Source organism: Colias philodice, chromosome 1, assembly GCF_061535455.1.
Source record: "Colias philodice isolate Cphi_HAF_F1 chromosome 1, ilColPhil1 Martin Lab GWU primary, whole genome shotgun sequence".
NCBI classification, from domain to species: domain Eukaryota; kingdom Metazoa; phylum Arthropoda; class Insecta; order Lepidoptera; family Pieridae; genus Colias; species Colias philodice.
This window is the reverse complement of record NC_143086.1, coordinates 6279810-6410602: the sequence shown is the minus strand read 5'-3', so window position 1 is coordinate 6410602 and position 130793 is coordinate 6279810. Positions and strand designations below refer to the sequence as shown.

Here is a 130793-nt window from a genome sequence, read left to right as displayed (position 1 = left end):
AAATATTTTTTGCATACAATTTATTGATCGATGAACGACTTTTGATGTTTTTAAATTTCGCAGAAAGAATATGACGTGTTTTGATTTCCGTCTGATTGTTTATTTTTTTTATTTTCCTTTAATCGGTTTCTCTCTCCAAATAGATTTGTTTTAGGAAAATTTTCGAGAAAATTTTATTTTTCTGATATCAAATCAGCTCAGCAACTATAAATCTTAAGTTATTTACGCTAGATTAAGGTATATATACCTACGTGACTCCGCGTGTTATCTGCAGTTCTTCCAGTTATTTTGTAATTTTTTAACGAACTTTTACGATCCTACTGGAAGCCAATCAGTAATGAGACCTTAAGAATATATTGCACGCCTCATAAGCGAAGCGTTGAGGTGGGTACTACTGTCACTTCGCGCAAGACATCTGATTTTTCAAACTTAAAATGTCTTTATGTATCATACATTGCACTTGTAAGATAATACATACACACACATATTAAGAAAAAACACTATTTTTAACATTCATGATATTTTTGATGTCATTTTTGTTCTTAAAACTAGTTAAAAAACAGTTTAAAAAAGTTCTGTCTTGGACGTCCGTGTGTCTGTATGTGCGGAGGATTTTCTTGTTAACACGATAGCGACCGAAATACTTTACTAATCGAGTCTTTTTTTTTCTCTTACGCTTGAGTATGCTCAGGAATAGAACCCTTTCATTTTTCAGGGTCTGATTCGATGTGGTTTAATTGTTATTAAATAAACAAAAATAATAATTAATAAATAATTATTAAAAAAAATTATGAGGCGTGCACTTTTGGATTTTCCAAATTTTATTTTTTTTTTTCATTACGACTACATAATATTAAACAAAGTGGCTTCCCTTGGCAGACCATGGGAAGGGCCATAAGGGATCTAAGCATACGTAGGGTCGGATTTGTCTGTCTCTACGTACGTGTAAGGTATGACGCAACAGATTTTGAAGCGGTTTTTTTTTATTAGAGTGGTTCTCGAGGAAGGTTTTAGTGTATAATTTGTTAAGTTTTAGACAAAGCTTGCGAAGCCGCCGGCGGAAAGTTAATCCAAATATTAAATTGAATAATATTTCGTAACATATTTACTTAAAATTGTATCTTCGGTGGAAAAACGTGTAAGCATCATTCGACCTACATCGTGTTGGAAGCTCGCCAGCCTACGACCAAATATACAGACGGATCTTCTTCAAGGTGACATTGTAGTTCCACAATATCAAGACAAATTATGGTGTCTAACTATTTAGAAACCTTATTAATAAATGTTGTAATTATTTCCGAAATCCTGGAAATGATTTTCTCTATACGAATAACGAATATAACTGTCTCTATATGATACAGATTGTAATATTTTTGCTTTAATATTTATCGGTACATATTATAATAATATACTAGCGACCCGCCCCGGCTTCGCACGGGTACAATGCTGATACTAAATACACTACAGAAAAACTTTGAACGTTGTATATAAAAACATAGCGGCCCGCTCCGGCTTCGCACGGGTATATCTATACTAATATTATAAAGAGGAAAAGTTTGTAATTATGTTTGTATGTATGTATGTATGGTTTTCACGCATAAACCTCTCAACCGATTTTGATGAAATTTGGCACAGACAATCTTTAGACCCTGAGAAAGAACAAAGGGTACCTTTTTTTGCGAAATATGTACCACGGGCGAAGCCGGGGCGGACCGCTAGTAAAATATATAGCCGGGCGGCCGGCCGGTACCGCCGCAAACGGTACTTCCCGCAATTTTTAAATCTGTAATAACTTCGAAAATATTCACTTAAATCATACGGTGTAAAGGGCCATATAGATCTATATTAAATGAACAATGTATTCAAGGTATTTAATTGGTTAAGGATTAATGCTGTATTGGTTAAAATCGCTTCGAAAATTAGCCATTATTTGTCGTAAAAAGTAAAGGACAAAAAAAAGTTATTGTGGGTTATCCATAAGAGATAGACATATCGCGACCATCGCGGACTTTTCTGTAGACCTTTTTAATGTGCATAATACTTAGTACATTATTTTGATAAAACTCGAAGGGTTCAGCCTGCGTTTGCAATGTAAGCGGAAAAATGTAATTTTTTACGACATCACATTAGAAACCTCAAAAATAACAGTACTTCTCCACTATTTAATGAATGTTGTTATACATATAAACCCTCCTCTTGAATCACTCTATCTATTAAAAAAAACCGCATCAAAATCCGTTGCGTAGTTTCAAAGATTTAAGCGTACAAAGGGACATAGGGACATAGGGACAGTGAAAGCGACTTTGTTTTATACTATGTAGTGATTTCTCATGAGATTCTGTTATTTGTATTATTGGATTTTAATGTATTTTTTTTATTATTTTGGGCTCTGTTTTGGATTGCTTTAACAGGTGATTTTAGTAGTAGTTATGGCACAATATATTTTTTCCTAAAGTATATACTTTTTAATTTGTAATTTTCAATATTTACTAACGACTGACATTGTTTAAGCCAATGTTCTGTTACACAAAATATTTTAATATTGTTATCATTCAGAAACAATTCTATTTCTAACAATTTGCTAGCCAAGCCTTGAATATTTTGATGCACATTTATCGAGGAAGGCTATAGGCTTTATATCATCACGCTAAGATCAAGAGGAGCGGAGCAATGCGGGTAAAACCGCGGGGCACGGCTAGTTCCACGATAATGAAATTTAACACTTAAACAGATTGCGCAATAGTTACGCACCATTGAGCTGTGAGATTGTCGGTTATAATTACAGGGATAAGAACAAGTTTATAATATGTCATCAATAATTCACGATTTTGATTACATTGCTGTTATAGGTATATCAATGCTCACCTTTTATTCAAAATATTGAATGGTTTGGTAAATTATTATAAAGATTAAATTAACTCGCAAATCTATTATTGATGTGTTAGTAGCGATTTAAGACAGTAAACACTATATTGTGCCTGATTTTTTTTTGACCTCAAATGTTTTTTTTTTGGGCGGATTTATAAAGATTGAATGAGGATTATGAGCCCCCAGCAGTTTTCTATACATATAATAAAATCGTAGGAAAGTCAAAACTGTACATTGAATATTTTTTTAAAAGAATACATAATCCATGATCTATAATCGATATAGAAGCCAAAAATATAGTTTTTAGAATTTTTGTCTGTTTGTCTGTTTGTCTGTTTGTCTGTTTGTCTGTATGTTTGTCCGAGCTAATCTCGAAAAGTACTGCATAGATTGACTTCAAATTTTGCATGAATATTACTAACAGGTCGTGTGAGGTTTTTTTAAACATATTATCATGCTATCACCTCCGGGGGAGGAGCTGTGAACCTTTACTTTTCTTACGTATTCCGTGTACTACGGCAGCGTACAATCTAAAGACTCATGTTTAAATGTTGTTTTTGAGTAAGCCATGCTATTATCTAGCTTTACACTATAAAAACTACGTCATTTACGTAATTTGGGCAGAGAAACTGTTTAATGAATCTTAGTACTATAAAGACAAATTTGATTCAGCGCCATCTATGAGATTTCGTAAAAATCAAATCAATTTACATGTTATCACTACTGAACACAATGTTAAAAATTAATAATTTAAATATATGTAATTATGTTATTTATTTATTTAACTCTTTAACCCATAGTCAAAACTGTACATTGAATATTTTTTTAAAAGAATACATAATCCATGATCTATAATCGATATAGAAGCCAAAAATATAGTTTTTAGAATTTTTGTCTGTTTGTCTGTTTGTCTGTATGTTTGTCCGAGCTAATCTCGAAAAGTACTGCATAGATTGACTTCAAATTTTGCATGAATATTACTAACAGGTCGTGTGAGGTTTTTTTAAACATATTATCATGCTATCACCTCCGGGGGAGGAGCTGTGAACCTTTACTTTTCTTACGTATTCCGTGTACTACGACAGCGTACAATCTAAAGACTCATGTTTAAATGTTGTTTTTGAGTAAGCCATGCTATTATCTAGCTTTACACTATAAAAACTACGTCATTTACGTAATTTGGGCAGAGAAACTGTTTAATGAATCTTAGTACTATAAAGACAAATTTGATTCAGCGCCATCTATGAGATTTCGTAAAAATCAAATCAATTTACATGTTATCACTACTGAACACAATGTTAAAAATTAATAATTTAAATATAATTATGTTATTTATTTATTTAACTCTTTAACCCATAATAAATCTTCCCTTCCCTATAAGGTGCGCTTATATAATTCGTGTGAATATACTACATTTTTAAAAGTGAGGGTAGATGTATATTATTTTAAGTCAAACTAGACACCATTACAGTTAATCTAATATTGATTGTGTTCATTGGTTACATTTTTAAAAATCTTCGTGTTTTAATAATTCGATCACGAGGCGGGACTCTAATACAAAAAGGTTAGTTCGTTGATAATTATTATTCCTTCATCATTTACATGTTGTTAGTAAAAATATACTTTGACTGTTAATACTTTTGTTCAGTATTTATCTGTATGATTATTGCTTGGTAATTAATATATTTTCATGTCGTATACCTAATTATAAACATAAGTGTGATGTGAAACTAGCTGGATTTATTTTTACACACTCACAGTCTTATATTTTGTGTTAATGTTAAAATAGTATTAATAGTGTAAATCATAATATTTTTTCAAAGTTAAAAATATTTCCTTTTTTCTGATGGTGTTGCCATCGAATTAAACCGCGCTGTCGTTTCGTTCACAAAAAGTCATGTTATTAGGACCGAATATGTAGCCGCCTCAACTTACGGAAACGAGAGTAACCTGCGTTGTCTGTTAGTTATTGTATAGTCGAATTTAACGTTACATGGAAATTGGAATCTAAATATATGTATACCTACTTATATTAAATCTGTAGAGGTCAATTCTGCACATGAAATATATTTCCTAAATAACTATCACGAGGTGATTAGAGATCGACATCGACGTCAAAAATGTTTGTCCGTCTGTCTGTCTGTATAACCGTTATAGAAACAAAAACTACTCGACGGATTTAAACGAAACTTGGTACAATTATTTTTCATATTCGTGAGCAGAGCAGCAACTCCATTTTTAAGCTTTCGTCGCGTGTGCGTTCTTAATGCGTATCTTAATGGTTAAAGCTACACAGAAATCAAGTATGAAAGAAATGTTCTCCATATTATATAAAAAATATCTCCCGACATCATAAATGTCTATCTTTTATGGTTGAGCTTAGGAGTTCAAAGCTTTCTGATTATATTTGTCTACTAGCTGTCCCCGCGACTTCGTTCGCGTGGAATAGTGACTATGGGACCTATGACCATGGGCTCAGGGTGGGGCAACAATAAAAAATCATTTTTATTTTCATGCTCCCACTCCCGCGCCCACTCGCACTCCCACGCCATATGCCACGTTCAGTCCTAATCCCACGCCCACGCCCACTCCCCTTCACAATTAGTACCTACCAGATCAAAGCCAGGGTAAGCGCCCCACCCAGCCCCACCGTGGCTACGCCCATGCTGAATTACTACTTAACATACAATTATTGAGTAAATACGTACAACCATACTGTACTGTTGTACTACCATAAATAATTAAAAGAATTGTTATTAAAATTTCTTACTAAACTGAGCTAAAAAACTTACGTACCAAATTATTAAAGAAAATCAAGAAATGAAATGCCTAACCTATACCAAATAGTTACTACATATTATTGTAATTAAAAATTATGATTAGTATATAATATCGAAAATCAAAAAAGAAATGCCTAACTAATTCTACGTAAAATTTCTTTTAAATTATGTCATATTATTTTTTAGGAACCAGGGGGGGAGAGGAGCAAATTCTATTTCCTTCCTTTCTTAAACGGATGTTTTTAATAATCTATGGTGTAGCCAGTAGCCACTGATCAGCTAAATCGATACTCAGTTTTTATCAAATCCAGAAACAAATCCAAATTAGATCTTTCCTGTCTCACGCACGTAACTAAAGGCTGAAGAGAGAGAGAGCACGTAACTAAACCGTTGAGACGAAGAAAAGTGTATAGAAAAAGGAATAAATAATTTCATAAACTTCCCGACGATCTTTAAAAATAAATTATAACTTTCATTTTTTTCATTCCCACTTTTACCCCTATGTAGGTATAATAAGTGGATGAACCAATTTTGATACACTTTATCTAAGAACCAGCGTCGGAAAATATTCTGCCTAACAAAAAAAACCGCATCTAATTCGGTTTACCTGTTAGCCAGCTACGGTGCCATAGACAGACACACACACACACACAGAAATACATAGCGGTCAAACACATAACACCAGTCTTCTTGCGTCGGGGGTTAAAAATATAATACGACATAATTTAAAGGACATTTTATGTGGAAAATTTACCTATACACCAGGGTAGATAATTTTTGAAACAAAAAAAAATCGCAGTAGGATGAAACCCATTAGAAAAGGATATGATAAAAATGTAAGGAAAAATAAATTACGGTCAATCGGAGTTCGGGAAGTGCGAGGGGGGGAGCTTTTAAGAGAAAAAAATGGTTTCTCTCGATTTCTCGATAATAATAACACCTGCTAATTTTTTTCTACATATTTTAATTGTACAGACATCACTTTTCCACAATTTTATTATATGTATTGATGATGATGATTGAGATTATAACACTCTTAGTCCGTTTTAACTTAATTTTTATTCACCCGCATCAGTGCCACCTAAAAAATCTTTATATATCGAAATTCGAGCAAAGTTAAGAAAATGAGAAATAAGAGTTCTCAAGGATCGTTAGAGATAAGAGGCTTACTATTGACCGAAAACAACATGTGTTATGCCGAACCTGAAACCGCTTCACAACGAGAATTGCGGCTCACAGCTGACCGCGAACGGCATATACTATCCTGTGAGACCGAAACCTTCACTGAGAGGGTATATATAACGTCTCACAGCTGATCGCAAATGGCATATTGTACTATCCCGTGAGACCGAAACCCTCACTGAGAGGGAATTACGTCTCACAGCTGATCACGATCGTCATATTTTATCTCGAGAATTCTGAAACTTTTACTCAATATGAAGACCGTTTGACAAATAATAGGGTGCACCATAATATTATTCGATCTCTCGAAGATGAACATGAGCATAAGCAATGACTAGAGTAGGGACGCGAATATTACCATTATTTGAGACAAGAACGATTAATAAGTTTGTTTAATGAAAGATTAAGAATTGAAACTATTGGTCTCTTTAAACGGACGAATAGCGAGAGGCCCGTCTTACTGCAGACAGATTTCGACACAGTCTTAATGACTTAGAGGTAAACATAGAAGATCAATCTACAAATTCGGTGGTGTGGTCCGACAAAATAATATAAAAGTGGGTTTGCTTATAACCTCACAATTGATTACAGATCATCTTCTGTATAGGCGATATTAACGTAGTATGTTCTTTTTGTAATGCTTTAAAGTGGAGTAAGCAGTCGGCTTTCGTTTGAAGATACGCCGGAACCTTTGAAATCACTGCTTTTAAGTTTTAGAGGAACATGTGCAATCTAAACAGTTCTTAGACAATATTAGCTCTTATAGTATTGCGTTTTAAATGATCCTTTGGTGCTCAACAATTATCAGATGCTCCTTTCATTCTTACTTTTAAGATACAAGGTCAAGTTTATCATTTGATAGGATCCCTTTTGCCTGAAGGCCAACCTAAGTTTCTTTAAATATATTTTGTATTCGACTACGACGAATAATCGAATACAAGAAATCAATATTTCTCGAATTTAAAACTGAACTCATTTCACAATTTTAGAACATGTTAATTCATCAGGTTAATCCGTATATATATGCGTTTTAAATCGACATTAGAAGCTTTTCCTCAAGATGGTGATATTAATATAAAATTGGTATAAATGCCGATAGACGGAAGTCTATCAGCACTCAGGAATTCCCTGAGCGTGTTATAACGCCCAGGCCACAGTATTACAATTTTTCCTACAGTAGGGCGACGAATGTATTTTCGCATAGCAACGGAGGGGAACTCGTGGGGGGTAAAGTGACGCGGGCCACGTACCACAAACATGTTTAGTTTGTGGTACCGAGCGCGAAAGAAAGTCATCGTGTTTTTAGTAAAGTTACTATCTAAACTAACGTAATTTATTACTTAGGTACATATTCTATAATGGCGCGCTCAAACTGTTAATCTACATTTAATTTAGATTATTATTTTAATTACTAAGAAATGTAGAATTTAAATCACATTCATTCATGTTTTCCTCAGATATTCGATGTCTATGATTTTCGATGATTTTAAGATTTTCTTATCAGAGTATTCAATTTTAATGTAGTTAAATTTTATAAGAGACAATTAAGAACATTCAAAAATAAAGTGTCACGTATTTTTTTTAAACGACGAATGACGAAAAACGACCGAATCGCGGACGAAGTCGCGGGCAACAGCTAGTTAAATAATATTACATTTTGCCGATTTTTTATTATTGAGCAAATCTAGTAAGAGATTTCAGATTTTGATCAACGTTTATCGCTAAAATTATTACCAAAACATAATCTGAATTACGTCAACCATTAGTGCACATAAACAGTGAGATAAAAACGTTATTATCACTTGTTTATTGCGTAAGCCGTAAAATATTGTATTGATTAGACGAAATTCTATCTTAAACGACCTTTCCACATATAAAACTAACATTGGTAAATATTCGTAACTGAGTAATGTAGCTGAAGAAATTGGAATATGGAAGACGCGACAAACCGTAAATAGAGGAGGTCCCTACAAACAAATATTAAAAGTAGAGGCATGAAAGAAAGTGTTATGTAAATCACTACACATTATAAAACAAAGTCGCTGTGCGTTCCCTATGTATGCTTCAATCTTTAAAACTAAGCAACGGATATTGATGACGTTTTTATTTATAGGTAGAGTGATTCTTAAGGAAGGTTTTGGTATATAATTTGTTGAGTTTTCAACAAAGCGGGCGAAGCTGCACTACTTCAACTTAGTAGAAATATGAGTCATAAATAAATTGATTGAACAAAATCTAATCCATATCGTAATAATGTATTTCGCATTAAAACAAAATCTAAGCAAACGAGTGATGTGTTTATCTTTGTTTAAATTGTGCGGTCCAATGGCAGAAACGCAATGCAAGTAATAAACAATTTTAGAATTTCAGGAGACCGTATGAAAACAACGCAAAACTGCTTGAACAATTGCCAATTCAAACTGCTATTATTTCAATATTGCGGTGCAATCACAATGCTAAGCATTGAAATCAAAAACAGACAGTTTCAAAGAGTTTGCTTTATCCTGAAGTAGACTGATTTCATAGACGAAACATCAAAATTCTGTCTGATTAGCAATAGGGTTTAGATTTGTGTTTTTGCTTTTTTAATTTACAACTACAATGTAGTTAAATAACACGAGCAAGATATAACTTACATAAACGTTGTGTGAAAATTTCATGTCCATACGTATGAAACTTTTCTGGACGGTATGTATTGTTGATAAATGTTTAAAAAGCAATTTCGATTGGTATAAAAAGGCGAAGAAGTCATATTTAAAGAGCTTTATGTTCTGTAAAATCAAAGCGCCAGATCTTCCTGCATTACAACCTACGCGTGTACTAAAAAAATACTTTTCAATTCAATTCAGAGAAGGATAATTTTGCGCCATTTTGAGACTTCATCGGTTAAGAAATAACGTTTCTTTTTAAATTTGAATAAAAAATGAAACGGAAAAAATATAATTAAATAGTATTTTTTTAAATGAAATTTGACACGAAATTCACACAGAAAGATCATTGAGGATCCTATTTATTCTAAATCGACTCGCACAGTACTGAAGTTCATTTCGGCGCCGTGTAACATGTAAATCCAGGGAATGCACGTAGATTTATTCAATCTGTTACCTGACTTCGTTAGCGTTAGAATCGGGGACTAAATCCCCGTTTCCATTTTCCTCGATAACATTACTCTATGAACACTTTCAGTGTAGGTATATAAGCTCTCCTGTCGCCGTTTTAAAATGTGTACCCTTAGAAGTCTGCTTATTGGCGGTATATATATAATACTTACTGTGTATGTATGTACTGTACTGATAAAGACAGGAAATTTGTAAAGTTATAATGGTAACTAGGGAAACCTGAATTAAATGAATCCCTTATTCTTATCAGTTATCTTTAAAATAAACAACCTTTAAAGATTCTTATTTTCCTCTTTACAAGGGTCTTGAAGTAGTCATTGATGATCTTCTATTTTTCATATAATATAACATGTTATTTATGTGAAAAAGTTTGAATTACTCAAGAGTCTAACGCGATGAAACTGAAAATGAATCACACGATTATTTCGGTCATGTTAAAGCGAGAATATCGAATCACCTTCGTGTAGAGGTCATTTCGAATGAGTTTTAGTGCTAGATCATAATAAAAGATCTAACGTCATCTCCACCTATGATTTCGCTATAAGATCTAGAAATTTCTAATTGGAAAACAATTAAAACAACAAAGCGGGAACTGTAGACGACATCAATCGAAATTATCTATAAGCCAAAATTAGTATAGTACATAGGTACATAGATAGTGTCGTTTTGTTTAATAAAAAATATGTATAGGTTTGCTATAAACTAGATATTTCAAAGTATCGAGTTACTCGGTAGAAACAACATTCCGTACGATGTCACCCAGTTTTAAAAGAAATGACAACTCATTTAGATAAAGCTCCATGTTTTTTTTTTAAATTCTTGACCTGTTTCTCTAACAAGACCTAAGAATGGTTTAGCGCATACATGGCTAATTACTATTGGCACTTAAGTGTTGTTTTATACTTTGTAAATAGGCATATATCTTTGTATAAAAAAAATAAATATGCGACTGAAGGAAATTTCTAACGTAGATGGATACGGTCATTATCAATCTACTAGCTTTCCGCCTGTGGCTTCGCCCGCATTTTCAAAGATAAACCCGCATAGTTCCCGTTCCCGTGGGATTTCCGGGATAAAACCTATCCTATGTGTTTATCCAAGTTACCCTCTATATGTGTGCTAAATTTCATTGTAAACGGTTCAGTAGTTTTTACGTGAAAGAGTAACAAACATCCATACATCCATACTAACTTTCACAAATATTAATAGGACTAGCTTTCCGCCCGCGGCTTCGCCCGCATTTTCAAAGATAAACCCGCATAGTTCCCGTTCCCGTGGGATTTCCGGGATAAAACCTATCCTATGTGTTAATCCAAGTTACCCTCTATATGTGTGCTAAATTTCATTGTAATCGGTTCAGTAGTTTTTACGTGAAAGAGTAACAAACATCCATACATCCATACAAACTTTCACAAATATTAATAGGATATAATTTATACTGGGCTATAATTGAAACAATAAAATAAATATATTATTATGTAGACACTACATAGAATCTATTATATTTATTTGCGGTAATTGAACTACTAAAATAGTCTGCTCGAAAAATAACATTATACTTAACTAATATGATGTGATGGGTGATCTTCCATTTGTTACTATTAATAAAGGTTTATTGTTATATTTTCTATCAACATTGCAAAAAAACGCTAAAAGAAAACGTTTTTAGTACACGTATAAGTGTAAACAGGCACATAAAATAAAATAAAATATGATGGATTATTACGGAAGGTACCTCATTATTTTTATTATATACGACGATTTGCCCTCGATACAAACTCGTACATATATACACGTAAGTAGCAATTTATACTATCGGTACGAAGCCCTAATTAGTTGCCAAGCTTTTCTTATTTTTATTAGAGATGGGCCGAATATGGGTTTCACCGAATACGAACATTCCGCCGCGGTAATACTTTTACCGAACCGAATATTCGGCAAAGCTAGATAACTATACTTATTATCTTTTTACCAACCTACTTTAATTGAAAATAAAGCTTCAGTGTCGACAAAATCAGAAAGCTACACTATAATATACTTACCTCATTAGTTACACCGTAAAACTTTGAGTATCACTTTGCCGAACATTAGGTGTTTCAGCCGAATATGAATATTCGGTAAAAATGCCGAATATGCCGAATACCAAATATAAAACGAATATTCGACCCATAAAGTCGGAGGCTCTCCATCGAAGTGCTTTTTCTGTCATTTTTGTTACTTTCAGGATGTAAGACCAGTATATATAGTCCTTATAGACTGTTTAATAACTCAGGCCCCGGAATCACAGACACAATAGAAAATCTATTGTGTCGTGGACCGATAACCTCAAGCCTCGCACTACCTAAACGTTTTATTATATATCGTCCGCCCCGGCTTCGCCTGTGGCACATATGTAGTATGCGTGTAGCCTATAGCACTCAAGGTGCTATAACTCAGGGATCACGTATCTACTTATCCAACGGTGAAAGAATTCATGAAATCGGTGGAATAGTTCCTGAGATTGTAGTATTCAAACGAACACCCTCTTCGGCTTTGTAATATTACTATATACCTAATAGAAATATAGAACCTCATAGAATTATGCTTTGCATAATACATTTATGCTTTAATATTATAAGTTACTAGCGGCCCGCCCCGGCTTCGCCCGTGGTACATATGAAAAATAGATGTTGGCCGATTCTCAGACTTACCCGATATGCACAGAAAATTTCATGAGAATCGGTCCACCCGTTTCGGAGGAGTATGCAGACTAACATTGTGACACGAGAATTTTATATATAAGAGATATTGCATTGTTTTCTTCGATCATAAAATAACAGCATAACCAATGTATTATGGTTCATTTTTAGTTTAATCAAATATCTGTACAAAAAATAAGATAATACTAGTATTATTATGAACAACCGTTCCATGCAATATCCAAATACTTAAGTGGACCATCATAAAAATAGGGCCAATATATTTTTTCAAAGTTATTTTAAAGCCGTAAACTATTTCTAGCCAGCTAATTGCAGTAATATATTCGTGTGTGATATCACAGGCATGAATAGGTGGCGGTGCCAAACCGTTTATATATTTTAATTCTAACAATACAGTTTTGGCAAGCGACACTTATTTTCCAGCATTTGCAGCTCGTAATTCGTCTGAAAGATTTGTGGCATTAAAAGATAAAAGATATTAAGGGCAGTTATGTAACTCAAAGCATGTGTGATTTGCGTAAAACCACTGTTAAAACTGTGACAATGATGGGTTACATGATTACAGATGGTTTACTTTTTACGGGGACTCCGGCTCCTCCATTGTCTTGTTTTGTAAAAATAAAACCTGAAAAGAAAGATGATGATGATAAATTATAGAGTTTAGTTGAAATACATAGCTGAAATAATGAAAAATATAAAAAAAACCGTGTCGGAAAGCTAGTAATATACAATTTGAATATAAATTTATGATAAAATCTTTTAAAAACATGATTTTATTTAAGACTCTTACTCCGCTATATTGATTTAGAACGACATCACATATTTTTTGAGTTAATCTCAGCAAGCCCTTTTATTTGATACCCATATTATAGAAGTGCATTAAAAGCAATCGGTCCGCCATCTTGGATATGTCGCCGTGTTGGATCTAGAACTTTATTCACATTGCTTTGTCATCCAAAATTAACATGCTTATAAATTTTCAGCTCACAAACTTGAGTTGCAATATTTCATCCGAACATACATACATTGCAAATTAATAAAAGCTTGTAAAAATATATTGCCGTCGCTTTGACTTTATAGGTATTATTTACGCATCCCTCATAGAAATTTGCTTGCATCCAAAACAAGTAAAAAATATGTTCCATCGCTACAATAATAATAGTAATTTCCATGTCCTATCCTCGTACTTTCTCAACTTTTACATCAGGGTAATAGCATAGATTACTAAATAGTTACCTACTACCTGTAATAGTATTTTTTTTTAAATAATAGCTTTGCCACGTGGTTTTACCTGCATTGACCGCTCCTATAATATGTATATTGTATAGCCATATGCTTACCCGACATGTTAGTAGTGTATAGTTTGAAGTAAATCGATGCACAGACAGACAAACATTTTGAAAACTATATTTTTGGTTTTGATATCGATGGTCGATCACGTCCCAAGTATTTTTTTATATTAGTTTTGACCTACCTAGTTATTATTTTATTGTATGCTACTACTATCGTCGCGTATCTATTTCGCATGAACTTAAACGTACCAAGCGTACTTTAATTCTAGACTAGCTTTTCGCCCGCGTTTTTAATGAAAAACCCGCATAGTGATAAAAACATTACTGTTATTTTGTATGAAGTTAGCAAAAAATGCAAAATCTGTTCCAATTCATACATTGATACAAAACAATTAAGTTTCTTAGTACGCAAAATTAATAATACCCTATTTGATTTTATTATTGCAATATTGTTGGTGAATTATATGATTGTGTTTATCGTAAATCTTCATGAAGCGTAAGTAACGAGATTTGTCTGTCTGTTCGTCGTGTTGTGGCTCCACTCGACGGCCAAATGCAATGAACATTTTGGCAACGATCCTTTTCTCAGCTATGTTAATTGATACAAAATTTCCTTTTCTTTAATTTGGGTTCTCATTAAAACCGTTCATTTGTTTCGCATTTTTAGGTTAAACTGAAATACTTTTCATGTTTAAAAATATACATGAAATAGCTTTCCGCCCGCGGCTTCGTCTGCTGAGTCTAAAACCTAATAAATTAGTAGCTCTACGACGCAAATAAAATGAATAAGACCCTTCATTTCTTCCAAAGATTCGGCAAAGGTATGAAACAAACAGTAAAATCCCAATATTGATACCACAATCATATTTTTTAGAGCGAGCGCGCACGAGCAACTTTGTCTCCGCAACTATTTTGTCTCCGCAACTATTTTGTCTCTCCACCCATGGGCTAGTATGAAAGTGCGCGCACGTAGCGACGCAACTCCCCATACAAATTGATGGGAGAGACAAAATAGTTGCGGAGACAAAGTTGCTCGTGCGCGCTAGCTCTTACATGATAAAATGTTTGATGTGATGTTTTGAATACTTCTAATAAAATAAATTGTCACCAAACCCCCATAAAAGCACGGTATGGTATTCTGCGAACCATGAATCAAAATTGTGTTTTATGAATCGTAAATGTAACTATTTTGGGAGTAGACTAACTGCTACAATACGTCCATGTTTCAGGAATGTCACTCTTCATTAAGATGTAGAAATTAACACCAGCCGATAGTACGTGTCGGCGAGATACGCAAATAGACATAAAATTATTCATAGCATGTGTGTGTAAACATATGTGTTTACTGTGAAATGTATACCAAATGAAAGTATTACTGTTATATGTTGTTTTAGTTATCGTTCTTGTACTTTTGAATATATATTTTTTATGGTTGAACGCAGTGAAATTTCAGTAGTTATGGAACTGAAAATCAGCGCTTAACTATATTTTAGCATAATACGCTATATTAGTACTTATAATATAATACATTTAAAATATTATACTGAATCTCTTTCTCAATAGATTGTTTTTGAGTTACTTCTGTGCTCTGTTACTGTGTCTTATGTTTGTTCAATTTATTGCCACTGTTGCTGTTATTTTCAAATTGGACGGATTAAAAAGAACACAAAATCTAGCTGAAACGCTGCGAACACGAATGATAAATATAAAGCAAGCACGCGAAAAATATTTCGTTTATTATTTTATGGTGGTAGTTTATTTGTACGTAACGATAAATTGTAAACTAAAAACAATAGGAGAGAGATATAAAATGCAGCGCTTCGGTTAGGCGGAATTGATGCTTGCCAGCTTTCGTCTGTAGGTGGTCGATATTTTTGGCGAAAAAGAGAAAAACAAGTGTGCGTCGCCCACGAGCTCGCGGCTGTGATTGCTGACTAAAACCTTTAGGTATTCAGTGAGTAACTTCTTTGCGCAATACAGGTGATTTATTTTTGGCCCAAACGTAATCCTCATATCGCACCTGCTGTAGGTGATTCTGGTATAAACATTGTTTGCAATCCATACGTTACTGTTTCTTGTAATTTATAGAACGTTTGTAATAGTGTCTCTGTACAATAGAAAAGATGAAAATGTATTCCAAGCGTTAAATGACTATGGGTAGTCCTTTGATCCTTTTCCTCTTATACCGTTACATATATACAAATTATTTTTACAATTCATGAGTCCGGAAAGGCTTAATAAAGTGAGTACAAAACTGTAAATTATTATGATATGTTAAAAATGTCTCGAACATTTAAATTCGATATTACTGATATTTTGCGTATAGATTTCGATTTCGATCGATCTATAGGCAAATATTTCTATCAATTAGCTTTATCATTTATTTATTTTTTATTTTATTTTATTTATTAAGATTTTGACAATTGTGAATTACATTTCCCACAGCCGGAGGCCCCAAAAGAAACCAGATATACTTTAAAACTACATTTAATAATTAAAATGAGACTTTACAACCACGTCTGCTCGATGCAGACCGGAGTTAAGGAATCATTATACATTTTTAATAATTATTCTAAAGAAGTCTTAAAAGCTAACACAGCAAAACCACGCTCGCATTCCGTTCCCATGCGAACGGCGTAGTCAGCTGTCAGTTGCTGTTAAGGCCGGGGCCCGGGACGTAACACCTCCCCCCGCAGTTCAGCGACCATTTTTTGACTCCGTAGAAAAATATCGCTGGAAGCTGAGGCTCATCTGCATCGAATCACGTACAGTTGTTCATGATTGCCAAAATTATAGCTGCACCAATCAGAATCATGTAGATAGGGATAGTAGTATGGTAAATTACAGAATCCTTTTCTTTAGTGATATAATTTCGTCTTAAATTTTGCGGATGTCTTCTATATTAATCAAATTGAGAGTTGCATATATTTCATATAATAATTTCAAATATCTTAGAGTCCATAGTGCTTCTTCAGTTATAATCTTCTTCTTTTATTCAATGAGATTTAGTTGAACGTGGAAGAGATAATTATTATGTAATGTCTTTCATCTCGTAAAGATACCCAATATCAAACTTCTGGCATTCATCCTCTATGTACAGTCACGAGCAATAATATATGCCTAGGGGGCGATGTGCAAAAATATCTGTCACTAGAACTAATTCAATAATATCTGTCTGCCCGTATACAGCAAAAATATCTGACATTAGTAGGCAGCATAATAAAGTGGCATCAAAATTATGTGACGAAAATGTTACAGCAAATAATTGTGACAACCTCTCACGGCATAAATATGTGACATCAACTAGGAAGCAATAATATCTGACACAATTTCATATTTCTGTATTTTGCATCGATTCCTCACACAAAGCATAAATATGTGACATCAACTAGGTGGCAATAATATCTGACACAATTTCATATTTCTGTATTTTGCATCGATTCCTCACAAAAAGCATAAATATGTGACATCAACTAGGAAGCAATAATATCTGACACAATTTCATATTTCTGTATTTTGCATCGATTACTCACACAAAGCATAAATATGTGACACCGACTAGGTGGCAATAATATCTGACACAATTTTATATTTCTGTATTTTGCGTTGATTCCACACAAAAAGCATAAATATGTGACATCAACTAGGAAGCAATAATATCTGACACAATTTTATTTTCAATTTAATATTGAATTAATACAAAAAAAGACATGTGGCACTCGGGGACTGCCGCGGTAAAGCTATTGCATGCTATGCCTTCAAGCCACACCTCCGTGCCCGTCTCCGTGGGGGGGGGGAGGAGCGTGAGGTTTTTTCGTTACGGAATTTCTGGATTCGGTCCCCGCGCTCAAGGCCCGCGATAGAAGCTATGCAATAGCTTAATAAATAAATTTTATTTTAACTACGTTGTTTTAAAACATTATTACCATATTAATTAATATGTGCCGTCGTTGTTATACTACATATTGTATGTCTAGATATTATATCCTACTAGCTTAACACCCGCGGCTTCGCCCGCGTTTTCAAAGAAAAACACGCATAGTTTCCGTTCCTTTGGGATTTGCAGGATTTCCAAGTTACCTTCTATGTGTGTGCCAAATTCCATTGTTTTGTCTTTTATTTGTGTGAAAGAGTAACAAACATCCTTACATGATACTCACGAACTTTCGCATTTATAATATTAGAAGGATATCATATTATCATGACAAAATTAAAGTATTCATATACTTATATGAATATACCCACTTGGGTAGATCTATTTTATTTGAAGGTTCAGTGTAACCTTCGTGTATTATTTAGAAATTGTTTTGTTATATTTGACGTTAGCGGCGTTTGACACGATTGCTCCGTTATTCATTTTCATTTACCTATAATTATTAGCCTATAATATTGCTATTATTTTATTGAGTATCGAAAATTATGGCAAGTTATCATATTATCGTAATTTCATTAAAAAAAAAATATTTACAAAATATAATGTGTCTTTTGTTCATATTCTTACCCCAGCAAAATACAAAACACTAATTCAATAAATAACGTTTGGCCTTTTTAAAATCCTATCCTATCTTATCCTACTAGTCCTACTATAATCCTACTTCCTATCCTACTAATCTAGTATTATAAATGCGAAAGTTTGTGAGGATGTGTATGTGTGTGTTTGTTACTCTTTCACGCAAATACTACTGAACCGATTACAATAAAATTTAGCAGACATATAAAGGGTAACTTGGGTTAACACATAGGATAGGTTTTATCCCAAAATTCCCACGGGAACGGGAACTATGCGGTATTTCTGTGAAAATGCAGGCGAAGCCGCGGGCAGAAAGCTAGTGTCACATATTTATGCTTTTTGTGAGGAATCAATTATATTTCACAATACAGAAATATAAAATTGTGTCAGATATTATTGCCTCCTAGGTGACGTCACATATTTATGCTGTGAAAGGTTGTCACAATTATTTGCTATAACATTTTCGTCACATAATTTTGATGCCACTTTATTATGCTGCCTACTAATGTCAGATATATTTGCTGTATACGGGCAGACAGATATTATTGAACCCGTTCTTATGACAGATATTTTTGCTAATCTGCAAATGGTAATATATTTATGCTTCTGACTGTACAAGAATGACTGTGTACTTGATGTAGGGAAAAGGAGGGATAACAAGGAAAGAGGTATGACTGTATATCTTAATATATAAAAATGAATCGCAAAATGTGTTGGTAAGCGCATAACTCGAGAACGGCTGAACCGATTTCGATAATTCTTTTTTTATTATATTCCTTGAAGTACGAGGATGGTTTTTATGTAAAAATGAAATAATTAATTTTTATAGATTAATTTGATAAATCTCTATACGGTCCCGTACCTTGATATTAATTAACTATTAAATTTTTATATAATGCGTTACTTACTACCCATATACATACTAATTAATATATTTTATAATATAATATGAAAGTTAACTTTATTTCATACTTTTTAATTAATTTTATTCCTACAATTATTATAACCTAAACATACGGACTGACCTATACGATGTAGGCTCCCGAGGGAATAAGTATCAAGGAATCCATCCTTTTTTCCATTCCAATTATGGGTATTTAAAATTACAAGGATTAAAACTAAAGGGATAAGTAGCACAGATCGATTCTATGTACTTACCACATCTGGTTCTTTTTTGGGATCGATGTTTGATTTAGCCTCCAGGCCGCAGAAACCGTAGATTCTGGATCCCCAGCTCCGTAGCGATAGCAAGGTTACTATCTATGCCACGTTTTTTGAGGATCCTACGGACTGCGCCAATTACATTTCCCACAGCCGGAGGCCCCAAAAGAAACCAGATATACTTTAAAACTAAATTTAATAATTAAAATGAGACTTTACAACCACGTCTGCTCGATGCAGACCGGAGTTAAGGAATCATTATACATTTTTAATAATTATTCTAAAGAAGTCTTAAAAGCTAACACAGCAAAACCACGCTCGCATTCCGTTCCCATGCGAACGGCGTAGTCAGCACGGGACGTAACATGTGACAAACAATTATTGGATAACAGCATAGCAGGTGATAGTAGGAACCTATATTATTAAATTTGCGTTAAGTCCCTAAAAGAGAGATGAAGAGGTTTCAAGATGACACAAATTGAATGACATTTGTTAGCCTTCGTTAAAAAAGGATTAGAAGGAAAGGAGTTAGAAAAGGATTCTTTTTACCACGCTTTTATTACCTGGCCTTCACATGTACCTATGTTTATATGTAACTGACTTCTTTAGACTTAATTTTGACCCACTACAAACGGGCAGATTTAATTAAACTTTGTACACTTACACTGACAATTTACAATAATTTCATGATCTTAAGTGTCTTATTTAGTTATTTATTTAACTATATTAATTATTTAATACTATGTTGTACTAAGTGTTATATAAACATCCTTTTGAAAAACTCTATCATATTATGTATTAGTTGGAATTATTCTGTTCCTCCGATTATAGTTGTAGGTCCATCGCCGATACGACCTTTAAGTTTTTTTTACAGTAATTACGGGAAAAGTGCTTCAGGTGAATCGTATTAACAGGTAAGAATAGTTAAAAATGAATAAAATCAATGTAATACGATGCGAACTCGCGAATCCACGTTGGTTTTAATATAGCCTGGTTTATATTAATACACCTCGCATAGTACCCAGCTGCTTCACGTAATTTCGTTTCCACCTGAGATGCTTAGCGCCGCCCACTCCAAAATTGCGCTGGAACAAAAATATACATCTCCAGTTTCACTCGGCTAATGTCGGTAAAATTTTTTGAGAGTCACGCTACAACAATTATTTTAATTACAAAATATAATTTATTGCCCATATGCTCCTTGTCGTCGGGCGCTGGGAGGTCGCCAAATATCTCGTCATACTTCTCCATTGGCACACGGATCACGGATTATTTCCGTAATATAACAAATGTAATCGTTAACAATACACAGTTCAATCGAAGTATCGCCATTACAATTTAATTGTAAATACCGAGCCATGAAATTAGTGGGTAAAAACAGCGCCAAAAATGCGGCGCTGACCGTGTGCCAGTGGATACAATTTTAATGTGAATTCCGATTGAGTCGGGATCGAATAATCTTGTTTACAGTGTCGACGACACGTTCATGATGGGAGAACTGTTGGATGATCCAGTTATCACAAGTGATGCATCTCATCGCTCGGCAATTCGCAATGCAGTACTAAAATATCTCGAAATATGCGTCACGATGACCGCTCTGCAGATTACTTATGTGGATAATTCTGCGACAATGATTCAGGGAGATCTGACGCACGTATTAAAAATTAGCTCAATATTTTAATAGATTGTTGGAACAAAAGAAAAGAGAGTAACGCCTAGAATACTGACCTATAAGACACTTGATATTTGCGTCAGATTCATCGTAACAAGTAGACTTAAATTAGCCTCTTCAACGCAAATATAACATACATTAGCCTTTATTAGCTACTAGCGGTCCGCCCCGGCTTCGCCCGTGGTACATAATATTTACGTTTTCTCTACATAAGAACCATCCTCGTACTTCAAGGAATATAATAAAAAAAGAATTATCGAAATCGGTTCAGCCGTTCTCGAGTTATGCGCTTACCAACACATTTTGCGATTCATTTTTATATATAAGAAGATTACTCACTCAAGGGACATTGTATTGTGTTAGCCTGTCGTGTCCCAATGCTGGGCAAAGGGCTTCCATGAATCGCGGTCTTGTTCTCATAAAAAATAAAAAATGTTTTGGTTGGAATTTTTATTAAACCTTTAATAAATGAATTATTTAATTATCGTATAATAAACAGTGTGTTTTTTTAATATTAAATGTTTATTATTAAGGTCGTTAAGTCTTAATAGCGTTACAGAACAAAACAACATAGTACATAATTATATATCTTTCGATAACAACTTTGGTAAGATAATCAAAGTTGTTATAGAAAGATACTATGTATGCATGTAATATCTATAGAATACTTATAGAATTGTGAGTAAGTACATTATTTTTATTTGTATTAATTACGAGAATCCTCTCGATCATTTGAGCATTGCTGACGCTAAAAATCTAATTTTATCGACTTATCGACCAGTCTCGAACTTTCGACTTCTTCACATCACTGAATTTCTCACCAATTTTATAATTACTAGTCCTTTCCGATAGTTTAACATGTATTCATCTATGTACTCAAATATGATATTCTTTTTTTCAAGTAATTGATCTATATTATGTATCTAGAATTGAATTGGATAGTAGGGGTTAAAAGTAAAGACGACAAGAGCTTAGCTTTAATAGATGAGATTGGATCTTAAAGTGCAAGCCTTATAGTCGCGACTTCGAAACATTTTACATGAAAATTACCGAATAATTCTACAAAAACAAAATGTTTAAATCGGTTATGTCTATATTATGCAGTCCTATTATTCTTTTTTTCTTTGCCATTACTCTTATTACTTTAGGTATAAATAGTTTATGATAGTTAATAATTATTATAACATTTCATTAACAGTTATAACATTTATAAAAGTAGGTATAAAAGCTTGTTTTGAATAAAAAAATGGAAATCATAGATATTGAACAATATTTAATGCTTATCATAGAAGAAAAAGAAAGAAAAATAAAACTATAGTACATAATAAAAGTACATATACTATGGTCACAGATTAGATACTAGTATCACAGTATTACAATATCTATAAATAATATTGTAATACTGTGCTAGTATGGTCAGTATGGTGCTATTTTTCTTTAGATAGATAGATAGATATATCAAAACTAGTTTCCTATTTATTAAAAAATTAAATTTATCTGGGAAGCTGGATAAACTATATTCGTGTACTAAATTAAATATCTCCGAAGCGTAAAACAGTATAAACCTTAGTGCGTGGCCGCCACGCACTGGATTTTAAACTAATTATACCTTAAGATGATTACCTTGACCAGGAAAGTTTTTTTTCACTGTTTCGCACAGTTTTATATAGGACAGTATTTTTGAATTGCATTTCCCTTTTATCTGTGAAATTGTGTGGATGGAAGTATTGTATTGATGCAAAAACAACTAGTCCGATCTGGATGAAATTTGACACAAAGATAGATTATAGTCTAGCTATGATAATATTATGTACTTGTACATATATATTATTTTTATCGTTATTATTTTTAAGCTATTAATCCATACTAATATTATAAATGCGAAAGTAACTCTGTCTGTCTGTCTGTTACTCAATCACGCCACCAATTTGCATGAAATTTGGTATACATATATTTTGATACCCGAGAAAGGACATAGGCTACTTTTTACCCCGGGAAATAGGATAGGTTTTATCCCGGAAATCCCACGGGAACGGGAACTATGGGGGTTTTTCTTTGACTGCGCGGGCGAAGCTGCGGGTGGAAAGCTAGTTTGTAATAAAATACTGTAAGATTAATTAAACTTATATTTAGGTTTTATTGACAAGTTGATGTGGTGTGGTATCATGTCATTTTTACAGAATCTATCAAATGCTATAATCCATACTAATATTATAAATGCGAAAGTAACTCTGTCTGTCTGTCTGTTACTCAATCACGCCTTAACTATTGAACCAATTTGCATGAAATTTGGTATAGAGATATTTTGATACCCGAGAAAGGACATAGGCTACTTTTTATCCCGGGAAATAGGATAGGTTTTATCCCGGAAATCCCACGGGAACGGGTACTATGCGGGTTTTTCTTTGACTGCGCGGGCGAAGCTGCGGGTGGAAAGCTAGTATCTAATCTAATATATACTAGCTTTCCGCCCGCGGCTTCGCCCGCGTTTTCAGATAAAACCCCGCATAGTTCCCTTTCCCGTGGGATTTCCGGGATAAAACCTATCCTAATTATTATATATATTAAGATAAATCTCGTGTCACAATGTTTGTCCTCAATGGACTCCTAAACCACTTAACCGATTATAATAAAATTCGCACACCATGTGCAGTTCGATCCAACTTGAGAGATAGGATAGTTTAAACATGTAGGTACCACGGGCGAAGCCGGGGCGGACCGCTAGTCTTATATATAAAATTCTCGTGTCACAATGTTAGCCTGCATACTCCTCCGAAACGGGTGGACCGATTCTCATGAAATTTTCTGTGCATATCGGGTAAGTCTGAGAATCGGCCAACATCTATTTTTCATATGTACCACGGGCGAAGCCGGGGCGGACCGCTAGTATAATATATTAGATGAATAAATGATAGGAAATGTATAAGCCACAACAAAGGTTTTATTCTCTCTGTAGTAACGATTTTATATTTGATCAATAATCAAGACCTAAATGTAGCTTAGTTTATATTTTAACTTTCGCACCAAGTTTTTTTTTTTTTTATTAACTTAGTAATTATCATTTAATATCTTCGATTGCGGGGCGACCATTTAAATACGGAAGAAGGATAAAGAAAAAGAAAACTTAAGATGTTTTTATTAATTATCATTAGTGAATTATTAACAAAAATTTAAATTAATAATTATTTATTTCCCAAAAAATACACCTAATTAATTACCTATTATAAAATCCGTTTCAGTAAAATAAATCACAACATGGACCGATATCATTTTGCTAATAAATACTTAATGCTAGTTTTTCAAATGTAGAGCAGTTTTACAATAGTCTTTACTGAATTAACTTTTTTTTAAACTGTAATTAAAAAAGGTTAAATGTGTAGGTAAACTGATTTTAAAATATTGGACACATTGAATTAATGAAAAATATATTTAAAGAGGATTTCAGCAGAAATTTTATTTAATTCCGCAAGAAGGTATGTATTCTTAAACAAAAATAAATAAGAAATAAAATGTTCCCTTAGCGCAACACTAAAGTACTTTGAATTGCTTATTGACTTTTCCTTTTAAAGTTTTATTTGTTTACATTGGCGACAATAGTAATTAATTAAGTTGGCTTATCAATTTGATATTTTATTTGTTTTTGTGGATCATCGGGAAGGGTGCCCGAGGTGTGGCGTGGGCCGAGGGAGCGCGGAGGAGGCGCGCCTTCTCAAAATAACCGTCGTATTTCGGTCGCCCCCCGCCCTTGTGGCGCTAGCGCAGCGGCCGATCCTACGGCTCCGCACTACCCGCTAACTATTCGCAATCGACCGACGTCTTGGTTGTTGGACTGGGTTATAATGACTTGACTTCTGCTAAATGAACCCGTGGACTAGTTTAAGTTTATCGCAGTGGCGTATTTATTTAATATTGAGCGGGCGCCGAAGCGAACGCTTTTATAAGGACCGTTAGCGTAGAGTGAGAGTTTTTTCGTGCATTGTGGCTGCGGTGGCGTGATGGAGAAGCAGTCGAGGTGGTCGGAGCAGCGCTCCGAGCAGCGCGTGACCTCCGAGCGGCGCGAGCAGGTCGTGCAGCAGCAGGAGCGCGTGCAGCGCACGCAGCACTACTCGCACCAGATGCTCACGCAGCAAGGTACGTGCGCCGCTCCACCTCACCTCCCTCACTCATTTGGAGCTTTGTAACATTGCTTTTGCGACCTACAAAATTTTTTGTGCAAAATTATCCTGTAAATCATGGGCCACGTGCGCCGCGCCGAGAGAGCGCCGCCGGCTCGGCTGTGCGAGCGCCGACTGTCTTAGGTTTCTTTATTTTAAGTAACTGGGAAGAAACCAAAGACGATAGGCACTATTTGTGCATAGCGCTTTTCCACCTCGAGCGAGATAGTGCGTCTATTCTGGGGCGTGCGTGGGCGCCGATGGCTCGCGCTCGCTGGGCGCAGGAATGTTCTCTTTTTAAAACATTCGCACATATTTCACACTTGTTTTTCTTTTTTACATTTCGAGGAATGATGTCACTGTCTCTGCTCGATGTTCGATTAAAGTTTAACTCTAAGCGAATTGCATCATTGTAGTCACAAAAGAGGACCCGGTGAACTCGCTCGCGGTATATAGGCGAGGCTGTACGGGTCGACCCCGATCCGGTGCTTTATGCAACATTTAAATCTTAAATGGTGAACCAGCCGGCATTATCGCCGTGTGAGTTCAGTGGTCTCTCCATTAAGGTTGCAGTGCGAATTCATGCATTAAAACTTGTTTACTTTTATGGCGCAAACTCGTATCCGTATATGGATCTCAACAGATATGTTACCATGCAAGGATTAATTTTTCTTATTATGACAACAACGACACAAAGAAACTAGGCTGAATATTGATGTAATATTAACCGGTCAAGGTTTTAAATGTTTTTCAATAGCCTCCTCTTTGCAATTATACCATCATTATTACTCAATCATGATTTGTTACTGACTGCAAATATCATCAATATTGGAAAAATGATATAAATGATTAATACTTACATTTAGAATATGACACAGAATCAGCAGCGTGTAATTAAAAAACAAAATATCTTGCGCATACGATTGAAAACATGAAATGTTGCGTGCTTCTTCTCACGTAACAAAAATTGATCAGATATGAGGAAAAAAACTTAATGTCTGTTAATCGATATAGTGTAATCGATACCAGCTGGTAATACATATCACACATACATACATAATCATAATAATAGCAGTAAAATATCAAATAAAATTTATGTTATGTTCAGTATCACACAAACACTTTATATAATGATTAAAAATATTATAAATTTCTTGGGACCACAAGCACATCACACTGAAAATTAGAATAAAAACATTTAAGTACATAAGTATGTAGGCACCAAAATAATTTCTAAAAATTGAATCAAAATTATATTTGGTGCTAATAATGATATACATTCAATAATATGACAGAAAAATATTTTACATCTAATTACATTATAAGAAGTTATATCGATACATAGACTTTGTATTTGACGAAATATCTAATCTAATATAATATATCAACATATAAACGTAATTCAAGATCTGTGATATTTGGCGAACCAACAATTTCATTATTACCTTGTTAGAAAATTATGAAGAATCACAATGATCCAGATTCACCTATACCAGTTGTTCAAACTGTATTGTTCACAGTTTCATTATGGCATACATCACAAAAGTAAACAATCCTTACCAATGAGGTTCGTACGTGACTCATTTCACTTGGAAGTTGGAACAGTGAAATATGTCGGTATAAACTCGGTAATATGCAAGTTACTGAAACAGTTCAAAGCCAAATGGTCCTTGTCTGAATCGAAAAATATACAGAAACATAATTTACGCACCTTTAATTGTTCTTTAATCAAACAAGCAATGAGATCTGCATTTTAATTATGTTTGCGAAATGTTTATAATATTTGAAAATATGTGAAGGTATAGGAGATATGTATTAACTTTGAGGCCGTTGATTAGTTAGGGTTGAACGTCCGGGAAACAAAATAAGAATAAGAAAAGAAAAACACCAAGAGCTAAATACTAATGTCGTGTGCACCTGGTATTAGCGCACGTAATAACAGGAACGAGTGAACACTTTTTGCTTTGTCTTTAATAATCAGTTTTCTATTTCGATATACTGAGAACTGAGGAATAATAGCGACATTAACGTACGGCTGACGTGAAAAACGAAGAATTAAACGTCGGCTTTTCACTTTTCTTCACGATCGTCGGATGAGAACCATTTAACCTTTGCTAGTTTACGTTCAAAGTAGAATATCGTTGATGACAGCTAAAATATAAAAGCATTGTAATTACCATTTTAATTACATATTTGGATATTATACAAATGGTAAAATCAAGACAGCTTTATGGTCTTTTCTACTTTATAATTTAATATAATTCAAATAAAATATAATTATACTGTGCTAAAAGTGAAATTCCGACGAAACTAATATTTTAATTAAATTATAAAAAGTTCATTTATTTGCCTTCACAACTTAAACTATTACAAAGGAACTAAATATATAAACGTGTAGCATTTTCGTTGTGAAGGACTAGTGTCTGAAATAAGTCTAAATTCAAGTTTATATTGTACTTACGTGGTTGAGATTTATTGGGGTATTCATAAATACCCCAAATAATCCATACTATAATATTATAAATGCGAAAGTAACTCTGTCTGTCTGTCTGTTACTCAATCCCGCTTTAACTACTGAACCATTTTGCATGAAATTTATAGAGAATAGATATTTTGATACCCGAGAAAGGACATAGGATAGGTTTTATCCCGGAAATCCTACGGGAACGGGTTTTTCTTTGAAAACGCGGGCGAAGCCGCGGGCGGAAAGCTAGTTAAATTATAAAAGCGTTGCAGTTTAAAACTTATATGCATTGCAAATTTTTATTATTTGTTATTAATATTTTTTTTTATTTTCTGTGTATTGCTCATATCCACCTGTCTTCTCTTAACGCTCTCTCTACATGACCATTTAAATTGATGTTAATTTAGTAAAATATAAAAGACATTAAACCTACTTAAATAATTCGATAAGCACTATACTAACATAATGCTTGTTTAGTAAATTCTCGGTACGCATTTGAATAAATGATGTGAATGTAATTATGATTCCCGTTGTGTGGTTATGGAGCTCTAAATATGTAATTTAAAGTCGGATTTTGCTTATGTCATGCTGATGAATTTGGCTGATTATAGTATCCGAAAGAATGTTTAAATTATAGCTCTTAACTATAATATGAGTTTATTTAGAAAATGAAAGTATTCATAACAATTTAAGAAAACATTTTTCCCAGCTCTATATAAAGATAGTTATTTTCGTTTCTGAAACACACAAGAGATTTGAAGGCTCAGTATAATTTATATATTAAGTCTACTTATCCAGCCAGGTGAAACTAAGACCTAATACTGAATATAGTGGATTATGTATAAAAATCTGTGCAGCGTTGATGGAACTCTATCGGTCATTTAACGCAAGAGCTTAACTGTAGCACGTCTCGGTTCTTGCTTCCGTCTTGTTACTATTAAAAATATATAAGTAGATATATTTTTTGCTATCACTAGGCTTGTAGAAATGTGTAATTGTCTTAACGTTTATGGGCATAATAATTAGTTCGTGGCAAGGGTAATGGATAACGTATAGGTAGCATGTATCAGAACGAATAATCTAACGTTCATAGTATTTGTACCAATATATCAGTTATACCCGTTAAATGAATCACCGATATAATGCCCGACATCAATATTTCGAACACATAAGTAAAGTTTAAACTTGGTAACATAAATCTCGAAAATGTCGTATAACCTGTGGTATAACTACATTTCGAGCGCATTGTCTTTCGAATACTTTCATACGGGGTATCAAATTGTACCTCATTTCCATTTTTGAAAGTCCAGTTAAGAAATGAAGAACCTGATCGAGCAAATAACAAATAACGTCCTGTTAATGCAGTGCGTGGATATTGACATGTTACGATATATTCTGAATAAGTCGGGTCATCGACCCCCGTATTGATGGTTGCATCGTTAGCGGAACTGAGGTATCTGCGGCTATGTCACGACAATCTCGAAAGTTACTCAATACAATCGACGCAACAACAAAAACTCATACAAAGCAGTACACCATTCGCACGCAACATTAACGGACGAGGACGTGGCTTTGCCACTTTTACTCGTCTTATCTCCGAATTAATAATCGCGGCGAACGGTGCAAAGCCAGGAACCGTCGGTTACTTTCCCCGGTTCCCATAATTGCTCAGTTAACTGTTTGTTTAATGTTTTTGTATGATATCGTATACCGCTATTCATACATCGCCCAAGAAAGCAACGCACTTGATTCAAGATCATAATATAAATGTAAAAATTAGACACGTTTTACTTGTACTGTATTGTAGCGACACTGTGTTGGATATTGGCTTTCTCCTGATCACCGTTAACCATAGCTTAAGATGTATCTCTGTTTCTGACTTATCATGTCCCCTGTTATTATTAGCTACCCATTACATTCCGCTGTTCTTAACGCAACCGATGATCACTGCTGTAAGCTGAGGTTTTAAAATTACTAGATTTAACGATAATTATACTAGAATTACATACTACAGTTTGAAAAATCCTATTTAAAATAAGATCGGATTAATATATATCGTAATAACATGCAATGTATGTTCCTAAGTAGGTACTCTAACTGAATTTTTAAACAACTGAATATTTTCCAAAACAACGATATATGTAGGTATGTAATTTATGACCCAAACGTAATAGAAGATACACGATTCCTTTTTACTTTGTCCTAAATATAAAATACTAAAAATCTTTAAAAAATAAGTTTCGTAAGAATCGCAATTGCTATCGATTGACCATAACAAAAACTGCTTAGATTATAGAAAGTTACTTCAAATATATTTTACAACGCACCAATATTTTGTAATAAAGCAGTCTTAGATTTATATGATTATTCTTAGATTGTAGTAAGTACATATTTATAATTTAATAATATTTATTTTGTTCTTTAGTTACAAACTACTATCATAACTATATAGTTATCTGTGTTACTATGTCGAAAGTTTCAAAGAGAAAACGTTTTCTACGATTTTAATAAACATTATTTTTTTACAAATACGATAAAATAAATACATTAATAGACAAACATTTTTTATCAGATTTACCATAGTTGTAATTTAAATACCAGTTGGAATTATATCAAGGTGTTACACATTCAATAGGTCTTTATAGAGCCAGTGACCATATGGCGCGCAGGGTCACTTTGATACCAACTACTCAGACCTAAGTATACACGCATGTACACACATTTGATAATACGACATTTGAATTAAATACTCCAAAGACATTAAGTACAAAATTATATTTAAATCATGTATAATGTGTTAATTTATAACTGAAATGAAGATCGTCTCAGCAATGTTTGGGCGGATGCCAGAAAACGCCCAACTTACAAGAGCCCACGCATTATTCAAAATAGATTGGATTATAACGACAATATGAAACATTTATTACATTTTTGATATACTAAATCTGACGACTGCCTTCTTATTTGCGCCCAGTGTATTACCCTGGAGATTAAGCCCTTTAAAAGCTAGATACGTGACCTTGACCCACATTGCATTGTTCTAACCGCGTTAATTATCTCATGTATGATGAAGGTACCTAGTTAAAATGTTATGGCGAAGTTGTCCATATAATTATTACATTTGTCGCAAGGAATTCGATGCATTTATTATGAATTTTGCATTTAATTAAATATGATAATTATAACGTATATTAGAACAATATATAAAAAGTTCAAATCAGTCAATTAGGGGTAGCCAACGTTCACTATATAAATATAAATTTATTACGTACACTTCTTCTTGTCTTGTTAGCGAATGTAGACTTAGAATAACATAAAAACTATTTTATATAATAAGGGTATTAAAAATAATATTATACTATGTTGCTCAAAAGTCTTAAATAACAGCTTTAGGAAGAATTTGTTAACATGTGTTGAAGCTAAGTCTCTCGCTCATTCGCATTCGATTTCGATTAAACTTTTAAGTCTTAAGCAACAACACTTTCTGTTTTCGATTTTTAGCTTTTCAACAGTTCAAATCAATTAATTTATACAACAACTAAGAATTTATCAATACAACAATAATTTAAATACTGCTTTATTTTCCTAGTGGTTAATTATTTATTTCGTTTGATTTAAGATATTTATATATCTTAAAAGTAAATAGTTGCAATAATATTACAGTTATCATTACTGAGTCTCACTGGATAACAATTAGTATTATGGGTATCAATATTGTTTGTGTACCAAAATGGTGTTCGTAATAAGATCCGAGCGGTGTATACGAAAATAGACGCGCGAAAAGAGCTCGTACGCGCGGTCCGTCACGAGCGGTGACTCACGCGCATCCGAGAATCGTTACAGTACTGGAACATGACATACTTAACATATCAAAATATTTAACAAATGTTGCGTTTTACATTTACAACATTTTCTTGCAAAGCCTATTTATAATTATTTCTATTACAATATATGCATCTGCTATTGTTATGCACCTCAATGCTTTGTGCCTTTTATTCTTCATATCATATGTTTAATGCATCGTATTATTTTTCAATCCCAATTAAAGAAGTTTTTTTACTCATTACAGTTGGCGGCAATGTTGGCGGCCAAAGCATACCCATCACATCAGGCAGGCCTGGGGACCCGTCTCCGCCTATCTTTGAACAAATATTTAAGAATGCGAGATTTGCACAAGGCGGTAATGCCAAATTTGAAGGGAAACTTAGAGGTAATCCTACTCCAGTTGTATCGTGGACCAGAAAGAAAGCTCCTTTAGTAGAATGCAATAAATATAGTATGAGTTATAATGAACAAACTGGGGACGTTTCCCTTCTCATCAAGCAAATCGGCCCAGGTGATGAAGGAGAATACACATGCACAGCTCGCAATCAATATGGTGAAGCTATTTGTTCTGTATATATTCAACCCGAGGGTGTTCCTGTACCCGCGCAGCAAGCATCGCAACAGCAAAGCTACAGACACGTCAGTGAGAGTGTGGAACATAAGTCGTATGGAACTCATGAATTCATGACTGAACAATCACGACAGTCGCAGAAATATGCATACTCGAATGGTACAGATCATTCATCTTCAGAAGACTTCAAAGTCGATACATTTGAATACAGACTATTAAGAGAAGTATCATTTCGAGAGAGCATTACAAAAAGATATATAGGAGAAAGTGACATACAAGTAAGCACAGAAATTGACAAATCTTTGGGACCAGTGTCACCCCCTAAAATTTCACAGAAACCGAGAAATTCTAAGTTACAAGAAGGAACCGATGCTCAGTTCCAAGTTCAGCTATCTGGCAATCCTAGACCACGTGTAACGTGGTTTAAGAATGGTCAAAGATTAGTTAATTCTACCAAACATAATATAATAAACACCAATAATCAAACAATACTTAGAATACGAAATGTACAAAAGTCCGATTGTGGTCATTACACTCTCCTGGCCGAAAATCCAAATGGATGTATCGTAACATCTGCATATCTTGCTGTTGAGTCACCTCAAGAAACATACGTTCAAGATCAAAAATCTCAGTATATTACGGATAGCCAACAAATTGAGACTGAAAGAATAGAAATAAGTGAAAAAGCTCTCGCTCCGCAATTTGTTAAAGTCTGCCAAGACCGTGATGTCACAGAAGGCAAAATGACGCGATTCGATTGCCGCGTTACAGGCAGACCTTATCCAGAAGTCACGTGGTTCATTAATGATAGACAAATCCGAGATGATTATAATCATAAAATTCTAGTAAACGAATCTGGTAATCACGCTCTTATGATTACCAATGTCAGCATGAGTGATTGTGGTGTAGTAACGTGTATTGCAAGAAACAAAAGTGGCGAAACTTCTTTCCAGTGTAAATTAAATGTTATAGAGAAGGAGCAGGTAGTTGCCCCTAAGTTTGTGGAACGTTTCAGCACTTTGAGTGTACGTGAGGCTGAGCCAGTTAGATTGAATGCACGTGCTGTCGGCACGCCTACACCTCGAATCACATGGCAGAAGGACGGTGTTCCGATTATACCCAATCCAGAATTACGAATTAATACCGAAGGTGGGGCCTCGACATTGGACATTCCGCGAGCCAAGGCGTCGGATGCGGCGTGGTATCAGTGCACGGCTCAGAATGTCGCAGGTTCCACAGCTACTCGGGCGAGGCTTTACGTCGAAGTACCAAAGGAGCCTCCGCCTGAGCAAAAACGTTTGCACTTACCACGACCTACAAAGATAATCGAGCCAGAGTAAGTATACTTTTTACAAAAATCTTATGTTTTTATGATGCAAATTGTTGGATCTAACAATTTTGTGAAAATAAGTACTATTATTTCATATTAGAGATTTTAGAAACATTATTAACATTATTCATTACAGCATATTGTTGCATTTCCTATGCAAGATCGAGAGAACGTAACGTTTCCTTGTTTTGTAAATATGCGTTTGGCGTAAAATATCTATATATTATAAACACGTAAAATTCGATTATAATAAAAAATTTTATGAACATTCTTTGTTGGTCTTAATTCAATTATATTTTTCAGACCTGCACCAGGTCCAGAGATCATATATTTGAGGCACGTGGAAAGAGCACGACCATATGTTCCTCCTGGTGAGGAAGATCGAATTTATCCTCCACCACAGTTTATTGTGCCCCTGAGAAGCGTGACACAAACTGAAGGTGGAAAGATACACTTTGAGACGAGAATTGAACCTGTGGGCGATCCTACTATGAAAATAGAATGGTTGAAGAATGGTCATAGCATAGAAGCAAGTATGTATCTATTTTTATTATTACTCCCTTTTCTTTTAAACCAATATAATTAAATTCATACATCCTATTTAATTTAATTTAATACTTGAGGTTCTAAATTAAAATACTTCTTTTATTCTATCTGTTTTTCCAGGTTCTAGGTTCACATCAATCTTCAGATTTGGTTACATATCCCTTGATATGCTCAGTTTGAACATTCAAGATAGTGGCGAATATACTTGTAGAGCGGTTAGCGCTACAGGTATTGCAGAAACTAAAGCAATGTTGCAAGTCACACCTAGAGCCACAATCGAAAGGTCTAGTCAGCACCCTGAAAGTCTGCAATACATTCAACAGCTCGAGGATTATTCCAAATATCAACATCAGGAGTCCATTGAAGAACAAATTTCACAACGGCCACAATTTATAAGGCCACTTCAAGACCTTGGAGAACTCCAGGAAGGCCGGAACGCTCATTTTGAAGCCCAGCTTACTCCTGTTAGTGATCCAACTATGAGAGTTGAATGGTATAAAGATGGTAAATCTATCACAGCTAGCTCGCGAATCACAGCAATCTTCAACTTCGGATACGTCTCCCTTAACATCATGCACCTACGGGTTGAAGATGCAGGTTCGTACACAGTTAGAGCTGTGAATAAACTTGGTGAAGCCATCAGTACTGCATCAATCAGGGTTGCAGCAAGAAGCACTGTTACGGAGGACCTAGGAATTCCCGAACAGAGACGATACATAGAAATGACTGAGCAGTTGGAAGCTTATCAGCAACAACAACATCAGAGATATTACCAAGAAGTACCTGAAAGTACACAGCGACCAGAGTTTAAAACTCCAATCAAAGACCAGATAAATATTAAAGAAGGCGGATTCGCCCACTTTGAAGCTCGTCTCGAACCAGTAGGAGATTCTACGTTGAGAGTGGAGTGGTTGAAGGATGGACGCCCTGTAGAGGCTAGTTCAAGAATAACAACATTCTTTAACTTTGGATACGTAGCTCTAACAATCAAATCCGTTACCGTACACGACGCTGGTAATTATACATGCAGAGCTTACAATGCTTTAGGACAAGCAACGACCAGTGCAAACCTAACAATTGTGACAAAGAAAGATATAATAGCTGAATCACAGCACCCCGGCGGTTTAGAAAAAATTCAATACTTGGAAGATTCAAGCAGATATTCCAAGCGATCAGAGGAGGAAGTCAGAGTTACACAAAAGCCTAGATTTTTAGGTCCACTAAAAGGAACGAATAAGATTGTTGAAGGACAAAGTGCTCATTTCGAAGCCAGAGTGGAACCACAAAGCGATTTAACTATGACCGTCGAGTGGTATTTTAATGGGAAACAAATTAAATCAGCAAATCGTATTCAGACTTACCATGACTTTGGATACGTTGCGTTAGATCTAACTAATGTAAGAGCGGAAGACGCTGGTGTATACACTGTAGTTGCTAGAAACGCTGCAGGAGAAGCACAGCTCAGCGCGAATATGATTGTTGAAAGTAAGTACATGTAGTAATTGTAAATAAGTAAAATTAATTCTAGATATTTATTGAAAATTTAATTTATTTATATTTGCATAATGCTATTTTTATGTAACTTTGGATAAATGATAGTTAAGAAAATCATATTCATACGTACATCAATGCTAGAAAGTTGTTTCTTATTTTGTATGTATGACAACAACTAAAATATTTTTTTTTTGTTTAGCACGATCCAGCATTGACACATCCAGCATACATCGCGGCTTATACGAAAAAACACGTCAAATGGAAGAATCTAAATTTGTTGAGCCAATGTATCACATTGAAGAAATCTCAAAATCGAAGCCAGTATTTGTACAGCCATTATCAGACCCTAAACCCATATCGGAAGGAAAGAATATTCACCTTGAATGTCGCCTCGAACCAATGGGCGACCCTACTATGAGAGTTGAATGGTATCATAATGGAAGAGCCGTGACCGTTGGTTCACGCTTTAGAACATACTACGATTTTGGATTCGTAGCTCTTGATATTATCCATGCTACCTCGGCTGATTCCGGTGAATACACCGTGAGAGCTGTTAATCATTTAGGATCGGCGCATACATCTGCAATGGTACGAGTTATTGAAAGATCAGATGTATTAACTGACACTCAGAATGAACAAGCTGTTGAACAAATTCAAATGCTAGAAGACGCTGCTCGTCGAAACAAACAAGTACAGGAAGATATTACAGTTATGCAAGCTCCACAGTTTTCAAGAGCTTTACACAACATTGAAACTCTGGAGGGCACTAATGTTCACTTAGAATGTCGATTGCAGCCAGTTGGAGACCCAACAATGAGAGTAGAATGGTTCTGCAATGGAAGACCAATAAAGACGGGTCATAGATTCAGACCTGCTTATGAATTTGATTATGTTGCTCTCGACCTTTTGAGTGTATATCCAGAAGACTCTGGTGTTTATACCTGCCAAGCTACAAACCAACTTGGCGAAGCTGTCACCTCCTGCGCTCTACGCGTTATGGCAAAGAAAGATTTAATTTTTGAATCTCAACATCCCTCCGGCTTAGAGAAGATTCAATATTTAGAAGATGCTTCTCGGTACAAAAAATCGGAAGTTATTGATGAGTCTATTCACATTAAGCCAAGATTTGTAACTAAACCTAAATCAATAGAAAATGTCAAAGAAAGGCAACATGTACATTTTGAATGTAAACTAGAACCTGTTACTGATCCAAACTTAAAAGTAGAATGGTTTAAGAATGGTCAGCCAGTAACAATAGGCCACAGATTTAGGCCTATTCATGACTTTGGATATGTCGCCCTTGACATCATCGATTTAATAGCTGAAGATTCTGGCATTTATACATGCAGAGCTGTAAACCTTCTCGGTACTGACGAAGTTAGCTGCCGATTGACTTGTCGTGAAACTGCCGATATTATTCGCGGCACACAAAATGAAGCAGGCCTCGAACAAATTCAGGTACTCGAGGATAGATCGAGATATCAAAGATCTGATTTTGTCGATGAAGTGACAACTCAGGCACCAATATTCACAACATCTCTGAAAAATATTGAAATTAAAGAAGGGCAGAGAGCTCATTTTGAATGTAGACTTATTCCCGTTTCTGATGCTACAATGAAAGTTGAATGGTATCACAATAACAATCCCCTCAAGAGTGGCTCAAGATTTACAGAAACTAATAACTTCGGTTTCGTAGCTCTTGACATTATGTCTTGTTTGCCTGAAGATTCAGGTGTTTATACTTGTAGAGCAATAAACGCGCTGGGTGAAGCCGTAACTTCGGCAACAGCGGTCGTTCATTCAAAGAAATCAATTTATTTGGAAAGTCAACATGAGGAAGCCTTACCGAGATTAAATCAGCTGGAAGATGCTTCACGACACCAAAGACCAAGTGCACAAGAAGACGTTATTAATCAAGCTCCAGTATTTACTATGCCTATGCGTGATATCAGAGTAGCAGAAAACCAGGCAGCTCACTTTGAAGCTAGATTAATACCTGTTGGTGATCCGCGATTGAAGGTGGAATGGCTCCGTAATGGTGTACCTATAGCAGCTTGTAAGTATAATTGAGTATTTATTGCAAGCTTGTCTGTGTTGTATTAGTGAATAATATGTGTTTTACTCACAAATTATTTATTTTTCAGCAAACCGCATTACAACTATGCATGATTTCGGTTATGTAGCTCTTAACATGAAATACGTAAATCCTGAAGATTCAGGAACATACACTTGCCGTGCCGTAAATGAGTTAGGCCAAGCAGTTACATCGTCAACCTTATTTGTACAATGTGAGTATAGAAAGTGTTTTTAAATTTTTGTGAACATAAATATTTATGATAACAAAAATAATATATGCCTAATCACCTGTGTATTTTCAGCCAAAGCATCTCTGCTATTGGATTCTCAAAACCAAGCCGCTTTACAAAAAATACGTCAGCTAGAAGATTCTTCTAGATACCAACGCAAGGAGGACGTTGAGGTTGCAGTTAATCAAGCTCCACGCTTTGTTACTCAACTAAATGGTCCCTCCAAACTTGTGGAAGGACAAAGTGCGCATTATGAATGCCGAATTGAACCTTACCCTGATCCGACAATGCGTGTAGAATGGTACTTCAACGGCAAAGTCCTCCAAAGTGGCCATCGGTACCGCACCGCATTTGATTTTGGTTTTGCGGCCCTCGACATCTTAACTGTATACGGAGAAGACTCGGGCGAGTACACCTGCAAAGTAATCAATAATTTAGGACAAGCGACATCATCTATCAACTTAAACGTTCAATGTAAGTTTATACACACTCCTTTTTTTATTTGTACATTTATACTATTTCTACGTACTTATAAAAATATGTATTTATTTTAGCCAAGGAATCAATCATCAGAGACACTCAACATGAGAGTGCATTGGAAAAGATCCAATATTTAGAAGACGATAGCAGATACAAGAAAGTTGTCCGTGATGAAGGTTTCATTGCTGAAAAGCCTCAATTTGGTAAACCTATTAAGAGTGTCGAAGCACCTGAAGGTCAGCCAATTCATCTAGAGGCAACATTAACTCCTGTCAATGATCCTACAATGCGTGTTGAATGGTATTGCAACGGCCGTCCCATACAACAAGGACATAGATTTAAAACAACTTACGACTTCGGATACGTCGCTTTAGATGTATTATATGCCTACGCTGAAGATTCAGGAACATACATGTGCAAAGCTACTAACGCAGTCGGTGAGGCTGTCACTACGAGCTCAGTCAAAGTAGACGGTAAGTAATTTACATATTTTTTATGTGATTAAAAAAGTATCAATTTATAAATTTTAACAATTTTAATTTTATATTTAAACAGCCAAGGCTGGACTCTACCTGGATACATTGGATGAACAACGTCTAAGAAAAATTCAAGAGCTTGAAAGATTCGAAAGACCTAAACCTGTTGAAGAAGAAAAGCCTGGCCAGAGGCCAGTTTTCCTTACACCATTGACTAACCTTGAAAATTTGAAGGAAGGTGATCATGCTCACTTTGAATGCAGAGTAGAACCAATTAATGACCCAGACTTAAAAATAGAGTGGTTCCTTAACGGACAGAGAATCAAGACTGGTCACAGATTCAGAACAACACACGATTTTGGCTATGTTGCCTTAGATATATTATACACATACGCAGAAGATTCTGGTACCTATATGTGTAAGGCCACTAACAAACTTGGAGAGGCAGTTAATACGTGCACGTTGAAGGTTGCAGGTAAGCTAAACGTGGACAAATTAGTGTTGAATAATTTATCATAAAAACAATTGACATTTCACACATGGTGATATGGAATTTCAGTTATATACCTTGTTAATTGTTATCTATCTAAATGCCGTTAACGAAAATCTGATTTACTAATTCTATCAAAATTTAATAATTTTATTTTCGTTTTAATGGAAATCTTAATTAATTGCTTTATTTTACAGGGCACAGAAATATTATTTTGGACACACAACATCCTAATGGCCTTGAAAAGATAAGACAATTGGAAGCACAAGGCCACCCATCAAGAATAGAAGTTGAAGAACCAAAGGTCTTTGCGCCCAGGTTCGTTACTGAGTTAAGAGGAACAACGCATGTATTTGAAGGTCAAACCGCACACTTCGAATGCCAAGTCGAACCTGTTCATGATCCTAACCTGCGTATAGAGTTTTACCACAACGGCAAAGCCCTGCAATCTGCGTCACGATTCCATATCACTTTTGATTTTGGTTACGTGTCATTGGATATTCAACACTGTGTACCGGAGGATGCTGGTGAATATTCAGTGAAAGCAATTAATGCACTGGGTCATTGTACTTCTTCTATATCCATGACCGTAACCGCAAAAGGCAGTATTATTTCGGAATCTCAACGTCCAGAAGGATTAGAAAAGATTCGAGAACTCGAATCAGCCGAACCATTTAAGCGGCCGGAGATTCCAGACACAGTTACCAGGCAAAGGCCTGTTTTCACTCAGCCACTTCAAAATATCGATAATATTCAGGAAGGTCAAACAGCACATTTGGATTGTAGACTTATTCCTGTCGGAGATCCTACCCTTAAGGTAGAATGGTTCAGAAACGAGAAATTAATTGAGGACAGTTCTCGTATTACAAAAACTAATGACTTTGGTTATGTATCTATGACTATTTCTCATGTACGTGATGAAGATGAAGGTGTTTATATGTGTAGAGCATCAAATTTGCTTGGAGAGGCCGTGACAACAGCAGCAATGAAAATAAAAAGTAAGAGTTTTCAATGAATCTATTTTACTCACCGTTTAAACAAAAATTATTTCAATTAAATATACAAAAACATTTAAAATTAAACTTTTGCGTTTCATTTGCCAATAATTTAAACTGTTAATTTATTTTATTTTATTTTATTTATAGCGAAAGCAGCTATCCAGTTAGAAACACAACATCCAGAAGGAATGAAAAAGATACAACAATTGGAACAACCTCAAGCCAAAAAGACTGATGAACCAGAGCGAGAATTTGAGAAACCCATATTCACTCAAGTACTCACAGGACCTTCTGAGTTATGGGAAGGACAGCATGCTCACTATGAAGCACGCGTTGTCCCAGTTGGCGACCCGAGCCTACGATTTGAATGGTACATCAACGGAGTCGAACTTAAAATGGGTAAGTCAGATACTATTTAAAATAAAAATGTTGTGTGGTTTTATGAAACCACGGTAAAAGTGAAACTGTTCGAACGGTACCGTACACTGCTTTGTACCTACTCGGCAGCCGACCGTCACGCGACATGCGCTACACAGACCAAAAAGTTTGAGACGATGTAATAAAAGTTTCACTTTAAAAATATACTAAAGTATTCTTTCACATTAATATGATTCACTAATGAATGCATTGTATTTCAGGTTCAAGGTTCCGTACTACACATGATTTCGGCTTTGTTACACTAGATATCAATTCAGTAATAGCAAATGATGCTGGTTTGTATATGTGCAAAGCTATTAATAAAGCTGGCAGCACAGTCTCGTCAACCTCATTGAAAGTTAAAACTAAGTCGACTATCATTGACCAGGCAATGCGTCCCGAGTCTTGGGAAAAGATTCAACTCAAAGAAGCTTCTATGAATCAAGTTCCGGATAGATTTGTCGATTTGGGCGTACAACAAGCTCCCATATTTACTACCCATCTTCAGAGCTACGACAAACTCGTGGAGGGACAACATGTATACTTGGAGGCCCAAGTTGAGCCTCGCACAGACCCTCATCTGAGAATAGAGTGGTTCAAGAATGGAGTATCCTTAACAACCGGATCAAGAATTAAGAGCACTTTCGACTTTGGCTTGGTTACGCTATCTATAAATAGCTTGAGGCATGACGACTCTGGTATCTATACTTGCAAAGCTGTTAATCAAATGGGAGAAGCAGTTTCAACTTCTTCGATAAAAATAGAAGATCGACACTGGTTGTTGGGAGAATCATTACATCCCCAATCACTGGATCGCATCGGTGCTTTAGAGCAACCTAAAGCAACAAAACCAGACACACCGGAACCAGTATATGAGACACCTGTGTTCATTTCACATTTGAACAACATTGTTTGTAAAGAAGGAGATAACATTCACTTTGAATGCAATGTTGAGCCTTCTAAAGATCCAACACTTAAAATTGAATGGTTCTTTAATAACAAACCATTACCATCAGGTACAAGATACAAGAGTACCCATGATTTTAGTTATGTATCGTTGGACATAATGCATACTTATGAAGAAGACTCTGGAATATACACATGCAAGGCCACTAATAGCAAAGGTTCCGCTACAACATCAGGTTCATTGAGATGCACTGGCGATAAGCATATCTATTTAGATACTCAACACCCGCAAGGAAAAGCTGGCTTAGATGCAGTTGAACAGGCCGAAGAAGCTAGATTATCTAAAAATAGAAGATCATCTGTTCCGGATGCTGAATATCCTAAGCCTGAATGGGTGATCCCAGTTGTGGCTGAATGTCAATTAATTGAAGGACAACCCTTGCATCTGGAAGGACAAGTCGAACCCAAGAATGATCCTGACTTAAAGATCGAATGGTACTTTAATGGTAAAGTACTAGAACATGGATCTAGATTTAAACTTGCAAGTGATTTTGGTTTTGTTACTCTCGATGTTACAGATGTTTACGAAAGAGATAGTGGTATTTATACCTGTAAAGCATACAATAAGAGAGGTGAAGCATTTACATCTTCAACTATTTACTGCAGTAGTAAAGAAAATCTCATTGAACGCACACAACATCCTAAAGGAAAGGAGGGCTTGGAAAAAATACAAAATCTTGAGGATTCTCTTCGCAAAGAGCCGGCTCAAAAGCCAGATGATGATACTGGAAGGGCACCTGAGTTCACTACCGTATTCCAGGATATTGTTGATATTAGTGAAGGTCAAATTGCTCATTATGATGCCTCTCTCATACCAACTGGAGATCAAACAATGGTAATTGAATGGTTCTACAATGGAAAGACGATTGAAGCTAGTCACCGTATTCGCACTGTGTATGCCTTTGGTATGGTTGTTCTTGAAATTCTTGGAACAAAGACTTCAGACTCTGGCATATATTCTTGTCGCGCGACCAATAAATGGGGTCAAGCTGAAATAAGTGTGAAATTGGAATGTGTTGACAAAAGCAAAGGCCAAAAACCGAGGTTTACGACACATATTCAAAATATTGAAGGTCTTAAAGATGGTCAATCAGCTCACTTCGAATGCACAGTTGTGCCAGTTGATGACCCTGATATGAAAATCGAATGGTATCACAATGGCCAACCAATGCGCCATTCAAACAGAATTAAAACAATTTCCGATTTTGGTTTTGTAGTACTTGATATTGCGTATACTCAAAACCATGATTCAGGTGAATATGTATGTCGGGCATATAACAAATATGGAGAAGATTTCACCAAAGCAACAATTAATTGTTACGGAAGAAGTGGAGTTTACTCTGACAGCCTGCAACCAGATTCTTTGGCCAAAATCAGAGAGCTTGAGAGCTTGCAAGGACTTCAACATCAAGCTCCAGCTCCAGCATCAGCGGTTCCACCACAATTTATCACACAAATTCAGGACGTGACAAAATTGGTAGAAGGCCAGAGTGCACATTTCGAAGCAAAGCTAGTGCCAGTAGATGATCCAGACCTTAAGGTTGAATGGTTCTACAATGGAAAGAAATTACCACATGGCCACAGATACAGAACGTTCCATGATTTCGGAATCGTTATCCTTGATATTCTCTATTGCTACGAAGAAAATTCTGGCGAATACGAGTGTGTTGCTACAAACAAACTGGGAAGAGATTCTACGAAAGCAACACTAAAGTGCACATCGAAGGAAAATTTGATTCTGGACTCGCAACTGCCGCGGGTAAGTTCATTTAATAAATTAAAACGTTTTTATAAATTATTAATTTGTCTATAAACTGCCTAAAAAACATACAACTAAAAAAATGTGTGTTTGTGTTGTGTGAATAAAATATGTGTTTGTTAATTGTTACATTTATTATTTCTATAGGGCATGGAAGGAGGATTGGAAAAATTACAAACTCTTGAAGATTCTATGGTACGTAGGAAGGATGTCGAAGTTACAGAAACACGTGGCAAGGCGCCTGTTTTCACAGTTCCTTTGTCAAATATTGACAATTTGAGAGAAGGTGAAAATGCTCACTTTGAAGCTCGCCTTACACCAACTGATGATCCCAACCTTAAAGTAAGCCTTATTATGTAATATTCTGTTTTGAAATCGTGAACTTATATAATATGCATAATTTTACGACTTATTATATTTTTTTTAGGTTGAATGGTATTGGAACGGCAAGTCATTGAAGGCTGGATCTAGGTTCCGTACATTCTGTGACTTTGGCTTCGTTATTCTTGAGATATCGCCTACTTATCCAGAAGACTCCGGTGAATATATGTGCAGAGCTTACAACAACTATGGTGAAGCCGTGACTACAGCCACAATGAAAGTTCAAGGCAAGAGGAACATTATTCTCGAGTCTCAACTACCTAAAGGCATGGAAGGTACCATTGATAAAATTGCTGCATTGGAAGGATATACTGGAACAGCAGATGCCTTATCACCAGAAGTAGAAAGTGGAAACCCACCGGAATTCGTTACGACACCATCTGATCTCATTCTGTCAGAAAATTCTTCAGCCCACTTCGAATGCCGTTTGATTCCAGTAAACGACTCTAGTATGAGAGTAGAGTGGTTCCACAATGGAAAAGCTCTTCTCACTGGATCCAGAGTTAAGACTATTAATGACTTTGGTTTCGTTATATTAGAAATAGGAGGTGTTTATCAGCGTGACGCTGGTCTTTATACTTGCAAAGCAACAAATCGTCATGGAGAAGCTACGGTATCGTGTAAGCTTCAAGTTAAGGGCAGACAAGGTATTATCTTAGAGCCTCAACTACCATCACAATTTAAGTCCGGTACCGAAAGCATTCAAAAACTGGAAGAAACTTTGCATAAACGTGAAGAAATAACAATCGAAGACGAAAAACCCAATCCTCCAAGGTTTACTGTTGAAATAAAAGATAATCTTGATATAGTTGAAGGTGGACCTATCCACTTCGATTGCCGCGTAGAGCCTGTCGGCGATCCAACAATGAGGATAGATTGGTTCCATAATGGAAGGCCATTTGCAACAGGATCTCGTGTCCACATGTTGAATGACTTTGGCTTTATTGCTCTTGACATCGACTACGTATATGCTAGAGATGCAGGTGAATACACCTGTCGGGCAACTAACAAGTGGGGTTCAGCTACAACAACTGCTAAAATTACTTGCAGCACTAAACGTGATATCATTTATGACTCTCAATTACCACAAGGAATGAGCGGTGAGAAAATCAAGGAGCTCGAAAGGGGTCGTGTAAGTGAGGCTCCTAAAGAAGATGCCGTTATAAACAGTCCTCCTAAATTCATCACTCAGATTCAGTCTCACACAATTGAAGAATCTGAATCAGTTCGTTTTGAATGTCGAGTAGAGCCAAAACAAGATCCCAAACTGCGCATAGAATGGTACAGAAACGGAAAACTGTTGCCATCTGGTCACCGTTTCCGTACAGTGTACGACATGGGTTTTGTTTCATTAGACATCTTATACGTTTATTCTGAAGATTCCGGTGAATACGTTTGCCGCGCCGTGAATGACTTTGGTGAAGATATCACAAAGGCTACTGTATCTTGCAAACGTAAGTATTATTCACATTAGACACATTAATTATAATATGGTGTACAGATCATATGAATTATTAAACGTAAACAAATATATAATAAAAAATTTAATTGCTAATTTTCAGGTTTGCCCGATATTATACTACAAAATCAAGTACCAAGAGGCATGAAGAAATCAGAAGCATTAACACAGATGGAAGCTACTATCAAGAAATACACATCAGAAGTATTCTTGACTGAAGATGATCTTTATGACGATGACAAAAAGCAACCACCACGCTTTGTCACGCAAATACAAAGCCAAACAACTCTTGTTGAAATGGAATGTACCAAATTTGAGTGTCAGCTAGCTCCTGTTGGTGATCCAAACATGAAAGTGGAGTGGTTCTTCAATGGCAAACCTTTGTTACACAGTAAGTTTAACTTTTACATTGAATATAGACAAATATGTATCTGTCGAATTTATTACGAACTTTTTAATATTAAAATAGAAAAAATTAAATTCATTAATTTGTGACATTTACAGAAAACCGCTTCACACCCATCTACGACTTTGGATATGTTGCTATGAACTTCGGCTGGGTATACCCAGAGGACAGTGGTGAATATCTTTGCCGTGCTACTAATCTTTATGGTATGGATGAAACCAAGGCAATCATTAAGACTACTGGAAAACCGGGTATCGTCTACGATTCCCAATTACCCAAACATATGAAGAGTATTGAAAAGATCAGGGAAATGGAAGCAGCTTGGCAAGCGTGAGTGTCATTCATTCTATTATGCATATTAGTTATTTAAAAGGTTTTGGTAATTAAACGTCAATTAAAATCATATGAGATTTCCATGAGAATATTGTTTTATTTATACTGCCTAACGATTCTTAATGTTTAGATTACGGTCATTTATTCGTTAATAATTATAAAAATCGATATTTATGTTTAATTTCATAGGGTGCCTGATCAACCTGGAGAGGAAGTCAAGGAACGCGTGCCACCTGTATTTGTCAGTCGCCCTGAACCAGTCACAGTGGAAGAAGGAGAATGGGCAAGATTCTGCTGTCGCGTCACTGGTCATCCAAAACCACGAGTCATGTGGCTTGTTAATGGAAATACTATTGTTAACGTAAATTATTTTTCTACTTGTTTATTTTTGAATAAGCGTAATAACAGTCTTACTTATTTTGGGCCAAATGATTTCAGGGTTCTAGGTACAAACTGACATACGATGGCATGTATCATTTCGATATACCTAAAACAAGGCAGTATGATACTGGCAAAATTGAAGTTATCGCTAGAAGTTCAGTAGGCGAGGCTTTAGCTACGACCGAATTGAAAGTTATTCCGAGACACGACGATTATAGAAGTGTTTTGAAAAATGCGCCTAGACGTACGTATACAACATTTTTACAAGATACACTTTTCAGAGTGACATCACAAACGCTTTATTGCAATAGATTTTCGCTTTCAATCAAATGACTTAATGAATAAGATGAATATAACACTGCTTACTATGCAACTCTAAAACACGGCACCAATTCAAGCACACGCTACTACCCGCTTAAGCACAACTATACCCCTTCGCAAACCTTATTCCCCCTTTACCTTTGCGACGAACTGCCGTTAAATCACCTGCTTCTCCGGCTTAGCATCGGAATCTTTCAGAGGTATGTTTTAGTTTTTTTCTACAATTTACAATTAATTTTTTATTAATGGATTTTATTGATATACAGCTTGGTATGATGAAACAACGCAGTACCAACGTTCTGATACTGAGTTAGAAAAAACATTTGAGGAAAGGCAAACATTACAACGCAAAGGTGTAATTGATCATAGACCGGAACTGAAGCCTAAAGTAATCAAAGAACCAGAAACTGAATGGCAGCAAACTGTAAAGAAGAAGAAGAGCGAAGAATATTACAACAAACTTCAGGAGTTGGAAAATGAACAAATTGTTAAAGAAAGCCGTTTGAGGGAATCTTCTCATCAATATGCTGTACCCGGAGAAAAAGTAACCAGCTCATCGCTTGCTAGAAGCATGGCACAGAAATATGAAGATAATTTGTAAGTATCTTATATAGCACGCAAGCTGAAGATACATATTGTATGTTTAATAAATATAGAAGTACATTTTAACAAACAAATTTATTTAATTGCAGGGAACAAACCGAAGAAATCACTGAAACCACACAAACTCAGAAGAAGGTACAAAAGCCCCGAATTCCCGATCCACTCGAATCGACAGTTCATGGAAAGGAGGTTCATGTTGCAAAACAAAAACAGATTCAGAAGGAAGTGGTGGGTGATACCGAAATTACACGCAAGATCACTTCAACAGAAACCACTGAAGTAGAACACAAGGCGCAAACTCAGGAAAGAGTGGTTGAGGGACCGGTCAAACCCTCCACGCCACCTGTATTTACAAAGAAAATGCAACCATGCCGTGTCTTTGAACAGGAACAAGCGAGATTCGAAGTTGAATTTGATGGTGATCCTTTGCCAACAATAAAATGGTATAGAGAAAACTTCCCGATTAAGAACTCACCTGACTTCCAGATTCACACATTCAGCACTAAGTCTATTCTCATAATTAGACAAGTATTTGTTGAGGATTCTGCTGTATTTGCCGCTGTAGCTGAGAATAGGGGTGGTACTGCTAAATGTAGTGCTAACCTGGTTGTAGAGGAGCGCAGACGTCAGGGCAGGGGAGGAGTCATACCGCCCAGCTTTACCTTGACAGCGCAAAATGTTAATGTTACTGCTGGACAGCTTGTGAGATTGGACACTAAAGTTACAGGAACAAAACCAATTGACGTATACTGGCTTAAAAACGGAAAGAAAGTACAACCAGATATAAGAAACAAGATTCTCGAAGAAGATGGAACGAACACACTTCTTATTCTAGAAGCTTACCCGCAGGACTCGGGAAAATATGAATGTGTTGCTATCAATAGCGCTGGTGAAGCAAGATGCGATGCCGAATGTGTCGTAAATGTACCTGCAAATGCAACTAAAGAGAAGCCGAAGCCCCAAACAAAAGCAGCAAATGCACCTCCAGAAATTATTGAACCCCTCAAAGACCGAGTGGTAACCGAAGGTCAGGCCATCGAATTCAGTTGTAAAATAGTGGGTAAACCGACGCCAACTGTTCAGTGGTACAAAGGAGATAAATTGATAAAGCCATCAAAATACTTCCAAATGTCACGGACGGCTGATGACTACACTCTACGTATATCTGAAGCTTTCCCAGAAGACGAGGGAGATTACAAATGCGTTGCCTACAATTCAGCTGGTCGGGTAACCGTAGCCGCTAAGCTGAAAGTAACACAGCCCGATCAGGCTGACAATTTGCCCACTCTGACACCACTGCGAGATGTCGTCGTTTACGAAGGTCAGCCGGCACAGTTCAAGACTCAGATCACCAGCAAAGTGAAACCCACGATTCAATGGCTCCGTGAAGGCGCTCTGATTCCGGAAACTCCTGATTTCCAAGTAAGTTTCGGTTCAACAATTACAATGGCAGTCTGTCTATTTCTAAATTCAATTCAATTCGTGTTATCAATAATAATTAATATGATATATTATACTTTTTAAAATTTGCTGCGCAAAGAATTAATAGAAACAGATATGTCGTCATAACCATTCCAGCTAATCTTAAAATACTTAACCTTAAAAATATAGAAAGTAAAATCGATATATTAATACATTACAGATGATCCACGAAGGTAACAACGCGGTGTTGTTGATCGGTAACACCTACGAAGAAGATACTGGTATTTTCACCTGCCGCGCTACTACGGTCGCCGGCCAAGTGGAGACCTCAGCTAAACTAGTCGTCAAAAGTAAGACATAGATACAGGCAGCGAGCTCGCGTCGCGCACTTTTAATCCATTAATGTAGTGTTTCTTTGTTTCATCACTATACCAAAAATGAGATCGGGTGAAAACTACCACATAAGTACCAAGTTGACAAGCGAATATAAAATCACAAAAATGTTACTAGTTAATAATATCGTAGCGGTTCCCGCAGTAACGACTCCGCCCGCTTTTCAAACACCCCTCGTAATAAGTCGTGATTTTATGACACATAGACTACTGTGACCATCACTAGCCTTCACCATATATATGTATATCCAATATTTCACTTCATACTTATCGCTGACATCAAAATTGTACAGTATCTCGAAACATTCAAATGTTCACTCCGCATTATCTAACCCAACCGCAAGTGGAGTCAATGGTAAACATTTAACTCCGTATTTGCGCGAACTTCTGCATCTAACAGAGCTGTACATTTAAGCTTTTTGTGTATATACTTAGTCCTAGTTATATATATCTAGAGACAGGTGACATCAGGAGATCTTCGAGGCTCGAGCTGCCAGCTGCAATATATTTGGAAACAAAGAATGAAGGATTGCAATAAAAAACCCTTTAATTTCACTAAATGGTTGCGTGTATATTTGCGAATTATGTTTAAAATAAGCTATCCTATTCTTCTGTTTCTCATTACATTACATATTACTCTTAATATAATATGTTCTTTCTTAAGGGAAATATTATGCAATTATATTTTTTCCGCATTGTAATTCGCAAAATAGTAAATATGCTCTTTGTTACTGGTGAAATTATAGTGTTTTTCATTGGAATAACGCATAGTGGTCGAGAAGTATTGAGTATAAATATACACGTAACATGTGATTAACACGTACACGATTATTTGAATACTGTTTTGTTTTGCTTTACCGCTACGATGTTTATTAATTTATAGATATTGAAAATTATAAATCAAAACACATTGCGTGGTACGCTAGACCCGTTTTTTGGTGTACCGCCAAATGTATTTTTCACCCAATACTCTTTTGTTTACGTAAGCCTGCTAAAGTTAACGATCTATTGGCCTCATTAACAATAATAATGTTTATACAATCATTTCATGCTTTAAGTGTTTTTAATTGATGCAAAATATTATGTAGAAAAAAACATGTGTTATACCAACAATAAATATTGATGTATGACTATTGTAACATAATAAATCATTGACACTGGGACTTGATATATTGTAAAAACAATAAACAAAACACAACACAATATCATCTTACATAATTATTATATAACAAGTCCTAGAATCATAAGTTTATAAGCATGGATCGTGGCTTAAATGCTATGTCAAGTTAGACAAATCAGACCTATCACACCTAACAATATGCACGTAGGCTGCGATGTGTTGCGACGTCACCTAATGTCACCTAACAGCTACGACTAACTTTGTCAGTGTCACGTTAGAAGCGCAATGTAAGTTGTATCACAGTATCGAGGATGTATATAATAGCTCCGTGTAAGTAGGTGCCGCGGACTCAGGGTGGGTCGTTCTCGTGAACGCAAAGTTATTCGTGGTTGCTATGATATTTCTGTCGATATATTTCCGCTGTCAACTGCCCTATGACAAAGAAACAATATAGCCGAGTTAGTGGCGCCATCGATGGCGATACACTAAACTATTTAAGTACGCACGCATCTCTTGCCTTGCCAGTTTCTATGTTTGACAAACACTGCCGATGTTGACCTAATGTTTTCTGCAAGTACAAATCCGAATTGAATGAGATTTTTATAGTTTAACGTTACAGTGATCTTTAACTTAGTTTGTTTTAAATGCACGACATTGTTAAAATAAATTGTGTTGTATGTTTCACCTAATTGTATTAAGTTATTAGGAGTGGCAGTATTTTATAACAAAAAAAAAATATTTTTAGAGCCTACCTATCCATATTTAATTTAATAATAATATATTTATTACGTAATTTTTTGTATGTGACTATTATGTGAAATCTATTTAATAAACGCTATAAAATTAATCATTTCGCATTTTTCTACACACAATCAAATTCATCCGAATAACGATACTCGAGTAGATCATAGATAAATGAAGATTCCTAGATATATATGCGGTTTATCTATTTATATATTACACGATGCACTGACACTCTGCCCCTCAACTGTCCATCAATATATTCCAGAAATATATTATTATAACCGAAGAATAAATGTAAAACACACTTCAGTGAATATTTGTTGATGGATAGAGAGGATTTCTACAGTTGCTTAACATCATCGTCTGGCACACCTCTACCTAAACCTCTTCTGATCATGCCATTGAGAATTTAGTTATTAAACCATAGTTTTTTTTTCGCTACTGTTGTAACTAAACAGTTAATTAACTTTAATCTAATATCTACTAGCAGTATCTTATTATGAATTTTCCGTATTGAGTTGACTAATTTAGAAAAAGATTATTTTTTCTCAGTGGACTTCTTCCTATTAGAATTACTTTGATTTTATACAACTACTATACAGCCGTAGATTTTTACTTTATTTAAATTATGGTTTATGAAAAAGAGGTTAATCAAATAAAAATTAATGAATCACTTGATATAAATATATCTTATAAGGAAGGCATTCATTTAATATTTTATTTAATAACAAATAACTACATACACAAATACTCTTATTTGGGCAATTTTATGTACCTAAACACTAGATCAATTTATAAACATACTTACCTAATAGGTACACAAAATATATACTATACAAATCACACCTACAACAGTACCTATAGACATTTTAAAATTCACGAATATTGAAACTTCCTTTAAAAAAATGTTTTCAACTTAATACTATTCCGAGACAACACTGGTAATAAGCCTTGCAACGCGTCTTATTAGTTCTTCATCGAGGAATGTAAGTATAAAGGTAAGATTAAGTTTATAAAATAAAAAATAATAATGTAAAAGAAACAAGAAATGAGTCACAAGTAGATGGGTTAAGAAAGGACTTATAAACTTAAGCGGCAGATGTGGACTTCTACTTTACATAAGTAATTTGATCCTTGCAGCATGGATCTTTAGTAGGTGCTATCCACGTGCTATCCCAATTTTTAAAAACTATATTATATATTATTATAGACTACTCACGACGACTTCAAAATGACTTACAGGCATTCTAGATTGAAAGATATTTATTCTGTAGAAAGTGATTCAAATTGGCAAACTTTCCTGTTCAAATTACCTATATTCTGACAACTGAGACAAAAAAATCATTAACAAAGAAAATTGTAGAAATTGTATAAATCAGATAGCAATTGCAATTATGTTTGTTTTTAAATTAGAATTTGTGTTTGTCACTTCAATACTGTCTGTAATAAATTGTACAAACCAATAACTTCATTATATGTATCTACTTTAATAAATAGGTAGGTATTCCTATGTTTTTTTGCCTGTTCTTCTGATACAAGAATAATGTACCTGTGTTACGTATACATACAATAACAAATAACTGATATCCACCTACCAACTACCTATATAATACCTATGCCTACAAAAATAAATAATCAATTTAAAAAAAAAGACGGGTTGCACTCCGTGAGTGCCGGCAGAAGTGAAAACTTGATTATTAACGTTGAGCATGTTTGATATTTTGGAATGGTATCCGTTTTACGCTTTTTCGATCAGGTCACGTGTCCTGACGCGAGTTTAAGATTTTATACCCATTACAGAAAAAGTGCTCAACGCCGCTAAAGAAGTTTTCACTTCAAAAATTCAAAATAGCTACTTTGATTGCAGTTCATTGATTTAGTTAATATATCTTGCTTATAGAGTACAGAGATATTAGTGCATAAGATCCTTCCTGTCTCTCTTCCAATGTAAATTCCATTCTCCAGTAAAATCAAGTCTTTTCTTTGACGTTCATGGAGTTTCAATTAAGTACACTATTATAGTTAAGATATTAATAATCAGAAAAAAAGATATATATAGCAGTGGTATCCTGTAGATACTTAAAGAAATTATAAGCTACTAGCTTTCCACCCGCGGCATCGCCCGCGCACGGCGCAGTCAAAGAAAAACCCGCATAGTTCCCGGTCCCGTGGGATTTCCGGAATAAAACCTATCCCACCAAAAACATTTTCATGTAAAATGTTGCCAAGACGAGCCCATATGACTCGCACTGTCAAAAAGTTATCAGATCTCATGTAGAGCCAAGCTTCTAACACTACACGCCCTAACTCTACAAGGCCTAACTTCACAAACTCTACACCTTAGTCAAAATATGTGGCTTGGCCATTTCGCTACATTCACATCGGCGTAAGGTGAAAAATTAATTCACTGTTCATTACTTTTGTGTTATACAATAGTTCTTGTAGTAACGAACGGCCAAGCCACATATTTTGACTAAGGTGTAGAGTTTGTGAAGTTAGGCCTTGTAGAGTTAGGGCGTGTAGTGTTAGAAGCTTGGCTCTACATGAGATCTGATAACTTTTTGACAGTGCGAATCATATGGGCTCGTCTTGGCAACATTTTACATGAAAATGTTTTTGGTGGGATTTCATTTCTTTTTGTAGGTTGTTTGTAACAATTTTTTTTAACAAGGAGTACCCATACATATATATATCTAGGGGAACCAAGTTTTAGATTATTAGATTAGACCTCTAGCGTCATCAAAATTTAATTTAAAATTACAGGTCTCATACAAACTCCCATCCCCTAGTTTAAGGGGTTGGGGGATGAAAGTTACAAGTTTTATAATTTTTTTTGTTGTTTGTGTGCTAATACTAGCTTACATACAAAATTTCAGCTTTCTAGGACATTAGGAAATACCTTAAGAATTTTGATGATCATCAGTGAGTCAGTGACGAAATTAGCGTTTTTTAGATATAAATAAAATCTGAAGTATAAAAGCTAATGTAATTTAAACTTAATACGTTCAATAAGTCCGCTATTGACAATATATCCCGAAAATTTTGTTGATCTAGCATAATCCAAACCCAAGTTATGAGGGTTCAAAAAAACGTCGAAGCGCTTCGAGAAAAGGTAGGTAGTGCCCGTGCGCCTCGCTTGGCTCGTCTTGGCGGGGGCACTACCGTGCCCCCAGATCCTATGTCCCGGGGTAAAAAGTAGCCTATGTCCTTTCTCGGGTATCAAAATATCTCTATACCAAATTTCATGCAAATTGGTTCAGTAGTTAAGGCGTGATTGAGTAACAGACTGAAAGACAGAGTTACTTTCGCATTTATAATATTAGTATGGATTAAATAAAATATTCTAAACTAGAGGTCCGCCCCGGCTTCGTCCGTGGTACATATTATTTCGCAATAAAAGGTAGCCTATGTCCTTTCTCGGGTATCAAAATATCTCCATACCAAATTTCTTGCAAATTGGGTCAGTAGTTTAGGCGTGATTGAGTAACAGACAGACAGACAGAGTTACTTTCGCATGTATAATATTAGTATGGATTAATTTTGCTGGTGAGAGTATAGAGCATCGGCAATCGGCATGTGTACCGAAAATTATCCCAACTTATTAAGTTATTGCATAGCTTCTATCGCGGGCCTTGGCCTTTAGACAAACGTACGTAACGCCATGGAATAGAAACTGCTAACGCTAATTATTGACATAAGCTCATGACATTTTGGTAATGGTTCGATCACACTACCAACGACGCAGACGACCACGACCAAAGTTCCAATCTTGCCGAAATTTGTCCAAAATCAATATTAAAACCTCCCGTCATTCTGGTACTCGGAAATAAAAAAATTCGAGGTCAATTAATAAAAAGAAATAGGGTTTTTTGCGATTTTCGCCGAGACGGTAAGTTTATCATACAATCACCTGAACCAAAATTGTAGATCATCTAATTATCTATAAAAAAGCTTAAATCCATTTTTTTCTATGAGCCACCGTTTCTATGAAAAACCTGTTTGTTTATCCATTGATCTCAAAAAAAATTTTTCCAAACACCAATACGACAGGAAATTCTTAAATTTCATTTTTAATTGTGTTTTGCACAATTTTATTTAATTGCGACTGGATGAAAATTTTTTTCGTGGTCGTCGTTGTCGTTGGTAGGGTGACCGAATCCTTAGGCAAAACATCATACGCTTATGTCAATTTCTATCAATAGCGTATTCTATTCCTTGGCGTTTTGACGTTTGGCTAAAGGGGCCTTTTCACTTCTGCCGGCACTCCCGGAGTGCAACCCTTCTTTTTTTTTATGCGATCCTCTTCTAATGGTCTTAATGATGAGTAATAGAGATTGAGTTATACCTATTTCAAAGTACCAAAAATAATGTATATGAATTTGAATATCTTGGATTTAAATTCTCTTATTAACCAACTTCAAAAAAAGGAGGAGGTTATCAATTCGGTCGGTATATTTTTTTTGAAGTGAAAACTTGTGTAGCGGCGTTGAGCACTTTTTCTGTAATGGGTATAAAATCTTAAACTCGCGTCAGGACACGTGACCTGATCGAAAAAGCGTAAGATGCGGATGGATATCAAACATGCTCAACGTTAATAATCAAGTTTCACTTCTGCCGGCACTCCCGGAGTGCAACCCGTCTTTTCTTTTTTGTATGTACACCGATTACTCCGAGGTTTCTGAACCGATTTACGTGATTATTTTTTTGTTCGATGCGGGATGGTGTCGAATTGGTCCCATAAAATTTTTTTTCGGATAGGCCCAGTAGTTTTTATTTCATGAGCATTTTTGTCTGTACTCGATGACTAAATTGAAATGTAGCAAGTAACTTTGATTCACTTCCCGGTAACCGAATGAGCTGAAATTTCGTATACGTATGTAAATTGGATAGCTATGAAACTTTAATCATGACATAGAGCTGATTTGATGATGGAATCCGAAGGTGGCCATAGGAACTCAGTAATATATTGACTCAACTTTATCGAGTTTGGGCTCGTTTGATTCGTGTTGAAAAATACACTAAAAAGTATTAAATAAAAATAACTGCGTTAAAAAACACTAAGCACTCAGTATTAAGCCCGTGCGGCCGTGCACCATTTCTGTGATCTGTGCCGTGCACCGACATCAAACCTTTTTAGTAAATAGCACATCTAAATAATATGTAGTAATTAATAATATCAAATCTATTTTATTTTTTACTTTTGCGTTTTTGAAGTCGGTTGTTTTTAACGCAGTTATTTTTATTTTTGTATAGATTGTAGATTGGACGTAGAATGAAAAATTGTAACCGTTTTTAGGATTCCGTTCCGGAAGGGTTTAGGGTTTTAAAACGGGAAGGGAATCCATTACTGAGACTTCGTTGTCTGTTTGTCCGTCCGTCTGCCACCAGGATATAAGGACATATTTTTAAGTTGTCATAGTATTTTCTATACACGCAGTGCACATCATTAATAATGAAACGTTTTTCCTTAAATAATATACAAAAACCTGCAACTTCCTTAAAATCCATGTTTTCGTTTCTAGCTTCGCGCAGCCGGCATACCTATACCGCTTTTCTAATGTTGCTCACATTTTGTCTATGATAACATAAATCTTAAACGATAGCTCACGTGCGGGTGGTAAAGTTGGGCGGGTTGCTTGTTTGGGGTGTACACATAGATTTAATGATAAATGCGTCTGGAATTTTATAAGTATTTTTACGTAAGTACTAAGCGTAGATATGCAAAACTGTAACCTCTTTTGAGCATAGTAAACCGACGGTGGTACACCCTGTAAGTATATATGCTTAGATCCATATAACTACGTAACGGATTTTAATTCAGTTTATTTTAATAGATATATAATTTACGTTACACTTACAAGAGGAAGGTTTTAGTATATCGTTTATTATAATTTTGTACAAATTATCTAAAATTTAGGGATATAATAATTATTATGTTGGAGACGTCGGACAAAAATTTGCCGTAGGTACGGGGGCTGTCGACGAAAATGCTGTTTAAACCCATATAGATATTACATATAACAAATTATCATGTCAACGGGAAAGGGACATGTCTATATAACTCTAAAAAAACATACTATATCAATTTTAATAGGGACTTTAAAAAAATGGCAATTATAAATAGTGCAGTGCCTGGAGCATACAAAACCGTAAAAGCTCGAATTAGAGTTATAGTGAATGAATTAATACGATCGATGTGGGATATTGTTTCTTAAACTATAAATTGCAATGTTTACCCAAATTTTTTTTGTGCACTCCATTGTTTCGTTGTTTAAAAAAAAAATGTTATGAAAAATTAATGTTTGACCATATATTTTCACTTTAAACAGTATTTCTTCTTTTTATTCGAGTAGACATATTATAGGAATATTTTTCAAAGACACCTGTGTATAAAAATAGCAGTAGGGATCTCAAATAGATAGAAAAACGTGGAGGGGAGAGCGGAGCCACAACTGCTATGTACAATGGAATTTCTCGGCCGGTTTAATTATAAATTAAACGTACTCTATTGAGTAAATTTAAAAAAATAAGGTAATTAATTACGACGAAAAGAAAAAAAATTATTAGTACCAGATCTGTTTATTTAAATATAAGTATTACAATTACCTACATTGTTGCCTACATCAAATACTTAGTTGAAATGATAATATCATCGTGAAAGCGTTCTATTAGTCGTTTTTTAATAGTTTTTCTACCGGGATATGCTCTGTAGTGATGACGTTTTTCAACTTTTGCATGGTAAATTGGCAATCATCATTCTCTTCTATGTAGGTACTTGTATATTTCTATCTACTTAGATTAATTTTCTTTTCAACATTACTGAGGTGAATTGAATTTTTCAGCAAATTATAATAATCCGAATGATATTTTGCTGCAAGTGTCTCTAAGTCGGTTATACTCGATATAATCTCTATAATAATCGGTTTTCTGGACGGCTATAAAATTCAAAGTTAAGATAAGATTCATTCAAAGTTGAAGTGTTGATGTATGAAATCTGACTACGCCGGCATTTTTTTGTATGGAGATACTACAAAGACCTCGTCTACTCGAGAGAATGCCGCAATTTGGACGAATTAACCCGGAAATTGAGAGTAGCAGAAGAAACCCGGAAATTGAGAGTAGCAGAAGAAACTTTCTTCTGCTACTCTCAATTTCCGGGTTAATTCGTCCAAATTGCGGCATTCTCTCGAGTAGATTCTTCTGCTACTCTCAATTTCCGGGTTAATTCGTCCAAATTGCGGCATGGTTTCTTCAAGAAACCATTAAAATAATAAAAGGGTATTCAGACGTTTAAAAGACAACTTTTTCCGGTGATGTTGCACTTGCAGTGAGCAACAGGGGGGGTCATTTTGAAAATTTATTGTAATTAAACACCTTGTAATTGGTTTTATTTTGTTTGCATTAAAATTTTGCACTTACCACTTTTAGATTTCAATTTTTCGATTGAAGCCTTATGAATAATAAAATGAAATTTTCAGGGTAGCTACCTCATAGATAGAGTAAGTTTTTAAAAAGCAAAACGGATATTTTTTATGTGATTTTATTTTTTACGGGCCCTTGAAGTTATGAACATACTGGGTAATTTTATCTTTCTTGGCAATAAATTCTTTTTTTTTTATTCCATTCGAAGATCTAACGATAGTAAATGTTACTATACTGAATTGGCCTTTCTTTCAGCTTAGCACACAAAAAAATCAAGCATTTACCGCCATAATTCACGTCACCATAAATCAAAATCTCTACGTACTCGGCGATAGGTGAAAATTTGAAAAAAACGTCATAACTCCGAAAATACGAAAAATCGCATAATATACATGGGGTGATTCGGATAGCCCTTTATGTCCTCTACCTCCCAGCTTCAGTATATCACTACTTCTTGGGACACCCTCTATGGTCAAACATGAATTTTTCACAATAATTTGTTTAAACAATGAAACAATGGAGTGCACAAAAAAAATGGGTAAACATTGCAATTTATAGCTTATTTAACAATATCCCACATCGATCATATTAATTCATTCACTATAACTCTAATCCGAGGTGAAAACCCCCAGGCGCTCCACTAAAAGCATTATTTGGAAAGCTACTTACAGAAATACTATAGGAAAACTAACTGAGAAATTAATCCATACTAATATTATAAATGCGAAAGTAACTCTGTCTGTCTGTCTGTTACTCAATCACGCCTAAACTACTGAACCAATTTGCATGAAATTTGGTATGGAGATATTTTGATACCCGAGAAAGGACATAGGCTACTTTTTATTGCCAAATACCACGGGCAAAGCCGGGGCGGACCGCTAGTGTTAGATAAATTATATAATTACTAATTAGCTACCTACTAGGTTATCAGCACTGCTGATTATATTTTGAAATTGAATCATTTATATTTTTTTAAGATATCATTTTGATAATAACAAATTACCTCTTCTTCCAATAGGTACGTTATTTGTACGTATCATGAAAAAAATTGCTAAGTGCAATAATTATCGGCACGCAACTGGCAACTTCAAGTCAAGTTTTTGGTGTAGAGGGGAAAGTTTACGCGTGAAGTTTTAGACCATTTTAACCTTCGCAAGATTCCGCCACTACGCTAAAACGTGATCAAGTTACGTGCTGACAATTATTATCTACACTTAGTATTTTTTTTTTCAATTCATGCTGCAAGCTATACTTAAAACTATACTTAAAACAGATAATTTTTTTTCTTTTGAAATATTACCGAAAAGCTGATACAAGAGAAGATATGAAGTTCGAGAAGTGTGCCTGATTTAGTAAAAGCTCATTATCACACTGTTTGTATGCATTTCCTGAGAACATTTACTATGGTGGTGTTTATTTTTTTATACCATATGAAAGTAGAGATTTCAATTAATAAAAGGCTCTCCAAGTTTTTGAAAAAAGCTGATATTTTGACGGGTGACGTTTCGATTGAAAATTAGGTTGTTTTTTTGGTATTAATTCAAAATAAGGCGAAAAAATAAATATTTTCAATCAAATAAATTACAGTGTATATTTAGGACATAATAAAGTAAGTTTCCACCAAATTTCGTAGAAAAAAAAAATTTTGAAGTAGATAAAAATAAAAAACCAAAAACTTGGTTTTTTGAATTTTTCACCTAAATTTTGAGGTTATGTGTAAAAATTGTGAATACAAAAGTTGTAGAACTTTTTATTACTTTTTATTACTTTGCCATTGAACTTTTTTCCGTCGGACTTGTAGTTTTGTCGGAAATCGAGAGAGACCATTTTTTAAAGTGAAACTTTTATTACATCGTCTCAAACTTTTTGGTCTGTGTAGCGCATGTCGCGTGTATCGCGGCTGCCGAGCAGGTATACCTACTCGGCAGCCGACCGTCACGCGACATGCGCTACAAAAAGCAGTGTTCGGAACCGTTCGAACAGTTTCACTTTTACCGTGGTTTCATAAAACCACACAACATTTTTTCTCTTAAAAGCTCCCCCCTCCCTCTTCCCGAACTCGGATTGACCGTAATTTATTTTTCCTTTTATTTTCATCATATCCCCCTTCTTTTCTAATGGGTTTCATCCGACTGCGATTTTTTTTTGTTTCAAAAATTATCTACTCTAGTCTACGTCTTTACCCTTTTTGTATTTCTAGTCGCTCATCTAGTAATTTAGTCGCTCGTCTTGTAATTCAGTCTCGAATTAATTAATCACAACCCACGTGTAGCTCCATCATCTGTATTTTATTACTAGCTTTCCGACAGCGGCTTCGCTCATGTAGTAAAAAAAAAATGCGCATAATTCCCGTTCCCGTGGGATTTCTGGGATAAAACCTATCCTTCCTCAGGTCTCAAGCTATCTCTGTACCAAATTTGAAATAAATCCATGCACTACTTTTTGAGATTAGCCCGTTCATACATACAAACAGACATACAGTCAAACACAAAAATTCTAAAAACTATACTTTTGGCTTCGGTATTTATAGTAGATCACGCCCCAATTAGTATGATTTAAAAAAATCATACTTTGTACCTACAGTTTTGACTTTCCTACGATTTTATTAAGTACTAGCGGTCCGCCCCGGCTTCGCCCGTGGTACATATTTACGTTTTCTCTACATAAAAACCATCCTCGTACTTCAAGGAATATAATAAAAAAAGAATTATCGAAATCGGTTCAGCCGTTCTCGAGTTATGCGCTTACCAACACATTTTGCGATTCATTTTTATATATAAGATATGTGTAGATTAACTACATATTACCCAATATATTTTGACCTTGTTTAGTTTATTTGTCGCATAATCAAATTCACACTGCTCAAGTTATTAAAACGGTAACTCATACTCAGTCGCTCAGTTTTCTTAATCGTTTTATTATTCCCATTTTAAATATGCTGGTCTTTTGTACTTATCCTAACTCTTCACAATCGGCACACTAACGCACACTGAAGTAACAAATGTGGCTATAATAGTAAATTAAGCATTTGGAAGGGATATCAGTCTATTGAAATCTTAATCCATACTTCCATACTTAATATTATAAATGCGAAAGTAACTCTGTCTGTCTGTCTGTTACTCAATCGAGCCTTAACTACTGAACCAATTTGCATGAAATTTGGTATGGAGATATTTTGATACCCGAGAAAGGACATAGGCTACTTTTTATCTGGAACTATGCGGGTTTTTCTTTGACTGCGCGGGCGAAGCCGCGGGCGGAAACCTAGTGAAATATAATATTTACCGTAATTTACCACAATACAGATTTTTGGCCGTTGGATGACACTAGGATCAAAGGGGCGTTGGTGTGCAATGAGGTTTGCCGACTCAAAAATCTTCTTTGTTTCAGAGAATTTATCTGATCTTGTAGATCTTGTAGTTGTAGAAAACTTTACTCAAATTTCTTCAGATATTGTAGTGCATCAGCGATGAAGTTATGAACACATACTTAAACATTTATATAGATAGTTAGGATTATTGAAATGGTATTAGTAAAATTATTGTAAACCTTAATATATATAAATCTCGTGTCACAATGTTTGTCCTCAATGGACTCCTAAACCACTTAACACGTTCGCTGCGGCACAGATATATCTGTACTTTCCATTACTGCGTTACGGGTCGTTTTAAACCTTGTCCTATACCAGAGATTGTGGCGGCACGAGGCATATTAAACCCCACCGCCCGTAGGAGACCAAAATCCTTTTCTTGGCGCCAAATAAGACAAAGTGTGCGGCTTTTGTCGTGATTATTATTAACAATGAGTTCATTAACCTAAATCTACCGCCGCCCGTGGTTAGATTAGTTAGTTTAGATTATATGGGTAAAATAAAATGTGGGGTCTGATGTACCCCATACCGCACTGAACAATAGCAGTTTTTCATATAATTTAGTGATGGGAAAAGAAATATCGATTTTATTTAATTGTATTTATTTATCAAACTTATGGATGTTTTTTATTAAAACAGGCCAAACCAGAATATTGTTTGCAACCAGTGCATTCTGTGAGAATTTCCTTTACTTTTTTTTGTCGGCCTCACGACTTGTTAAGAGGATGCGGAGTTTTTCGTAACATCCTACACATCTCCTCTTCTTTGATCCCTTTAAGAGATGATGTGCCTTGTTTGTTGGCTTGTTGACTTGGGCAAGAGTTAAATTTTGATGAGCCATACACCGATTGCCGGGTGTTTTGGATTTGCCGCTAGTTGATTCAATGAACAAACACACTAATAGTAATCATGATTATCAACCTATTTGAAGAAAGTTACTCAACATGTCACATTCACGTTTCTATTAACGATATTTATTATAACGAGTAGTTTGAAAATTAGGTACCTGTATCCACATTCAAGTCCTTCTTTGTAAAAGCTTCAATAAGTTGTTCCACAAATAGTCTCGAATGCGTTGCACAACACTAACCGCGTGAAGCTAGCTTAGGGTGCGGTACGAGGTGCGCGGTGGTACGAGGTGTTCGCAACCTCGTCCCGCACTGTGTTAGAATTTTTATTTGTTCAGTGCGGCACGAGGTCTAAGAAACCCGGTATTAAGGTCGGTATACCATTGAACTAGGAATCAATAGCACATCTCAGATATATAGATATCACTTTCCTACACTGAACCAGATGGAAGTTATGCCTCCCGCACGACAGAGAAGTGTAAGTTTTTTCCTACCGCTATAACGACGAGACACGGACAGGGTGTTTCAAGCCCTGTTTCGCAGCGAACGTGTTAACCGATTATAATAAAATTCGCACACCATGTGCATTGTGCAGTTTGATCCAACTTGAGAGATAGGATAGTTTAAACATGTAGGTACCACGGGCGAAGCCGGGGCGGACCGCTAGTAGGGTATAATAATTATTATAACCGCACCAAGCAACAGATTTGCAACGAACTGTCATCAAAAGACTGTTATCAAGATGACGGCGTTATTTCATTGCGTTATTTCTGAATTTCGCCACCCGCTGATAGCCAAATGTCCCGGGTAGTACCTACTGTACCAGACCTACTTATTTTGTTAAATTAGTTTATTTTTTGAACCCATCACCCATGGTTAATGTAATTAATTATCTACGCTTAGCATAAAATTTTCTGCTTCAAGGAATGACAGCTCAGTTTAAACAACTGTCAATACTCAATTATTGTTGTCAATAATTAATTAACGATAATATCACACCTTTTCGAAGATCGAATTTACAAGGAATTTTCAAAACGGCTACCTACTAAATTACTAATTAGTAATTACTAAACTTTCAAGGAGCATAATATTTACAAAGGTACCTACTTAGTACTTAGACTGATATGTACAAAACTTACAACTGAAACGTTAATTAGAGGGTAGGTAGAACCTACTTTCTGTAGAATCTAAACTTATGTGTTAATAAATTCGTATTATGCGAAATTTAACTAATTAACCGAGAATTTGCTATTTGAATCAATAATAATTATATTATAAAAACAATTAGGTACTTGTTGTTACTTGTTATTGATAAGACATAGGTAATTACAGTTTATACCATAGTAGATACATAGTAGATACATAGTAGATACCATAGTAGTAGAGGTTTTGAGTACTTACATAATTTGGTTAACAATCCTTGATGTTAAATTTGGTGTGTCTAATTCGGAAGACAACTCTAAATTGGCTCAAAATTGAATTTGAATTTGTTTAATACAACCTCTTAACTCACTGCCTCCAGATTCCAGAAGGAATACTAGAAAACATTATTATCACTCATGAATATTCTAGTTTTCTGTTGATAACAGTGTTTTCAAAATTGTCTTTGAAATTCCAAACAACAATCACAAACTAATTAAGTACAAACTATGTCACATTAATATAATATACAAGTATTCATATCTATAGATCGAAGGTTAAATTAAAATATTGTTATATATATGTAGGTATATCATTATCACCATCATAACTCTGTGCATTTTAAATAATCTTATGTATAAATACAGGTATATATATGGATATTTTTATATTTTATATGGAATAAAATAAACAAATTTTTATATTAACAAGTCTCCTTAATAAAAAATATTTTAAATAATAATCTAGTTAACTAACTAACTCAGAGGCTTACATTATATTTTTTCATTCCATGTGTTTGAATTTTATTGCCCATAATTGGTTAAGTTGCATATAATCAATTATTTAGACAAAATATTTATAATATTATTCAATATCATATACCTAAATATTATATTTTTATTCATATTTGTAAATAGTGATTAAACCAAAATAATATACCATTGCAATATTTAACTGTTTATTAATATTTGTAATGAACCTTAAAATATTCAAAAAGTTAATTAATATCTTTGAAAATACATGTTTAATGAGGTTAATATAATATTATAAATTAATGTTTTTTTTAAAAGTCACTTTAACTAAAATATTAAATTAATGGAATATTGAGGCTCGAAAACAAATTAATGTTAATAATTTTTTGTATTTTACTTTTTCAGAATCTGTTAAATTCACAAAGAGAACTACATCTCAAGATATTACAGACAATAAAGATAAAACCACAAATGTGTCTGGAATTTCAAATCGTATAGTTCAAACATCCACTGAAGAGACAAGTATTTTAAGGGTTGATAATGTTCAAGATATTCAAGCAAAACAGGTTGCAAGAGTACCATGGCGTTTAAGTGGAATTGAAAAAAGTATTCAATTAAAGGATGAGGAAGTTCTTGAAACAAAGCACTGGAGAAAACAGCGCAAGAATTCAAATATTACTAATGATGTTTTCAGATCCTCAGAGGATTCAAACATTCTCCATATAGATAAAAGTGAATTAATCAATAAAAATGATACTACTGTGGAAGCTAAAAATTGGCGTAAACAAAGAAGTGAAAAAGACAAGGAAATTCAAAGGATCCATGAGATAGATGATAGTACAATTGTACATTTAGCTGAGTCTGAAGATTCATTAACTGTAAAAAAAGATGTTAATGTAAAAGATAAATCTGATTTCAGTTTTGGAACAACTAAAGAAACTAAACCTTGGACACAGGAGGCAATAAAATTAAGACCAACAAAGACAGATAAATCTTCAAAACCAAAAGAACAATTAGAAAAAGTCCACTTAAAACCAGTACAAAAGAAACAATTTGATAATGTAGAGACAGTAGTAATTGATGAAAGTATTACCTCAGAGGAAAATACTATAATTTTAAAAGTTGTTGAAGAAGGCGAAAAAATACAGAACAACATTAAAGATTGTATTCAAGTAAAATCGGATAAATTACAAGAGCAAGAAAAACCGCAGCAAGTTGAGTTAAAACCGGTAAGGCGCGAAAAAGAAAAACACGTTGAAAAAATTCAATCGGAAGAAGTATCGTGGCGTACAGGTAAACGTGTGTCAAAGGAGGAACAAGCAACAGAAGAAGTACTTCTTAAACCGGTATCAAGAAAGGAAAAATCGGATGAAGAAAAACCGGAAGAAATTATTCTTGAACCATTTCATAAAGATAAAGTAAAGCCCATTGAAGAGAATAAACCAGAAGAAGTCACTTGGCGTACCGGCAAAAGGAAGCCCAAAGAAGAACATGTGGAGGAGGTAAGTCTTAAATCGATTCCTAGGAAAGAAAAACCGCAAGAAGAAAAACCGGAAGAAACAAAATTGAAGCCTGTCAAAAAAGAGAAGAATATTGAAGATACTTCTCCAGAAGATGTCAAATGGCCAACAGGTAAAAGAAAACCTAAAGAGAAACAACCAGAAGACGAAGTTACTCTCAAACCTATACCCAAGAAAGAGAAACCAGAGGAAGAGAAATATAAAGATACACATGTGCCTACAGCGAAACAAAAGCCCTTAGCTGAAAGTGTGCCAGATGAAGAAACTTGTCCAAAGAGTAAAGGGAAGCCTCAAGAAGAAAGACCACTAGAGGAAGTTGTGCTCAAACCAGTACCCAGAGTGAAGAAATCTGAAGATAGAGTGGAGCCTGAAAAGGTAGAGCTGAAACCAGTAAGGCGTGAAAAAGGAAAACCAGTTGAAGAAATTCAACCCGAAGAAGTAGCCTGGCGTACTAGTAAACGTAAGCCAAGGGAAGAACAACCAGCTGAAGAGGTTATTCTTAAACCAGTGCCAAGAAAAGACAAACCGGAAGAAGTAAAACTGGATGAAGTTAATCTTAAGCCAGTTCAAAAAGACAAGGCAAAGCCTATTGAAGAGGCCAAACCAGAAGAAGTTTCTTGGCGTACTGGTAAGAAAAAGCCAAAGGAGGAACAAGCAGTAGATGAAGTTATACTACAACCTATACCGAAGATGGAGAAGCCGGAAGAAGATAAACGGGAGATAGATCACCTTAAACCAGTACAAAAGGACAAAATAAAACCCGTTGAAGATACCAAACCAGAAGAAGTATCGTGGCGTACTGGTAAAAGAAAGCCTCAAGTGGGCCAACCAGTAGAGCAAGTTACACTTAAACCCATACCTAAGGAAGAGAAACCAGAGGAAGAGAAGTCTAAAGAGGTGCCTACAGAAAAACGAAAACCCTTAGATGAGAGAGTACCAGATGAAGTAACTTGGCCAAAAGGTAAAAGACAGTCTCAAGAAGAAAACTCACTAGAGGAAGTTGTGTTAAAACCAGTGCCCAGAGAGAAGAAGCCTCAAGATATTATAGAGCCTGAAAAGGTGGAGCTTAAACCAGTAAAGCGCGAAAAAGGAAAACCACTTGAAGAAATTCAACCCGAAGAAGTTGCATTGCGTACTGGTAAACGTAAGCCAAAGGAGGAACAGCCAGCAGAAGAGGTTATTCTTAAACCGATACCAAGAAAGAAAAAACCGCAAGAAGAAAAACTGGATGAAGTTAATCTTAAACCAGTACAAAAAGTCAAGGTAAAGCCCATTGAAGAGACCAAACCAGAGGAAGTATCTTGGCGCACTGGTAAAAGAAAGCCCAAAGAAGAACAATCTGCCGAGGAAGTAAATCTTAAGCCGACTCCAAAGAAAGAAAAACAAGAAGAAGAAAAACCGGATGATATTAAACTTAAACCATTCCGAAAAGATACGGAAAAATCCTTGGAAGAGGTCCAACCTGAAGAAGTATCGTGGCGTACAGGTAAAAGGAAACCAAAGGAAGAAATACCAACTGAAGATGTTAGTCTCAGACCTGTACCGAAGGTAGAAAAGCAGGAAGAGGAACAATCTAAACAAGATCTTAAAGACAGAGAAAAGCCTACGGAACAAATGAAATCAGAAGAAGTTACTTGGCGCACTGGTAAAAGGAAACCGAAGGAAGAACAACCAGTGGAAGAGGTTGCTCTCAAACCAATTCCTAGAAAGGAAAAAGCACAAGAAGAAAAGCCAGAAGAAGTAAAACTGAAGCCCGTACAAAAACAAAAGACTGTGGAAGATACCACTCCAGAAGATGTCAAATGGCCAACGGGTAAAAGAAAACCGAAGGAAGAACAACCAGTAGAAGAGGTTACTCTCAAACCAATTCCTAGAAAGGAAAAACCACAAGAAGAAAAGCCAGAAGAAGTTAAACTGAAGCCCGTGAAAAAAGAAAAGACTGTGGAAGATACCACTCCAGAAGATGTCGAATGGCCAACTGGTAAAAGAAAACCGAAGGAAGAACAACCAGTAGAAGAGGTTGCTCTCAAACCAATTCCTAGAAAGGAAAAAGCACAAGATGAAAAGCCAGAAGAAGTAGAACTGAAGCCTGTACAAAAACAAAAGACTGTGGAAGATACCACTCCAGAAGATGTCAAATGGCCAACGGGTAAAAGAAAACCGAAGGAAGAACAACCAGTGGAGGAGGTTACTCTCAAACCAATTCCTAGAAAGGAAAAACCACAAGAAGAAAAGCCAGAAGAAGTTAAACTGAAGCCCGTGAGAAAAGAAAAGACTGTCGAAGATACCACTCCAGAAGATGTCAAATGGCCAACGGGTAAAAGAAAACCGAAGGAAGAACAACCAGTGGAAGAGGTTACTCTCAAACCAATTCCTAGAAAGGAAAAACCACAAGAAGAAAAGCCAGAAGAAGTTAAACTGAAGCCCGTGCGAAAAGAAAAGACTGTCGAAGATACCACTCCAGAAGATGTCAAATGGCCAACGGGTAAAAGAAAACCCAAAGAAGAACAACCAGAAGAAGAGATTAAACTGAAACCAATACCTAAGAGACAACTTCCGGAAGAGGAAATACCAAATGAAAAAGTGGAAGTGCCTGCACCAAAACAAAAACCTATTGATGAAAGTCTTCCGGAAGACGTAACTAAACCAAAAAGTAAAAAGAAGCCAAAAGAAGATCAACCAGTAGAGCAGGTGAGTCTCAAACCATTAACCAGGGGAGAAAAACCGGAGGAAGAAAAACAGGCAGAAGTACAACTGAAACCAGTTCCAAAGGAAAAGGAAAAGCCAATTGAGGAGCTTAAACCAGAACAAATATCATGGCGTACTGGAAAAAGGAAACCTAAGGAAGAACAACAAGTGGAAGAGGTTATACTCAAACCGGTTCCAAAGAAAGAGAGACCGGAGGAAGATCAATCTAAAGATGTAGAACTCAAACCAGTTCTAAAAGAAAAGGAAGAGTCTATTGAAGAGGTGAAATCACAAGAAATATCATGGCGAACCGGTAAAAGAAAGCCAAAAGACGAGCGACCAGTAGAAGAGGTTGATCTCAAATCGACACCGAAGGTGGAGAAACCAGAAGAAGAAACACTGGACAAAGTACAATTAAAACCAGTTCAAAAAGACAAAGAAAAACCGGTTGAGGAGATTAAACCGGATGAAGTTACTTGGCGCACTGGCAAAAGAAAACCGAAAGAGGAACAACCTCAAGAGGAAGTTAAGCTTAAACCAGTTCCTAAAAAAGAGAAATCGGAAGAAGAAAAACCTGAAGAAATAACACTCAAGCCCCTGAAAAAAGAAAAGATTATGGAGGAACCCTCTCCAGCTGATGTCAAATGGCCAACAGGTAAAAGAAAACCTAAAGAGGAACAACCAGCAGAGGAGGTAATACTCAAACCAATACCTCATAAAGAAGAGCCGAAAGAAGATACGCCAAAAGAAGAAATACAAGTGCCCGCATTAAAACAGAAGCCAGAAGTTAAGAGGAAGCCTAAAGAAGAAAAACCCAAAACAGAGATTGTGATTAAAGAAGAACCAGAAAATGTAGAACTTAAGCCAATAAAGCGTGAAGAAAACATTGTTGAAGAAATTAAATCAAATAAAATAAAAGTTGCTGAAGAGGTTGTTGTCAAATCGGAAGAGCCTGAAGAGAAAAAAGAATCTCAGGAGGACCAATTTACAGATGTTGTAGATGAAGTTATTACTCATAACGAAAAAGTCATAAAAAAGAAGAAAGTAGTTAAGAAAGTGTCACTCGAAAAAGAAACTGAATTACAAAAAAGTTCTGAAAAAGGTAAGTTATTTCTTTTATGCATTTATCGACATTTTTTAAAGGATTTGTCAAGTACACGTATTCTACTCATTACTTTTTGTCTGTTGTGGATACTCAAACGTTATACCAAACACACATATTATATGACAATATTATATGTTATATGTACTTACATATAATTATATTATTATTATATTGAACACAATATGTAAATTAAATATGTATATAAAACGTAATTTAATAATCGCAAAAATAAATTATATGGTTTATTACTTATTGAAATTTAAGTTCAGATGTTCAGATCATCATAAAATATATAAATGGATCACGTTGTATATTTGTAACGTTGGATATTATTATAATTTGTCTATTTTAAACAAAATCTGGTGCTCAAATCAAATTTTAATCAAATATGGTGCCAATAAGCAATTTTCTAGTTTTATTTATAGTAGAAAACTGCGATTTTACCCTTAGTTTTTACAATCAGAAACCTCTTTCCAGAAACTGGGCCTATAATTATACAACCTCTCCAAGCCGCAATCGTGAATGAATATGACAATTTTGAACTCACGGTTATGTTTAATCCGGAAACTGTTAGTAGCATTACTTGGTTCATGAATAACAAAGCTATTGAAGAAAATGATGACTGTATAATTCAAACGGAAACTGGAAAGTCTATAATAAAAATAAGACACGCTGATAAAAAAAAAATTGGCAAATATGAAGTTATATTAGAAAAGAATAATATCGTAGCAAAGTCTGCCTCAACAGTGAAATTAAATAAATCCGTTGGCGCAGAAAACGTTAATCCTCCGGTATTCATAAGGCCTTTACAACCCAAATTTGTGCGATTAGGAGATGTCATACTTTTAGAAACTGAGGTTACCTCAAATCCCTGTGCATCATTCCAATGGTTTTTGGGTAACAGAGAAGTCAGCACATATATTAAACAAAATAAAATACGAAATATGTATGTTACCAGCAAAGATAATATTTCTTGTTTATGTATTGAAAATATTACAAATAATTTGGAAGGCATTATAACATGCAGAGCTGAAAACTTTTCTGGATCTGTTTCATCTTCTGCTTCGCTTTTCGTTGTGAGCGATGCAGTCGATAATGTTTTAGGCGAACCTCCTAAATTTATTGATCATTTAAAACCGACAGCAGTTATGGATGGTGATCCTATTTTATTAAGCTGTACAGTCGTGGGAGAGCCTTGGCCAAAAATAGAATGGTATCATCATGAAAAGTTGTTAGAGGTGGCTAGAGATGTCACTATCGGCAGACAGGAATCTGGATTATGTGAATTATGCATAAAAGAAGCTTTCCCCGAAATGACAGGAATCTACAAATGTGTAGCTACAAACGAGTTTGGGCAATGTACCAATGATTGTGTAGTTAATGTGGAAGGTAGACAAACTTCCAGTTTTTTTGAAAGCATGTCAAATACATCCATTAACTAAAATTGCATGAATAAAGCAGACATGATAAAGGCAAATTTAATTAATTATTGTTACAAGCTTCAGAGTTATCTACATTAGAGCGATGAGCATTTATTAAATGTTATAATGAGGCACAGGGCTGATTTTGTAGTCTATTATACTAGTTAAATTGTTTGTTGAGCACCTTTTTTGTTATTTTTACACGTAACAAGTGTACAATCAAATGCTTTACAAAATATAGCTTTTATTTATTTTGCTAATGCACTTACACACAAATACAAAGCTTTAATGGACTACATTTTATAATTCACATTGAAAAAAAATCTATCACATTCAGTTAACAAACCATGGAAATGAATAAACATAATATCAAGACATTTTAATTTTTTTTTTGTTTTCAGCCTATGAATACGTACCCAGTGCTTCAGAAGAGGATCTCTTGAGTGACGAGGTAGGGTTCTGAAAAAGCATAAGAATTTATGACTATACTATGCTGTATTATTAAATTTATTATGTATCTTGGTTTAAAAAAAAAGAAATATGTAATGAGGGTTGAGGTTTCATTGTTCTTGTAAAATTAACTAGTGATTGCTTATGAATATGAGTGTGTATACAATGAAGAATGTTACTAGGTATGCCAAATCCCTTGAAATTGTGTCTCAGTAAAGCCTGTATGTATACAAATACACTAGTTTTTGTCGTATTCAAAAATACCAAGTAGTTTTGATTTTATACGCATTCAAAGTTTCGAAAAATATCGAGTCCCGCTAAAGTCACGTGACCGCTTGTGACGTCACGTCACAACGCGCCGCGCGGCCGCGCTCCCGCGCTTAGTATCAAGTCGGCAGCGCTGTAGTAGGTGTTATAGCTTTCGTCCGCGAATTTCGTTAATAGCCCAATAATAGTAATTATTATTCGTTTAATAAAATAACAGTCATGCCAAAGTTTCATCTTTATTTAATAGTTTCTCAAAATATTCTATACGATTGCGTTTTTGCACTGCTGATCTCTGAGGTTTATCTTCATTTTCCTGCTGACATTTGAATTTGTGTGGTGTATACCCTGTTTTTGTTTAATTCTTCCCCCGACCAACTTATATTTTAGTATAGTTGTCCATATCATCCTCAACTTAAAACAAGAAAAAATCTTACTAGCCATCTACCTATACTAGCCCATACGAGCAGAGCAGAAGCACAGTCTAGTATATATTAAAACTTGTATAGAAAACAAAGGATAACGCAAAACAGCTGCAATGTTCTTAAAATATTTTTTATTTTATTTTATTTTATTTTCTTTATTGGAAAACATACAGAGACAAAGACAGAGATATAAAACAAAAAAAAAATCTTATTAACTAAAAATACATGAAAATGCCTCCTTATAGTGTTTTCACTGTGAACATATAATATTATTTTTGCCAACACCCAGCAGTAGGAAAGCCAAGGAAAAAACCACAAAAGACAATCGTTGATTAATATTTTCATGCGTACATAAAGACGGAGGTAAATAGGTCTACGTATTTGCAAAATCTTTACATATTAACATTCTTATATGTTCAATAGCAATTTTTTTACATTCATTTTGTAAGACGAAGAGGAACAAGAAAACATATCAAGATCATCCATATAGGTATTATAAAAACTAGACATTCTGTGAAGAGGCACATGAAGACCCATATTGGTTCTGGCGGTTGGTATATGAAATAAGTCTTTTGAGCGTGTTGATCTGGATAGGATGCGATAATTTATTAAGCTAAGAAGTTCTGAACAGGCTATTTCTCCTACGCAGATTTGTAATATGTTATTATAATATGTAGTACTATGTAAGAACACGGAAAATTCTGACACCAAAGGTTTTACTTTACACCTCTGACCATTTTTTGTTTACGTCCTTTGCAACTATAAAAAACAACTTATCCGGCGAATTGGTAGTTGTATTTTTACATTTAGGAACAGCACATCATTTTCTGGTATTTGGATTGGACATTTTTAAAAGTATTTAATTATAATTTCGACGGCGCGGGCGCGCGATCGCTAGCGGACTGAGTGAGCCATATTGAGCGTGTTGTGGTGTGACGTCACACCATCACCGGGCGTTTACAACTTGTTTTACTTCTAAATCGGAAACTAATTGACGTATCGAAGTAATTTTTTCACTAGTATTTTTTATTTTTGACAGAGAATATGGAGTGCTAATAATCAAAATTAGTGAACATTCTCCATTGTTTTACTTCGATCGATTCGAACTTTCGCTTCTACATATCTTCTTCTAGAAGAACCATCTACCTTCTGCCAAGAAAAGTTGGTTACTTTGTGTAAAGCCTGGTCTCGGACCCCCAATCGATATTAAGTCAGAGGTCCTCACCATTGAGCCACAACTGCACTTTGTTTACTGTTTCTCATCACTACATAGTATAAAACGAAGTCGCTTTCTCTGTCCCTATGTCCCTATGTATGCTTAAATCTTTAAAACTACTCAACGGATTTTGATGCAGTTTTTTTTTAATAGATAGAGTGATTCAAGAGGAAGGTTTTAGTATATAATTAATAGGTTTTAGACAAAGCGGGCGAAGCCGCGGGCGGAAAGCTAGTTTTAATATGTCCTAAAGACTACAAACTTTTAATGATACTGATTTCTTTCTTTCTTTCTAGTTCCAATTACTATTATTAATAGAAAACTCTGTTTTAAATTATGCAAAAAAATATATTTATTATGCTTTATTTAATTATAGAAAACAAGTGATATCGAAGAATTTGCACCGAAAATAGTTAAAGCCCTGCCAACGGTAGTGAAATCAAATGAAGGCGAATTGACAAGGTAATACTAACATCCATTGAAATATGAAATAAAGCGTTGCACATTTTATTAATAGAGAATTACAGAATCAAATTTTGCTTGATCTATTGCAATTAATATAATCAATGTGCAATTTATGTGTGATATCGGAATATGTTGTACGAGTTGATTCTATGCTCTTTTTCACAGATTTGAAGCTAAAGCAGTCGGCGTACCAAAACCTCAGATAAGATGGATGAAAAAAGGGGTTATAATAAAGCACTCCAAGCAGTATCAAATGGAAGAAATGGAAGATGGCACATCTGTTTTGATTATTCCTCAAGTGCTCCAGGAAGACACAGGAGATATAAAGTTTGAGGCTTACAATCCACTTGGTGTAACTACCACAGTAGCTGCATTATCCGTTGAGAGTGAGTTTATAGAAGATATCGATCAATAAAATTAGAGGTTATGCGATCTTATGACATTCATATTTATCGTTGTATTGATCATTATCATATTATTCTAATTGTGTATTTGGTTATATTTTTCAGCTTATTTCTTCCGCGAGTACTCCCCTAAATAATCCTTATCCTATATCCCCTGATTTCGTGTACTATTGACATTTACACAAACGAACGAAACACAAAATAATAATAATTATGATTTCACACTATATAAAACGATCTCACTCTTTTAGAGTTAATACTTAAAAAAATCACACCGACGCAATCAACGATAACCGATAAACGATAACCGAATAAGTAATAACATTATTTTATGTTAAAGGTCTTATCGGCACCAAGGAATACAGGAAGCCCGAATGGGTAACACATATGGAAGAATTACAAGCTGCATTACAAGGTTAGATTTTTATATTATAATGTATGTACAAAAATGAGTAAAATTTTGAACACAATATATTTTATAATTACTGGTGTTTTTTTAGCCACTCAATCAGTTCCAACTTTCGTACAAAATATATTATCTGAACGTGTTCAGGAAGGAGAAACCGTCACCTTTGATGCTATATTTAGTGGAAACCCCAGGCCAGGTGAGACTGTTTATGTAATTTCATTAAAAGTAACCTATAATGATAGAATAAATTATTAGATTCAATTATACCGCAATAGTCAGATTTATTCTATGAGTAATAATTATCATTTTTTACAGAAATTATTTGGTATAAAGATGAAAAACCGATAATGACAGATAGCAGCTTCCAAATTGAAACTAAGGATAATAGAACTATATGTAAGGTTAAGAAAGTAGCAAAGAAATCTGAGGGAACATACAGCTGCAAAGCAGTGAGTGATGTTGGCATGGCAATAACAAGGGCAACATTACAAGTATTTGAAGCTGATGAAAAGTTTGAAAAAATTAAAAAGAAAAGAGTGAAATCACTGAAACAGGAAACAATAAAAGAAGCTAAAGCTGAAACATTAATTGAAGAAACATCTTCGTCCGTAATCAAAACAGAAGTAGACGTTATGGAACAGCCTGATCATATAGTAGAAGCTAAAGAAGAGAAGGCAATCATGTCTGTAAAGGAACTAGATTATGTTGAAACTGTGGATGTTGCCACTTCCAAGAAAGTTGAGACTAAAGTAAAGAAATCTGTGCAAAGAAAACCCGAAAATATTGAACCAAAGATCACTCCTCACGATTATATAATAACATCTGAGGATACTACAGATGAATCAGTTGATTCATTTGAAAAGACTTCGTACAATTTGGAAAAAGTACAAACCAAGAAAGTCTTATCTGATTCACATTTGATCGCAGAAGTGAATGAATTATTAGAAGTAATCAATGCTAAGGAATTTGGTCCCGGCGAGTCGCCCTTACGTGAGCTAGCTACTATTGGATATATGTTAAGAAATGGTGTTACTGTTGAAGAAATTGAAATCTTATATGAATCGGAACATTTTCCTTCATTGAGAGTACCACAGTCACAATCGGCATTAGTACAATTAGTGGAAAGACAGGGCCACGGGGCCCTTATTACAGAAGTACTTACGGAAGAAACTGCGGAAAGCGAGGATATTATTGCAGCGAAGGTTGGTTTTAAAGCTTTCATGAAAATGGTGGAAATGAAACATACTTCAGTGGAAGAAGTAATAGCTCATTTGTACCCAGAAGATTTCACGCCTCGTTCCTGGGAACAAAAGGGAGCGCGTGAGGTAATTCATTTGCATTTTCCATATAATCAACGTAAACAACATGTACTACAATAATTATTATCATGTCGCAATTTTATTTTTATCAGTTAGTTATCCTAACCCTAGTGGATACGAATTCAACTAAACAAGAATCATTAAAATCAATTCAGTCGGTTTATACGTGGTGTAACTAACTCGATTTTCTTTTTTGTAATATATGTTTCGCAAACTTTAGACACTAATAAAAACAAAAGCTAGTCAATAAATTACTAAATCCATTCATATATTATTAGGACCTTACATTGTTTTATTTTGTGTTATTATATTTATTTTTTGACAATACATAATTGAGTATAAGCACATTATGAATCAACTCAGTGCTCCTTACGATTTTATTCTTACTACAAAAATACACAGTTTATTATTTCAAAAAAACGAATTGTTGCCCCATTAACCTTATTTTAATTTATATTTATCATGGTATTATATGGTTTCAGACAATAGAGACTGAAGTAAAAGAAAAAGCTGAAATACATGCCCCAGAAATTCACAAAGGTAACTTATATACATAATATACTACATTATCCTGTATTATACATATATTATTATTTAAAAAAAGACGGGTTGCACTCCGGGAGTGCCGGCAGAAGTGAAAACTTGATTATTAACGTTCAGCATGTTTGATATTTTGGAATGGTATCCGTCTTACGCGTGGAATATAAGGGCTTAAAAAAAAAACATCCGTCTTACGCTTTTTCGATCAGGCCACGTGTCCTGACGCGAGTTTAAGATTTTATACCCAACGCCGCTAAAGAAGTTTTCACTTCAAAAAATGAATTTCAACAATCAATAGTAATATTAAAAATCCTTTTAGTGGAATCATAGTCTTAAATTTAATTTATTCTGATGTTTTTTCAGACACACTGAAGATATCGGAAGATAAAATAAGTAAAAAAGGTAGGTTATTTAACTTTATGAGATATAGATTATTAATGAATGTTGGCTCATGCTAATTAACTTCGGCCATAATAATTTATAAATTAATAAGAATCTAATTTTAATAACACGGCTTTGCAATTATAATACTAAAAATTTGTCAATTATGTATAAGTATGTATTTAAATGGCACATATTTAATCTATATATCTATCGGAACAATTAAAAATATAGACTTTTAAAGTTTTACAGCTTTTACTGCGGTATTACTAATATGCGGTTACTAATTTGCACCAAACACTCAAATTATGACGTATAAAATTTAATTCAGCTTATCATCAGCAATTTACCTTCAAGACTGTGAGCTTTTGGATAAAATGTAGTTAGGCTAATCGTTGAAGTAAGTACCAATTCACATTTAAGTAACAATTGTAAATCTGTAGAAAGCTTATGTGTATTAATACTAAATTTACTTATCCAGTACTATTATATTTGTAATTATTATATTATTTTGTTTCTAAAATTTCGTACAATTCATCTACTATACTGTATTTCACAGATAACACTGAAATTGAACAAGTAAAACGCAAAAAACACACAAAACTGTCTAAAACATCTGAAGTCTACAATGAGGGTGTTACTGAAATCGTACAAAGCTCAAGACAACAGCGTCCAAAGGATGTTACTCAATTTGAACAAGAAGAAGAGACCATTTCCCTCGACGATGAACCAATACCTCTCGTAAAGAGTTTGCCCATGGACTTCCATGAAAATTTGATTGAAGTTATACCATCCAGTGAAGCAACGAACATTATTCCCGATGAAATAAATGAGCAAAAAGCTATTATAAAACTGGATACAAATCAATCCCTCATAAATGATATGCAGCAGTCACAAGAAAATGAAAAACCTTTACCAATAAATTCAAAATCAAAACATGTCATTAAGTCTACATTCACTGAAGCTGAACCGTTACAAGTTACTGAAATAGATATAGAACATTCAGTTGAAAAATACTTAGCAAGCGACGTAACCAACGAGAATGTAACAAATACGTATATTGTATCATCTGAAGGAGTAGAAACTTCTGAAACTATTGTTAATATTTCAGTAGGTCAAGTAGAAAATTTCGATCAACAAGAGGAAGTTGCGAAACCATCTCTCTTATTAAAAAATGCTATTAAGGTAACAGAACAATTTGCCCCAATTAAAGAAAGCCCTATATGTGACTCTTCTATAAAAGAGTCTGTTGCTGCCGTTACCATTTCTCCTCTTTCTGGCTTGAATGTAGAAGAAGTAAAACCCAATGATAAAGAGGAAGATTTGGTGACAAAACAGATTGATAAAAAAGTAACTCCAAAACCTAACTTTAGTTTATTAGAATCTATAGTAGTCGGGGAAGTATTTGTAGAGGATAAATCAGGGAAATACTACCCTGAATTAATAGTACCAACTGAAATGGCTAAAGAAGATGTTATAGTTTCGAATCAAATTTCAACAGAAATTCTTAATATTCAAGAAAAAGAGAGCGCGTTTGATATTCCAAAAGCACCAAGTTCACAAGAGGCAAAATTAAACCTTATCTCAAAAGATAGTATTGTCGTTTCTACTAATACTCCCCATGAAAAAGAAGGAAATTTAGAACCATTCAGCGATTCTTCAACAAACGCTAGTGTAGGTGAAGATATAAGAACTCACTTTAGCCTTGATAATTTAATAACAACTTCACACATTAAAGAATCCGAACTCCAACCAACTCAGTACGCGGAAAAACTGGCTAATGTTAGTTTTAATGAACATCAACACACATATAAAGTTGAAACGCAAATTCATGATTCCGAATATAGCCTGGAAAAGGAAAAACTAGCTAATGAGATGTATGCTCAGATGAATGTTACAGCATTACAAAAAAATATAACGGAAGAAGTTCAAGTTCATGAACGGGAAACAAGATTTCCAGTTAAAGAAGAAAAACCATCCATGACAGCAAATATTGAAATGGATGTTGCTGAACCAGTTATAATGTCTGAAACTGTTGGTATTTCACCAATGGATGAGTTTATGGTCTCAGAAAAGAAGGTAGATGAGATTGCTACAGAATCTTTTATAACGGAGACCGCTAAAACTATAAGCACACCATTTGTACATGATCAAGAAATTCCAGAGAACTATTCATTTAAAAAACCTGAAAATATTACAGTTTCGCTTACTCCAAACATGTCTTTAACTGTTTCACAAACGGAAACTTCTGACTCAGCGGAAAATCTTGGAATTAATAAAACACCTGAGCTAAATACTGCGCTTAAAGCACCAACACATCATTTGAAGACGCCTCTATCCGAAATAATAACTACTGCTGATCAGATAACACTTTTAAATGAATTCGAGCAAAAAACAGATACAGCCACGGAGCAAAGAGATATATTAAAAGAATTGTTAGTAACAGAAGCAACAGTAAGTGAACAAATCTGCCAGTTTGATCGTATTGAAATACCTAAAAATGAAGCAATAACTACCTTTTCAGAAAAAGAAAGTATTAATATTAGCGAAATAGTACCAAATGTTGCTGAGGATGTTTTTAAAACTATGCCTAGTGAAAACAAGAAAGCACAAATAAACATGGATGTAAATCACAAAGCTCCTGTAGTGTTAGAAGTTAGTTCTCGGGAATCCGCTAATGAATTTAATTTATCACTAACTCTCACCGAAGAAGCTTTAGTAAAACAAAATATTTTATCATCAGTTATGGTTTCTGAAAGTAAATGCTTGGATAGTCAAGGAATATTACAAGACTTTACAAAACCAGATGAAAAAACTATTACATCAGAAATTGTTCCATTACAGGATATTATTAGTGTAATGGAAACAGTACATAATGAAAAAGAAGGTACTTATGATAAAAGTGTCTCTCCTAAAAGCTATAGCGCTTCTTCTGATGTTTTTGGACACCCAGTTGCAGTCTCTTCTGAAACGGTAGCAGACTCCAGTGTTTCATTAACGTCAGATATCCATATGCCCAAACAAACTCAGGCTAATGTTGAAAATATACCGCATAAGGAATTGTGCGTCACATCTACCATTTTCAATGAGAAAGAAAGTACTCTTTTAAGGGAAAGTCCCGTCAACTTTACTGCTTCTACTGAAATATCTGAATGTGAGGCTTTGCTCATAGAAGAAAATAAAGCAGTAACAGAACCTTGCATTTTTAACGCTTCTAAAATATTACCTAAAGCAATCGCACAAAGTGACACAATAACTACAGAGGCTATTATACAAGAAGAAGTTTTAGTTAACATGCATGAGGGTTTGCTAAAAACTGATAATAAGGAATTACAAGCAACCAAGCCGTCTGTAACAATTAGTGGTTTGCGAGTGCCAGAATATAATGAAAAAGTACCGATCGAAAAAGAACTGAAATTGTCATTACCACAATTTCCAGATGAGCAAAAGGCTGATATATTACATAGTCATCATCATGGTATAATTACTTCCGAAGTTCTGTCTCAGACAGATAACATACGAGAAGCTCAAGATTTTCATATGTCTCTTAAAACGGCAGTTGGTAAAATTGATGAAATTTATAGAAAAGCTCCTGAAATTGAGGAGGTCGTTACAAATCAAGTTCCTGAAGAAATTTCATGTAATGATATTGACCAACAACGATCCATCATGACACATGTTGCAGCACACCACTTAGAGAGTACTGAAGTAGTGCCAGTGGAAAGTGAATCTATGATACCGAAGCAATCAATATCGGAAAATAAACTTACTGGCGAAATCATGCAAAGCCAAGCCATTGTAACAAGTTCTGTTGAAACTATGGAAAACGTGGACAATTATTGCAAACAAATAACTAAAGTACCGACTCAGGATGCCGACGTTGGTTTTGTACCTTTTTGCGGCACCGTAAATACAGAGGTCATAGTGTCCAATGATGTTGAAGGTATGCCGAAAATCTTGGAAAAGACTGTTAATGCAATTCGTACACAAGATGAGTTGAGGCAATATGTTCATGGATTCCAAGTTTTCAAAGGCGATACAGAATCTGAATTTGTTCCTTGTAAAATACCTTTGGACCAGGAAGCGAAAACGGCTCTTGTTGAATTAACGGCTAAGGAAATATTGGAGGTTCAATTCATTGAAGGAGAAAATGCCATACCTGGTGCAATCTCTGATGTTAATGTGAAGAAGGCAAGTGTTAGTCTTAACCAACAACAGTCGTTGTTAAATATAGAAGTGATTGCCCATGATAATAGTGAAGAACTTTGTATAGCAGAAAAACCAACAGCTAGTGCTATATCGAGTCAGGGGCTACAAGAAGCTATCGAGAAGTCTGAACAATTTATATTAGAAACGGAAAAACCATACAGTGGTGTAATACCAGCGTCTAAAGAAACAACAGGAGGCATTGAGGAACATAAATCTTTAGATGTAACTGAAATTATACCGACAGAATCAGAAATTGTCCTGAACACCATACCATCTACTCAGCAAACGGTATCAGCAGCTCATGATTTTGTTGTGAATTCTGGAATAAAAGTGAATGAAACAGTGTTTAACGAGCGTGAGGAGATATTTTCGACTGAAGATTTGAAAACTAGTAGTGCCGATGTGAATCTACGACCATCTGAGAGTATAAAAGTAATGGAAGATGTCGTAGCTGAAAAAGAAGAACTACTTAAAATTAATAAACTACCCGAAGCTGTTTCGAATGCTGTTAATTTAAGTCCACATAAGCACTTAAATGTGGAAATGTGGCAACTTGCAGAAACAGAAGCAGCTTTCATGGAAAAAGATAATGCAAAAGAAACTAGCGGCATTATTGATATAGAGACTTTTAAGTCACTAAATGTGAGTAAAATAGAACCAGAACAACTACATGAGGATTTGGAAATTATTGAGCCTTCTAAGTCACATAGCACTACTATAAATGTTCTTACTGGTGATCATCTTAGTGTATGCGAAACTTTGCCACTAGAACGAGAAACTAATTTACCCAAAACGGCACTCGAAAAAACAAGTCAAATTACTGCTACTTTAGATACATCAAAATATGTGACAATCATAGAAGTAAAACCAACAGAAAAAGAAAATTTATTTGATGGCGTATTTGAGCGACCAAGTCAATCTTGTACCTCAACTATTGAAACAACTTCATCTATTGAAGTACAAGAAGTTTTAACAAAAGAATCTGAACAATACATGTCAGCTGAAGATATTTCAAAAGTTGTTAAGTCAAATTTAGTTGTTGAACCCCAACATCATGTTTTTGTGAGCGATGTATCAGTTAAAGAACGTGAAGAAAACTTAAATATTGATACTTTCCCGTCATGTAAAAATGAAAATATTGGTATAATAACAGCTAAGCATATTTTAACATTTGAAAATGTTCCAATGGAGATTGAATCAGATGTTATATGCAAAGATTTTAATAAACCTGAGAATGCTCATCAAGATCGTGTTATATTAGAAGGGCTGTATAGTGAGCAGCCAAATATTTTAGAGCACGCTCAGGAAATCACAACAAAAATCCCTTCAGACGTCGTGCTTAATGTCAAGGCAGATATTGACAGTCTAAAAGCGGCAAATCAAAGTACAGTAACTGTACAAGAACATCCTGAACAATTGCCAAATTTCATACAAACAAAAGTAAAAGCAACAGAAACATCTGTCCCAGAACAAGATGTTTTGGAAACGTTATTGACACAAGTTATGGAAAGTACTGATAAGTTAAGTGACCAAGAGATGTCAATAGAAAGCAAAGCACAATTGCATGTAGAAACTCATAAAAACATTTTTACACAGGAATATATAACTCACGATGTGCCTAAAGATTTAGTTCACCAAAAAGGTGAGGAATTACACGCTGAAAAAAGTTTATCAGAGTTGCAACCTGTTCAAGAAACTGAGGTAATCACTGAGGAAAGAACTGAAATGTTAAGTAAACTTGCTGCTGTTAAGGATGGAACAGCTACTGAGAGTCATGTTATCCAACAAAGTATAGAAAATGTAAGGCCGGAGTTATTTGAAAATACTGGCGATTTAATAAACCAGTTTAAACCTAACCTTACGAAAGCTTCTCTTGACTTGGAAACACATGTTAGCTTTAGTGTTTCTGAAAATTCTACTCAAGAAATACCATTACTGTTAAAAATTGAGTCAGACCAACCAATCAAAGGTAGAAAAGTGATTCCTGAAATGAATCCTTTAGAACAAATTGAAGTAGTTTATGACGAACAAATAACGGATGTTCAAAAACAAATAATAAATAAGGAAAATATTAAATCCAAAACAATCGAAATGTTACCGATCACTCAATTAGATGTTATAGTAAGTGATAATGTAACAGACACTGACTTTAAACAAAGTTCTCCTCGTGATAAGGCCTCCTTATCAATGACAACAGTGGAAGGGATACATGTTCTTGAAGTTAACGATGAGTGTTCTTCGAAACCTATTCCAAAAACAGATAATATGGTCGTCAATGCCACAACAACTCTTACTCCATTACCACACATACAGTGCGTAGAAAATATTGTTGATTCTCAATTAGAAGAATTAGTTACTCACACAAGCAAATTAAAAACAGTCACTGTTACAACACCATCCATAACACCGTTAATAGTTTCTGAACATGAATGCTTACAACATGAGTCTGTAATTCCATCGAAACTATCGCCAGAAAAACAAAAAGCTAAGACTGGTGTTACGGTATCACAAGTACTTGAGGTAAATAATGAGTTTATAAATGAGCAAACGCAACCTTATGATGATGAGAAACCCAGCGTGCATCAATCTAATTTAACAAGTGTGGAAGATCAATCTATTGAGGTTATACAGCCAGTAGTGCATACGATGGGTAAGTGTACTGATACTACAATCCTGCTTTATATCACGAATTCCTTTTGTTCAATTGCCGTTATCATCTCGCTAAACTGCAAGAAAAAATAATGGCTATAAAACGAAAATACTTACTTAATAATTTTCCGAGTATTTTATCTTAGGAGTATGCTTTTATTATTGATTTTGACTATCCGGATAGTAGAGAGGTGGGGAAAACTGGGTAAAATAAATAAATATTACATAAATATTAATGAAGAATTTGTTCTGAATGAGCAAAAAAAGATTTGAAACTTCCCTTATTAATTATTATTATGACCATAAACAGCAAATTATTCATTATTGCACAAATATCATGAATATTTTTTTATGTAATTGCTATTTACTATTAATAATTATAGATCATCTTATATCAAGAAAGGAGGCTTTCAGTTTTTCGAGAATTTTCCAGATAAGCAATGTGAATTAACAAATATAATAATTTTTGAAAAAAAAAAATAGTTTCTTTTACTTACAATAACCTCATTTAATTCATTAGACCAAATTTGTTTAATAGAACATTATACAAGCAGTGTCGCGTGGTTTCACTTACAGAAGAAAATCAACTCATGTGTTATTCTGATGTATAACATAATATTATATTACTGTAAATTTTCACTTATAATACCACAAGAGCTTCAAAATTATCGGGTATTTTCCGATAGGTTCGTTGCAAACAAATGAAGGAGTCAAGTTTTTAGTCAAGGTTAAAAAATCACGAGCGCGAAGCGCGAGTGATTTTTCCTGAAAAACTTGACGACTTTATTTGTTTGCAGGGAACCTTGAGGGAAATTTCACAATTGAATTCAACCTGTCAGTTTGACGTCAACGACCAGAGAAAATTTTCAAAAAATTATCAGTATAATACCATGTAGGTTGTACCACGTGACGTCGAATGGTGCAATTCTATTGGTCGATATTTGGGTCGGAAAAATAATCATCGAAATCCGTCCAGTTAGTGATACATTTTTAAAGAATAGAAAACATTCGATCACGAGACGAGATTTTAGAAGCCTATCCTCTCGGCCATCCGTGATCCCGCATCAACAATCGAATTTAATCTACTTTTAACTTATTCAGGTTTTGTGTGTCTAAGCGATATCCCATGCCATTTATTAAGATGATTATACCAACCAACATGTAAAATTATTTTAATGATTCCAATATTGGATTAAAAATTAACTAATATTAGTGTTAGTCTAACTGAAGTTCATACCACCATTTAATGACACATGCCAGGTTGTCTTTTGCCTAATAGTAGGGGAGCCCAGGATGCTAAATGTGGATTTACTCGAGCGTCACGGGAACCTATTAGAATTGGTAGATTAGACCATAGCGAGAAAAAAAGGTCCTATAATGTTTTCACTTTTAGCGGTGGGGAAGGGTTTTTTGATTTTTTTTAATTTAAAAAAGAAAAAAATTGGCTTGGAAATACTCAAGCGCGTTAGATATTGATATTTTGCATGCTCCAGGACGTCACTGAAAAAAAGTATACGTTAATCTGACGATTTAAGTGGCGATTTAATCGCTATGAAGAAAGGGTAAAAAATTAAAGTAATATTATTCGAGCGCGTCAGATTAATATATGGGGGGGTTAATTACAATATAAGAAGTCCCCATTTCGCTAATCTGACGATTCGAGCTCAACCTTAGGAATAGCTAAGGTACCGTCCCTTATAGTAATCTGACGCGCTCGAGTAAATCCCAAAATCCCCTCTTGGCCTCCCCTACTATAAGAAAAGATTTCATCGTGTCACAATTTCCACAGGAGACAAAGAATGTCTACTTACCGTAGAACAACTATGCTATAACCATATACTTTAATATTGTATATTACTAGCTGCTCGCCGCGGCATCGCATGGGTAGTACATGCAGTTTTTCTAATTGTTAGCAATAATTATTTAAAATATCATCAAATGCCTTTCAACCATTCTTTAGTCCTTGAGTTATGAGTGCTGTAACTTACACGACTTTCTTGACGATACGGTAATATAATAGTTTAAATCGATTATTATTAATCATATTCATCGTATTCATGAATGAACTCGCGAATTTCTTCTTTCTCTTCTATTGCAGCGGCGATGATTATACATATATATAACTAGGTTGACATATTAATTAATTTTAAGTGATACGCTTCCTAAATTTTAACCCTAATTTTTCTTAAATGTGTAATTACTCTGTTCTCAAACGTTTCATCGGAAATTTGCATATTATAACTTAAAAGGTTATCAGAACATAATTATATACCATAACATAACAGCTTTAAATAAGCAGCACTCAATTCAATTAACGCATTTACCTTATACTTTTATAACGAAATACACAAAACTAACAATTCAAACAAACTTATAAAGTAAAAATTTTCCAGACAAATCAGACATTTCATCAATTTCGCCCAAAACATCCGATATTGAAGAAACAGAAGAAATTGTTTCAAAGTTTGTAACTGCGCCGGGTCAAGACGAACCAATACAGATTAGAACTAAGAGAACAATAATAAGGAAAAAAAATCGGTCGAAAGTAAGCGAGGCATCATCAGGAGGTGACGTTGTAATAGAGGAATCTTTAGATGACGAATACCCTGATAAACAAAGAGAACCAAAAAGCTACGATGTCAAAATAGAAGAATATGTAGGAGACGAATCGTATATTCACTTTGACAATGATACGAGTACAATCGAGATGCCAGATGAATTTTTACAGATACCGAAAATGCACACGCAAGTACAAATCGAAGAAATGATGGATGAACAAATTGTTTTCAATAAAGAATCGACTACAAACGAAAGCGTAGCATCACTTGATCTATTAATCAAACCAGCAAAAATAATCCCTGTGGAAGATGAACCGGAAACAGTGGAGTTAACAGAAACCAAAACAGAGAAAGGTGAAGTGCAAAAAGTAAAAACTAAGAAGCGGCGAGTCAAGGGCAAAGATGGTGAGGTGCAAGAGGAGCATGAAATAACTGTAATAACTTCGACGACTGTCGAACCAGAGGAAGTTCAAGAAGTTCCAGAAGAGACTACCGTCGAAGAAAATGAAACACCTGAAGGTAAGGTTACAGTGAAAACAGTTAAGAAACGAACAAAGAAAACTAAAACAGTACACACTCCAGAAACTACACAAATAACAGAGGTCACAGACGAGAGCATTTCACCACTCGACCAATTACACGAACCAGAACAGGCCACTCCATTGGAAGATGAGCCTGAAACAGTGGAAATAACAGAAACCAAAACAGAGACGGGTGAAGTGAGAAAAGTGAAAACTAAGAAACGTCGAGTCAAGTGCAAAGATGGTAAGGTACAAGAGGTGCAAGAAATCACAGAAATTACTTCGACGACCGATGAACCAGATGAAGTTCAAGAAGTTCCCGAAGAGACTACCGTCGAAGAGATTGACACACCTGAAGGTAAGGTCACAGTGAAAACAGTCAAGAAACGTACAAAGAAAACTAAAACAGTACACACTCCAGAAACTACGCAAATTACAGATATTACTGACGAAAGCGTAACAACACTCGATCAATTACACGAACCAGAACAGGCCACTCCGTTGGTAGATGAACCTGAAACAGTTGAAATAACGGAAACCAAAACAGAGACGGGTGAAGTCCGAAAAGTGAAAACGAAGAAGCGTCGAGTCAAAGGCAAAGATGGTGAGGAGCAAGAGGTACATGAAATCACTGAAATCACTTCGACGAAGGATCAACCAGATGAAGTTCAAGAAGTTCCCGAAGAGATTACTGTCAAAGAGATTGACACACCTGAAGGTAAGGTCACAGTGAAAACAGTAAAGAAACGTACAAGGAAAACTAAAACAGTACACACACCAGACACTACTCAAATAACTGAGATCACAGACGAAAGCATCACACCACTGGAACAATTGCAAGAACCAGAACAGGCCACTCCGTTGGAAGATGAGCCTGAAACAGTGGAAATAACAGAAACCAAAACAGTGATGGGTGAAGTCCAAAAAGTAAAAACTAAGAAGCGGCGAGTCAAGGGCAAAGACGGTGTGGTGCAAGAGATACAAGAAATCACTGAAATCACTTCGACTACTGATGAACCAGAGGAAGTTCAAGATGTTCCCGAAGAGACAACCGTCGAAGAGATTGACACACCTGAAGGTAAGGTCACAGTGAAAACAGTTAAGAAACGAACAAAGAAAACAAAAACAGTACACACACCAGACACTACAAAAATAACAGAGGTCACAGACGAAAGCATTACACCACTGGAACAAATGCAAGAACCAGAACAGGCCACTCCGTTGAAAGATGAGCCTGAAACAGTGGAAATAACAGAAACCAAAACAGAGACGGGTGAAGTCCGAAAAGTAAAAACTAAGAAGCGACGAGTCAGGGGCAAAGATGGTGTGGTGCAAGAGATACAAGAAATCACTGAAATCACTTCGACTACTGATGAACCAGAGGAAGTTCAAGATGTTCCCGAAGAGACAACAGTCGAAGAGATTGACACACCTGAAGGTAAGGTCACAGTGAAAACAGTTAAGAAACGAACAAAGAAAACTAAAACAGTACACACACCAGACACTACCCAAATAACTGAGATCACAGACGAAAGCATCACACCACTGGAACAATTGCAAGAACCAGAACAGGCCTCTCCGTTGGAAGATGAGCCTGAAACAGTGGAAATAACAGAAACCAAAACAGAGACGGGTGAAGTGAGAAAAGTTAAAACTAAGAAACGTCGAGTCAAGGGCAAAGATGGTAAGGTAGAAGAGGTGCATGAAATCACCGAAATCACTTCGTCGACCGATGAACCAGCAGAAATTCATGAGGTTCCTGAAGAGACTACCATCGAAGAAATTGACACACCTGGAGGTAAGGTCACAGTGAAAACAGTTAAGAAACGAACAAAGAAAACTAAAACAGTACAAACACCAGAAACTACACAAATAACAGAGGTCACAGACGAAAGCATCACACCACTGGAACAATTGCAAGAACCAGAACAGGCCACTCCGTTGAAAGATGAGCCTGAAACAGTGGAAATAACAGAAACCAAAACAGAGACGGGTGAAGTCCGAAAAGTAAAAACTAAGAAGCGACGAGTCAGGGGCAAAGATGGTGTGGTGCAAGAGATACAAGAAATCACTGAAATCACTTCGGCTACTGATGAACCAGAAGAAGTTCAAGAAGTTCCCGAAGAGACAACCGTCGAAGAGATTGACACACCTGAAGGTAAGGTCACAGTGAAAACAGTTAAGAAACGAACAAAGAAAACCAAAACAGTACAAACACCAGACACTACTCAAATAACCGAGATCACAGACGAAAGCATTACTCCACTTGATCAACCACTGGAACCGGAACAGGCCACTCCGTTGGAAGATGAGCCTGAAACAGTGGAAATAACAGAAACTAAAACAGAGACGGGTGAAGTCCGAAAAGTTAAAACTAAGAAGCGGCGAGTCAAGCGCAAAGACGGTGTGGTGCAAGAGATACAAGAAATCACTGAAATCACTTCGACTACTGATGAACCAGAGGAAGTTGAAGAAGTTCCCGAAGAGACTACCGTCGAAGAAATTGACACACCTGGAGGTAAAGTCACAGTGAAAACAGTTAAGAAACGAACAAAGAAAACTAAAACAGTACAAACACCAGAAACTACACAAATAACAGAGGTCACAGACGAAAGCATCACACCACTGGAACAATTGCAAGAACCAGAACAGGCCACTTCGTTGAAAGATGAGCCTGAAACAGTGGAAATAACAGAAACCAAAACAGAGACGGGTGAAGTCCGAAAAGTAAAAACTAAGAAGCGACGAGTCAGGGGCAAAGATGGTGTGGTGCAAGAGATACAAGAAATCACTGAAATCACTTCGGCTACTGATGAACCAGAAGAAGTTCAAGAAGTTCCCGAAGAGACAACCGTCGAAGAGATTGACACACCTGAAGGTAAGGTCACAGTGAAAACAGTTAAGAAACGAACAAAGAAAACCAAAACAGTACAAACACCAGACACTACTCAAATAACCGAGATCACAGACGAAAGCATTACTCCACTTGATCAACCACTGGAACCGGAACAGGCCACTCCGTTGGAAGATGAGCCTGAAACAGTGGAAATAACAGAAACTAAAACAGAGGCGGGTGAAGTCCGAAAAGTTAAAACTAAGAAGCGGCGAGTCAAGCGCAAAGACGGTGTGGTGCAAGAGATACAAGAAATCACTGAAATCACTTCGACTACTGATGAACCAGAGGAAGTTGAAGAAGTTCCCGAAGAGACTACCGTCGAAGAAATTGACACACCTGGAGGTAAAGTCACAGTGAAAACAGTTAAGAAACGAACAAAGAAAACTAAAACAGTACAAACACCAGAAACTACACAAATAACAGAGGTCACAGACGAAAGCATCACACCACTGGAACAATTGCAAGAACCAGAACAGGCCACTTCGTTGAAAGATGAGCCTGAAACAGTGGAAATAACAGAAACCAAAACAGAGACGGGTGAAGTCCGAAAAGTAAAAACTAAGAAGCGACGAGTCAGGGGCAAAGATGGTGTGGTGCAAGAGATACAAGAAATCACTGAAATCACTTCGGCTACTGATGAACCAGAAGAAGTTCAAGAAGTTCCCGAAGAGACAACCGTCGAAGAGATTGACACACCTGAAGGTAAGGTCACAGTGAAAACAGTTAAGAAACGAACAAAGAAAACCAAAACAGTACAAACACCAGACACTACTCAAATAACCGAGATCACAGACGAAAGCATTACTCCACTTGATCAACCACTGGAACCGGAACAGGCCACTCCGTTGGAAGATGAGCCTGAAACAGTGGAAATAACAGAAACTAAAACAGAGGCGGGTGAAGTCCGAAAAGTTAAAACTAAGAAGCGGCGAGTCAAGCGCAAAGACGGTGTCGTGCAAGAGGTACATGAAATCACTGAAATCACTTCGCCTACTGATGAACCAGAGGAAGTTCAAGAAGTTCCCGAAGAGACAACTGTCGAAGAGATTGACACACCTGAAGGTAAGGTCACAGTGAAAACAGTTAAGAAACGAACAAAGAGAACTAAAACAGTACACACACCAGACACTACTCAAATAACTGAGATCACAGACGAAAGCATTACACCACTCGATCAAGCACTTGAACCGGAACAGGCCACTCCGTTGGAAAATGAGCCTGAAACAGTGGAAATAACAGAAACTAAAACAGAGGCGGGTGAAGTCCGAAAAGTTAAAACTAAGAAGCGGCGAGTCAAGAGCAAAGACGGTGTGGTGCAAGAGATACAAGAAATCACTGAAATCCCTTCGACTACTGATGAACCAGAGGAAGTTGAAGAAGTTCCCGAAGAGACTACCGTCGAACAGATTGACACACCTGAAGGTAAGGTCACAGTGAAAACAGTTAAGAAACGAACAAAGAAAACTAAAACAGTACACACACCAGACACTACTCAAATAACCGAGATCACAGACGAGAGCATTACACCACTCGATCAACCACTTGAACCGGAACAGGCCACTCCGTTGGAAGATGAGCCTGAAATAGTGGAAATAACAGAAACCAAAACAGAGACGGGTGAAGTCCGTAAAGTAAAAACTAAGAAGCGGCGAGTCAAGGGCAAAGACGGTGTGGTGCAAGAGATACAAGAAATCACTGAAATCACTTCCACTACTGATGAACCAGAGGAAGTTCAAGAAGTTCCCGAAGAGACAACAGTCGAAGAGATTGACACACCTGAAGGTAAGGTCACATTGAAAACAGTTAAGAAACGAACAAAGAAAACTAAAACAATACAAACACCAGAAACTACACAAATAACAGAGGTCACAGACGAAAGCATCACACCACTGGAACAATTGCAAGAACCAGAACAGGCCACTCCGTTGGAAGATGAGCCTGAAACAGTGGAAATAACAGAAACTAAAACAGAGGCGGGTGAAGTCCGAAAAGTTAAAACTAAGAAGCGGCGAGTTAAGAGCAAAGACGGTGTGGTGCAAGAGATACAAGAAATCACTGAAATCACTTCGACTACTGATGAACCAGAGGAAGTTCAAGAAGTTCCCGAAGAGACTACCGTCGAACAGATTGACACACCTGAAGGTAAGGTCACAGTGAAAACAGTTAAGAAACGAACAAAGAAAACAAAAACAGTACACACACCAGACACTACTCAAATAACTGAGATCACAGACGAAAGCATCACACCACTGGAACAATTGCAAGAACCAGAACAGGCCACTCCGTTGGAAGATGAGCCTGAAACGGTTGAAGTAACGGAAACAAAAACGGAAACCGGTGAAGTCAGAAAAGTTAAAACTAAGAAGCGTAGAGTCAAGGGAAAAGATGGTGTGGTGCAAGAGGTACATGAAATCACTGAAATCACTTCGACTACTGATGAACCAGAGGAAGTTCAAGAAGTTCCTGAAGAGACAACCGTCGAAGAGATTGACACACCTGAAGGTAAGGTCACAGTGAAAACAGTTAAGAAACGAACAAAGAAAACTAAAACAGTACACACACCAGACACTACTCAAATAACCGAGATCAAAGACGAAAGCATTACACCATTCGATCAACCACTTGAACCGGAACAGGCCACTCCGTTGGAAGATGAGCCTGAAACAGTGGAAATAACAGAAACCAAAACAGAGACGGGTGAAGTCCGTAAAGTAAAAACTAAGAAGCGGCGAGTCAAGAGCAAAGACGGTGTGGTGCAAGAGATACAAGAAATCACTGAAATCACTTCAACTACTGATGAACCAGAGGAAGTTCAAGAAGTTCCCGAAGAGACAACCGTCGAAGAGATTGACACACCTGAAGGTAAGGTCACAGTGAAAACAGTTAAGAAACGAACAAAGAAAACAAAAACAGTACACACACCAGACACTACTCAAATAACTGAGATCACAGACGAAAGCATCACACCACAGGAACAATTGCAAGAACCAGAACAGGCCACTCCGTTGGAAGATGAGCCTGAAACGGTTGAAGTAACGGAAACAAAAACGGAAACCGGTGAAGTCAGAAAAGTAAAAACTAAGAAGCGTAGAGTCAAGGGAAAAGATGGTGTGGTGCAAGAGGTACATGAAATCACTGAAATCACTTCGACTACTGATGAACCAGAGGAAGTTGAAGAAGTTCCCGAAGAGACTACCGTCGAACAGATTGACACACCTGAAGGTAAGGTCACAGTGAAAACAGTTAAGAAACGAACAAAGAAAACTAAAACAGTACACACACCAGACACTACTCAAATAACCGAGATCACAGACGAGAGCATTACACCACTCGATCAACCACTTGAACCGGAACAGGCCACTCCGTTGGAAGATGAGCCTGAAACAGTGGAAATAACAGAAACCAGAACAGAGACGGGTGAAGTCCGAAAAGTAAAAACTAAGAAGCGGCGAGTCAAGGGCAAAGACGGTGTGGTGCAAGAGATACAAGAAATCACTGAAATCACTTCGACGACCGATGAACCAGAGGAAGGTCCAGAAGTTCCCGAAGAGACAACAGTCGAAGAGATTGACACACCTGAAGGTAAGGTCACAGTTAAAACAGTTAAGAAACGTACAAAGAAAACTAAAACAGTACACACACCAGACACTACTCAAATAACTGAGATCACTGACGAAAGCATCACACCACTGGAACCATTGCAAGAACCAGAACAGGCCACTCCGTTGGAAGATGAGCCTGAAACAGTGGAAATAACAGAAACCAAAACAGAGACAGGTGAAGTCCGAAAAGTAAAAACTAAGAAGCGGCGAGTCAAAGGCAAAGACGGTGTGGTGCAAGAGGTACATGAAATCACCGAAATCACTTCGTCGACCGATGAACCAGCAGAAATTCATGAAGTTCCTGAAGAGACTACCACCGAAGAAATTGACACACCTGGAGGTAAGGTCACAGTGAAAACAGTTAAGAAACGAACAAAGAAAACTAAAACAGTACAAACACCAGACACTTCTCAAATAACCGAGATCACAGACGAAAGCATAACACCACTTGATCAACCACTTGAACCGGAACAGGCCACTCCGTTGGAAGATGAGCCTGAAGCGGTTGAAGTTACGGAAACAAAAACGGAAACTGGTGAAGTCAGAAAAGTTAAAATAAAGAAGCGTAGAGTCAAGGGCAAAGATGATGAGGTGCAAGAGGTACATGAAATCACTTCGACTGCTGATGAACCAGAGGAAGTTCAAGAAGTTCCCGAAGAGACAACCGTCGAAGAGATTGACACACCTGAAGGTAAGGTCACAGTGAAAACAGTTAAGAAACGAACAAAGAAAACTAAAACAGTACACACACCAGACACTACTCAAATAACCGAGATCACAGACGAGAGCATTACACCACTCGATCAACCACTTGAACCGGAACAGGCCACTCCGTTGGAAGATGAGCCTGAAACAGTGGAAATAACAGAAACCAGAACAGAGACGGGTGAAGTCCGAAAAGTAAAAACTAAGAAGCGGCGAGTCAAGGGCAAAGACGGTGTGGTGCAAGAGATACAAGAAATCACTGAAATCACTTCGACGACCGATGAACCAGAGGAAGGTCCAGAAGTTCCCGAAGAGACAACAGTCGAAGAGATTGACACACCTGAAGGTAAGGTCACAGTTAAAACAGTTAAGAAACGTACAAAGAAAACTAAAACAGTACACACACCAGACACTACTCAAATAACTGAGATCACTGACGAAAGCATCACACCACTGGAACCATTGCAAGAACCAGAACAGGCCACTCCGTTGGAAGATGAGCCTGAAACAGTGGAAATAACAGAAACCAAAACAGAGACGGGTGAAGTCCGAAAAGTAAAAACTAAGAAGCGGCTAGTAAAGGGCAAAGATGGTGGGGTGCAAGAGGTACATGAAATCACTGAAATCACTTCGACTACTGATGAACCAGAGGAAGTTCCAGAAGTTCCCGAAGAGACTACCATCGAAGAAATTGACACACCTGAAGGTAAGGTCACAGTGAAAACAGTAAAGAAACGAACAAAGAGAACTAAAACAGTACACACACCTGACACTACTCAAATCACCGAGATCACAGACGAAAGCATTACACCTCTCGATCAACCACTCGAACCGGAACAGGCCACTCCGTTGGAAGATGAGCCTGAAACAGTGGAAATAACAGAAACCAAAACAGAGACGGGTGAAGTCCGAAAAGTAAAAACTAAGAAGCGGCGAGTCAAGGGCAAAGACGGTGTGGTGCAAGAGATACAAGAAATCACTGAAATCACTTCGACTACTGATGAACCAGAGGAAGTTCAAGAAGTTCCCGAAGAGACAACCGTCGAAGAGATTGACACACCTGAAGGTAAAGTCACAGTGAAAACAGTTAAGAAACGAACAAAGAGAACTAAAACAGTACACACACCAGACACTACTCAAATCACCGAGATCACAGACGAAAGCATTACACCTCTCGATCAACTACTCGAACCGGAACAGGCCACTCCGTTGGAAGATGAGCCTGAAACAGTGGAAATAACAGAAACCAAAACAGAGACGGGTGAAGTCCGAAAAGTAAAAACTAAGAAGCGGCGAGTCAAGGGCAAAGACGGTGTGGTGCAAGAGATACAAGAAATCACTGAAATCACTTCGACGAAGGATCAACCAGATGAAGTTCAAGAAGTTCCCGAAGAGACAACAGTCGAAGAGATTGACACACCTGAAGGTAAGGTCACAGTGAAAACAGTTAAGAAACGAACAAAGAGAACTAAAACAGTACACACACCAGACACTACTCAAATCACCGAGATCACAGACGAAAGCATTACACCTCTCGATCAACCACTCGAACCGGAACAGGCCACTCCGTTGGAAGATGAGCCTGAAACAGTGGAAATAACAGAAACCAAAACAGAGACGGGTGAAGTCCGAAAAGTAAAAACTAAGAAGCGGCGAGTCAAGGGCAAAGACGGTGTGGTGCAAGAGATACAAGAAATCACTGAAATCACTTCGACTACTGATGAACCAGAGGAAGTTCAAGAAGTTCCCGAAGAGACAACCGTCGAAGAGATTGACACACCTGAAGGTAAAGTCACAGTGAAAACAGTTAAGAAACGAACAAAGAGAACTAAAACAGTACACACACCAGACACTACTCAAATCACCGAGATCACAGACGAAAGCATTACACCTCTCGATCAACCACTCGAACCGGAACAGGCCACTCCGTTGGAAGATGAGCCTGAAACAGTGGAAATAACAGAAACCAAAACAGAGACGGGTGAAGTCCGAAAAGTAAAAACTAAGAAGCGGCGAGTCAAGGGCAAAGACGGTGTGGTGCAAGAGATACAAGAAATCACTGAAATCACTTCGACGAAGGATCAACCAGATGAAGTTCAAGAAGTTCCCGAAGAGACAACAGTCGAAGAGATTGACACACCTGAAGGTAAGGTCACAGTGAAAACAGTTAAGAAACGAACAAAGAAAACTAAAACAGTACACACACCAGACACTACTCAAATAACCGAGATCACAGACGAGAGCATTACACCACTCGATCAACCACTTGAACAGGAACAGGCCACTCCGTTGGAAGATGAGCCTGAAACGGTTGAAGTTACGGAAACAATAACGAAAACCGGTGAAGTCAGAAAAGTTAAAACTAAGAAGCAACGAGTCAAGGGCAAAGATGGTGAGGTACAAGAGGTACATGAAATCACTGAAATCACTTCGACTACTGATGAACCAGAGGAAGTTCCAGAAGTTCCCGAAGAGACTACCATCGAAGAAATTGACACACCTGAAGGTAAGGTCACAGTGAAAACAGTTAAGAAACGAACAAAGAGAACTAAAACAGTACACACACCAGACACTACTCAAATCACCGAGATCACAGACGAAAGCATTACACCTCTCGATCAACCACTCGAACCGGAACAGGCCACTCCGTTGGAAGATGAGCCTGAAACAGTGGAAATAACAGAAACCAAAACAGAGACGGGTGAAGTCCGAAAAGTAAAAACTAAGAAGCGGCGAGTAAAGGGCAAAGACGGGTTGGTGCAAGAGATACAAGAAATCACTGAAATCACTTCGACGAAGGATCAACCAGATGAAGTTCAAGAAGTTCCCGAAGAGACAACAGTCGAAATGATTGACACACCTGAAGGTAAGGTCACAGTGAAAACAGTTAAGAAACGAACAAAGAAAACTAAAACAGTACACACACCAGACACTACTCAAATAACCGAGATCACAGACGAGAGCATTACACCACTCGATCAACCACTTGAACCGGAACAGGCCACTCCGTTGGAAGATGAGCCTGAAACGGTTGAAGTTACGGAAACAATAACGAAAACCGGTGAAGTCAGAAAAGTTAAAACTAAGAAGCAACGAGTCAAGGGCAAAGATGGTGAGGTACAAGAGGTACATGAAATCACTGAAATCACTTCGACTACTGATGAACCAGAGGAAGTTCCAGAAGTTCCCGTAGAGACTACCATCGAAGAAATTGACACACCTGAAGGTAAGGTCACAGTGAAAACAGTTAAGAAACGAACAAAGAGAACTAAAACAGTACACACACCAGACACTACTCAAATAACCGAGATCACAGACGAAAGCATTACACCTCTCGATCAACCACTCGAACCGGAACAGGCCACTCTGTTGGAAGATGAGCCTGAAACAGTGGAAATAACAGAAACCAAAACAGAGACGGGTGAAGTCCGAAAAGTAAAAACTAAGAAGCGGCGAGTCAAGGGCGAAGACGGTGTGGTGCAAGAGATACAAGAAATCACTGAAATCCCTTCGACTACTGATGAACCAGAGGAAGTTGAAGAAGTTCCCGAAGAGACTACCGTCGAACAGATTGACACACCTGAAGGTAAGGTCACAGTGAAAACAGTTAAGAAACGAACAAAGAAAACTAAAACAGTACACACACCAGACACTACTCAAATAACCGAGATCACAGACGAGAGCATTACACCACTCGATCAACCACTTGAACCGGAACAGGCCACTCCGTTGGAAGATGAGCCTGAAACGGTTGAAGTTACGGAAACAATAACGAAAACCGGTGAAGTCAGAAAAGTTCAAACTAAGAAGCAACGAGTCAAGGGCAAAGATGGTGAGGTACAAGAGGTACATGAAATCACTGAAATCACTTCGACGACCGATGAACCAGAGAAAGTTCCAGAAATTCCCGAAGAGACTACCATCGAAGAAATTGACACACCTGAAGGTAAGGTCACAGTGAAAACAGTTAAGAAACGAACAAAGAAAACTAAAACAGTACACACACCAGACACTACTCAAATAACTGAGATCACAGACGAGAGCATTACACTACTCGATCAACCACTTGAACAGGAACAGGCCACTCCGTTGGAAGATGAGCCTGAAACGGTTGAAGTTACGGAAACAAAAACGGAAACCGGTGAAGTCAGAAAAGTTAAAACAAAGAAGCGTAGAGTCAAGGGCAAAGAAGATGAGGTGCAAGAGGTACATGAAATCACTGAAATCACTTCAATGACCGATGAACCAGAGGAATTTTCAGAAGTTCCCGAAGAGACTACCATCGAAGAAATTGACACACCTGAAGGTAAGATCACAGTGAAAACAGTTCAGAAACGTACAACGAAAACTAAAACAGTACACACACCAGACACTACTCAAATAACCGAGATCACAGACGAAAGCATCACACCACTGGAACAATTGCAAGAACCAGAACAGGCCACTCCGTTGGAAGATGAGCCTGAAACAGTGGAAATAACAGAAACCAAAACAGAGACGGGTGAAGTCAGAAATGTTAAAACTAAGAAGCGGCGAGTCAAGGGCAAAGACGGTGTGGTGCAAGAGTTACAAGAAATCACTGAAATCACTTCGACAAGCGATGAACCAGAGGAAATTCCAGAAGTTCCCGAAGAGACTACCGTCGAAGAGATTGACACACCTGAAGGTAAGGTCACAGTGAAAACAGTTAAGAAACGAACAAAGAAAACTAAAACAGTACACACACCAGACTCTACTCAAATAACCGAGATCACAAACGAAAGCATTACACCACTCGATCAACCACTTGAACCGGAACAGGCCACTCCATTGGAAGATGAGCCTGAAACGGTTGAAGTTACGGAAACAAAAACGGAAACCGGTGAAGTCAGAAAAGTTAAAACTACGAAGCGTAGAGTCAAGGGCAAAGATGGTGAGGTGCAAGAGGTACATGAAATCACTGAAATCACTTCAACGACCGATGAACCAGAGGAAGTTCCAGACGTTCCCGAAGAGACTACCATCGAAGAAATTGAGACACCTAAAGGTAAGGTCACAGTGAAATCAGTTAAGAAACGTACAAAGAAAACTAAAACAGTACACACACCAGACACTACTCAAATAACCGAGATCACAGACGAGAGCATTACACCACTCGATCAACCACTTGAACCGGAACAGGCCACTCCGTTGGAAGATGAGCCTGAAACGGTTGAAGTTACGGAAACAAAAACAGAAACCGGTGAAGTCAGAAAAGTTAAAACAAAGAAGCATAGAGTCAAGGGCAAAGATGGTGAGGTGCAAGAGGTACATGAAATCACTGAAATCACTTCGACGACCGTTGAACCAGACGAAGTTCCAGAAGTTCCCGAAGAGATTACCATCGAAGAGATTGACACACCTGAAGGTAAGGTCACAATGAAAACAGTAAAGAAACGAACAAAGAAAACTAAAACAGTACACACACCAGACACTACTCAAATAACTGAGATCACAGACGAAAACATCACACCACTCGATCAACCACTTGAACCGGAACAGGCCACTCCGTTGGAAGATGAGCCTGAAACGGTTGAAGTTACGGAAACAAAAACGGAAACCGGTGAAGTCAGAAAAGTTAAAACAAAGAAGCGTAGAGTCAAGGGCAAAGATGGTGAGGTGCAAGAGGTACATGAAATCACTGAAATCACTTCGACAACCGATGAACCAGAGGAAGTTCCAGAAGTTCCCGAAGAGACTACCATCGAAGAAATTGACACACCTGAAGGTAAGGTTACAGTGAAAACAGTTAAGAAACGAACAAAGAAAACTAAAACAGTACACACACCAGACACTACTCAAATAACCGAGATCACAGACGAGAGCATTACACCACTCGATCAACCACTTGAACCGGAACAGGCAACTCCGTTGGAAGATGAGCCTAAAACAGTGGAAATAACAGAAACCAAAACAGAGACGGGTGAAGTCCGAAAAGTAAAAACTAAGAAGCGGCGAGTCAAGGGCAAAGACGGTGTGGTGCAAGAGATACAAGAAATCACTAAAATCACTTCGACTACTGATGAACCAGAGGAAGTTCCAGAAGGTCCCGAAGAGACAACAGTCGAAGAGATTGACACACCTGAAGGTAAGGTCACAGTGAAAACAGTTAAGAAACGAACAAAGAAAACTAAAACAGTACACACACCAGACACTACTCAAATAACCGAGATCACAGACGAGAGCATTACACCACTCGATCAACCACTTGAACCGGAACAGGCCACTCCATTGGATGATGAGCCTGAAACGGTTGAAGTTACTGAAACCAAAACAGAGACGGGTGAAGTCGGAAAAGTAAAAACTAAGAAGCGGCGAATCAAGGGCAAAGACGGTGTGGTGCAAGAGATACAAGAAATCACTGAAATCACTTCGACTACTGATGAACCAGAGGAAGTTCAAGAAGTTCCCGAAGAGACTACCGTCGAAGAGATTGACACACCTGAAGGTAAGGTCACAGTGAAAACAGTTAAGAAACGAACAAAGAGAACTAAAACAGTACACACACCAGACACTTCTCAAATAACCGAGATCACAGACGAAAGCATTACACCTCTCGATCAACCACTCGAACCGGAACAGGCCACTCCGTTGGAAGATGAGCCTGAAACAGTGGAAATAACAGAAACGAAAACAGAGACGGGTGAAGTCCGAAAAGTAAAAACTAAGAAGCGGCGAGTCAAGGGCAAAGACGGTGTGGTGCAAGTGATACAAGAAATCACTGAAATCACTTCGACGACCGATGAACCAGAGGAAGTTCCAGAAGTTCCCGAAGAGACAACAGTCGAAGAGATTGACACACCTGAAGGTAAGGTCAAAGTGAAAACAGTTAAGAAACGAACAAAGAAAACTAAAACAGTACACACACCAGACACTACTCAAATAACAGACGAAAGCATTACACCACTCGATCAACCACTTGAACCGGAACAGGCCACTCCGTTGGAAGATGAGCCTGAAACAGTGGAAATAACAGAAACCAGAACAGAGACGGGTGAAGTCCGAAAAGTAAAAACTAAGAAGCATCGAGTAAAGGGCAAAGACGGTGTGGTGCAAGAGATACATGAAATCACTGAAATCACTTCGACTAATGATGAACCAGAGGAAGTTCAAGAAGTTCCCGAAGAGACTACCGTCGAAGAGATTGACACACCTGAAGGTAAGGTCACAGTTAAAACAGTTAAGAAACGAACAAAGAAAACTAAAACAGTACACACACCAGACACTACACAAGTAACAGACATCACAGAAGAAAGCATTACACCACTCGATCAACCACTTGAACCGGAACAGGCCACTCCGCTGGAAGATGAGCCTGAAACGGTTGAAGTTACGGAAACAAAAACGGAAACTGGTGAAGGCAGAAAAGTTAAAACTACGAAGCGTAGAGTCAAGGGCAAAGATGGTGAGGTGCAAGAGATACATGAAATCACTGAAATCACTTTGACGACCGATGAACCAGACGAAGTTCCAGAAGTTCCCGAAGAGACTACCGTCGAAGAGATTGACACACCTGAAGGTAAGGTCACAGTTAAAACAGTTAAGAAACGAACAAAGAAAACTAAAACAGTACACACACCAGACACTACACAAGTAACAGACATAACAGAAGAAAGCATCACACCACTCGATCAACCACTTGAACCGGAACAGGCCACTCCGCTGGAAGATGAGCCTGAAACGGTTGAAGTTACGGAAACAAAAACGGAAACTGGTGAAGGCAGAAAAGTTAAAACTAAGAAGCGACGAGTCAAGGGCAAAGATGGTGAGGTGCAAGAGGTACATGAAATCACTGAAATCACTTCGACGACCGTTGAACCAGAGGAAGTTCCAGAAGTTCCCGAAGAGACAACAGTCGAAGAGATTAACACACCTGAAGGTAAGATCACAGTGAAAACAGTTAAGAAACGTACAACGAAAACTAAAACAGTACACACACCAGACACTACACAAATAACAGACATCACAGACGACAGCATTACACCACTCGATCAACCACACAAACCTGAACAAGCCACTCCGTTGGAAGATGAGCCTGAAACAGTGGAAATAACAGAAACCAGAACAGAGACGGGTGAAGTCCGAAAAGTTAAAACTAAGAAGCGGCGAGTCAAGGGCAAAGACGGTGTGGTGCAAGAGATACAAGAAATCACTGAAATCACTTCGACTACTGATGAACCAGAGGAAGTTCCAGAAGGTCCCGAAGAGACAACAGTCGAAGAGATTGACACACCTGAAGGTAAGGTCACAGTGAAAACAGTTAAGAAACGAACAAAGAAAACTAAAACAGTACACACACCAGACACTACTCAAATAACAGACATCACAGACGAAAGCATTACACCACTCGATCAACCACTCGAACCGGTACAGGCCACTCCATTGGATGATGAGCCTGAAACGGTTGAAGTTACTGAAACCAAAACAGAGACGGGTGAAGTCGGAAAAGTAAAAACTAAGAAGCGGCGAATCAAGGGCAAAGACGGTGTGGTGCAAGAGATACAAGAAATCACTGAAATCACTTCGACTACTGATGAACCAGAGGAAGTTCAAGAAGTTCCCGAAGAGACTACCGTCGAAGAGATTGACACACCTGAAGGTAAGGTCACAGTGAAAACAGTTAAGAAACGAACAAAGAGAACTAAAACAGTACACACACCAGACATTTCTCAAATAACCGAGATCACAGACGAAAGCATTACACCTCTCGATCAACCACTCGAACCGGAACAGGCCACTCCGTTGGAAGATGAGCCTGAAACAGTGGAAATAACAGAAACGAAAACAGAGACGGGTGAAGTCCGAAAAGTAAAAACTAAGAAGCGGCGAGTCAAGGGCAAAGACGGTGTGGTGCAAGTGATACAAGAAATCACTGAAATCACTTCGACGACCGATGAACCAGAGGAAGTTCCAGAAGTTCCCGAAGAGACTACCATAGAAGAAATTGACACACCTGAAGGTAAGGTCACAGTTAAAACAGTTAAGAAACGAACAAAGAAAACTAAAACAGTACACACACCAGACACTACTCAAATAACCGAGATCACAGACGAAAGCATCACACCACTCGATCAACCACTTGAACCGGAACAGGCCACTCCGCTGGAAGATGAGCCTGAAACGGTTGAAGTTACGGAAACAAAAACGGAAACTGGTGAAGGCAGAAAAGTTAAAACAAAGAAGCGGCGAGTCAAGGGCAAAGACGGTGTGGTACAAAAGATACAAGAAATCACTGAAATCACTTCGACAAGCGATGAACCAGAGGAAATTCCAGAAGTTTACGAAGAGACTACTGTCGAAGAGATTGACACACCTGAAGGTAAGGTCACAGTGAAAACAGTTAAGAAACGAACAAAGAAAACTAAAACAGTACACACACCAGACACTACTCAAATAACTGAGATCACAGACGAAAGCATCACACCTCTCGATCAACCACTCGAACCGGAACAGGCCACTCCGTTGGAAGATGAGCCTGAAACAGTGGAAATAACAGAAACCAAAACAGAGACGGGTGAAATCCGAAAAGTAAAAACTAAGAAGCGGCGAGTCAAGGGCAAAGACGGGTTGGTGCAAGAGATACAAGAAATCACTGAAATCACTTCGACGAAGGATCAACCAGATGAAGTTCAAGAAGTTCCCGAAGAGACAACAGTCGAAGAGATTGACACACCTGAAGGTAAGGTCACAGTGAAAACAGTTAAGAAACGAACAAAGCAAACTAAAACAGTACACACACCAGACACTACTCAAATAACAGACATCACAGACGACAGCATTACACCACTCGATCAACCACACAAACCTGAACAAGCCACTCCGTTGGAAGATGAGCCTGAAACGTTTGAAGTTACGGAAACAAAAACGGAAACCGGTGAAGTCAGAAAAGTTAAAACTACGAAGCGTAGAGTCAAGGGCAATGATGGTGAGGTGCAAGAGATACATGAAATCACTGAAATCACTTCGACGACCGATGAACCAGACGAAGTTCCAGAAGTTCCGGAAGAGACTACCGTCGAAGAGATTGACACACCTGAAGGTAAGGTCACAGTTAAAACAGTTAAGAAACGAACAAAGAAAACTAAAACAGTACACACACCAGACACTACACAAGTAACAGACATCACAGAAGAAAGCATTACACCACTCGATCAACCATTTGAACCGGAACAGGCCACTCCGCTGGAAGATGAGCCTGAAACGGGTGAAGTTACGGAAACAAAAACAGAAACTGGTGAAGGCAGAAAAGTTAAAACTAAGAAGCGACGAGTCAAGGGCAAAGATGGTGAGGTGCAAGAGGTACATGAAATCACTGAAATCACTTCGACGACCGATGAACCAGCGGAAATTCCAGAAGTTCCCGAAGAGACAACAGTCGAAGAGATTGACACACCTGAAGGTAAGGTCACAGTGAAAACAGTTAAGAAACGAACAAAGAAAACTAAAACAGTACATACACCAGACACTACACAAGTAACAGACATCAGAGACGAAAGCATTACACCACTCGATCAACCACTTGAACCGGAACAGGCCACTCCGCTGGAAGATGAGCCTGAAACGGTTGAAGTTACGGAAACAAAAACGGAAACCGGTGAAGTCAGAAAAGTTAAAACAAAGAAGCGTAGAGTCAAGGGCAAAGATGGTGAGGTGCAAGAGGTACATGAAATCACTGAAATCACTTCGACAACCGATGAACTAGACGAAGTTCCAGAAGTTCCCGAAGAGACTACCGTCGAAGAGATTGACACACCTGAAGGTAAGGTCACAGTGAAAACAGTTAAGAAACGAACAAAGAAAACTAAAACAGTACACACACCAGACACTACTCAAATAACAGACATCACAGACGAAAGCATTACACCACTCGATCAACCACTTGAACCGGAACAGGCCACTCCGTTGGAAGATGAGCCTGAAACAGTGGAAATAACAGAAACTAAAACAGAGACGGGTGAAGTCCGAAAAGTAAAAACTAAGAAGTGGCGAGTCAAGGGCAAAGACGGTGTGGTGCAAGATATTCAAGAAATCACTGAAATTACTTCGACAAGCGATGAACCAGAGGAAATTCCAGAAGTTCCCGAAGAGACTACCGTCGAAGAGATTGACACACCTGAAGGTAAGGTCACAGTGAAAACAGTTAAGAAACGTACAAAGAAAACTAAAACAGTACACACACCAGACACTACTCAAATAACCGAGATCACAGACGAAAGCATTACACCACTCGATCAACCACTTGAACCGGAACAGGCCACTCCGATGGAAGATGAGCCTAAAACGGTTGAAGTTACGGAAACAAAAACGGAAACCGGTGAAGTCAGAAAAGTTAAAACAAAGAAGCGTAGAGTCAAGGGCAAAGATGGTGAGGTGCAAGAGGTACATGAAATCACTGAAATCACTTCGACGACCGATGAACGAGAGGAAGTTCCAGAAGTTCCCGAAGAGACTACCGTCGAAGAGATTGACACACCTGAAGGTAAGGTCACAGTTAAAACAGTTAAGAAACGTACAAAGAAAACTAAAACAGTATACACACCAGACACTACACAGGTAACAGACATCCCAGACGAAAGCATTACACCACTCGATCAACCACTTGAACCGGAACAGGCCACTCCGTTGGAAGATGAGCCTGAAACAGTGGAAATAACAGAAACTAAAATAGAGACGGGTGAAGTCCGAAAAGTAAAAACTAAGAAGCGGCGAGTCAAGGGCAAAGACGGTGTGGTGCAAGATATTCAAGAAATCACTGAAATTACTTCGACTACTGATGAACCAGAGGAAGTTCAAGAAGTTCCCGAAGAGACTACCGTCGAAGAGATTGACACACCTGAAGGTAAGGTCACAGTGAAAACAGTTAAGAAACGAACAAAGAAAACTAAAACAGTACACACACCAGACACTACTCAAATAACTGAGATTAGAGACGAAAGCATCACACCACTCGATCAACCACTCGAACCGGAACAGGCCACTCCGTTGGATGATGAGCCTGAAACGGTTGAAGTTACTGAAACCAAAACAGAGACGGGAGACGTCAGAAAAGTTAAAACAAAAAAGCGTAGAGTCAAGGGCAAAGATGGTGAGGTGCAAGAGGTACATGAAATCACTGAAATCACTTCGACAACCGATGAACCAGACGAAGTTCCAGAAGTTCCCGAAGAGACTACCGTCGAAGAGATTGACACACCTGAAGGTAAGGTCACAGTTAAAACAGTTAAGAAACGTACAAAGAAAACTAAAACAGTATACACACCAGACACTACACAGGTAACAGACATCACAGACGAAAGCATTACACCACTCGATCAACCACTTGAACCGGAACAGGCCACTCCGTTGGAAGATGAGCCTAAAACAGTGGAAATAAGAGAAACCAGAACAGAGACGGGTGAAGTCCGAAAAGTTAAAACTAAAAAGCGGCGAGTCAAGGGCAAAGACGGTGTTGTGCAAGAGATACAAGAAATCACTGAAATCACTTCGACAAGCGATGAACCAGAGGAAATTCCAGAAGTTCCCGAAGAGACTACCGTCGAAGAGATTGACACACCTGAAGGTAAGGTCACAGTGAAAACAGTTAAGAAACGTACAAAGAAAACTAAAACAGTACACACACCAGACACTACTCAAATAACCGAGATCACAGACGAAAGCATTACACCACTCGATCAACCACTTGAACCGGAACAGGCCACTCCGATGGAAGATGAGCCTAAAACGGTTGAAGTTACGGAAACAAAAACGGAAACCGGTGAAGTCAGAAAAGTTAAAACAAAGAAGCGTAGAGTCAAGGGCAAAGATGGTGAGGTGCAAGAGGTACATGAAATCACTGAAATCACTTCGACGACCGATGAACGAGTGGAAGTTCCAGAAGTTCCCGAAGAGACTACCGTCGAAGAGATTGACACACCTGAAGGTAAGGTCACAGTAAAAATAGTTAAGAAACGTACAAAGAAAACTAAAACAGTACACTCACCAGACACTTCTCAAATAACTGAGATCACAGACGAAAGCATCACACCACTGGAACAATTGCAAGAACCAGAACAGGCAACTCCGTTGGAAGATGAGCCTGAAACAGTGGAAATAACAGAAACCAAAACAGAGACGGGTGAAGTCAGAAATGTTAAAACTAAGAAGCGGCGAGTCAAGGGCAAAGACGGTGTGGTGCAAGAGTTACAAGAAATCACTGATATCACTTCGACAAGCGATGAACCAGAGGAAATTCCAGAAGTTCCCGAAGAGACTACAGTCGAAGGGATTGACACACCTGAAGGTAAGGTCACAGTGAAAACAGTTAAGAAACGAACAAAGCAAACTAAAACAGTACACACACCAGACACTACTCAAATAACAGACATCACAGACGACAGCATTACACCACTCGATCAACCACTTGAACCGGAACAGGCCACTCCATTGGAAGATGAGCCTGAAACGGTTGAAGTTACGGAAACAAAAACGGAAACCGGTGAAGTCAGAAAAGTTAAAACAAAGAAGCGTAGAGTCAAGGGCAAAGATGGTGAGGTGCAAGAGGTCCATGAAATCACTGAAATCAATTCCACGACCGATGAACCAGACGAAGTTCCAGAAGTTCCCGAAGATACTTCCATCGAAGAAATTGATACACCTGAAGGTAAGGTCACAGTGAAAACAGTTAAGAAATGTACAAAGAAAACTAAAACAGTACACAAACCAGACTCTTCTCAAATAACAGACATCACAGACGACAGCATTTTACCACTCGATCATCCACACAAACCTGAACAAGCCACTTCGTTGGAAGATGAGCCTGAATCGTTTGAAATAACAGAAACCAAAACGGATACGGGTGGTGTGAGACAAGTTACAACTAAGAAGCGTCGAGTCAAGGGTAAAGAAGGCGATGTGCAAGAGGTACATGAAATCACTGAAATCACTTCGACGACCGATGAACCAGAGGAAGTTCCAGAAGTTCCCGAAGAGACTACCGTCGAAGTAATTGACACACCTGCAGGTAAGGTCACAGTGAAAACAGTTAAGAAACGAACAAAGAAAACTAAAACAGTACACACACCAGACACTACACAAGTAACAGACATCACAGACGAAAGCATTACACCACTCGATCAACCACTTGAATCGGAGCAGGCCATTCCGTTGGAAGATGAGCCTGAAACGGTTGAGGTTATGGAAACAATAACGGATACGGGTGGTGTGAGAAAATTTACAACTAAGAAGCGTCGAGTCAAGGGTAAAGGTGGAGAGGTGCAAGAGGTACATGAAATCACTGAAATCACTTCCACGACCGATGAACCAGAGGAAGTTCCCGAAGAGAATACCATTGAAGAAATTGACACACCTGAAGGTAAGGTCACAGTGAAAACAGTTAAGCAACGAACAAAGAAAACTAAAACAGTACACACACCAGACACTACACAAGTAACAGACATCACAGACGAAAGCATTACACCACTCGATCAACCACTTGAACCGGAGCAGGCCACTCCGTTGGAAGATGAGCCTGAAACGGTTGAAGTTACGGAAACAAAAACGGAAACCGGTGAAGTCGGAAAAGTTAAAACAAAGAAGCGTAGAGTCAGGGGCAAAGATGGTGAAGTGCAAGAAATACATGAAATCACTGAAATCACTTCCACGACCGATGAACCAGATGAAGTTCCAGAAGTTCCCGAAGAGACTACCATCGAAGAAATTGACACACCTGAAGGCAAGGTCACAGTGAAAACAGTTAAGAAACGTACAAAGAAAACTAAAACAGAACACACACCTGACACTACACAAATAACAGACATCACAGACGACAGCATTACACCACTCGATCAACCACACAAACCTGAACAAGCCACTCCGTTGGAAGATGAGCCTGAAACGTTTGAAATAACAGAAACCAAAACGGATATGGGTGGTGTGAGAAAAGTTACAACTAAGAAGCGTCGAGTCAAGGGTAAAGATGGCGAGGTGCAAGAGGTACATGAAATCACTGAAATCACTTCCACGACCGATGAACCAGAGCAAGTTCCAGACGTTCCCGAAGAGACTACCATAGAAGAAATTGACACAACTGAAGGTAAGATCACAGTGAAAACAGTTAAGAAACGTACAACGAAAACTAAAACATTACACACACCAGACACTACACAAATAGCAGACATCATAGACGACAGCATTACACCACTCGATCAACCCCTTGAACCGGCCACTCCGTTGGATGATGAGCCTGAAACGGTTGAAGTTACGGAAACAAAAACGGAAACCGGTGAAGTCAGAAAAGTTAAAACAAAGAAGCGTAGAGTCAAGGGTAAAGATGGAGAAGTGCAAGAGATACATGAAATCACTGAAATCACTTCCACGACCGATGAACCAGAGGAAGTTCCAGAAGTTCCCGAAGAGACTACCATCGAAGAAATTGACACACCTGAAGGTAAGGTCACAGTGAAAACAGTTAAGAAACGTACAACGAAAACTAAAACAGTACACACACCAGACACTACACAAATAACAGACATCATAGACGACAGCATTACACCACTCGATCAACCACACAAACCTGAACAAGCCACTCTGTTGGAAGATGAGCCTGAAACGTTTGAAATAACAGAAACCAAAACGGATATGGGTGGTGTGAGAAAAGTTACAACTAAGAAGCGTCGAGTCAAGGGTAAAGATGGCGAGGTGCAAGAGGTACATGAAATCACTGAAATCACTTCCACGACCGATGAACCAGAGGAAGTTCCAGACGTTCCCGAAGAGACTTCCATAGAAGAAATTGACACACCTGAAGGTAAGATCACAGTGAAAACAGTTAAGAAACGAACAAAGAAAACTAAAACAGTACACTCACCAGACACTACACAAGTAACAGACATCACAGACAAAAGCATTACACCACTCGATCAACCACTTGAACCGGAGCAGGCCACTCCGTTGGAAGATGAGCCTGAAACGGTTGAAGTTACGGAAACAAAAACGGAAACCGGTGAAGTCAGAAAAGTTAAAACAAAGAAGCGTAGAGTCAAGGGTAAAGATGGAGAAGTGCAAGAGATACATGAAATCACTGAAATCACTTCGACGACCGATGAACCAGAGGAAGTTCCAGACGTTCCCGAAGAGACTTCCATAGAAGAAATTGACACACCTGAAGGTAAGATCACAGTGAAAACAGTTAAGAAACGAACAAAGAAAACTAAAACAGTACACTCACCAGACACTACACAAGTAACAGACATCACAGACAAAAGCATTACACCACTCGATCAACCACTTGAACCGGAAAAGGCCACACCACTGGTAGATGAGCCTGAAACGGTTGAAATTACGGAAACCAAGACGGAGACGGGTGATGTGAGGAAAGTTACAACTAAGAAGCGTCGAGACAAGGGTAAAGATGGCGAGGTGCAAGAGGTACATGAAATCACTGAAATCACTTCCACGACCGATGAACCAGAGGAAGTTCCAGACGTTCCCGAAGAGACTATCATCGAAGAAATTGACACACCTGCAGGTAAGGTCACAGTGAAAACAGTTAAGAAACGTACAAAGAAAACTAAATCAGTACACACACCAGACACTACTCAAATAACAGACATCACAGACGACAGCATTACACCACTCGATCAACCACTTGAACCGGAACAGGCCACTCCGTTGGAAGATGAGCCTGAAACGGTTGAAGTTACGGAAACAAAAACGGAAACCGGTGAAGTCAGAAAAGTTAAAACAGAGAAGCGTAGAGTCAAGGGCAAAGATGGTGAAGTGCAAGAGATACATGAAATCACTGAAATCACTTCCACGACCGATGAACCAGACGAAGTTCCAGAAGTTCCCGAAGAGACTACCATCGAAGAAATTGACACACCTGAAGGTAAGGTCACAGTTAAAACAGTTAAGAAACGTACAACGAAAACTAAAACAGTACACACTCCAGACACTACACAAATAACAGACATCACAGACGACAGCATTACACCACTCGATCAACCACACAAACCTGAACAAGCCACTCTGTTGGAAGATGAGCCTGAAACGTTTGAAATAACAGAAACAAAAACGGATATGGGTGGTGTGAGAAAAGTTACAACTAAGAAGCGTCGAGTCAAGGGTAAAGATGGCGAGGTGCAAGAGGTATATGAAATCACTGAAATCACTTCGACGACCGATGAACCAGAGGAAGTTCCAGAAGTTCCCGAAGAGACCACCATTGAAGAAATTGACACACCTGAAGGTAAGGTCACAGTGAAAACAGTTAAGAAACGTACAAAGAAAACTAAATCAGTACACACACCAGACACTATACAAATAACAGACATCACAGACGACAGCATTACACCACTCGATCAACCACACAAACCTGAACAAGCCACTCCGTTGGAAGATGAGCCTGAAACGTTTGAAATAACAAAAACCAAAACGGATACGGGTGGTGTGAGAAAAGTTACAACTAAGAAGTGTCGAGTCAAGGGTAAAGATGGCGAGGTGCAAGAGGTACATGAAATAACTGAAATCACTTCGACGACCGATGAACCAGAGGAAGTTCTAGACGTTCCCGAAGAGACTACCATTGAAGAAATTGACACACCTGAAGGTAAGGTCACAGTGAAAACAGTTAAGAAACGTACAAATAAAACTAAATCAGTACACACACCAGACACTACACAAATAGCAGACATCACAGACGAAAGCATTACACCACTCGATCAACCCCTTGAACCGGCCACTCCGTTGGATGATGAGCCTGAAACGTTTGAAATAACAGAAACCAAAACGGATACGGGTGGTGTGAGAAAATTTACAATTAAGAAGCGTCGAGTCAAGGGTAAAGATGGCGAGGTGCAAGAGGTACATGAAATCACTTCGACGACCGATGAATCAGAGGAAGTTCCAGAAGTTCCCAAAGAGACTACCATCGAAGAAATTGACACACCTGAAGGTAAGGTCACAGTGAAAACGGTTAAGAAACGTACAAAGAAAACTAAAACAGTACACACACCAGACACTACACGAATAACAGACATCACAGACGACAGCATTACACCTCTCGATCAACCACACAAACCTGAACAAGCCACTCCGTTTGAAGATGAGCCTGAAACGTTAGAAGTTATGGAAACAAAAACGGATACGGATGGTGTGAGAAAATTTACAACTAAGAAGCGTCGAGTCAAGGGTAAAGATGGCGAGGTGCAAGAGGTACATGAAATCACTGAAATCACTTCCACGACCGATGAACCAGAGGAAGTTCCCGAAGAGAATACCATTGAAGAAATTGACACACCTGAAGGTAAGGTCACAGTGAAAACAGTTAAGAAACGTACAAAGAAAACTAAATCAGTACACACACCAGACACTATACAAATAACAGACATCACAGACGACAGCATTACACCACTCGATCAACCACACAAACCTGAACAAGCCACTCCGTTGGAAGATGAGCCTGAAACGTTTGAAATAACAAAAACCAAAACGGATACGGGTGGTGTGAGAAAAGTTACAACTAAGAAGTGTCGAGTCAAGGGTAAAGATGGCGAGGTGCAAGAGGTACATGAAATAACTGAAATCACTTCGACGACCGATGAACCAGAGGAAGTTCTAGACGTTCCCGAAGAGACTACCATTGAAGAAATTGACACACCTGAAGGTAAGGTCACAGTGAAAACAGTTAAGAAACGTACAAATAAAACTAAATCAGTACACACACCAGACACTACACAAATAGCAGACATCACAGACAAAAGCATTACACCACTCGATCAACCCCTTGAACCGGCCACTCCGTTGGATGATGAGCCTGAAACGTTTGAAATAACAGAAACCAAAACGGATACGGGTGGTGTGAGAAAATTTACAATTAAGAAGCGTCGAGTCAAGGGTAAAGATGGCGAGGTGCAAGAGGTACATGAAATCACTTCGACGACCGATGAATCAGAGGAAGTTCCAGAAGTTCCCAAAGAGACTACCATCGAAGAAATTGACACACCTGAAGGTAAGGTCACAGTGAAAACGGTTAAGAAACGTACAAAGAAAACTAAAACAGTACACACACCAGACACTACACGAATAACAGACATCACAGACGACAGCATTACACCTCTCGATCAACCACACAAACCTGAACAAGCCACTCCGTTTGAAGATGAGCCTGAAACGTTAGAAGTTATGGAAACAAAAACGGATACGGATGGTGTGAGAAAATTTACAACTAAGAAGCGTCGAGTCAAGGGTAAAGATGGCGAGGTGCAAGAGGTACATGAAATCACTGAAATCACTTCCACGACCGATGAACCAGAGGAAGTTCCCGAAGAGAATACCATTGAAGAAATTGACACACCTGAAGGTAAGGTCACAGTGAAAACAGTTAAGAAACGAACAAAGAAAACTAAAACAGTACACACACCAGACACTACACAAGTAACAGACATCACAGACGAAAGCATTACACCACTCGATCAACCACTTGAACCGGAGCAGGCCACTCTGTTGGAAGATGAGCCTGAAACGGTTGAAGTTACGGAAACAAAAACGGAAACCGGTGAAGTCAGAAAAGTTAAAACAAAGAAGCGTAGAGTCAAGGGTAAAGATGGAGAAGTGCAAGAGATACATGAAATCACTGAAATCACTTCCACGACCGATGAACCAGAGGAAGTTCCAGAAGTTCCCGAAGAGACTACCATCGAAGAAATTGACACACCTGAAGGTAAGGTCACAGTGAAAACAGTTAAGAAACGTACAAAGAAAACTAAAACAGTACACACACCAGACACTACTCAAATAACTGAGATCACAGACGAAAGCATTACACCTCTCGATCAACCACACAAACCTATACAAGCCACTCCGATGGAAGATGAGCCTGAAACGTTTGAAATAACAAAAACCAAAACGGATACGGGTGGTGTGAGAAAAGTTACAACTAAGAAGCGTCGAGTCAAGGGTAAAGATGGCGAGGTGCAAGAGGTACATGAAATCACTGTAATCACTTCGACGACCGATGAACCAGAGGAAGATCCAGACGTTCCCGAAGAGACTACCATCGAAGAAATTAACACACCTGAAGGTAAGGTCACAGTGAAAACATTTAAGAAACGAACAAAGAGAACTAAAACAGTACACACACCAGACACTACACAAATAACAGACATCACAGACGAAAGCATTACACCACTCGATCAACCACACAAACCTGAACAAGCCTCTCCGTTGGAAGATGAGCCTGAAACGTTTGAAATAACAAAAACCAAAACGGATACGGGTGGTGTGAGAAAAGTTACAACTAAGAAGCTTAGAGTTAAGGGTAAAGATGGCGAGGTGCAAGAGGTACATGAAATCACTGAAATCACTTCGACGACCGATGAACCAGAGGAAGTTCCAGACGTTCCCGAAGAGACTACCATCGCAGAAATTGACACACCTGAAGGTAAGGTCACAGTGAAAACGGTTAAGAAACGTACAAAGAAAACTAAAACAGTACACACACCAGACACTACACAAATAACAGACATCACAGACGAAAACATTACACCTCTCGATCAGTTACATAAACCAGTACAGACTACCCCACACACACTTGAAACGGTTGAAATTATGGATACTAAAATGGAGACTAGTGAGGAGTACACTTTTATAAATACATTAGGTGGATCTAATTACAAAGATAGTGAGGTTTTTGAAATCACCGTAAACATATTTACTTCTGATGAACCTAAAGAAATCATTGAATTTTCTGAAGACAATGCTACTAAAGAAATGGACACGCAGGCAGGTAAGGATATTATTAAAATATTAGTTAAAAACTTCCCAAGAAAACAAAAACAACAATTTCCAGGAACTACAAAAATGATAGCAATGACGAATGCTTGTAACTGCGTTTTCATTCATACGAACCGGTGTATGTGATCTCACTGGACGCCACACCAGAAATATTTGAGATAAAGAAATCGCTTATGGAGGTTGGAGTGCTAAGTTAAAACCAAAACGTTTAAATGTTTAGTAGGTTTAAGAAGTGCATGAAATTTCAGAAATTAAGTTCACTGTCCGTGTAGCGGAGGCGGTTAGTTATAAATTTTCAGGTACCATCAGAACTGAAATCAACAACCTTGAAGGTAAGTTAAACGTGAAAAGATTTTATATATTGTTTTCACCAGCCCAGCTATAATAACTTCATAAGTTAATACAGTTGATACAATTCAAACAAGACAAACGTCAATGTTTGTTTCTTTTTACGTCGGATGATTTATTAAATTAGAATATGTGGTTCACAAGGTTCCTGTAGTCGAAATAGATTTATTATAATGTAATTTCGGATGATACAATAAATAGTATCATAAAAATTGTATAAATACAATACTGAAATTCTGCTGCACTAGACTCACTGCGAAATAAAAATTTTGTATTGTAATAATTTTAAGATTATTCATTAACTACTAAATGTAAGAAAAAAACTTTAAGTATGTACTTTAAATCCTAAACACAGTGTAATCGTTTACTACTAAATTAAACGTTTGTCAAAATTCTATTTAAAGATATTCATACTCAATTAATATTTTCTTATTATCAGCATTGTAAGTCTAATAAGTTAATTTTAATTTACGTTTTAAGAAAATCAAATACAATGTATTTTTGATATTTGTCGAAGCTAACCTCGTGTAATTATCCATCCATAGTAATTTAATAGTCTAGCCTCTGTACTTCAAAGCTTTTTTGTGAACAATTAGCATTTTTGTTAACATTATGATTATTAAAAAATATATTATTATTATTTTCATTCTCAACGAATCAACAATTAAATTAAACTCAGTTTTCTAAAACATTGTATTTTAGATATAAAATTTAATTACTGCGTTAATGATATTTATGGGCATTCCATATTTACTTTTTTTATTTTTTTTATTACAGATGTCTTCAAGAAAATTGAAACGTCTGAAGAAATTAAACCAGAAGAAGACGAAAAGCCATCACTTCCTCAAAAGACTGTAACCCTTGAAGTAACGGATAAAACAAAGAAAAAATTAAAACCCCAGAAAATCGAGCATGTATCACTAGAGATGAGTTCCCCTCAAAAACCTGAAGAGCTAGAAGGGCCTCAATTTGCTAAACTGAAGCTTAAAAAGCCTACACAAAAACCCAGGGAAGAACCAAAGACAGTAGCTTTACCTAAGTTTCAATTAAAAAGCAGAATAAAATTAATCACGGATTGGCCACCAAATCCAATAAAACCTATATTTACTAATATAGGAAGCATAAAGCAGTGTGGAGATTTATCACGAAATATAAAAGAGGCTAAAAAGATTAAAAAGAAAATAATAAAAGAAGAATTACTTCCAGATCTAGAAAAGACTGAATTAGAGCAGCTTGAAAAAATAGAATTTGATAGAGCTAAAGATATTACTGATACAGTCGAAGTTTTACCGAACCAGCAACCGAAAGAATCGTTAAAAGAAGAAAATGAAATTCCGGCTAGCAAAAAGGAAAAGAAATTGGTGCCCATTAAAATAGAACAAAAAGTGTTGCAAATAGATAAGCCACAGCATGCAGAAAATACTGAAGGACCTCAATTTACGAAAATTAAACTAAAGAAAACTATAACACAAGAGAAACAAGACCGTGCCATTGCTAAAATTCCTAAATTACAATTAAAAAGCCGAATAAAGTTCATCAACGATTGGCCACCAGAGATAGTAAAACCGTCTGTTACTATAATAGATAGTATAAGACAGAGCGGCATATTATCAAGAAATGTCAAAGAAGCTGCAAAAATAAAGAAAAAACCTATAAAACAAGTTGTACTCCCAGAAGTTGAAAAAATTGAATTAGAAAAGCCTCTGTTTACACACGAAGATATAATAGAATCAAAAATTCAGCTTCCAGAGGATGATAAATCAATCAACGAGAACATAACAAGTGACGAAAAGGATGAAGAACCAGAACAATTCACTATACTTCCTCGCAAACCTAGTTTGAAAAAAGTGGAAGAAATGGAAGATGAAGTTGTTATAAAAAAGAAATTAAAACCTACTCGAAAATCATCTGTAACACTGCCCGAAATAACGGAACCAGAAATAGTTGTCTTTAGACCGAAAAGTACCAAAACTTTGGAAGACGTTGAACAGGAATTTAATATTCAATTGAATTCTTATGCAGAGGAAGAGATATCCATGTCTAGTAAAGTGAAATTAAAACCACAAAAGCAACCCACTTTTGGAGAAGAAGCTAATGAAACTTCCATTAAATTCTATGAAGATGATCAATCGGTAGAAGAAATTATTATTTCTGATACTGAAAATGATGTGGATAAAGAATCTGCAAATGTGGTTTTATCTATGAAAAAATCAAAAATCATGCAGAAAACACATGAAGAGGATATGTCTGTAACTTTGGCTAAGCCAAAAAAACCTATTGAAACTTCAGAAATTATGGAAGATGTAAATATAACTTTAGATAAAAAACATGAATATGTCATAGATAATCAAGAAGAAATTGCCTTTGATATAAAGCAACAAATAGAACAACGTAAGCAAGAAGATTTGACCCTTTCTAGTAAAATTAAACTTAAGCCTAAGAAAAAGGTTAGTAAAACCGAAGCAGCTGATGAAGTTTCAATTAAAGTTGAAAAATATATCGAAGATACTGAACAAGTGGAAGAAGTAATCATAAGTGAAGATGAATCAGAAGGAAATGTAGAAATGGTTCTTAAACGAAAACAAAAGAAGACACCGTACGAAGTAAACGAGGTAGAAGAATTAAACGTGGCACTCAAACCGAAAAGAGTTATCAAAGCACCAACATTTGAAGAAGAGGAAATTACCATATCAGCAAAGCGAAAGCCTAAGAAGCCTTTAACTATACAAGGTATACTATAATATTCCCTTTTAATTACAAACATTATTTTATCTTATTTTATTTCTTGAATATTTGATTGATTTGAAAAATAATTAAAACTTTCTACATATTTTGATAAAAAAAAAATTTTATCCACACATAGTGGCGAGTTATGAATAAAGATACCATTCATCATCGATTTTAAATATATATTGTACTCTAGTTTTGCATTAATTAATATTTTTTGGTTTGGTTTAGCAGGGTGGTAAATATATTTCAATTATAGAATAAAAATAATGCCGTCTAAATATTTGATACGGTCTTTAATAAATATTTCAATACACTATTAAATTTACAGAAGCAGATGTAACGATGAGTATAGCAAGAGAACAAGAATTCCCAGGTATGTACTAAATAGTAGCTAGTTATGTTCGCAGCGCAATCTCAGGCATTGTCCGCTTGCGGTTGTTGGGTTAACAGTTAAATATAATATAATTATTTTTGAAATAGCAAATAAATATAGCAATAATCTCATAAATGCCTCTAGTTTGTTCAACTCTAAAATAATTTATTTAGTACTAGCTTTCCGCCCGCGGCCTCGCCCGCGTTTTCAAAGAAAAACCCGGTCCCATAGGATTTCCGGGATAAAACCTATCCTATGTCCTTTCTCGGGTATCAAAATATCTCTATACCAAATTTCATGCAAATTGGTTCAGTAGTTAAGGCGTGATTGAGTAACAGACAGACAGACAGAGTTACTTTCGCATTTATAATATTAGTATGGATTTCACAATTATGACGTTATAAAAGTGTTTGTATTGTAATATTTAAACAATTTGCATAAAATTTCTTGACCTTTTTTAACAACTACCTTAATTTTCAGAAACTCCAGTTAATGTACGCTCTGGTGACATCGTATTCGCAGTTTACTCGTATGTTGCCGAAACTGATGAAGCTATAAGTTTAGTAGAGGGTGAACGATTGTACATACTAGGTAAATTATATTTTATGTCTAATCATATTCTAATTCTTTAATTAATATAATAGTGAAAAAATATATTACTAACTTTGCCCACGTAGATACAAGAAATTCCAATGGGCATTCCCATTGGAATCTTCTGTATCATATCTTAACGTAATTTAGTTTATTTACGTTTATGCTTAACGTAAATAAAGCCGGCCAAGTGCGAGTTGAACTCGCGCATCGAGGGCTCCGAACAAACCTATTTTTTTATTATGTTGTAACTCTAATTAATGGTTTAAGCAATTTTTCCTTGATCTGTGCTATAAGAATTTCAACTTACTACTAAGGATTACAGCTTACTGTGAACCTCCATAGCTCCACGCTATCCTAAAAAAGGATCTTGACAGACAGACAGACGGACAACAAAGTGATCCTATAATACCCTAAAAATAGTCTGTCTCTAGCTTCCTACCATCTATAAAATCACTATTACTTTTTTTATGTCACCACTCCTTGACAACCTTATTTGGTGCAGTGTATTTGAAGGTTTTATTTTTATATTTTAGACACAACGAATCAAGACTGGTGGTACGTACGTAAACATCTCACTGAAGAAAAAGGTTGGGTGCCTGCTCAGTACTTAATGGATGAAGATAATTATACTTTGTATCTACAGAAGAAGTTGAACGAAAAAATAGATAAACTTCCAGTATTTGAAAGTAAGATTTACTTGTATATTTATAAATTATTATGTAATTACTATTCATATCGTTTATTAAATAAATACAAGGCATCTTACAAATACAAAAATAAAGATAATAACTATAATATAAAAAGAAAGAGTACAACTTATTTAGAACTTAAACTTTATCACTTATTAGTAATTTATTCCAGGCAACCAGGAATTCGATCATTTCTTTATATACAAATCTTTTAATTTTTGTTTGGTTAATCAATTAATATTAAGGAAAAATACAAGTTCAACCTATAAGATAAATTTACAACTCAACCGATTTAAAAAATATTTTACCATTTCAAACCTGTATTTTAGATCAATGATAACGGGTTTTTCAAATATTCATATAATTATTTCAGAGCCAAGATCTGAAGAACAAGCCATTGCTCCTATATTTGTTGAAAAGCTACGGCCAAAACATACACCTGATGGCTCCACCGTCCAATTCGAATGCCAAGTTGAAGGCTATCCAAGACCACAAATCACTTGGTTCCGACAGACTGCCATTATTAAACCATCGCAAGATTTCCAAATGTATTACGATGATGACAACGTTTCGACACTTGTAATTCGCGAAGTATTCCCAGAAGATGCGGGTACATTCACATGCGTTGCGAAAAATGCAGCAGGTTTTGCCTCGAGCACAACCGAGTTGATAGTCGAGGCTCCTCTTTCTGACCACGGATCTGAAATGACTATTTTGTCCCGAAAGAGTCTTTCAAGAGAATCGTCATTGGCGGATATTTTGGAAGGTATACCACCAACCTTTTCAAAACGTCCAAAAGCACAATACGTCGATGAAGGATCTGACATATATCTTGAATGTCGTTTGGTCGCAATACCCGAGCCTGACATCACTTGGTTGTTCAAAGGTGATGAAATAATGCCAAATGAAAATATTTCTATAGTCACTGAATCAGACATGCATATGTATTGCAGTGTATTAAAAATATCTAATGTTAAAAAATGTCAAGAGGGAACATACACTGTATTAGCGATGAATAGAGAAGGTGAAGCAAGCTTGCCAATTGTTCTCAAAATTAAAACGGGAGAAAAAGAAAAACCGGAAGTAATTGAACCATTGAAAAATATAAGCATTCGGGAAGGTGAGAGTTTCGTACTAACTACTCAAGTGGTTGGAAATCCTGAACCTAAAGTTACGTGGTTCCGTAATAATAAACCTCTTAAATCTGTTCCTGTGAAATCTGATGGCAATGTTCATTCCATTACAATTATTAAACCTAAGAAAGGAAAGGACGATGGAGTATACACATTGAAAGCCATCAACTCAGAAGGTGCAACAGAAACGAGTGCTGTAATTGTAATTGAAGGTATGGTATAAGTTTTACGATAATAACAATAAATAAGTGCTAGGAAATATTAATGAATCTATATTCCATTACATATAGAATTTTATATTTTGTACAGTATAATATTTATATGCCCTTTTAAAGGAAATCCTGCTACATTCACAACGTTGTAAACAAAAGTGAATTGTTCTAAAAGTGTTTTTATTTTTTATTTCTATGTTTAAAATATTATTAATAAATTTCCAGAACCAACAGAAGAAAATGCGGAGCCTCCCCTGTTTATTCATCGATTCCAAGAAATAACTGTTAAAGAAAAGGAAACTATAAAACTTACTGCTAAAGTGACTGGAAATCCCGTACCCTCGATAACTTGGTATAGAAATAATAAAATAATTACACCTTCAGAAACAGTGACGCAAAGGTTTGATGGTGAAAATATAGAATTAATTATTACAAATGTGGACTCGGAAGTAGACTCAGGTGACTACAAATGTGTCGCATCCAACAGTGCCGGAAAAGCATCGCACGGTGCAAAAGTGACAATTGATGTTGAAAAAGTAACTTTTGTGAAGAAATTAAAGAAAACATATGAAATTGAAGAAGGAAAAACGGTTATATTAGAATGCGAAACATCACACACAGTTTCCACAAAATGGTACCATAATAACAAGGAATTGAGTGGTATGGATCATAGAGAAATTATACAAGAAGGCAGGTTGCACAAATTAAGAATTAAAAAAGCAAAACTGTCCGATAAGGGAACATTAAAATGCGTAGTTAAAGATCAGGAAACCAGTACCAGCTTAACTGTACACGAGACTATACCTGAATTCTTACGTAGGCTTCAAGATTTTGAGGTTAAAGAAAAAGACATTGCCATTCTTGAAGTTGAAATCAATTCAGAAACAGCTGATGTAATCTGGGAAAAGGATGGTGAAGAAATTAAATCTAAAAAGAACAAGTATGAATTGGAAAAACGTGGAAACGTTCGTAAATTATTTATAAGGAATACATCTGTGCATGATGAAGGCGAATATGTATGCAAGTTAAGAGATGATTTATGTACTGCAGAAATAACGGTTGTCGAATTACCTCCTGAAATTATATCAAGGCTACAAAACCAAAGAGTAAATAAAGGACATAAAGCTACATTTGACATTGAACTCACTAAGGGCGATGCTCTAGTGAGGTGGCTTAAGGATGGCTCAGAAATACAATTTTCGAACCACATGCAACTAACGATCGATGGAAAGAAACAAAAGCTAAAAATATATGACTGTGATCTAAGTGACGCGGGCGAATACGCATGTGAAGTCGGAAGTGAGAGATGTGTAGCGAAGCTTGTTGTGGACGAACCTTCTATTGATTTTACTATACGTCTACCAGAAACTGTAGTCATTCCATTGGCCGCAGATGCCTACTTAACGGTCGAAGTACCGGATGAAAAATATGATGTGGTGTGGTACAAGCGAAAGACTGTCCTCGAAGATACTGACAAATTCACGTTGATAAGAGACGGAAAGAAGCGAACCCTTATTATAAGGAACTGCATCGAAGAGGATCAAAGTGAATACTCTTGTGTCTTATTTGATGCAAGGTGTTCTACGAAATTGAAAGTTGAAGGTTTGTGATTTTTCTTTACTGATATAATTTAAAATCGTTTAATGTATATATAGTTTATATTATAAAGTGATATTTATTATTCACTAGCGACCCGCCCCGGCTTCGCACGGGTGCAATGCTGATACTAAATACACTACAGAAAAACTGTGAACGTTGTATATAAAAACAAAGCGGCCCCGCTCCGGCTTCGCAGTTCGCACGGGTATAAAATACATATATAGCCGGGCGGCCGGCCGGTACCGCCGCAAACGCTACGTCCCGCAAATTTTAAATCTGTAATATCTTCTAAAATATTCACTAAAATCATACGGTGTAAAGGGCCATATAGATCTATATTAAATGAACAATGTATTCAAGGTATTTAATTGGTTAAGGATTAATGCTGTATTGGTTAAAATCGCTTCCAAAATTAGCCATTATTTGTCGTAAAAAGTAAATTACAAAAAAAAGGTATTGTGGGTTATCCATAAGAGATAGACATATACCATCGCGGACTTTTCTGTAGACCTTTTCAATGTGTATAATACTTAGTACATTATTATGATAAAATTCGTAGGTTTCAGCCTGCGTTTGCAATTTAAGCGGAAAAAATGTAATTTTTTACGACATCACATTATAAACCTCAAAAATAACAGTACTTCTCCACTATTTAATGGATGTTATTATACATATAAACCTTCCTCTTGAATCACTCTATCTATTAAAAAAAACCGCATCAAAATCCGTTGCGTAGTTTAGAAGATTTAAGCGTACAAAGGGACATAGGGACATAGGGACAGGGAAAGCGACTTTGTTTTATACTATGTAGTGATAAGTCTTTATTTTTTTTTAAGTAAAGATAGGGCATTAATTCAGATTAGATTCAAAAATTATAATTACCTATTTATTTTATTACAGTTATTGAATTCCCGCCTAAAGTTATTGCTTATGAAAAGGAATATAAAGTAAAACGCGGCGGCGATGTTACTATCAATGTTCAGTATGAAGCAAACCCACCTCCAAATGACGAATGGATCGTAAATGCTAAGATTATCAAAAGATCTAAACATACAAAACCATCCATCGATTCACAAAATGCAAGCCTTACCATAAGGAAAATTGAACATTCCGACGCTGGTATTTATAAACTCAAACTCGAAAATAACTGTGGAGTAGTAGAAATTGAAATTAAAGTCATCGTTATGGGTAAGATAATTGTTCAATGTTTCAAAGGAACCATATAGAAAAAAAACATCATGATAATAATATAAATATTTTTTTTATTTCAGATATTCCTTCACCGCCCGGAGCACCGAAAGTGCTTGACGTCGATAACACGTTTGTGAATATTTACTGGAGTGAACCTACCGATACTGGATATTCACAGATAGAATGTTATGTTGTGGAATATCAAGAGATAAATACAACCGAGTAAGTATATCGACCGTCACGGAATATTTTGAGCTGTAGTACAGTTACATGTCTGAGCGATGTCATGACTTTGGATTTCAAATAATAATTTGTTACAGATGGATTTCCATAGAAAGTATAAGGAAGAACCAATACTGCGTCGAAAATTTGAAGACAAAATCTTCGTATAGATTCCGCGTGTTTGCTGTAAACGAAGTAGGTATAAGCGAATCTTCTGAGGTCACTGAATTTATTCGAATTGAAAAAGCTAGTGTAGGTCAAGCACCTAGTGTAGAAAAACCACTCAAAGACATTGTAGTTAACCCCGATGAAAGCGTGGAGCTTTCGTGTATATTCGGTGGTGTTCCTGAGCCTAAAGTAATATGGGTTAAGAACGGAAAACAATTGAAAACAGCTAAAGCAACATATGTCAACCGAGTAGCAACTTTAGTTATAACAGCTTCTAAGACATCTGAAGGTGAATACAAATGTATCGCTACGAATGAATTCGGTGACGTTGAGACGTCGTGTAATTTGGAGATACAGTTGAAGCCTATTATAACTGTGGCCGACAGTGAAATTGATCAAAAGAATAAGATTGACAAAGAATGGTCAGTTACGGCGAATATTGAAGGAATTCCGCGACCAAACGTTATTTGGTATAGGAATGGTACCAGACTTGAAACGACTGAAGAGATTGAAATAATAACGACTGAAATCACGAGTATCATCAGGATATCTAAACTTAAGCGATCTCATAGTGGTAAATACACTATAGAAGCAAGTAACAAAGCAGGAACTTCTTCATTGGATCTTTCTCTCAAAGTATTCGGTAAGTAATGTGCGCATTTATTTGAGTAATTGAATAATTGTACCATCACAAGATGAGGCGTTAATATTTAATCGAATATCACCGCCATGTGAATATGTTAATCATTTTAATTAAAAATTATATTTTAATTTAATTAAACTAGTAAAATATTCATTGCCTATCGTCGCTAAGATATTTTGAATTACTTTTTAGATAAGCCCAGTAAACCCAAAGGCCCAGTAGTCCTTCGAGAAATAAGTAGAGAATCAGTAACAATAGAATGGAAACCACCAGTCGACGACGGTGGTATCGAACTGACTAAGTATGCTATAGAGAAGCATGATCCTGAAGTAAATCAATGGGTGAGAGTGGCCGACGTCAATAAGGACGTGGAAACATATTGCATTCAAAGACTGAACGAAAACTGTGAATACATGTTCCGCGTTATGGCGCAAAATCCCGTCGGCGTATCGGAGGCTTTGGAAAGCGAACCGATTGTTATTAAGACTGCTTTAGGTAAGTTTCTTCCTATGATTAGTATAATAACTTGGATGGAAAATTGTACCTTTAGAGGAATCCTGATTTATTTGAAATACTTTTATTTTGTTTTAATCTTTTACAAATGTATTGACATAGTTGTAGTAGTTATAAATTTCATCCAGATCATTCATTTTCAAGTTAAATCGTTACCGACCTTATTACCGACCATCCTCGAAAAACTGTCTTGTTCATATAAGTCAGGATTTCTTTTTTAAACATTCAAAACAACACACTAGAACTAGATGATTTATTATACAAGTATTATACATTATTTGAATATACATTTAATAATGATGTCTAAATTATCATTAACATATTTAATATTATTTTAAAGACGTTCCATCCCCACCCTTGGGTCCATTGGGTATATATGGTATTGACAACAAATCTGTAACAATAACATGGAATCCTTCGGAGAAAAACGGAGGTTCAGCAATTCTGGATTACTCCGTTGAAATAAAACAGGATTCCAAACAATGGATACATGTGGCGACCGTACCAGAAACATTGGCTGAAATAGACAAACTATCACTAAACTCCACATATCAATTTAGAATATGCGCTAGAAATGAAATTGGCACGAGTTTGCCATACGTTTCTGACGAGAAGATAACTATTGGAAAAACATTGTGTAGGTGTCGAAGACATAGCTAGCTGGATGAGATTATGCTTGGGCTTCAATATCGATGTTGTCTAACTTCAAAAATTTTGCGCTTATTAGGCTTAGAAATAATAAATTTTAACAAGTAACAAAATAGATACATGCTTAATAAAGAAGCTTCGTTAATGATGCACACGAAATTCAAACTGAAGAATAAGTATATGTATATAATATAACAGTATCAGGCACTAACATATTAACTAGGTACTGTTTAGAAAATTGTACACACACGCTGGCTGATTATACTATAACTATTTAGTACCTCTGTATGCATTTACATGGCATTAACAAGAACGTCAGCAAACGCTTTCAACGAAAAATTGGGATTTTTATTTCGGCCAACGACTATCTGGTCAAGAGTATAAATTTACATTTTCTCATATTTCAGCTCCTCCCTCACGGCCTCAAAGGTTCATAGTTAGGGAGATAACATCTAGGTCTGTGACACTGCAGTGGGCCGCACCGGATAGTGACGGTGGAAGCCCTGTGACAAGTAAGTTTTTAATAAAGTTAACCTTAAAATATTTCGTTTGTTAACCTTTTCTAAAAGAGCATGTCATAATCAATATTTGGGAGAATCCGAAATGTTTTATGTACTAGCATTTTGCAATAGCAAATATAAATAAATCATATGAAGAAGTATTAACATTAGTAGTAAAATATGTTATGCAAATCGATCCTAAATAATTTGAATTACAGTTTGATTCGATCCAAATATTTTAGCAAGCGAATTTAACTTTTCAGACTACATCATCGAATACAAGACGGTGAAAGGGAAATCGTGGTCGAAGGTGATTACAGTTGGTGGATCAGTGTTCGAACACTGCATAGAGAACCTGAAGGACAAGGAACAGATCGTGTTCAGGATATCTGCTGAGAACACGATCGGCGTGAGTCTGCCAACACAGTCGCAGCATGTGCGCTTGGACAAGCATGCGAGTAAGTTTCAATTAGTAGTTACTGGTTCAGTAGTTAAGGCTATAGCAAAAAAAGATAGACGGATAGCAGCACAGACTGTTATTTATTTATTTACTATAAGGAATAAAAATTGGGCAGTTTTGGGACACTGCTGTATTGGTCAATCACCTAATTCCTCGCAATGAACAACATCAAGTTAAAATTTAGATACTTATAAAATACTAGGTTTCCGCCCGCGGCTTCGCCCGCACAGTCACAGAAAAACCCGCATAGTTCCCGTCCCCGCGGGATTTCCGGGATTGCGTCATTTTCCCGGGATAAAAAGTAGCCTTTCTCGGGTATCAAAATATCTCCATACCAAATTTCATGAAGATTGGTTCAGTAGTTTAGGCGTGATTGAGTAACAGACAGACAGACAGAGTTACTTTCGCATTTATAATATTAAGTATGGATGAAGGTTATGGCTTGGTGTAAAGATTTATTCCAAAAAATGTGTTCTTACACAATCCAATCAATCTCGATACACATACATTTAATCGGCCCGTTTATCATTCAAAATTTAAACCTCTAACGAAATTTTCCCCCTCCCAGCGGTACCGTCACCCCCGACCGCGCCGCTCGAAATGCGCATGGTCGGCAACAACATGGTGATGACTTGCTGGGGAACCCCTGAGTGGGATGGAGGTGCTCCCCTCCTCGGCTACAATATAGCCATCCGTGACGTCACCAAGACCATGTGGATAGAAGTCGGCAAAGTGGACGCGAACAACCTCCAGTTCAACATACGGGACCTGAACGAGAACCACACGTACATGGTGCGGATATACGCGAGGAACGAGATCGGACTCAGCGAGCCGCTCGAGTCCGATGAGCCGTTCAAAGTCCTGCCCGGGGAAGGTGAGTGTCTCTCATCAGCCAGTATTTTCTTCCACAGCAATAATATGTCATCTATGAGGGCAGAGCATAATCCATATGATTGAATAGAAAATAGCACATCAGGCCCTCCTCCTCCTTTGCTTGGACTACCATAGAAAATGAAAGGAAGTTTACTCACACATGTTTTTATATCGATCAGTATAGAATAGATTTGTGACTGCTACTGTACTTTTCTTTATTGCTACTTAAAATTCAAGTCACATCTATTTAAGATTTTCTTGCACTTTATTCGAAACATTCAAAATTAAATACTAAACTAGATCAAGTGAGTAGGTACTTAAATAATAAATTATCTACATGTAATTAATTTAGTAATGTCCGTATCAGATTCGCACTTCGACGAGGAGCCAGGGGAGATGACGGAAGCCACGGAACCGACGTCGTTCAGCCAGACCACGACCTCGTGGCTCCGCGAGCACAACATGGACGCCGACATCCGCTCGTACGCGAGGGGCTCGCTCCTTCGCCGCGACGAGTACTTCTTCCGCATCTGGTACTACGCCAAACAACTCTTCAAGTGAACACCCCGCGCGTCCAAACAATTACCTGTGATATGTCAACACGACCCATTCTAGTACGATAGTCGTAGTTTAAAGCGTACATCCTTCGACGATTCAGTTGAAGTATTTATTCTAGACTAAGATATTTATTTATTTAATTTATTTCTCTATTGTAAATAAAACCTGACCGACGTGTTCGTGCGTCGGTGGGAGACGTTAATATAGGTGCAAAATTTTCATTTCGATATACGAGGCACGAACACAACTGGTCAGGTTTTATAATATTATATTACTCAAATGTTCGATAATAAATTGCTGTTAAAATAATATTTACGACGTTTTATTTGCGTGTTTACCATTAAATTTTAATTGCAACCAAATAAAAGCATTTTCCTCGCGTGTTGAATTTGCCGTTAAATCAAGCTTGAAGTAAATAAAGCCATTGAGAAGTTTGTGCAGTAAAACTCAATACCATTCGTCAAAATTCATCTAAAATTCCATGCAATTCGTTTTGGTTAGAAGCAAATATTTTTCGCATGTCATTGTTCGTTAAACGAAATAACGAGAGGTGTTAATGGCGTGAAGAAAGTGGTAAAAGCGTCGTATAGTATAAAATTTAAAACGAATAAAATCGCGAACGAAAAATTTAATTGGAATTCCAGTGAGCAAACAACAAATATAATTTCCTTTGCTTAAACTTACGCTATTTAAACGGTATTGTGGAACTGACGGAAATTCATCTCGGCAACAGATGAATTACAAAGGGACCTGCAGTGTTCTAGTGCTTTTTATTTGCAACTTGTTTTCAGTTTGTCGTATACCTCGCTTTGTGACACAGGAGACTCCCCTCGACTAACTTATTATGCAATTTATTATCCAGTTTTAACTATTACGTAAGGATTGTTGATCAGCTTTCCACTAAGTATTTGTAACTACGTAACATTTGGCAGATTAAACGATTGTGGTATTTTCAGGAGCGATTATGCATTTGTGCTTAGTATTATGTCATATTATCTAACGTACCTAAGAAGTAGGTACTTTTGATGTTCATAATTTTCATCTTAAAGGCTAAGAAAGAGCTGAGATATAATTTAGGGTTTTCGAAGCCAACACACGTCATGATAACTACCTAAAGACGAGACCTAGACGAGGTTATTGTATGTGTAGGTACACATACCTAACTAAGTTATCTCCAATGAAATAAATTTCTGTGTACAAGTACAACAATATTTTCCCTGAAATGTAAATACATAATATATTCTATAATATCTTTCAGGCATATCTACCTACCTACAAAGTCTATTTTAAAATAATTTTACTCTTCTAGGAAATTCGCATTCAAATTTTAATTTGAAGTTGGGATATTTGTTTCATCATTTCAGTTTACAGTTAATAATGTTAATTACAAAAAATCAAATATATGCAGAAATATTAAATTGATAGCACATAATTTTATTATCTTTGCAACTACATAGATTATTTGTATTCGATATATTTCCTATTAGTTAGGTAAATTTTGAGGATTAAGAGCTTATAAATAGTGGAACTGTTTCTCCTATATGCAATAAAATATTTGCAATGCCAGTCAAATATCTATCGATGATGAGTCACCCTTCATGACTCATGTTACATTGTAATAAAACTACTTAAATTTATTATTGCCCCATTTTTTTATTGCCAAAAGGTGTCTCCATTGTCTAATTGAAATTTACAAGCCCAACCCATAATACCCTGGGTGGCCAAACCCAGAAATATTGTGGAGCCCATAAATATGTTTATTGTCAAGCATAAAATTATCAAGTTTTTTAAACATTGGTAAGTAACTAATAAATAAATTTGTTTATGAGAAAAAAGCAAAGAAGAAGCATGACAATAAATGATTTTATTTTGCTTAAATCCATACTAATATTATAAATGCGAAAGTAACTCTGTCTGTCTGTCTGTTACTCAATCACGCCTTAACTACTGAACCAATTTGCATGAAATTTGGTATAGAGATATTTTGATACCCGAGAAAGGACATAGGATAGGTTTTATCCCGGAAATCCCACGGGATCGGGAACTATGCGGGTTTTTCTTTGACTGCGCGGGCGATGCCGCGGGTGGAAAGCTATCTATAAGTTTATTTATTAAAATATTAGCGTATTCATGCAAGTATCTTATTTGTGTA

General features: G+C 36.6%; 1 protein-coding gene across 1 annotated transcript; it reads left to right on the top strand.

Moving 5' to 3' along the window:
• Window positions 1-24984: 24984 nt before the first annotated feature.
• LOC149491154 (uncharacterized) lies at window positions 24985-128952 on the top strand. Its single transcript, XM_089700596.1, has 53 exons — window positions 24985-25414; window positions 31971-33633; window positions 33931-34160; window positions 34294-35658; window positions 35867-37723; window positions 37812-37955; window positions 38046-38447; window positions 38528-38926; window positions 39009-39404; window positions 39617-40417; window positions 40565-40816; window positions 41056-43559; window positions 43707-43901; window positions 43987-45394; window positions 45503-45790; window positions 45904-46135; window positions 46328-46499; window positions 46577-46763; window positions 47107-47437; window positions 47533-48865; window positions 49086-49215; window positions 65059-65433; window positions 65485-69963; window positions 70444-71355; window positions 71789-71838; window positions 74119-74204; window positions 74373-74593; window positions 74952-75026; window positions 75112-75216; window positions 75336-76345; window positions 76822-76879; window positions 77243-77281; window positions 77820-84119; window positions 86512-89550; window positions 89671-93935; window positions 94287-99446; window positions 99942-100877; window positions 101001-103988; window positions 104718-114114; window positions 116313-118265; window positions 118594-118638; window positions 119119-119229; window positions 119766-119918; window positions 120295-121266; window positions 121492-122868; window positions 123766-124053; window positions 124137-124278; window positions 124377-125089; window positions 125282-125584; window positions 126658-126762; window positions 127014-127208; window positions 127779-128084; window positions 128451-128952. Exons 1-53 carry the CDS (start codon window positions 25279-25281, stop codon window positions 128642-128644), a joined length of 60777 nt encoding a protein of 20258 aa, XP_089556722.1. The 5' UTR covers window positions 24985-25278; the 3' UTR covers window positions 128645-128952.
• Window positions 128953-130793: the final 1841 nt, after the last annotated feature.

Coding starts and splice junctions, on each gene's coding strand:
- LOC149491154 (XM_089700596.1), top strand. CDS start 25,279: ATGGAGAAGCAGTCGAGGTGGTCGGAGCAGCGCTCCGAGCAGCGCGTG. Junction 69,964..70,443: donor ACAAAAAAGTTCTGAAAAAG/GTAAGTTATTTC, acceptor ACCTCTTTCCAG/AAACTGGGCCTATAATTATA. Junction 119,230..119,765: donor TGAACGATTGTACATACTAG/GTAAATTATATT, acceptor TTTATATTTTAG/ACACAACGAATCAAGACTGG.